The 127,900-nt window shown below is 44.9% G+C and overlaps 10 protein-coding genes across 23 annotated transcripts in view; 5 read left to right on the top strand and 5 right to left on the bottom strand.

Moving 5' to 3' along the window:
- The window catches only part of LOC109894140 (GTP-binding nuclear protein Ran-like), a 12,000-nt gene extending 11,189 nt beyond the window's left edge, over positions 1–811 (top strand). For both annotated transcript variants that reach the window (XM_020487378.2, XM_020487379.2), the window contains exon 7: positions 1–811. This exon is cut by the window's left edge and continues 351 nt beyond it. The gene's annotated coding sequence lies outside the window, so the exon portion shown is untranslated.
- Positions 812–6,725: 5,914 nt separating this feature from the next.
- On the top strand, positions 6,726–13,270 carry LOC109894768 (syntaxin-3-like). Of its 4 annotated transcripts, XM_031828440.1 has the most exons (11): positions 6,746–7,091; positions 7,779–7,853; positions 7,958–8,057; positions 8,252–8,326; positions 8,532–8,602; positions 8,773–8,881; positions 9,384–9,457; positions 10,359–10,493; positions 10,613–10,723; positions 11,312–11,403; positions 11,963–13,270. In XM_031828440.1, the coding sequence occupies exons 1-10, from the start codon at positions 7,062–7,064 to the stop codon at positions 11,387–11,389; spliced, it is 858 nt and encodes a 285-aa protein (XP_031684300.1). In that variant the 5' UTR covers positions 6,746–7,061; the 3' UTR covers positions 11,390–11,403; positions 11,963–13,270. The 4 variants fall into 4 exon arrangements, with proteins under 4 accessions (XP_020344047.1, XP_031684300.1, XP_031684299.1 ...); XM_020488458.2 differs by having other exon boundaries at positions 6,726–7,091; positions 11,312–13,270; XM_031828439.1 differs by lacking the exon at positions 11,312–11,403 and having other exon boundaries at positions 6,760–7,091.
- Positions 13,271–13,420: 150 nt separating this feature from the next.
- On the top strand, positions 13,421–33,087 carry LOC109894138 (lysine-specific demethylase 2A). Of its 3 annotated transcripts, none has more exons than XM_031828436.1 (21): positions 13,421–13,641; positions 19,573–19,711; positions 19,938–20,016; positions 20,162–20,208; positions 22,519–22,697; positions 22,894–23,000; positions 23,191–23,284; positions 23,428–23,581; positions 23,767–23,882; positions 24,030–24,156; positions 24,432–24,664; positions 24,832–24,909; positions 26,703–26,954; positions 27,184–27,318; positions 27,585–27,668; positions 28,630–28,662; positions 28,773–29,959; positions 30,639–30,802; positions 30,911–31,057; positions 31,318–31,533; positions 31,673–33,087. In XM_031828436.1, exons 1-21 carry the CDS (start codon positions 13,480–13,482, stop codon positions 31,852–31,854), a joined length of 3,915 nt encoding a protein of 1,304 aa, XP_031684296.1. In that variant the 5' UTR covers positions 13,421–13,479; the 3' UTR covers positions 31,855–33,087. The 3 variants fall into 3 exon arrangements, with proteins under 3 accessions (XP_031684296.1, XP_031684297.1, XP_031684298.1); XM_031828437.1 differs by lacking the exon at positions 13,421–13,641 and adding an exon at positions 14,029–15,014; XM_031828438.1 differs by lacking the exons at positions 13,421–13,641; positions 19,573–19,711; positions 19,938–20,016; ... (1 more) ...; positions 22,519–22,697; positions 22,894–23,000 and adding an exon at positions 23,088–23,120.
- A 1,432-nt stretch (positions 33,088–34,519) lies between these two features.
- On the bottom strand, positions 34,520–41,459 carry LOC109888094 (V-type proton ATPase 116 kDa subunit a-like). Its single transcript, XM_031828433.1, has 9 exons — positions 41,312–41,459; positions 41,131–41,221; positions 40,311–40,429; positions 39,899–40,112; positions 39,632–39,745; positions 39,281–39,367; positions 38,920–39,040; positions 35,493–35,664; positions 34,520–35,136 (listed from the first exon to the last, which is right to left on the bottom strand). Exons 1-9 carry the CDS (start codon positions 41,455–41,457, stop codon positions 35,052–35,054), a joined length of 1,149 nt encoding a protein of 382 aa, XP_031684293.1. The 5' UTR covers positions 41,458–41,459; the 3' UTR covers positions 34,520–35,051.
- Positions 41,460–41,550: 91 nt separating this feature from the next.
- LOC116374670 (lysine-specific demethylase 2A-like) lies at positions 41,551–43,750 on the top strand. The gene is made up of 3 exons (XM_031828435.1): positions 41,551–41,724; positions 41,987–42,202; positions 42,342–43,750. The coding sequence occupies exons 1-3, from the start codon at positions 41,592–41,594 to the stop codon at positions 42,521–42,523; spliced, it is 531 nt and encodes a 176-aa protein (XP_031684295.1). The 5' UTR covers positions 41,551–41,591; the 3' UTR covers positions 42,524–43,750.
- Positions 43,751–45,182: 1,432 nt separating this feature from the next.
- LOC109894139 (V-type proton ATPase 116 kDa subunit a-like) lies at positions 45,183–63,197 on the bottom strand. 2 transcript variants are annotated; one of them, XM_031828431.1, is made up of 21 exons: positions 62,896–63,197; positions 59,719–59,841; positions 58,977–59,055; positions 58,563–58,711; positions 58,230–58,325; positions 57,734–57,798; positions 56,750–56,876; positions 56,481–56,563; positions 56,164–56,257; positions 55,402–55,614; positions 52,993–53,146; positions 52,714–52,853; positions 51,974–52,131; positions 51,793–51,883; positions 50,973–51,091; positions 50,561–50,774; positions 50,294–50,407; positions 49,943–50,029; positions 49,582–49,702; positions 46,156–46,327; positions 45,183–45,799 (listed from the first exon to the last, which is right to left on the bottom strand). In XM_031828431.1, exons 2-21 carry the CDS (start codon positions 59,833–59,835, stop codon positions 45,715–45,717), a joined length of 2,478 nt encoding a protein of 825 aa, XP_031684291.1. In that variant the 5' UTR covers positions 59,836–59,841; positions 62,896–63,197; the 3' UTR covers positions 45,183–45,714. The 2 variants fall into 2 exon arrangements, with proteins under 2 accessions (XP_031684291.1, XP_031684292.1); XM_031828432.1 differs by lacking the exon at positions 62,896–63,197 and adding an exon at positions 62,620–62,839.
- A 41-nt stretch (positions 63,198–63,238) lies between these two features.
- Positions 63,239–76,464, bottom strand: LOC109894137 (pre-mRNA-processing factor 19). Its single transcript, XM_020487375.2, has 16 exons — positions 76,179–76,464; positions 74,358–74,507; positions 74,048–74,124; positions 73,793–73,934; positions 72,102–72,172; positions 71,776–71,844; positions 71,524–71,565; positions 71,242–71,316; positions 70,977–71,052; positions 70,622–70,731; positions 70,297–70,452; positions 70,052–70,121; positions 68,004–68,177; positions 65,082–65,164; positions 64,611–64,716; positions 63,239–64,319 (listed from the first exon to the last, which is right to left on the bottom strand). Exons 1-16 carry the CDS (start codon positions 76,195–76,197, stop codon positions 64,222–64,224), a joined length of 1,518 nt encoding a protein of 505 aa, XP_020342964.1. The 5' UTR covers positions 76,198–76,464; the 3' UTR covers positions 63,239–64,221.
- A 5,925-nt stretch (positions 76,465–82,389) lies between these two features.
- Positions 82,390–99,468, top strand: LOC109894135 (cleavage and polyadenylation specificity factor subunit 6). Of its 2 annotated transcripts, XM_020487370.2 has the most exons (11): positions 82,391–82,673; positions 88,205–88,250; positions 88,965–89,167; positions 89,491–89,572; positions 90,041–90,325; positions 93,163–93,374; positions 93,641–93,676; positions 95,631–95,711; positions 95,899–96,012; positions 96,542–96,643; positions 96,753–99,468. In XM_020487370.2, exons 1-11 carry the CDS (start codon positions 82,626–82,628, stop codon positions 96,846–96,848), a joined length of 1,305 nt encoding a protein of 434 aa, XP_020342959.1. In that variant the 5' UTR covers positions 82,391–82,625; the 3' UTR covers positions 96,849–99,468. The 2 variants fall into 2 exon arrangements, with proteins under 2 accessions (XP_020342960.1, XP_020342959.1); XM_020487371.2 differs by lacking the exon at positions 93,641–93,676 and having other exon boundaries at positions 82,390–82,673.
- On the bottom strand, positions 97,431–101,608 carry LOC109894136 (transmembrane protein 109-like). 3 transcript variants are annotated; one of them, XR_004210546.1, is made up of 4 exons: positions 101,136–101,608; positions 100,803–100,905; positions 100,272–100,349; positions 97,431–100,053 (listed from the first exon to the last, which is right to left on the bottom strand). XR_004210546.1 is itself a non-coding variant. In XM_020487374.2 (3 exons), the coding sequence occupies exons 1-3, from the start codon at positions 101,334–101,336 to the stop codon at positions 99,695–99,697; spliced, it is 651 nt and encodes a 216-aa protein (XP_020342963.1). In that variant the 5' UTR covers positions 101,337–101,594; the 3' UTR covers positions 97,431–99,694. The 3 variants fall into 3 exon arrangements, 2 of the variants coding, with proteins under 2 accessions (XP_020342963.1, XP_020342961.1); XM_020487374.2 differs by lacking the exon at positions 100,272–100,349 and having other exon boundaries at positions 100,803–100,893; positions 101,136–101,594; XM_020487372.2 differs by lacking the exon at positions 100,272–100,349 and having other exon boundaries at positions 101,136–101,591.
- Positions 101,609–107,131: 5,523 nt separating this feature from the next.
- On the bottom strand, positions 107,132–125,104 carry LOC109893845 (membrane-spanning 4-domains subfamily A member 12). 4 transcript variants are annotated; one of them, XM_020487044.2, is made up of 7 exons: positions 124,984–125,104; positions 123,936–124,053; positions 123,439–123,549; positions 123,135–123,191; positions 120,325–120,495; positions 108,386–108,502; positions 107,132–107,572 (listed from the first exon to the last, which is right to left on the bottom strand). In XM_020487044.2, exons 2-7 carry the CDS (start codon positions 124,026–124,028, stop codon positions 107,513–107,515), a joined length of 609 nt encoding a protein of 202 aa, XP_020342633.1. In that variant the 5' UTR covers positions 124,029–124,053; positions 124,984–125,104; the 3' UTR covers positions 107,132–107,512. The 4 variants fall into 4 exon arrangements, with proteins under 4 accessions (XP_020342633.1, XP_020342632.1, XP_020342631.1 ...); XM_020487043.2 differs by lacking the exon at positions 124,984–125,104 and adding an exon at positions 124,184–124,501; XM_020487042.2 differs by lacking the exon at positions 124,984–125,104 and adding an exon at positions 124,283–124,470.
- Positions 125,105–127,900: the final 2,796 nt, after the last annotated feature.

The following is a 127,900-nucleotide window of genomic DNA, read 5'->3' as shown; positions in this document are numbered from 1 at the left end:
CTGTATCAATTCATGTGAACAAAATGGGCGTGTGACTGGAATTTAGCAAAAAGCACATTTCACTTCCTTGTGGGACTACCTGACTGATTGTTTGACAGCATTTTATTCTTCAGAGGTGCCTGTGGTGTGGTTGACCAGGATTGAAAATGTACTGGTTCCACAACAAAGTTGTATAGTAAATACCTTAATACATATTTGTGTACAATAATCCATTTGTACTATTTGTAATATACAGTGCCTTCAAAGTATTCATACCTTTTGACTTATTCCACATTTTGTGTTGCAGCCTGAATTTAAAATGGATTTAAATAAAAAAACGCAATACCCTGTAATGACAAAGTGAAAACATGTTTTTACATAAGTATTCAAACCCCTGAGTCAATACATGTTAGAATCACCTTTGGCAGCGATTACATAAATACAATATTTGCACATTTAATTATTTTTTGAATTCTTCAAGCTCTGTCAAGTTGGCTGTTGATCATTGCTAGACAGCCATGTTCAAGTCTTCACATAGATTTTGTAGTGGATTTAAGTCAAAAATAAAGCTAGGCCACTCATGAACATTCAATGCTGTCTTGGTAAGAAACCTGTGTGTATGTTTGGGCTTGTGTTTTAGGTTATTGTCTGGCTGAAAGGTGAATTTGTCTCCCAATGTCTGGTGGAAAGCAGACTGAACCAGGTTTTCCTCTGGGATTTTGACTGCTTAGGTCTATTCTGTTTCTTTTTATCCTCCAAAACACTCCCTATTCCTTGCTGATAACAATGCTTGAAAATATGAAGAGTGGTACTAAGTGATGTTGTGTTGGATTTGACCCAAACGTAACGCTTTCTATTTAGGACATGAAGTTCATTTCTTTGCCACATTTTTTCAATTTTTACTTCAGGGCCTTTTGCATGTTTTGGAATATTTTATTCTGTGCAGGCTTCCTTCTTTCCACTCTGTCATTTTAGGTTAGTATTGTGGAATAACTACAATGTTATTGAAACATCCATTAAACTGTTTTAAAGTCACCATTGGTCTCATGGTGTAATCCCTGAACGGTTTCCTTCCTCTCCGGGAACTGAGTTAGGAAGGACGCCTGTATCTTTGTTATGACTGGGTGTATTAATGACATTTTGGCTGGTGTGTTAATAACTTCACCACAGGAGGTTGGTGGCACCTTAAATGAGGAGGACGTGCTCGTGGTAATGGTCGGAGCGGAATAGGGGGAATGGTATCAAATGCATCAGGCACATGGTTGCCATGTGTTTGATCCCATTCCATTGGCTCCATTCCAGACATTATTATGAGCCGTCCTCCCCTCAGCAGCCTCCAGTGAACTTCACCATGCTCAAAGAGATATATATTTCATGAATTTTTGGGGGTAAACATTTTTTGAGACCAATCTACAAATAGGTGCTATTTGTGAGTCATTGGAAAACCTCCCTGATCTTTGTGGTTGAATCTGTGTTTGAAATTCACTGCTCTACTGAGGGATCTTACAGATAATTGCATGTTGAGGTAGAGATGAGGTAGTCATTCAAAAACCATGTTAAACCCTATTATTGAACACAGAGAGAGTGCATGTAATGTAACTTGTTAAGCACATTTTTACACCTTAACAAATTTAGGCTTGTCATAAAGGGGTTGAACACTTACTCAAGACAAGACATTTCAGCTTTTCATATATATATTTTTTGTCAACCTTTCTAAAATATAATTACACTTTGACATTATGGGGTATTGTGTGTAGACCGGTGACACAAAACCTCAATTTAGTCCATTTTAAATGCAGGCTTTAACACGACAAACTGTGGAAAAAGTATAGGGATGTGAATACTTTCTGAAGGCACTAGGCACTTTTCTCATGTTTTGTTCTATCATGAAAAGTTGTCTTGACAAGTTGCGCTCATTTGAAACAACCAGCAGACAGGATGAACATTTTGTGGCCTAATATATTGGTACCCTTGCACTTTTCTGAATAATTCATAATTCTGTCTAAATAAGTTGAAATTGAAAATACATTTGTCTCCACACCTGGTTATTTTTTTTGGGGGGGGGGATCTACAATTTGCAATGGCTGTGTAGCACATTTTAGAAAATAAAAACAAATGGCACTGACAGAATTATTATCACCCATTACTAGTACTTGGTTGCACAGCCTTTGTTCAGCATAACTACCGGCAAATGCTTCTTGTAGCCCTCCCTGAAGCTCACCTTTCTGTACCTTTCTACTGGCAATTTTGCTCACTCTTCAGCTGTAAACTGCTCCCAAATCTTCAATGTTTGATGGTTGCCCTTGACCAACTGCTGTTTTCAGATCTCATCGTAAGTTTTCGATGGGACACAGATCTGGACTCATTGGTGGCCACTCCAGTCCAGTGTTTCTTCTCTAACCATTCCTGGGTGCTTTTTTATGTTCTTGGGTTCGTTCTCCTGCTGGATACCCACAACCTTCGACGGAGACCTAGTTTTTGGACACCGTGTTGAACACTCCACTCCAAAACCCCTTGATAATCTGCTGATTTCATGATGCCTTGCACATGTTCAAGGCCCCCAGTACCAGAGGCAGCAAACCAACCCCGCAGTATTATCGAAACTCTCCCATGTTTGATTGAAGGGAGGAATGCTTCACTTGGTGATACGTTACTGTAGTTATACTTGAGATATCGTTTTTCAATGGGAGAAGTAAAATTAGAATAGCCATGTGAAGTTCTGTGTCTGCCCACATAAGAAAATATATACTATAGTATTCACTGTAGCGTTTTTGCTGACTTTACTGTAGTATTTACTGTAGTATACTGTTTTATTTACTGTAGTATTTACAGTTAATTGTAGTATATATACTATAGTAAAATCTGTGCCTTTGAGCAAAGCACTTCACCCTAAATCCTCCTGTAAGTCGCTCTGGATAAGGGCGTCTGCTAAATGACTAAAATGTACATGTATATACTATAGCAATTGATGTAGTGTTTTTGTGGATTGTAGTATACTGTAGTATTTACTGTAGTTTTTGTTTTATCATCTTTGACATAGAAGTCGAGGCTTTCTCCTTCAGGAAACCTACTGGAGGAATAAGAGCTAAGAGCTCATTTTCTATAACCTGTAAGGAACACAATATTTGTTAAATACTTAACAACCCAAATAGCATGTAGGTTCTGGCATGTAGGTCTCCCTTATGGGTGGGAAAAAATACGAAATGGGTGAGGGAAATGGGCAGGTTATATGAAAATAAGATAGTGTAGTATTTACTATAGTTTAAAAAAGTGTTTTTGCAGACTGGACTGTTTTGTGGAAACTACTGTACTATTTACTACAATTTGTTTTTTTGTGTGGATAATGCTGTAGTATTTACTATAGTATTCTACAGTATACTACAACATTCTATAGTAAGTACTACACATGCTCGAGGGATGCAACAGTGTGTAGTATAGTATTCTACTGTTTACTATGGAATTCCATAGTAAGTGCTGTAATATTCTATCATAAACTGTAGTTTTTTTTTCATGTGGGTGGGAAACCAGCCCTGTGAGTATATGGCCTTTCTCATATCTGTCCTTTTAATCTCTCCCTTGTTCTTTTAGAACCTAAACGGGTCTATGCGAAGGTCAAGGCCTTTCTCCCATGTCCTGGCCATTCTACCTGGTATAAACTGGGTGTCACGACTTCCGCCGAAGTCGGTCCCTCTCCTTGCTCGGGCGGCGTTCGGCGATGCGGTCTTCTAGCCATCGCCGCTCCACTTTTCATTGTCCATTTGTTTTGTCTTGTTTTCCCGCACACCTGGTTCACATTCCCTCCTCAGACTAAATGTATATTACCCTCTGTTTCCCCCATGTCTTTGTATGGAATTGTTCTTTGTGTAGGGTGTTGCGCTACAGGCTGGCTTGCGCTAGGTTTGTTTCTAACCTAGTTTTGTTTGTTTTGTTTAATCCGGTTAAATGTTACCATGGTTGTGCTTTGTGCTGCCTCGCCTGTGCCTTTGGGCCAGGGTGTATATTAAAGTTCTTCTGTTATCACCCATCTCTGCTCTCCTGCGCCTGGCTTCCCGGCACCCAGTTTCTCATCCCATTACACTGGGGTCCAAATGTGTTAAGCACTTCAAGGAAGAATTGGACTTTACATCCGCTGAGGTAAATTCAGACTTCTCTAAGGTTTTAGTCTACAGACCCATGTTCTCTCAGTTACTTAACCTTTATTTAGGCAAGAGAGTCCCATTGATACCAATGTCTCACTACATACTGTAGTGTACCTCTGTATCTCTACATGATATGCAGAATTACCAAAATTACCACCATAACTAACTCTCAAAGCAGCATGCTGTACAATTATTGTTGATGGAGATTCTTTATTGAGTCTGCTTTTTAGTCCAGGACTAGGCTTAATCTGTATCCAGGAACCCAAACCCATAGTACTCACCATTCAATTTGACCATCTAGATAAAAACCAGGTGGACAACAGTGTTCATGCCCCCCAACTCCCTCTGTCCTTATGCTTGATCTCTGTCTCTTTCATTCATTCATTCTCTCTCTCTCTCTCTCTCTCTCTCTCTCTCTCTCTCTCCTGTCTCTGTTTCTCTCTCTCTCACAGCCTCACCGCTACCTCTGGACTGATGGGTCCAGCATGGACTACTTTTCCTGGCTTCAGAAGCCCAAGCAACCATCCGGTGATGGAGAGTGCATGGAAATAATCTGGCAGAGGAAGCAAGAGAAGGCAGGGATAATGGGAGGGGAGAGAAGGGGTGATGGATGAAAGGGAGGGAGCAAGGGGGCAAGGGGGCAAGGGGAAGAGGGGACATGAAATGCTTTGAAATGACATTTGACATTTTAGTCATTTAGAAGACGCTTTTATCCAGAGCGACTTACAGGAGCAATTAGGTTTAAGTGCCTTGATCAAGGGCACATCAACAGATTTTTCACTTAGTCAGCTCTGGGTTTTAAACCAACTCTCTTAACCTCTAAGCTACCATCTGCACCAAATCCAGTATGCTGATGTATTCAGAATTGTGTTAACTATTGTGGAAAAGGGAGTGGGAGGTTTTTGATTTGAAGTATGACAAATCTCACAAGTTTTGTATTATATAACTCAGCGACCATGTGGTTAGAGTGACTGTCCTGAACTTGGAAGGTTGGGGGTTCGATCCCAGCCCGAGTCATACCAAAAGGGGCCAGATTCCTCTCTGCTTGGCACTCAGCATTAAAGAGAAGGATTCGGGGTAAGGCCCTGCGATAGACTAGTGTCCAGGCGGTGTACTTGTATTAAACAAAACATCAAAAGCCTCATGGTACAGAAACAGTAGATAGGCTCATGCAGTTCTGGCTTGGACAAGGTTACTTGGCTAATTATATAGCTCAAAAAGGGACTAATAATGAATAAAAAATAACTTGTTTGTTTTGTCTACGTCTCAGTCCAAGGGGGATGGAATGATAAGTCGTGCAGCCAAACCAATTACTTTCTGTGTGCCTTGAAACCTGAGGAAAGAGAGGAACCGAATGGAGGGGATGGTGGAAAAAGGGAGTGGGAGGTTTATCATTTAATGTAGATGACAGATGAGCAGTATAGCAGTATATACTACCTGTCAGATATGCTTTGCATTACAGCTTTCTCAAACATCACGACCCCAGGACCCTGTAAAATGTTAGAGAAAACCCACTGCTCAAAGACTAAGCCTTTGCTAAAAGTTCTCACCGTCACAGTCAGTTTCAGTCCGCCTAAAGATTTAATGAAACAACTCATTGTGTTAGAAACTTCTAAACACATTGCATTTGAGCAGTGGTGGAAAAAGGACCCAATTCTCATACTTGAGTAAAAGTACAAATTTACTGTAAAAGAAAATGACTAGAGTAAAAGTGAAAGTCACCCAGTAAAATTCTACTTGAGTAAAAGTCTAAAAGTATTTGGTTTTAAATGTACTTAAGATTCAAAAGTATAAATCATTTATAATGTCTTATATTAAGCAACATGATTTTTTTTCTTTATTTTCTTTAAGGATAGCCATGGGCACAGTTCAACATTTCAACATGTGTGTTTAGTGAGTCTGCCAGATCAGAGGCAGTAGGGATGACCAGGGATGTTCTCTTGATAAGTGTGTGAATTAGACACTTTTCCTGTCCTACTAAGCATTCAAAATGTAAGGAGTATTTCTGGGTGTCGGGGGAAATGAAAGGAGAAAAAAGTACATTATTTTCTTTAGGAATGTAGTGGAGTAAAAGTATGTTGTTAAAAATATAAATAGTAAAGTAAAGTACAGATACCCCAGAAAACGACATAAGTAGTACTTTACACCACTGCATTTGAGAATCCTATCTAGGCCTATTGTCAGAAAACAGTGTAACCTAATCTATTTTCAGGGGGAATTGTGTTGATGAAATGCTGCTTCACTTGTTTGTACTATGAAACACTGCGCATTGCTTGACTAGCAAATAAAAAAGGAATACAAAAATATCTTCATGAATCAATAATCGTTGCATGACTTTCTTTTGTTGACCTGGCCTTATTTAGCAACCAGATGGGGACAAGGGGTCAATACATAACAATACAGCCTCATCTTATTTATAGATGGACAACCCACTGGGTGGACTTGACAGATTTAGAATTTAACCTACTACCTTTCCATTCGGTGCCCTGTTTGAGTAGTGTGCCCAAAACAGAGAGCATGCGTGATATTTACTTTGCATACGTTTTTACGCATGCTATTGATCAGAGAGAGAGAAAGAGAGAGAGAAAGAGAGATTAATCTCCCTCTACACAACTGTTACTCTAATCCTCCTTGAGAGGATAGGCTTAGTAAAACTACAGGTTGGAAACACTGCTGCAGCCATATTGAACAGACATTTTGTAAAAAATAAAAAATAAACGATTTATTTGATTTTATTTGATTACCATATTCTAATGACTATTTAGTCTACTGAGTATTTTTACAACTAACTTTGAAACTTATTTTCGGACAAATCAATGGATTAATCAGTAGGCTAATAAATTGTAATGGTCTCATTTGGTAAACGTTTAATTAGTGGTTGTAGATTAGAATATCTATTTTTGATAGTTTAGAGATTGTGACAGTGGCAACACAGTTTTGAAGATGAAGGACCGACTGGAACAGTTGAAGGCGGTAAGCTTAGTCTTTATACACTTGTTCATGTTTTCCTGGCCTTGCTTGCTATTAGCTTAACATATAACCGTTGATAATCATATAGAATGATATAATAGGGATGGGGGACGTATCTGATTAACTCGTTTGTTTTTGGGGAAGTATCTGATTTAAATCGTTTTCTTTTTGCGCACTAGATGCGGTTGGTTGAGGTTGAGCGGTTTGACCACAACGTTCGATCAACTGTTGATCCCATTTTCAGGCCTAGAAAAGCAGAAATAGTCTAGTTGAATATTGCGCTAATAAACATTAGAGTATTAAGTTATTATTGGAAGTAGGTAGGCCTAATTGTGGTGTGATATTTAGGCTGTGCACTTGTTTATTGGTGGTGCGTTACAAATGGAGGTGGGTGGGTAGAGAGAGGGGAACAGAAGGGTCGATTAAGGAAATATGAAAGGATTGTTTCCCCCTCATTTCCTCCACTTCTTCCAAGGTCTCAAGGTCATCGATGTAGGCTATTCATTGTAGCCTATGTGCACCGCAAGTCTTAATGGGTCTGGTTTAAAAAATGTTTTTTATAGTGTATTCAAATCACATTGTTTCACTGACGTAGGAACCGCTAAAAAGACTGTGAGTGTCATTATCTCATCACAAACGCACCACCACAACAACTCTGCTGGCTCTGTGTGTGTGTGTGTGTGTCAACAGAAAAGTGATGTGGCTGGGGACGATGTGGAGGTTCCCGTGGAGAACCAAGCCTTTATGGATGACTTCTTCGCCCAGGTATTTTCTGCCATACTCCTGATGTGTGTGTGTGTGTAGGTGTTCGCAAATACTGTGTGCGTGTGTGTTCACCGGTGTGCCATCATTGCCCGTCTCGGTCTCAGATTGAGGAGATTCGCAGCAGCATCGATAAAATAGATGAGAGTGTGGCGCAAGCAAAGAAGCTGTACTCGACCATCCTCTCCGCCCCTACATCAGAGCAGAGTAAACATCATCATTCAATCCCCCTCTCTCTCTCTCTCTCCTTCACTCTCTCGCTCTTCGTCTCTTTGTTATCTCACCCCCTTTCATTTCCATTCCATATTTTTCCGTCCTTTGTGGCTTGTTGATACTTCTATGTTACAACCTCTCTCTCTCTCTCTCTTTTTCTTCTTCTTCTCTTTCTCTGTCTTCACCAGAGACGCAAGATGACTTGGAGGCGGTCACCAACGACATCAAGAAAGCAGCCGGCACCGCTCGCAACAAACTAAAGAGTAAGTCCTTCCTGTCCCTTTAAATATTAAACGCACCATATCTTACCCCACAGTCTTTCTGACGACCAACATAAATGTATAAATGTAGCTTTCCTGTCAAGATCATGTGTGTTTCTTCATTGCCCATGGACAGGCAAACCCATGGTAGTTATTGTTGTCGATGGCCGTAGTCATGGTAACGGGTGCCTGTTCCCATCCCTGGCAGGTATCGAGAAGCAACTTGAGACAAACACAGAGGAACGGTCGTCAGCAGACATGAGGATCCGGAAGTCCCAGGTAACCCTTTAAAAAACAACCTAACCTCAACCAGATCCTTTAACCCTATCGGTTTCAACGTCAATCATGTCCCCATCATTTTTCCTGTTGGAGACCAGGGTTGGAGACTCGGGTTTCATTTCCACTGGTTACCATAACAACCTCTTTACCCATCTCCACCTTTTCCCCAGCATGCCATCCTGGCCAAGAAGTTTGTGGAGGTGATGACCAAGTACAACGAGGCTCAGACGGACTTTAGAGACAAGAGCAAAGGCCGCATCGCCCGGCAGCTGGAGATCAGTGAGTCTGATGCCAGTCGTAGAGACAAGATACCTGGTATAACTAGGGCCAGGGTTTTTGTTCCTGGACAAGTCAATTGTCAGGAAAAAAATCCAGGCCCAAGTTGCATTAAGTTGAAGACGGGAGTGCATGTTTCAACCTATCACAGACAGACTCAAGCCAATACAGTGCTCTTTACCAGTTAAAATACTTGGAAAATCCTTTCAAATACTTTGAGTGTTTGCTTGAATCTGCCTGGAGTTGGACAGGATTGCAGTTTTGTTAATTTTCTTTTCTGGTTTATTAAGCCAGGCAAGCGGAAACGGACACAGATAAAGTATTTGAAGTATTTGTTTTAAGTATTTGAAACCCAGATCTACTTTTGATGGTATGTATTAGTTTATTCTATGCCAGCATTAAGGGCCTATTATATGTTGTTAAACTTTCATTAAGCCTTTTAAACATGTTAATAATCCTTTCATACATGTTATTAACGCTTTTCTATGAAATCTCCATTCCACAGCGGGAAAAACAACAACCGACGAGGAGCTGGAGGAGATGTTGGAAGGAGGGAACGCAGCCGTCTTCACCGCAGGGGTAATTCTGTGTGTGTGTGTGTGTGTGTGTGTAACCGATGTGAAATGGCTAGCTAGTTAGCGTTGGTACGCGCTAATAGCGTTTCAATCGGTGACGTCACTTGCTCTGAGACCTTGAAGTAGTGGTTCCCCTTGCTCTGCAAGGGCCGCAGCTTTTGTGGAGCGATGGGTAACGATGCTTCGTGGGTGGCTGTTGTTGATGTGTGCAGAGGGTCCCTGGTTCACGCCCGGGTATGGGCGAGGGGACGGTCTAAAGTTATACTGTTACATGTACAAGAGGGAAAGCTTGTGTGTGTGTGTGTGTACAAGCGAGAAAGCTTGTGTGTGTGTACAAGCGAGAATGTCTGTGATTGTGTGTGTACAAGCGAGAAAGCTTGTGAGTGTGTGTGTACAAGCGAGAATGTGTGTGTGTGTGTGTGTGTGTGTGTGTGTGTGTGTGTGTGTGTGTGTGTGTGTGTGTGTGTGTGTGTGTGTGTGTGTGTGTGTACAAGCGAGAATGCTTGTGAGTGTGGGTGTGTACAAGCAAAAATGATTGTGAGTCTATGTATGTTCGTGCATGCTTGCGAGTGTGGGTGTTAAACCGTTGTGTGTATACTCTCCTATGTGTGTGTTAAACCGTTGTGTATATCTTCTCCTATGTGTGTGTTAAACCGTTGTGTGTATACTCTCCTATGTGTGTGTTAAACCGTTGTGTATATCTTCTCCTATGTGTGTGTTAAACCGTTGTGTATATCTTCTCCTATGTGTGTGTGTTAAACCGTTGTGTATATCCTCTCCTATGTGTGTGTGTTAAACCGTTGTGTGTATACTGTCCTATGTGTGTGTTAAACCGTTGTGTATATCTTCTCCTATGTGTGTGTGTGTTAAACCGTTGTGTATATCTTCTCGTATGTGTTTTGTAGATCATGGAGTCGGGTATATCAAAGCAGGCGTTGAATGAGATTGAGGCGCGGCACAAAGACATTGTGAGGCTGGAGAGCAGCATCAAAGAGCTTCATGACATGTTCGTGGACATTGCTATGCTGGTGGAGAACCAGGTAACCCTTCACACCTTTTAGTGTGCATCCCACACTATTCCCTACATAGTACACTGCTTTTGACCACTGTTTGTGTGTGCGCCTCTCCCAACACTCCGCTCTGCCCACCCCCTTCAAAGGGCGGTATGATTGACAAGATTGAGAGCAACATGGACCAATCGGTGGGCTTCGTAGAGCGGGCGGTTGCCGACACCAAAAAAGCTGCCAAATTTCAGCAGGAGGCCCGTAGGGTGAGTGGGGCTGAAACCATAGAATTAGAATGAGGGTCGGTTGATGATGCCATAATAGGTGATTCTATTTCTACGGCTGAAATGTCCTTTTTATAGGTCCACTTCAGTCCGGACCCTAGACCTATTACCTATCACCTTGGTTCATACAGGTGAAGGGATACATTGGCGTTTGTCCCAAATGGCACCCTATTACCTTCATAGTGCATTGCCTTTGAAAGTACTGCACTATACAGGAAAGTACTGCACTATATAGGGAAAAGGGTGCCATTTGGGACGCACCCTAAATCTACTGTCTTGCTAAAGGGGGTTCAGCATTCTCACTGATGAAAAGAATCATCTCTGAAAACTTCAGAACCTGCAATGCCACATTTAGTTTCGAAATACTTATCTTGGCTTATGTTTTCTCTCTATGCTCAGGTCAATTTTCCCTTTCGTTTTTCTGAGGTTTCTCTCGTTCTGTTTCTTCTCTCCCTTCCCTTCATTGTTTCTTTATATTTCTTCCTCCTCCACTTCCTCCTCTGTGTCCTCTTCCTCTCTCGCATCCTCTGTCTTTTTTTGACTGTTTCGTTCTGTCTTCCGCCCCTTTAGAAGCAGATGATGATCATGTGTTGCTGTGTCATTCTCTGTGTCATCGGAGGGTCCTTTCTCTACAGCTTTATCAAATAGGAAATACCGTCCGGGTAAAGCTGGTTGTAAAACTGAGATGTGTTCAAAACTCAAAACGTACACTTTTAAATCATGTATTGATGCAGAAGGATGTCAGCCTGGTCACAAATGTGTTTGTACTCTTGCAAACTCCATTCCTGTCCCTGTCAAGCCAAACATGTGTGGCATGACGATGAGTGACAAGGAGTTGGCATGATAGCACAAACAGGCTGGCACTCAGGCTAAAAGGATGCAGATGTGCATAAAAGATTTCCAGGTGTGATCAGGGCCTGTATTTATAAAGCCTTTCAAAGTGTGAGTGCAGATCTGGGATCAGTTTAACATTTTAGATCACAATGAATAAGATTACATGGACAGGCGGGGCAGGATCCTAGATCAGCACTCCTTACTCTGAGATGCTTTATGAATATGGAACCAGATTAGATAACGTTAGATCCAGGTTATTCTTAGTCTTTGTCCCACATGGCACCCTATTCCCTTTGTAGTACATAGGGAATAGGGTGCCATTTGGGATGTAGACTTAGGCTGTATTATTGGCCTCAATGTGATAATCACCTGTGACTCTGGCCTCAGGTGAAGTTGAAGAGGAGTGTCCCAGATTACCCCCAGTCTAACCTGGGTGGATGGATCAACAGTGGACACTGTCTGTCAAGAGATACATTCAGCGCTACTCAGAGGAGATACACCTCAGTCCGGCTAAAGGCCTTCCACCCTACATTGTCTTTCGTCTTCTCTCTCTCTCTTTCCTTCCATCATTTTCTCTCTCTCTCTCTCACACACACACACACACTCTCTCCCTCTTTTCCCTCTCTCTCTCGTTCTTTTTTTAAGGCATGCTTCCCCCCACAGATCCTTTTCCCACTTCAAGGATTTGTGTCAATTAGCTTTGGTAGTGTGCTTTTTTAATAACCTAGGCGGAGACAGGTGAACGTTAACACTGTGTAATCATGTCAGTAACCTAAAGATATTGGTAAACAAAGTAATATGAAGATAAAACGATGATTAAAAAAACTATACAATTTCTCACTGCCCTGACAGCGAGTAATCAAAAGGACCCCAAAAGGGCACGCTTTTATGTTGTTATTGTATTATTGTGTGTTGAAGTTATTGCATAATATTTCACCCACGCATTTCATTTTTATCCTACATGTGTATCGATGCATGTACCACCAGGGGGCATGCCTGTGTCAAACTGTCACATGCACTCTCTCTAGGAATGATGTGTATAAACCCTGGATGACTGTCAGGGGGCGCTGTATTGAAGCCACCGTGCAGCCATTTTGGTAATCCTCCTCAAGCGTTAAAAATATTTTGGAAGCAATAGAAATGGATTTGTTAATGTCTACAATCGTTTTTGACACATTTTCTTTTTTAAATTAAATACACTTTAATGCATACTTTTAAATGCTATTATGTGAGCTAAACATTTATTTTTTTTATATGGGGAGAGTACTTATGTTACTGTCACCACTACATAAAAACAACAACTTAAATACATGTAATTTTGTCCTTGAAATACCGTAGAATTCCATTCATTCCTATGGAGGACTGCGCCTTCAAGGGAATGCCAATATGGCCGACCGGTGGCTTCAAAGCATTTCATTGGCCAATACATAGCATCAACAGTCCAGGGTTTATTTATGTAAGTCATTTCTCTATCCTGTCTAATAATAGATAAGATAGTATTTTTGTTGTGATGTGAGCAAGCAAGCAGTATCAAGTGAATAGCCAATATATGTGTTTGTGTCTTCAGTCGCATACGTTTGTAGTGATTTTGTAGGCATTTATATGGAAAATGTTATCTGATCAAAATGTAAGGTCAGATTTCAGTTTTTGTAGCCTTTCCCGTCTGTTGACAAAGAATAAAATAAAAAAAGATTCGCCCTTTGCCAAGTGTTTTTATTTGTAAGTTTTCATTATTCAATTATTTTAAACTGCTTTGAAAAATAGAAAATAAAACGAAACGGATGGCCTTTGACATCTCTCGCCGTCTGTATATTGTTTAATTGGCAGGCCAAAGCCTCCAATTGCTGCCATCCACCCAACTGTGGGACCAATAGACAGCCGCTTCCGGATTACAACTGCCATGAATGGGCGGCTTTGCTGTAGCAACCCAAGACAGAAGTAGCTACCCAGAAAACGTGTCTCAGCAATGCAAAGCTCCGGGAGTCAAGACACAGCAGAAGCCAGGAAGCAGACTACGCAGACTGGCCCGGTCGACCGTCCTTGAACAGTTCTACTCAATCATGGTGGTGTGTAACAGAAATACATTTGATTTTTATGGGTTCATAAGTTGTATGGCTGGTCGGGCAATTTTTATAAGATTGAGTTGGGTAACACGATGTCTGAATTGCGTGATAGTTCATTGGCTGCCATATTGACCCCTTTTGTATGTTGACCAATTATTATTCTCCTCTGAAGACTGTAGCAAAATGGTCGCCAATTGGAGTTCGAGTCGTCCAATAACTTGCAATGTAATTGGTCATTCACGTGTCGTTTTCACTTTTTGTTGTATGTTTGTCCAATCCCAATCGACAATGTATTTCTGAGTGACATACTTACCGACCATTTAGCGCCTCGCCGGCTTTGCTGCCTTTGGACAATTTTATTGTTGTAGGCTGGTCTTGAGAAACTAGTGGCGTTTTGTGACGAGATGAAAATGGCGGCGGATGGCTGACCGCCGACTATCGGATATTATACATATATAACTGCGATTTAAACCGGTGTTCTCTGTCGATTTTAACAGAACTTAATGGGTCATTTAATATTACCCGATTTTTAACGATTTCCTAAACTCTTTGGCTGGAGTTTTCCAAAAGACAAAACGGAAAGTTCCCTTGGAAATAATAGGTTACTCGCTGTCTGCCGTTGCATTTTAAACTCGGACGTTCGTTTTAGTTTAGCTAACAGTTTGTTGTTCAGCATAAGAAAATGTGTGTGAACTAACGTTACTTGCCGCAAATAACCCAGGACTGGTAACCCCCTCACCCCCCTCACCACCCTAAAACTAGCCAGACAAGTGTCTAAATTGTATCAATTGTAAGCTACACTCTATAGCTAACTTTAGCTATAACCACGCTAAACGCTAGATAATGAACCACACTATAATCCCAAATGCAATATTGGCGCTATAAACACAAACTAAAAGTTGTTGGTTAATCCCATTCTCTCGGTAGGGTTTTGTTTTGGTGATCGACAACTGCTTCCCTTTAGTGGGGGATAGCTAGCCTCTTTACTATTTCACTAGCTATATCCTAGTAGTAATTATCTATCGTTAGCTCTTTATTCGTACGGTGTTGTTGAATCAAATCAAAATGTCTTAACTTGGCTACATTGTTGACTGTATTTTAGATTTAGTTTGTCCGATTTGAAAGGCTGTTTTTAACCCGCAAGTGACAGACACAGCTGATTTCTAGTAGTGCAATGTTTAAGTTAGCTTAGCTCTGTCAAATAAAGTCAAACTATATTTCCAATCACGAGTTAGTTGTAGTGTTAAGCAGCTTGACAGCGCAGTCAGGGACCCACGTGTATCGGCGAATCGCCTACCAAAGCAGTCCACTGTCTCAAGTAACTGTCCATATAAAATATGGAAGATAAGCGTCGACCACGGTTCAGTAAGCGACTGGTAAGTAACTAGTTGGCCCAGCGATATTTCAATGTCTCCTTGTTTTGTCTGTAGTAAGAGTTCTTAGCTAACGTTACTTTAGACTTTGGTGATGAACGATCTGAAATGGCATGGACTGCCGGTAGTCACTAACTATGTTGAAAGGTGCGTGTTATGGATATTTAATTATTTGTTGTGTGTTTTTAAACCATGCATATGGATTGAGATGTTGGGATTATAAAGACAGTCAGAGGAAGTGAGTTAACGTTACTAGTCTACGTTTACATTCCAATACCTCATAATTTAGGTTATGGGAATAACTGTAGTGTTTTTTTTCCCCCCTAAGTAACAATTGAATTTGTTTCCAATACCAAACAATTGAATTTGTTTCCAATACCAAAAAGCTGAGAAGTTTGTCTCTGACTTGTCTTGCTTGATGGTGTCATGTAGTCCATATTGGCACTCTTGACTGCAATTTGAGAGAGCACGGAAAACAGGCTCTTTGGTCAAAAGTAGTGCATTATAAAGGGAAGCGGGTGTCATTTTAAGACGAGCCAGGTTCATGTGTTTATTGTTTGGGAGGTTAAACCCTGCCAGGAGTGTGCATAATGTCACAGTCGCGCCAAAACATTGTAAAAGCAAACCGAGCAGAAGACATTTGGTTAAAGAGGACCAGATCAACTATGTCTGGAGCAGTGATCACAGGGTTGGGTTGGGCAATGGCTGGGATTAGTGTCAGATCTAGCTAAAGCCTTAAAGGAATATTGCACATTTTTGTTACATGGTGCGTTTTTGATTGGGGGTCCAACATGTCAGATAAGATTATTAATTGTGTTTGAGGTGAGTCATTTTTTAACATATTTTTTAGCATTCGATTGTAATTGCATTTCTGGTTTGTTATGGGTATCAGACAGGAGTATCCTTGGCTTCACGCCTGTTGAGCGAATTTGAATGTGTACTGCAGGGTTTAGTAAGGATCTCAGCCTACCTGACTGTGTAGAATCTGGATAGTTACAGGTGAGGGGACACACAAAGGCTTTTACTAGACCGTGGACATTATGTTTGTAATGTACAGTGTTGTGATTGTTAAAGTTGCGTTTCAGACAATAGTCACGTTTGTCAGAGCAGAAGCAGAACATGAATCGCTCAGAGCAGTAGCCAGGCAGCATCACTCCTCTGATGCAGAGACAAAGTTTTATTAATTATGAATAGGATGAGATTTAGGCAGTAGTGGTCAGGTCTACATCTCTTAGTCTCTGGTCTGTTAGGGAGAGGGGGGAGCTCTTTTTCTTTGCCTGTACTTTGAGCCATGCATCTCCAGAAGGCATATTGCATGCAGTACAACGGTGTAAGTGTATTGGGGGGAGTGTGTGAGTGAGTGGAGAGGACACTGGTGAGAGCACGCTGTCTGCTCTGTGTGAAGCGAGAGAAGTTGTTACTGGAGAGGCTGGCTGCCTGACTGGCCATGTGAGCAGAAATGCAGATGAAGGAGATGATGATGATGATGGGGGGGGGGGGGGGGGGGCACTGCAGAGGCGAAAGGATGACAGAGCTGGATAGACCGCAGGCCTTTTTTCCACTCTAAAAAGAGAGACGAGGGGGAGCGGAGGATGGCGAACAGAGATGCTGCTGCACTACGAAGGGATGTGGGAAAAGAGGAGGAAGAAAGATAAAGAGAGGAAGAGGGATGTAATGGTGACACTGAAGGTGCGAGGTGTGTCGAGTCTCTCTCCATCCCACAAGATTCCCCAAGGTGCACTGCAAGAGAGGGAAAGGGCAAGAGAAAAGGAGAGAAATATAATACAATTGAGAGGGAAAATGATACTGGATTGCTGCAGTGAGGGGGAGAGGGAGCATCTGTAGCCCTGCTTGTACTGGCTCCGAGACCCACCGTCTCTTGGCGATGATCTTTGATAATAAACATGGACAATGCGGTTAGATACTGCGTCGGCCCTTACCCACTCTGGTTGCTCAGGCGTCGTGGTGTGATTGTGTAGCTCAGGGTCGTCCATTGTTTCTTCAGTAGCTGAGTGAGTGGGCGGCCTGGAGACTCAGGATCTAGACAGGGGCCATGGCTGTCCGTCGTTCCGCAGCCAAGGCATCTCCCAGACGGATCCACCCCGCACCCCTCCAGACTGTTTCTCTCTCTAGAGTTTGTCGTCATGCAAACTGAGTTCCCGCCTTGGGAATACTAGGTGGAGCTGGACACTGCGGTGTGTGTGTGTGACCAGCAGCTGGTCTGTGTGATGTCTCCGTTAAAGGTGGTTGGTTTCGCCGGGTGCTGTGGCAGCGTAGTGCGTCGCTGAGAGACGGTATGCTGTGTCATTGTCTGTGTCTCCAATGGCACCCTATTCCCTACGTCGTGTACTATCTAGGGAGCCATTTGGGTACACGCAGCCACTGTCCACTGTACTGGGCACTGGCCCAGGGGAGCACAGACGGACAGGCGCACTGCATTACGCCGCTCGCTGCAATTCACTGCAATGCCGTTGTGTCCGTCTCCTCTACCAAACCGCCTGAATGGAACAAAGCTCTCTCGTCAAACCAGGCTTAAAGATGGATAATGGATTTTGAATTTACTGGGCCAGGGTTGTCTTTTTGAAGGGCTGGGCTGCCCGGAGCCAAGGAGGATTGCGGCGGCTGGCAGATGGGCAGTGAGATATTGGAGGTAGGGCAGGTGCCTCGTGCTGCATCTGGTGTCACTGATTTGGCTGCTACAGCGGTGGATACTCGTGCTGTTTAATGTCCTGCTGTGGAGTGGCATTGGCTTGTGGCTGACTGGTGGACAATACAGTGAGGTCGTTTCACATTGTGCGGTGTTTGCAAGGAGTTGTGTGTGTCATGTTCAGGCTGAAGATGTTTAGAGGTGTGTGTTCAGGGCCAGCTGAGGATGTTTGTATGTGTAAGACGGGCGGAGAGATTGCATTCTCCGACATCTCTTATTGTTGTCACTGAGCTCTGGGCTGCTGGACCCCCCCTCCCCCTCCCTCCCAGGGTCAGCTGGTGCATTGCTATGGCAACCCTGGCCCACTCCCTGGTCCACTTTGTGTAGCTGTTAGCGATACTGCTAATGATAACCATCTGCTGGTAGATGGAAAGGCTTTCTGAAAAACCCTCTCAGTTAAATGTTAATTAAAAAGTAGCCTCTGCCTTTCTGGCAGAATGATATTGTGATTATTTGCGTCAATCCAATGGCCATTTGTTTTTGCAGACTCTGCAATCACATGAGCGCTACAGAAACACTGCTAACCAAAGGGCATGCACACTTGCTTTAAAGGGTAACTACACCCATAATTAAAAATGTCTTTGATTTTTCCAAGACCTCAAAAGTAGTCTCCTGATGTGGTGTATCCATTGTTGTGCACTTAGAACATTAAATGTTGTTGTATTTCTTAATTTTTTTACATTTTTTAAAATAAACATTTTAACAGAAACATGGAAAAACAAAATGGAGAAAATGGAATTTGGGGGGGAAATTATGTGGATTCAGGCAAAAAATTATCAATTTTATGGGGGCCTACATGTCAGACAGATTGCTTTCATTTTATTACCTACCTAGGTTTTTTGAAAAGTCCCCTTTGAACTCACCATGCTTTTTTAATAATTGAAGCTGTCAACCCAATGCAAGGCGGTGAGAATGGATGGACACTAAAAGGGGGTTTACTATAACCTAGCATGTGTTCTTGAGGATGATGAGTCGGGGTGGACATTGGATAACTAATCATTTTTTCCCTCATATTTATCCACATTTTTATGTGTCCTCGTGAACTTGCGTTGCCAGCTGCGTTACAAACTTAAAATCTATGGACTTCTACCTAATATCTTATAAACCTAGGTTGACAATATTGAGCGGAGGAGCAGGGGAAAGGGGCATGGTCCTTAAGTCAGGTTTAGGGGATGGTGGGAGGTTGACAATATTGAGCGGAGGAGCAGGGGAAAGGGGCATGGTCCTTAAGTCAGGTTTAGGGGATGGTGGGATATTATCCTTCTATCATCTGTTGTGCCCTTGAAGCACTGGGTAAAGAAAGGTTCCAAGTACCCCCCCCCCCCCCCCTAACTTTCCCTCTCCCTTTATCCCCCCATCCCCGAGAGAAGGGAGAGTCAGTGTGAGGGGAAATTAATATAGGCTACATTAGAGAATTGATACCCTAGTCTGAACATCAATGTACTGTGTGTTGTCTGTGTTGATATTGGTTTGTGTGGGTATGTTCATTCTTCCTTGCCCCAGTGTGTGTTGTTGTATTGCAACTTCAATCTCTTGGCACGAGAGCAGGTTTCTTTTTGTAGGAGGGAGCAGCAGGCAACTGTGTGGGAGCATTGTTAACACAGCCTAACGCTGCTGTCTTTAAGTAGCGTTACATTTGACAGAAAGACCTTAAAGAACCTAGAAGTTTTAAGCCTAACTATTACAAAGTACTGTAAATACCCTAAAATAGTGCTCAATGGGATTTAAAGGGTTTACAGCTGCTGAACACATTGAGGTAAATCTCTGCTCTTTATTCCCTCTTCCTCACATTCCTCTTTCCTATTCTATTTTGCTCCCCCCTCATCTCTTTCCTCTTCCCCCTCGTCACTCCAGCGGTCGGGCACGAGGCGGCGCTACCATGACGATGGTATCTCGGACGACGAGATCGAGGGGAAGAGGACCTTTGACCTGGAGGAGAAGTTGAGGAGCGAAAGGTTCACCTCGGACAGGGTGAAACGCATGGAGGGGAAAGGTCAGTGTTGGGGGTCATCGTAATCCTATATCTGTGTCCTTCTACAGTGGAGGGTTTGGCTGTGGCTAAATATTGGAGACACTGGCTGCGTCTGAAATTGCACCCTATTCCCAATATAATGCACGTCTTTTGACAGTAGTAGTATGCTATCGGGTTACAAACTTGAGTAGCTTTGAGGATTCCTGTTCAGTTTATGGATTATCTTGTGTGTGTGTGGTTTTTCCAGACCTCACGTTTGAGTACATCCAAAGAGGTGGGTTGAGGGACCCGATCATCTTTGAGAAGCCAGATGGATTGGGTATCAAGTAAGTACCCCTTTCCCCCCCCTCCAAACTCTGTTGGAAACGCACTCGCTTTATTCTCTCTGGGGCAATTAGAATGGCTGAAATTGTGTTAGTCTGTAAGTCTCCTTGAGTAGTATGTAACCCCGGTTTGTTGTGTTCTCTAAAGGATGCCAGATCCAGACTTCAGTGTGAATGACGTCAAGATATTTGTTGGTAAGATTCCACCCTCCTCCAGTGTTTCTATCCAAACACGCCTCTTCCCCTTTTTTTCAACTTCTCTCCTTCACCCACACTCTATCTATATGCTAACTCTTCCTTCATTTCTTTTGGCTTTTTAACACTCCCTCATTTACTCATCTCCTTTATTTTCCTCCCTCCCATTTTTAACAACACAGTCAACCAAACAAGCCTGCAGGCTCTAGTTTGATCTAATAGTGATATGGTCAAGTGCTGCAAAGAAGGACTTAGAAAATCTGCAGCTGGCCCTAGAAAATCTGCAGCTGGCCCTAGAAAATCTGCAGCTGGCCCAGAGCAGCATGTCTTGCCCTTCAATGTGCACAGGGGGCTAATGTCAACTGTCTGCATGTCAGTCTCTCTGCTCAAAGAGAGATTGACTGCATCAATTCTTGTGAGAAATAGTGTTAATTTCCAAATTGGTTGTATAATCATTTTACATATAGCTCAGGTGTACTTACCCACCAGACATGCCACCAGGGGTCTCTTCAGTCCCCAAATCGAGAACAAATTCAAGGCAACGCACAGTATTCTATAGAGCCATTATTTCATGGAACACCCATCTCAAATGACTCAAGCAAACCGCAAAAAATGTTGCTTCAAAACAAGACCTCACAGAACAAGGCCTCTCCCGATCTGACCTAATTAACTGATAGCCAGTATTCAGACCCCTTCACTTTCCCCACATTTTATCACGTTAGTCGTATTCTAAAATTGATGAAGTACCCCATAATGAAAAAGCAAAAACAGCTTTTTATGCATTGTCAGGTTAGATGGGGAACATCGCTGCACAGCTATTTTCATGTCTCCAGTGATGTTTGATCTGGTTCCAACCCGGGCTCTGGCTGGGCCACTCAAGGATATTCAGAGACTTGTCCCAAAGCCACTCCTGCGTTGTCTTGGCTGTCTGCTTAGGGTCAATGTCCTGTTGGAAGGTGAACAGTCTGAGCACTCTGGAGCAGGTTTTCATCAAGGTACTCTGTACTTTTCTCCATTCATCTTTCCCTCGATCCTGACTAGTCTCCTAGTCCGTGCCGTTGAAAAACATCCCCACAGCATGATGCCACCACCATTTTTCACCATAGGGATGGTGTCCCGGGTTTCTTCCAGACATGACGCTTGGCATTCAGGCCAAAGAGTTCAATCTTGGTTTCATCAGACCAGAGAATCTTGTTTTTCATGGTCTGAGAGTCTTTTAGGTGCTTTTTGGCAAACTCCAAGTGGGCTGTCATGTGCCTTTTACTGATGCGTGGCTTCTGTCTGGCCACTCTACCATAAATGTCTGATTGGTGGAGTACTGCAGAGATGATTGTCCTTCTGGAAGATTTTCCCATCTCCACAGAGAAATTCAAGCTCTGTTGGTGACCATTTGGTTCTTGGTCACCTCTCTAACCAAGGCCCTTTCCCCCTGATTACTCAGTTTTGGCCGGGTGGCCAGCTCTAGGATGAGTCTTGGTGGTTCCTTAATTCTTCCATTTAAGGATGATGGAGGCCACTGTGTTATTGAGGACCTACAATGCTGCAGGAATGTTTTGGTACCCTTCTCCAGATCTGTGCCTCGACACAATCCTGTCTCGGAGCTCTACAGACAATATCTTCGACCTCATAGCTTGGTTTTTGCTCTGACATGACTGTCCACCTTTATATAGACAGGTGGGTGTCTTTCCAAATCATGTACATTCAATTGAATTTACCACAGGTGGACTCCAATCAAGTTATAGATACATCACAAAGATGATCAATGGAAACAGGATGCACCTGAGCTCAATTTCAAATCTCTTAGCAAAGGGTCTGAATTCTTATGTAAATAAGGTATTTCTGTTTTTTATTTTTAATAAATTACCCCCCAAAAAATGAATACCTGTTTTTGCTTTGCCATTATGGGGTATTGTGTGTAGATTTGATCGATTTGTGAATAAGGCTGTAACGTTACAAAAAGTGGAAACGGGCAACGTGTCTGAATACTTTTAGAATGTACTGTACATGTACTGATGTGTGGGTACCTGTCAGCAGGACCTTTTTGTTGTCCTGTTCTCATTTTAAATTGGTGTCGTTCAGTCCTTGAGCTGTTCTTGTCTGTTGATGTTCTGTATTATTTCACGTTCAGGAAGAGTTGCTGCTTCAGCAACAGTTCATGGGGATCCCAATAAAACACTAAATACACTCTGACCTTTCCCTCTCACCTTTTTGTCTGTCTCTTTCTCTCCTTTGTTCCTCCCCTCACCGTATCACCCATCTGTCTGTCCCCCCCCTCCTCTCTCTCTCTCCCCCCCTCCTTGGCTCTCCCAGGCAGCAGGCGTATGATCGATGTGATGGATGTGAGCACTCAGAAGGGTATAGAGATGTCTATGGCCCAGTGGCGACGTTACTACGAGACGCCCCCCTCCCAGAGGGACAAACTCTACAACGTCATCAGCCTGGAGTTTAGCCACACCAAACTGGAGAACCTGGTCCAGAGGCCTACATCGGTCAGTCTGATATATATATATATATATATATACATAGGAACGCACGGACACTCACACACCGAGCTGACGATCCTGATCCGGAGGCCCGCGTTTGCCAGTCTGAGACACACACACAGGCATATTAGCACGCAGACACGCATATCGGCGCGCACACACCCTCCTGTCTGTTCTTACCTCCTCCTGTGTATCTTATCAGGTGGACATCATAGACTGGGTGGACAACATGTGGCCTCGGCACCTGAAGGAGAGACAGAGAGACTCCACCAACTCCATCACAGACATGCAGTACCCCAAAGTGCAGAAGTAAGGCTCAAATGTGTCCCCAAATGGCACCCTATTCCCTATGTAGTGCACAACTATTGACCAGGGTCTTCAGGCTCTGCCAACTCCCATCACAGACATGCAGTACCCCAAAGTGCAGAAGTGAGACCCTCTCCCTCATCAACTGCATTCTCCTTCCCCCTTCTTTTCCCTCCTCCAACCTCTGTTCCAGGTACTGTCTAATGAGTGTGCAGGGCTGCTACACGGACTTCCACATTGACTTCGGAGGTTCCTCTGTCTGGTACCACATACTGCGGGGAGGCAAGGTAAGAGCGGACGGCTTAATCTCACACTGCAAGACTTGACTCGAGTCTCGACTTAAGACTCGGACCCCTACGACTTGGGATTCGAGTAAGAGCGACTCTTGTTTCCCCTCACTTCTTACCTCTGACCCCTTGCTTCCTGTCAGGTGTTCTGGCTGATCCCGCCCACGCCTCAGAACCTGGAGCTGTATGAGGACTGGGTGTTGTCAGGGAAACAGGGAGACATCTTCCTGGGAGACAAGGCCCAGGACTGTCAGAGGATAGAGCTGAAGCAGGGCTATACCTTCATGATCCCTTCAGGTACCCACTTAATATGTAGTGAAATCTGGTGTACATGAATTGTAATGCCTTGGCAGCAGCTAATGTTGATCCATAATAAATACACTTTGAATTGTACTTGTGCTTTGGCACATACAGATATTTAGCCGTTTGAACTTCAACCTAGTCTTGTCTGTTCCTGTTTCTGATGTTTCTGATGCTGTCAGGTTGGATCCATGCAGTCTACACTCCAGTGGACACCCTGGTGTTTGGGGGGAACTTTCTCCACAGCTTCAACATCCCCATGCAACTCAACATCTACAGCATTGAGGACAGGACACGGGTGGGTCACACACACACACACATATTCTCCCATTTAATCTCTCTCTCCTAAATGTACTGAATGTTTTTATTCCTGAGCACTCGTAGAAGAGAAGTTCCTATGTATGTAGTGGAGGTTACTAATAAGTTGAACTTGGTGTCTGTGCAGGTACCAGCTAAGTTCCGTTACCCGTTCTACTATGAGATGTGTTGGTACGTGTTGGAGAGATACCTCTTCAGTCTGACCAACACTTCCTACCTCACGCCTGACTTCCAGAAACATTCCCTGGGCATCGGTCAGTGCCAGCACTACCCTCTCTCTGTTTCTGTCTCTTTCTCTGTTCTCGCTCTCACTCCCCCATCCCTCCCTCTCTCACCCCCCCTCCCAACACTTCTCTAACCATCATTACTCTATATTAGGTAATTACGTGTGAATGACAACACGTGATCTATAGCTTGAGGCGTGCGTTCTCCGTATTACGTGTTGGACTACAAACCTTGAATTGCTCCGTGAAGTGTCTTCTCTTTCTGGCTCCGCCTCTTAATCTCTCCGTCTGCCCCCCCCCCCCAGGTCTTACAAGAGACCCCTCCGCCTGTGAGTCCGTCAACGGCCACACCCAGAGGGAGGATGAAGAGGAGGCTCCCCCGACGCGGGGCTCTAAGCCCGGGGTGAAGGTTCACCTGACGCCCTTTGAGCTGGAGGGGCTGTGGAACCTGCTGGGGAAGCTGGAGTCGCTGCCCTCACAGAAGAACTGTGTCCCGGCGGGCATACACAATGCTCCCGCGCTGCTGCACGACATCAGGGTGGGTACGGGGTGTGTCTGACAAGAGTTAAATATCCTAATATCAAAATGGATGCATGCAGGGCTGACTGTAAGTCACTTTAGATAAAAGCGTCTGGTGATTGGCATGTATTATATAGTGTGTGTGTCTTTTTTATTCACGTATTAACCTTCCTGTCCTCTCTTAAGGCCCTGCTGAAGGAGCATGCTAATGACATCCCCAAACTGTCCTACACTGGGAAGCCCATCGTCAAGTGGCCCACTAGGGTGAGAAGGACACGCCACATTCAGTCACATGCTCATAGTAACCGTTTACACTCGTAGCCGTAAACGGGTTCAGATTGGCAGGTTTGGCCACTGATAAGCGCCTTAATTGGGACGCCAGCGGCTGTACGGTAACATGCTGTACCTGACGTCAGAGCTCAGGTTCTCCACTTCACGGCTCCTGACAGCCATTATAAACTTGAGCACCGCACAACAAGAAGTTGACCTCCCACCCCTCCTTTTGGGGGGGGGGGGGTCTGAGTGATGGAAATGCATTTTAAATTATGAGGACTCAATATATTTTGAAAGATGAAGTGTTGAGGTCGATAATAAATATAGCTTTGACATCATACAAGCCAAACACCTGAGTCCAAATGTGAACTGCACATTTCCATATAAAACTCATGTCATATTCAGCGTGAATGATCACTGTTTGAAGTATAAGATGGCATGGTGTCATACCCTGTTCTGAACAGAATGAGCCTATGTTTGTCTATCGAAGAGAATTTCTAGGCGCGTCATGCACACGAATGCACTCCCGACTCCGTTCTACGCACACCGAAATTCCGATCTGTTTCTCTGAATTGCCGTGTGAAAGCCTGACACCGTAAGATCGTATTTGACAACTTAGCCAGTCATGTTGGCAGTAGAAACAAGTTTTCAAGTGATGCCCACTTGACCCAGATTGCAGTTTATAATGAGATGTTTTTGGACAGTGTGAACCACAGCAGTAATTGTGTGATGGCGGGGACACAGGGCTGTGTTCCAAACAAATCATCTACAAGTGTACTTGCTCTAGTTCCTCAGCGGCACAACTAGGAGAGCTCAAAAAGGACCTTTATATAGTTGAAGACTCTTCACATAAAAGTGCATTGAATTGAATAATAATTATTGAAAAATATATTTTTAAATAATGTTACTGAAGTATCCAGATTACAGTAAATGTAAAATGCACATAAAATCAAGTTTACGCGCCCAGGCTCTGTCGTAACCGGCCGCGACCGGTTGGTCTGTGGGGCGACGCACAATTGGCCTAGCGTCGCCCGGGTTAGGGAGGGCTTGGTCGGTAGGGGTGTCCTTGTCTCATCGCGCACCAGCGACTCCTGTGGTGGGCTGTGCGCAGTGTGCGCTAACCAAGGTGGCCAGGTGCACAGTGTTTCCTCCGACACATTGGTGCGGCTGGCTTCCAGGTTGGATGCACGCTGTGTTAAGAAGCAGTGCTGCTTGGTTGGGTTGTGTATCGGAGGACGCATGACTTTCAACCTTCGTCTCTCCCGAGCCCGTACGGGAGTTGTAGCGATGAGACAAGATAGTAGCTACTACAACAATTGGATACCACGAAATTGGGGAGAAAAAAGGGGTAAAATTCCAAGAAAAAAAATCAGGTTTAATGTTTGGATTCAATCTTGTCAGGTAAACTGTTGTCCTCAACTTTGGTTGAATAATTTTCCCATCATAACCCATAACTGTTGCTATCATTATTATGCATTTTGTTCTGAGAACCATTTCAATGTAGCCCTGTCCATATAGGACTACCCACAAGTCTGAAGGGTTAACACGTGTGTACTGTACATTGTCATAAGACGAGAGCGACTCATGCCACGTTCTTAGACTCCTCCACACCTCAAACGCTTAAAATCCATGTTACTTATCTGACTCTCAAATTCGAAGGGTCATTTAATCCACAGAGGGATGCTTTTCCAGGCAGAGATTAAGCCTTGTGCTGGACTGTTGCCTGCCTTGGCCTCCCAAAACTTTGAATGTATCTTTATCCCATTCATTCTCATCCCTTCCAGCCGCCGTGGTACCAGCCTCCTCCCCCTCCTCCCCCGGTGGCTCGTCCCAAGCTGTCTGCCACGGTGGTGACCCCGCGACCCCAGAAGCCCGCCTCCTCCATGTCCGTGCTGCGGCGGCGGCGTGTGCGGTGTAAGCGCTGCGAGGCGTGCGTCAGGACGGAGTGCGGGGACTGTAACTTCTGCAGGGACATGAAGAAGTTCGGCGGGCCGGGGAAACTCAAACAGACCTGCGTGCTCCGACAGTGTCTGGCGGTGAGAGAAAGAGGGGGGTGTGTTTGATCTGTGTGAGCTGTCAGATTTGTACAGTCGAAGCATTGTCACTCTCCCTCTGCTAGCTGTGTGTGTGTCACTTACTGCTTGGATTTGATGCCTGTGTCCTTACTCTTTATCTGTTTCCCAGCTAGTATACTATGTGTGTGTTTTTGATTCATTCGGACAGAATATACTAGTCTCTGTGTATTAACTCTTCTCTCTCCCCCAGCCGGGTCTGCCCCTGTCAGTGGTGTGTGAGCTCTGTGGAGAGGGGAACCAGGAGGGAGGAGAGGGGCCAGTCTTCGCCCTCACCCTCATGGAGTGTTCCAACTGTGCCCAGATAGCCCACCCCGCCTGCCTCAAGGTAACCCCCGACACACTCCTCAAACTATACTTTACCTTCAAGTTTCAGCTTCATCTTACTCACCAGAGCTCTCGCAATCTAATCCGCATTCAAACACGCATGACCACACACAATCACTTTTTTGTTGTTGTCTTGTGACATCGGTACAGATGGAGGTTAAACTCTCCCTCTTACCTCTTTCTTTTTGTTCTCAAACAAAATGCTCTATACCTCTAACCACCCTTTTCTCTCTCCCTCCACCTCTCGCTCTCTCTCTGTCTCTCTAGGTAACAGGGGAGGGTGTGGTGAACACAGATCTGCCCAGCTGCTGGGAGTGTCCCAAATGTGTTCTGGGAATCACCGATACTGAGGTAGACCCTCCTCCTTTATCTACACACACACTCTCTCACACACACACCACTGTGTCCCGGCTAGCTAACGGCCGTGACTCTCTCCCTGTGCTGTGTGTCAGTCTTCGGGTACCGATGATGATGACGACAGCGGGGCGTCCGTTGGCCTCGGCGCTGGCGCAAGCACCCTCTCCCCCGCCGCCCTCTCCTCCTCACAGGGGCCTCTAGGGGTCTCCATGGAGCCAGGCTCTGCTCCTGGGTTGGGGGACGAGGGCTGGGGCAGGGCGTTACTGCTACACCCAGGGCTGGTTCCCAACCACCCCCCCTCCTCCTCCTCCTGGTCCTCAGAGGCGCCCCTTCCCTCCCCTGGTCAGCTACTACCACAGCAGCACGGCCTCAAGCGGGCGGGGAGATGGGCAAGCGGGCGCAGGAAGAGGGTGAGAGGCCTACCGCCGCCGCCACCGTCCTTCCCCCCGCCCGTTACATCATCATCACGCGCCTATCGCTGCTCTGACTGACGAGGGGAGGGGCTGGGGGAGACGTGGTGCTTTGGGCTCCACAAATACTGGGCGAATGCAGAACCCTTTGCTTTAGGGTTGATATCAGACCTGAGTTTTAAGTAATTTCAAATATTTTATCTGTTCTTGTTTTGAGCTTCCCTAGCTTAATGTTCCAATAGAATAGTCCCAAATCTGCACATCTTGCACTCCAGGCAAACTCTAAAGTATTTTGAGGTTTTCAACCCTTTCAACCCAGGTCTAGTCCATATGAGGCAGTATTTGTGGAGCAGAAAGTGTTTGTAGCCTGAACGAAAGCCCAAAGCATGCGGAGGTTGAGTGAGAGAAACGGCAGCTTGTGATGTGAATGTTCTTGTCTGTCTTCACAGTGCAGCAGGCATTATGTCAACAGAGATGTTACAGTATTCAATGAACATTGAACTTCTGTTGCATTGATGTTTTTCTTATTTGTTTTTTGATTTCAGGTGAAAGGGGACAAGAATAAAATGTTACACACGGTAAGCATGCCAGCCAATAAAAATGTATTCAATTAAACCGAAGACGTTTTTCATCCTTACCCTAACTGATACTTCGTTCCCTCTCTCCATTCCTCCCTCTCTCCTTCCAGAAACGCAAGTCTTCTTCGTATCTCGACGGCCGCATAGCTAAGATCTACCGTCGCGGTGGTCACAGCGATGACTCGGGCAGCGATGATGATGACGACGACGATGATGAGGATGATGATGATGATGAAGGCTCCAGGGGCGGAGGAGGCGGCGCGGGAAGGAAGATGTCTGGACCACGCCCTCGCGGCAGTGGTTCCGCCTCTCGAAGAGGCTACGGGACTGGGAGGCGAGGCATTTGGAGAGGCTCCTCCCACAGAGGGGCAGGCCGTGGGAGCGGGCTGGCCCCTCACTCCTCCCTGAAGATGAGGCGTGGCAGAGGGGGGCTGGGGGTGGGGCGAGGGGACAGGGAGAGAGGCGGAAGAGTGCGTCTCCGGGGAGGCACCAGGATGCAGAGACGCAGGGACGAGTCAGAGGAGGACGACAACGATGATGATGATGACGACGATGAAGATGACGACAGCGAGGAAGATCCGCAGCATCACCACCGGCATAAAGACCACCGGCAACGCCGCAGGCGGAGGAGAACGGACGACGAGGAAGACGACGATGAAGACGATGATGAGGAAGACAGCTCGGCCCGGGACCTGGAGGGGGAGGATGAGGACGTGGACGATGAGGATGAGGAAGACGACGAGAACCAGTCAGACTCCGAACCAGAGCCTCCTGTTCTCCTGGTGTCTGACCTTAACGACGACTTCCTAAATGGCTCGTACCTGACCGTGACCCTACAGCGCCCCCCAAGGGCTAAACGCCACCCCGGCTCCATCGTACCCAAGCTGGAGGCCGCCATGTCTCCCAGAACCCACGGCGGCGGTCCAGGTTATGTCCAGCATAAAACCCTCGGGAAGACGCGGCACAAAAACGGCACGGTCGCCGCCGGCAATGGCCTGGCCCAGCCCGCCAAGAATCCAGTCGGCCGGCCGCCTCGTCACCGTATCAACAATCCCCACGGCGACACAGCAGACAGGGAGAGGGACACTGCCTCTCCTTCCTCCTCAGACTCCTCGGCCTCCCCCACCCCTCCTCCCCACTCCTCCCACTCTCCTTCCTCGCTCTTGTCGCTGCCCTCCTTCAAGGATGTAGGAAATGAGAAAGGAGGGGAGAAGGAGGTGTGGGTGGCGGTGTTCCTTTACCTGAGCAGAGCCGAGCTGGCTAGCTGTATGACTGTCTGTAAGGCCTGGTACAAATGGTGAGTCTCACACACCATTCGCATGGCTCTTTTTAGTGATTGGGGGGGGGGGGGGCTATACAGTTGCATATTGTGATATTATTTTTTGGCCATATATCGTATTAACAATATCGCAATATTATTTTTGTGCTTGTTTTTCCTTCATAGCTTGTTCTCCGCAAATGTTGTTTTCAGCACTTATTTCCATTACTGATTTTAAAACTCGTTTTCTCGTGGCTCTCTGAGCAAAACGTTTGGAACATCGAATCGCATTAAAATCGCAGTATCGAATGGCGTTACAAATAGAATCTCATCGGCACCGAAGTGTGGCGATAATATCACATGGTGAGCTCCCTGGCAATTACCAGCCCTACTTATTGTTTCTAGATAAAGGAGTTTATTTCCTGTTTCTGCTTCAATGCACTTTTAAGATTTTTCATCCGATAAAGTTGCATGACTGTCTCTGTAATCTGTGGACTAAAGGACACTTTCTATGGGGCTTCTCCATAAAGCAGGTTTTTTTTACACCGGAGGATGAGACGGTGATGTCATTTTTATGGCTGGGGAAATACTTGAGCTTTGTTGAACCAGAAACGGGAGACATCCAACAAGACTGTGTCCAGATCCTCATATCTTTACCCCCCCACCCTGCTGGATTCCCCCTCTCCTTTCCTGCCCTCCTTCTCTCTCCTCTCTGTAGGAGTTGTGACAAGCGTCTCTGGAGTGGTGTGGATGTATCGCGTTGTCCCTCGCTCTCCTCCCAGGCCCTGCAGGGCATCATCAAACGCCAGCCCACCTCCCTGGACCTCTCCTGGACCCCTGTTTCCAAGAAACAGATCACCCTGCTCATACACCGCCTTCCAGGTAGGACACACACACCTCAACCCTGCTGCCTGTCTGGTACACACACACACACACACACCTGAACATTGCAAGATGAATTAACCTTCCCCACCTCCTCTCCTCTCTCAGGTCTGAAGGAGTTGATGATAGCAGGTTGCTCCTGGTCATCCATGTCAGCCCTGTCCACCCCCAGCCTGCCGTGCCTCCGTACCCTTGACCTGCGCTGGGCAGAGGGGGTTAAAGACACCCAGATCAGGGACCTGGTCACACCACCAGGTCACTAGTCAATACTAACTGACTGAGGTGTTAGGAGTTACATCTCTCTCTCTCTCCTTTTCCGACAGGCTGTTATAACTGCAGCAGGCCACCGGTTTGTGGTCTCGCATGTGTTTTTGACTGAAGTGGTTTCTTTTGGGGAATTATCTAGCTGCCTCACCTCCCCTATGATAAATGAATCTAGTGTTTTAGGCGGTTGGGTTGGCAAGTAAGTATTTGTATTGAAGGATGTACTGTATCTAACCCCTCTCTCCCTGCAGGCTGTGACAGTCGGTCTCGGCTGCGTGGCTGTGTGGTGCTGCGTCTAGCCGGCCTGGACATCAGTGACTCCACCCTGAGGCTGATTCTCCGTCACATGCCCCTGCTAGAGCGGCTGGACCTGGCCCACTGCGGAGACCTCACGGACCAGTCCGTCTGCCTGCTCACCGCCGCCGGCACACACACGCGTAACACACTCACGGAGATCAACCTCTCTGGTAGGCGCATGCATACACACACACGCATCCCATGAAAAACATAGAGATTAACCTTGGAGGTACACACACGTACACACACTCATTTCCCTCGTACAGGTTGTATGCCTCTACCTGTGTCACAGCCCTCCTCCTCCCCCAGGCTGTAACAAGCTGACGGACGGCTGTCTGGCGTACCTGAAGAGGGCGTCTGGCCTGGCGCTGCTGGACCTGCGGGGCTGCAAAGGTGTGACGCGGCGGGGCTGTGAGGGCTTCATCTCGGACCTCTCTCACTGCGTCCTGTTCTGTATGACGGAGGAGAAACTCATCCAGAGGATATCATAAAACTACCCCCCCCCCCCCCCCCCCCTCTCTCGTTCGTACCCCTACGCAAGGGGCACAGAGACCCCACACCAGCCAGGCAGGGGGGAGAGAGTGGGAGCAGCAAACACCCCTCCCCCGATACGGAGAACAAGCGCTCCAGAAAAGGGGGGGCAAGAAAAGGGTGAAAAGACATTCACACTCCTCACTTAGGGTGATAGAAGGAAGACATGGGGGTTTGGTGGAGGGAGAGGGTAGACTGTGCTGTTGCAGCATCATGTGTTTATTAGGTGGGTTAGGAGTTATGAATAGCACAGACACTTGTTAGTGTTGTTCACTCTACATGGCTGAAAATGGGAACCCGATGGATTGAATGTGCGTGTTTGTACGACGTGGTCCCACAAAGCGGTAGAGTGAATCAGGGTATAGATTTCAGAGGGGGTTGAGAGGGAAGGGGACTGGAGAAGATTCCGGACATGACTGGTGTCCCACTAGGTCTAGACTCTATGCTGAACTTTCCATGGACTCCTTGGGAAACCGAGCCGTCGAACGGGTGCCAAACCTGTCCTAGAAACCCCCCCGCCCCGCTGTCCCTCCTTCTTTTCGCACCATCCTCACCCCTCTCCGTTTGATACGCTCACAGCCGTGAGTTTTGTTGAATGAAAACCGTACTGTATCGCTCATTAGGGTGCATCCCAAATGGAGCCCTAGTTCAAAAGTAGTACACTATATAGGGAACAGGGTGCTATTTGGGACGAATACATAGTCTCTCTTCAGTTTTACTTGACTCCCTTTTCTCACTACCAGCCACTACAGGTCTTAATGTTATAGTCTTCGAATTCCCTCATTTGACAGAATATTTTCCTCCTCCTGTCGTATTCATCTCTTTCCTTTCTGTCAGTCCTTTTCAGAGGTGTAACGTTTTGTTCATCCCTTCCCTCTATCACCCATAATGTTATTGTTGAACCGGAGGGCTCATGGGATGTGTCCCAAATGTCACCCTAGTCCCAGTATAGTGCACTACTTTGGAAAAAGTAGTGCACTATATAGAGAATAGGATACCATTTGGGACGCGGCCTTGATCTTGGTGAATTGTGTCGGTTGCCCTACTGCAGTTGCTCAATGGGCCTGGAACATGCCTGTAGCATTGCAATCAATGATATAAATATTTTCTGAAATGTTTTGCAGAAATACTTTTTTGTTTGTTGTTCATTTGTGGTTTTTACAAGAAAAGAAATAAAACAAATCTTCAATGAGTAGTGTGCGCGCACGTCTTGATTTTTAAATTAAATGGAGGTCAGTAGCCATATACAGTACCATTTAAAAAAAGTTTGGACACCTACTCATTCAAGGGTTTTTCACTATTATTCTACAATGTAAAAAATAGAGAAGACATCAACTATGAAATAACACATGGAATCATGTAGTAACCAAAAAAGTGTTCAACAGATTTTAGATTCAACGTAGCCACCCTTTCCCTTGATGACAGCTTTTCCAACAGTCTTGAAGGAGTTCCCACATATGCTGAGCACTTGTTGGCTGCTTTTCCTTCACTCTGCGGTCCAACTCATCCCAAATCATCTCAACCCAAATCATTACAATTGGGTTGAGGTCAGGTGATTGTGGAAGCCAAGTCATCTGATGCAACACTCCATCACTCTCAAATAGCCCTTACTCAGTCTGGAGGTGTGTTGGGTCATTGTCCTGTTGAAAAACAAATGATAGTCCCACTAAGCGCAAACCAGATGTGATGGCGTTATTGCTGCAGAATGCTGTGGTAGCCATGCTGGTTAAGTGTGCCTTTAAAAAAAAATCTAAATAAATCGGTGTCACCAGCAAAGCACCATCACACCACCTCCATGCTTCACAGTGGGAACCACACATGCGGAGATCATCCGTTCACCTACTCTGTGTCTCACAAAGACACATTGGAACCACAAATCTCAAATTTAGACTCAGACCTAAGGACAGATTTCCTCCGCTCTATTGTCCATCGTGTTTCTTGGCCCAAGCAAGTCTTCTTATTGGTGTCTTTTTAGTAGCGGTATCTTTGCAGCAATTTGACCATGAAGGCCTGATCCACAGTCTCCTCTGAACAGTTGATTTTGATGTGTCTGTTACTTGAACTCTGAAGCACTTAATGAACTTATCCTCTGCAGCAGAGGTAACTCTGGGTCTTCCTTTCCTGTGGCGTTCCTCATGAGAGCCAGTTTCATCATAGCGCTTTATGGTTTTTGCGACTGCACTTGAAGAAACATTCAAAGTTCTTAATGTTCCGTATTGACTGACCTTTCATGTCTTAAAGTAATGGACTGTCGTTTCTCTTTGCTTATTTGAGCTGTTGCCATAATATACCACCCCTACATTGTCACAACACAACTGATTGGCTCAAATGCATTAACAAGGCACACACGTTAATTGAAATACATTCCAGGGGTCTACCTCATGAAGCTGGTTGAGATTATGCCAAGAGTGCAAAAGGTGGCTACTTTGAAGAATCTCCAATATAAAATTGATTTAACACTTTTTGGTTACTACATGATTTCATAGTTTTGATGTCTTTACTATTTTCTACATTGTAGAATAATGAAGAAACCCTTGAATAAGTAAGTATCTAAACTATCATTTATGTTGGCTGCAGTGTTCATACTCAACATTGTAGTGGATTTTCAGTAAAGTAGAGACAAGCTTTTAGGGATTATAAAACAATCCTTTAATGGCATTCATTTATAAGTTGTAATAACATAGAAAGCTCCCATGCACAAAATGGTGCCCCAGTTGTCCCTGGGAAACGTAGTGCACTCCTACAGTAGCCATCTTTGTTGTAGGCTCATCATTAAAGAGAAGATGCAAGTCAAACCGCTAACTATATTCACAAGTTCCTCTCCTTTTTTAAGAAGGATACCATCTGCAAGATGAAAATTCAAGTCAAAAATTGTTAGTATCAAACATTCGCTTATTAGGCTATGGATGTCTCTGAAATGGAACCCTAAAACCTATATAGTGCACGACCTTTGACCAGGGTTCATAGGGCTCTTGTCAAAAGTTGTGCACTATATAAGGAATAGGTTGCCATCCCAAACACCCTACATCTGTCAGTATTTCATATGTAACATAACGTCCTGTGTTGAGAGCGGTATATAGAACAATGCAAGCTTATTATTGGGCTATATCTGTGTAGGTACTGCAATTCCTCTGTAACAATGTCCTGTGTTGAAAGCCTATACAGGGTTCAGGATGGAGGAGAAGGAGAAAGGGTTGAGCTTGTATCCCGTTCCACTGTAGAACTTATTCTGGAACTCCACCCTGGGAAGAGGAAAAATAGGAATATTAGGAATGGAGAATGGTGTGGCTTGAAGGACGTCACGCTGCTTATTCAGCGACGACCACTTCCTCCTGACATGGCTCGAGCTGAGGCTCGAACCAAGCATCTCTGCTTTGCTAGCACACGTGACTGCCCTCCCGAAGCGCCACCGAAACGCTCACAATTCTGCGACACTTCAGGCTGAGAAGTTTCACATGTCCCCATGTGTGCTGTGCTGTGCGTGGGATACAAATCAACTGGTTGTGTTTGTGGGTGTGAGAGATGGAAAACATTGAGGGGCAACAGTTTGGTATGTGAATGACAAAGTGAGGGGCAACAGAGTGTGTGTGTGACCCACCAGTGCAATCTGAGCGCGTGCAGGAACGCGGACAGCCCCTCCATGACGAGCAGGATGGAGACGGTGAGTGTGGCGAAGAAGGAAAAGATGACGGCTAGAACTACAGATCCCACGTAGCCCTGCCACGACAGGCTGATACGCATCACCATCACCCATAGCACCTCTGACAGCTCTGCAACACACACAACTGGTATTATGCTGTACTCAAAACTACTGGGAACTCTGACTTGAGTGAGTTCAAGACAACTGGTAACTCTGAAAAAAACTAGCTCCGACTGGGAAAAATCATTTTGAACGGTCATCCAACTCGGAAACTGTCATCTTTCTAGAGCGCCGACCTAAAGCTCACTGACGTCATCATTTTGACCTTGTTTTTTTTAAAGAGTTCCCAGTTGTCTTGAAAGCACCATAAGTAGGCTGTCACTTTTCCATTTAGCAAAGAGCATACAAATATGTGGCTCTTTTTTTTAAATATAATCACCAGGTCACACAAATGTATAAATAATAATGTATGTAGAAGAGCTGCTTAAAATGTACACTACTGTCAAAGGTTTGGGGTCACTTAGAAATGTCTTTGTTTTTGAAAGAAAAGCAGTCTAGACATTGACAACTGTGAAGAGGCAACTCCGGGATGCTGGACTTCTAGGCAGAGTTGCCAATAAAAAGAAAAGATTAAGATGGGCAAAAGAACACACTCTGGACAGAGGAATCGCCTCTTCACTGTTGACGTTGACACTGGTGTTTTGCGGGTATTATTTAATGAAGCTGCCAGTTGACTTGTGAGGCATCTGTTTCTCAAACTAGACACGAAAGTACTTGTCCTCTTGCTTAGTTGTGCACCGGGGCCTCCCACTCCTCTTTCTATTCTGGTTAGAGCCTGTTTGCGCTGTTCTGTGAAGGGAGTCGTACGAGATCTTCAGTTTCTTGGTAATTTATTGCATGGAATAGCCTTCAATTGTCAGAAGAAAGTTATTTGTTTCTGGCCATTTTGAGCCTGTAATCGAACCCACAAATGCTGATGCTCCAGATACTCAACTAGTCTAAAGAAGGCCAGTTGTATTGCTTCTTTAATCAGGACAACCGTTTTCAGCTGTACTAACATAATTGCAAAAGGGTTTTCTAATGATCAATTAGCCTTTTAAAATGATAAACTTGGATTAGCCAACACAACGTGCCATTGGAACACAGGAGTGATGGTTGCTGATAATGGGCCTCTGTACATATTCCATTTTTAAAAATCTGCCGTTTCCAGCTACAATATTCATTTACACCATTAACAATGTCTACACTGTATTTCTGATCGTTTTGATGTTATTTTATCGGACAATACATTTGCTCTTCTTTCAAAAACAAGGACATTTCTAAGTGGCCCCTAACTTTTGAACGGTAGTGTGTACAGTACCGGCCAAAACTTTGGAGCCCTTGACTTTTTCCACATTGTGTTATGTTACGTCCTTATTCTAAAATGGATTAAATAAATCAAAAATCCTCAAACAAAAATGTATGACTTTTTTTAACGTAAGAATTCCACCCCTTTGCTATGATATTTGAAATTGAGCTCAGGTCCAGCCTGTTTCCATTGATCATCCTTAAGCTGTTTCTACAACTTGGAGTCCCCCTGTGGTAACTTCAAATGATTGGACATGATTTGGAAAGACACACACCTGTCTATATAAGGTCCCATAGTTGACAGTGCATGTCAGAACAAAAACCAAGCCATGAGGAGGAAGGAATTTTCCATAGTGAGCCGAGACAGGATAGTGTCGAGGCACAGATCTGGGGAAGGGTACCAAAACATTTCTGAGGCATTGAAGGTCCCCAAGAATAAAGTGGCCTACATAATTCCGCCCTAGAGCTGGCCGCCCAGCCAAATTGAGCAATCGGGGGAGAAGGGCCTTGGTCAGGGAGGTGACCAAGAACATAATGGTCACTCTGACAGAGCTCGAGAGTTCATCTGTGGAGATGGGAGAACCTTCCAGAAGGACAACCATCTCTGCAGCACTCCACCAATCAGGCCTTTATGTTAGAGTGGCCAGACAGAAGCCACTCATCGGTTAAAGGCACATGACAGCCCGCTTGAAGTTTGCCAAAAAGCACCTATAGACTCTTAGACCATGAGAAATAGGATTTTTTGGTCTGATGAAGCCAATATTGAAATCTATGGCCTGAATGCCAAGCGGCACGTCTGGAGGAAACCTGGCACCATCCCTACTGTGAAGCATGGTGGTGGCAGCAGCATGCTGTGGGGATGTTTTTCAGCGGCAGGGACTGGGAGACTAGTCAGGATCAAGGTAAAGATGAACGGAGAAAAGTAGAGAGATCCTTGATGAAAACCTGTTAAGACGCTCAGGACCTATGACTGCAGCGAATGTTCACCTTCCGACAGGACAACGCAGGAGTGGCATCGGGGCAAGTGTGTCCTTGAGTGGCCCAGCCAGAGCCCGGACTTGAACCCGATCGAACATCTCTGGAGAGACCTGAAAATAGCTGTGCCGCAACCTGACAGAGATTGAGAGGATCTGCAGAGCAGAATGGGAGAAACTCCCCAAATACAGGTGTGCCAAGCTTGTAGCATCATACCCAAGAAGACTCGATGCTGTAATCCCTGCCAAAGGTGCTTCAACAAAGTACTGAGTAAAGGGTCTGAATACTTATGTAAATGTGATATTTCACTTTCTTTTTTCTTATCTAAAAACCTGTTTTTGCTTTGTCATTATGGGGTATTGTGTGTAGATGGATGAATAAGACTGTAACGTAACAATATGTGGAAAAAGTCAAGGGGTCTGAATACTTTCCAAAGGCACTATCAGTGGGTCAGGAGCTATAGCTATCAGTGGGTAAGTAGTTATGGGATACTTATGTTATATTGGATATTGCATTCAAAATGACATCCCGATAGCCTTTTTAGTTTTGGACTCAACCAGAACATACTGTATCTCCATGAACTGCAGTGCTATGTTGGCATCGTTCAACATTTGGAGTTAACTTGGGAATAGAATGTGGGCTCTCTTTCGATTGCTTAAAGGTGATAGGAAAAGGGTTTCCTGATAAAAAATAAAATAAGTAGTCTTCTCCTTGTCTCCCGCCCTTCATCTATTGATTAGGAAGTACTACTGATTAGGAAGTACTTGACAGGTGAAAGAAAGTAATGTGATGGAAGCTGGATTTAAGGCCAGACCACCACCCCTGCATTCAGTTGTCCAACTGACTAGGTATCCCCCCTTTCATCATTAGCCTAGCTTTCACCTGGTCAGTTCTTTCAGATCAGTGCCATGAAGGATGGATTTGAAAAACAATTGAGACGCGTGTAGATAAAGCAGGAGACTTAAGATTTAAGTTTATGTGTGTGTGTTATGACAATGTCACACACAGGCACAAACGTCACTGGCACAATGTGACTGTGTGTGTGAGAATGAGAGAGACTCACGTGCATGTGCGAGGCTGAGGGCCCACAGTCGTAGATAGGAAGCTGTGTTGGAGATGCAGCCCAGACAGTACTCTATAGTGTGGATGGCCTGGTGCATGAACACATCCGCTGTATCAAACTCCTGCAGGGGAGGAGCGAAAGGGTTAAAACCAGAATCCCAAATCAACACTTAGCCCTGGTCCATATTCACGAGACACCAAACAAAAAAAACTGACCGAAACCTGGAGGGACTACCTTGTCTAATAAGAAACACCCATTTTCGTTTTCAGTTGAAAAAACTTTTGGTACGGTTTACATTAATTAACAAGACCCAGTTTCCTCAAATGAACCCTCCTACTTTCTACCTCTCCCTCTCCCTCACCTCCTCCTCTCTGGTTCCTCCTTCCTCCAGGTCTCCTTGTAACGCGTTGATGGAGCTGGTGTCTGTCACAAGGGGGCGCTCTTCTCCCTGTCGCACACACACACACGACATGTGGCATCTATTACTTACAATCAGAGGGTTGAGGTCTAGAACCAATGACTCAGTGGGGTAAACAGAACCAATGACTCAGTGGGGTAAACAGACTTCATGTCTCAATCACACACACTTAACTGTTCGCATTTGTTACAAATGCTGTCGGACTCCTTTGCTTACAAGCAAAAATGTAGTTATCCACTTCCAATCCCGGTCTCTCTCTCTCGTTCTCCCTCCCTCCCTCCCTCCCCCCCTTACCCCTCTTGTGTTGGCTCGTCTCCTGTGGTTGTAGTAGAGATAGAGTGGTTTCCCTAGTAACAGGACAGGCACTGACGCCAGAGCGACCACCACCAGGACCCTCTGGACTATCATCTAGAGGGAGGGAGGGGACAGAAGAGAAACAGACATTCGTTCAAGTTGTCCATTGCTAGAGCTTAATGCAGCTAGGTGGACAGGGCAGGTACGATCACGTGTGTGCGTGCATGTCTGTCTGCAGTCCACACGTGACGTGTGTGCACGTCTCACCTGTCCGTGGTAGAGGGGCGGATTATCCTCATTCTCAGTGAACAGGAACATATCTATGAAGTGTATGAGGATGCTGGGGGCCCGGTTGGAGTCCTGGGGGCAGAACGCCACCCACTTCAACAACACCATGAAGACCAGGTAGCCAAACAGACACTGCATGAACAACAGCTCTGGGATCAGTACCAGGAACACACTGCTCAGCTGGTTCAAGTGACTGGAGGGTGTGAGAGAGACAAAGAACATGACTGTGATCAGATGTGTTACTAAGGTCTCCTTGGAAAAGACAGGGTTCATTATAATACAATGGTTAGAAGATATAGTGCCAAAAGATGTAGACGATATATAAATCACCGTTGATTTGTTGCGGTAATGGTTTTAGGGTTGAAGTGTTTGTGTGGAAGTGGAGACCTACATGTAGTTGAAAAAGGACAGGCAGACTCCGAAAGTCATGTGGACGACCCCGATGATGACGGACATCTTCATCTTGTACGAGTTCAGGAACGTCAGGTGGTTGTTGGCCAGCCGCCAGATCTACAGGTCAAAGGTCAGAAAACAGAGCCCAACAGACATTGTTTTGGAATGTGTCGAATTCAAGTATTCTGCACACAAAAATGCTTCTTTATGTTTAGTTTGTCTTTTCATTTCTTGTTGAAACATATTTGTATGGTTCAAATCAAATCAAATTATATTTGTCACATACACATGGTTAGCAGATGTTAATGCGAGTGTAGCGAAATGCTTGTGCTTCTAGTTCCGACAATGCAGTAATAACCAATGAGTAATCTAGCTAACAATTCCCAAAACTACTACCTTATACACATAAGTGTAAAGGGATAAAGAATATGTACATAAAGATATATGAATGAGTGATGGTACAGAGCGGCATAGGCAAGATGCAGTAGATGGTATCGAGTACAGTATATACATATGAGATGAGTATGTATGGTCATAGGCCTATGCCTGTTAGTAATCGCCATTGCAGGACTATAAAAGGAAATGGAATTGCGTAATGTTAACGCCATGTTTTCATTTGACTCAGTCCTGAAAAATGTTGATGTGGCATCGCCAGAGCCGACTCTCTCCAAAGCAGCAGTATGAAAGAGCTTGGATACATGTTTCCAGGGGGTTCCCAGAGCCGACTCATTCAGTATGGAATGAAGACGTCGAATGGGAAAATAGGCCAAACCGATATAGATAAAAGAGATGGATGGATGTAGTTTAGAGTTAGTTACCGGGTCGATGCCAAACGGATAGGGTCCCTGGAACACTCCGGTCACGTTCGGGTCCAGAGTAAGATACTGGTTCTCCCTCAGAGTCTCATCACTGACACAGAATGGAGAGGACAATGTTAGTGTGTGTGTGCGTCTGTGTGTGTGTACGCATACATGTGTGTGTGTGTGTGTATCCATTTACGTCCAGTTGTAGTGCTCGAACATAGGTTGTAGGTGCCATCCCGACGGGAAGGGGCTGAGGCCTTTACTGAAACACTCGTTGTAGACGGCTCCGGTGTAGATAGAGAATAGACCCATCAACAAGATCAGATACCGACCACCAAACATCATCTGCCTGCCAGGTAGGACACACACACCTCAACCCTGCTGCCTGTCTGGTACACACACACACACACACCTGAACATTGCAAGATGAATTAACCTTCCCCACCTCCTCTCCTCTCTCAGGTCTGAAGGAGTTGATGATAGCAGGTTGCTCCTGGTCATCCATGTCGGCCCTGTCCACCCCCAGCCTGCCGTGCCTCCGTACCCTGGACCTGCGCTGGGCAGAGGGGGTTAAAGACACCCAGATCAGGGACCTGGTCACACCACCAGGTCACTAGTCAATACTAACTGACTGAGGTGTTAGGAGTTACATCTCTCTCTCTCTCTCCTTTTCCGGCAGGCTGTTATAACTGCAGCAGGCCACCGGTTTGTGGGCGCGCATGTGTTTTTGACTGAAGTGGTTTCTTTTGGGGAATTATCTAGCTGCCTCACCTCCCCTATGATAAATGAATCTAGTGTTTTAGGCGGTTGGGTTGGCAAGTAAGTATTTGTATTGAAGGATGTACTGTATCTAACCCCTCTCTCCCTGCAGGCTGTGACAGTCGGTCTCGGCTGCGTGGCTGTGTGGTGCTGCGTCTAGCCGGCCTGGACATCAGTGACTCCACCCTGAGGCTGATTCTCCGTCACATGCCCCTGCTAGAGCGGCTGGACCTGGCCCACTGCGGAGACCTCACGGACCAGTCCGTCTGCCTGCTCACCGCCGCCGGCACACACACGCGTAACACACTCACGGAGATCAACCTCTCTGGTAGGCGCATGCATACACACACACGCATCCCATGAAAAACATAGAGATTAACCTTGGAGGTACACACACGTACACACACTCATTTCCCTCGTACAGGTTGTATGCCTCTACCTGTGTCACAGCCCTCCTCCTCCCCCAGGCTGTAACAAGCTGACGGACGGCTGTCTGGCGTACCTGAAGAGGGCGTCTGGCCTGGCGCTGCTGGACCTGCGGGGCTGCAAAGGTGTGACGCGGCGGGGCTGTGAGGGCTTCATCTCGGACCTCTCTCACTGCGTCCTGTTCTGTATGACGGAGGAGAAACTCATCCAGAGGATATCATAAAACTACCCCCCCCCCCCCCTCTCTCGTTCGTACCCCTACGCAAGGGGCACAGAGACCCCACACCAGCCAGGCAGGGGGGAGAGAGTGGGAGCAGCAAACACCCCTCCCCCGATACGGAGAACAAGCGCTCCAGAAAAGGGGGGGCAAGAAAAGGGTGAAAAGACATTCACACTCCTCACTTAGGGTGATAGAAGGAAGACATGGGGGTTTGGTGGAGGGAGAGGGTAGACTGTGCTGTTGCAGCATCATGTGTTTATTAGGTGGGTTAGGAGTTATGAATAGCACAGACACTTGTTAGTGTTGTTCACTCTACATGGCTGAAAATGGGAACCCGATGGATTGAATGTGCGTGTTTGTACGACGTGGTCCCACAAAGCGGTAGAGTGAATCAGGGTATAGATTTCAGAGGGGGTTGAGAGGGAAGGGGACTGGAGAAGATTCCGGACATGACTGGTGTCCCACTAGGTCTAGACTCTATGCTGAACTTTCCATGGACTCCTTGGGAAACCGAGCCGTCGAACGGGTGCCAAACCTGTCCTAGAAACCCCCCCGCCCCGCTGTCCCTCCTTCTTTTCGCACCATCCTCACCCCTCTCCGTTTGATACGCTCACAGCCGTGAGTTTTGTTGAATGAAAACCGTACTGTATCGCTCATTAGGGTGCATCCCAAATGGAGCCCTAGTTCAAAAGTAGTACACTATATAGGGAACAGGGTGCTATTTGGGACGAATACATAGTCTCTCTTCAGTTTTACTTGACTCCCTTTTCTCACTACCAGCCACTACAGGTCTTAATGTTATAGTCTTCGAATTCCCTCATTTGACAGAATATTTTCCTCCTCCTGTCGTATTCATCTCTTTCCTTTCTGTCAGTCCTTTTCAGAGGTGTAACGTTTTGTTCATCCCTTCCCTCTATCACCCATAATGTTATTGTTGAACCGGAGGGCTCATGGGATGTGTCCCAAATGTCACCCTAGTCCCAGTATAGTGCACTACTTTGGAAAAAGTAGTGCACTATATAGAGAATAGGATACCATTTGGGACGCGGCCTTGATCTTGGTGAATTGTGTCGGTTGCCCTACTGCAGTTGCTCAATGGGCCTGGAACATGCCTGTAGCATTGCAATCAATGATATAAATATTTTCTGAAATGTTTTGCAGAAATACTTTTTTGTTTGTTGTTCATTTGTGGTTTTTACAAGAAAAGAAATAAAACAAATCTTCAATGAGTAGTGTGCGCGCACGTCTTGATTTTTAAATTAAATGGAGGTCAGTAGCCATATACAGTACCATTTAAAAAAAGTTTGGACACCTACTCATTCAAGGGTTTTTCACTATTATTCTACAATGTAAAAAATAGAGAAGACATCAACTATGAAATAACACATGGAATCATGTAGTAACCAAAAAAGTGTTCAACAGATTTTAGATTCAACGTAGCCACCCTTTCCCTTGATGACAGCTTTTCCAACAGTCTTGAAGGAGTTCCCACATATGCTGAGCACTTGTTGGCTGCTTTTCCTTCACTCTGCGGTCCAACTCATCCCAAATCATCTCAACCCAAATCATTACAATTGGGTTGAGGTCAGGTGATTGTGGAAGCCAAGTCATCTGATGCAACACTCCATCACTCTCAAATAGCCCTTACTCAGTCTGGAGGTGTGTTGGGTCATTGTCCTGTTGAAAAACAAATGATAGTCCCACTAAGCGCAAACCAGATGTGATGGCGTTATTGCTGCAGAATGCTGTGGTAGCCATGCTGGTTAAGTGTGCCTTTAAAAAAAAATCTAAATAAATCGGTGTCACCAGCAAAGCACCATCACACCACCTCCATGCTTCACAGTGGGAACCACACATGCGGAGATCATCCGTTCACCTACTCTGTGTCTCACAAAGACACATTGGAACCACAAATCTCAAATTTAGACTCAGACCTAAGGACAGATTTCCTCCGCTCTATTGTCCATCGTGTTTCTTGGCCCAAGCAAGTCTTCTTATTGGTGTCTTTTTAGTAGCGGTATCTTTGCAGCAATTTGACCATGAAGGCCTGATCCACAGTCTCCTCTGAACAGTTGATTTTGATGTGTCTGTTACTTGAACTCTGAAGCACTTAATGAACTTATCCTCTGCAGCAGAGGTAACTCTGGGTCTTCCTTTCCTGTGGCGTTCCTCATGAGAGCCAGTTTCATCATAGCGCTTTATGGTTTTTGCGACTGCACTTGAAGAAACATTCAAAGTTCTTAATGTTCCGTATTGACTGACCTTTCATGTCTTAAAGTAATGGACTGTCGTTTCTCTTTGCTTATTTGAGCTGTTGCCATAATATACCACCCCTACATTGTCACAACACAACTGATTGGCTCAAATGCATTAACAAGGCACACACGTTAATTGAAATACATTCCAGGGGTCTACCTCATGAAGCTGGTTGAGATTATGCCAAGAGTGCAAAAGGTGGCTACTTTGAAGAATCTCCAATATAAAATTGATTTAACACTTTTTGGTTACTACATGATTTCATAGTTTTGATGTCTTTACTATTTTCTACATTGTAGAATAATGAAGAAACCCTTGAATAAGTAAGTATCTAAACTATCATTTATGTTGGCTGCAGTGTTCATACTCAACATTGTAGTGGATTTTCAGTAAAGTAGAGACAAGCTTTTAGGGATTATAAAACAATCCTTTAATGGCATTCATTTATAAGTTGTAATAACATAGAAAGCTCCCATGCACAAAATGGTGCCCCAGTTGTCCCTGGGAAACGTAGTGCACTCCTACAGTAGCCATCTTTGTTGTAGGCTCATCATTAAAGAGAAGATGCAAGTCAAACCGCTAACTATATTCACAAGTTCCTCTCCTTTTTTAAGAAGGATACCATCTGCAAGATGAAAATTCAAGTCAAAAATTGTTAGTATCAAACATTCGCTTATTAGGCTATGGATGTCTCTGAAATGGAACCCTAAAACCTATATAGTGCACGACCTTTGACCAGGGTTCATAGGGCTCTTGTCAAAAGTTGTGCACTATATAAGGAATAGGTTGCCATCCCAAACACCCTACATCTGTCAGTATTTCATATGTAACATAACGTCCTGTGTTGAGAGCGGTATATAGAACAATGCAAGCTTATTATTGGGCTATATCTGTGTAGGTACTGCAATTCCTCTGTAACAATGTCCTGTGTTGAAAGCCTATACAGGGTTCAGGATGGAGGAGAAGGAGAAAGGGTTGAGCTTGTATCCCGTTCCACTGTAGAACTTATTCTGGAACTCCACCCTGGGAAGAGGAAAAATAGGAATATTAGGAATGGAGAATGGTGTGGCTTGAAGGACGTCACGCTGCTTATTCAGCGACGACCACTTCCTCCTGACATGGCTCGAGCTGAGGCTCGAACCAAGCATCTCTGCTTTGCTAGCACACGTGACTGCCCTCCCGAAGCGCCACCGAAACGCTCACAATTCTGCGACACTTCAGGCTGAGAAGTTTCACATGTCCCCATGTGTGCTGTGCTGTGCGTGGGATACAAATCAACTGGTTGTGTTTGTGGGCGTGAGAGATGGAAAACATTGAGGGGCAACAGTTTGGTATGTGAATGACAAAGTGAGGGGCAACAGAGTGTGTGTGTGACCCACCAGTGCAATCTGAGCGCGTGCAGGAACGCGGACAGCCCCTCCATGACGAGCAGGATGGAGACGGTGAGTGTGGCGAAGAAGGAAAAGATGACGGCTAGAACTACAGATCCCACGTAGCCCTGCCACGACAGGCTGATACGCATCACCATCACCCATAGCACCTCTGACAGCTCTGCAACACACACAACTGGTATTATGCTGTACTCAAAACTACTGGGAACTCTGACTTGAGTGAGTTCAAGACAACTGGTAACTCTGAAAAAAACTAGCTCCGACTGGGAAAAATCATTTTGAACGGTCATCCAACTCGGAAACTGTCATCTTTCTAGAGCGCCGACCTAAAGCTCACTGACGTCATCATTTTGACCTTGTTTTTTTTAAAGAGTTCCCAGTTGTCTTGAAAGCACCATAAGTAGGCTGTCACTTTTCCATTTAGCAAAGAGCATACAAATATGTGGCTCTTTTTTTTTATATAATCACCAGGTCACACAAATGTATAAATAATAATGTATGTAGAAGAGCTGCTTAAAATGTACACTACTGTCAAAGGTTTGGGGTCACTTAGAAATGTCTTTGTTTTTGAAAGAAAAGCAGTCTAGACATTGACAACTGTGAAGAGGCAACTCCGGGATGCTGGACTTCTAGGCAGAGTTGCCAATAAAAAGAAAAGATTAAGATGGGCAAAAGAACACACTCTGGACAGAGGAATCGCCTCTTCACTGTTGACGTTGACACTGGTGTTTTGCGGGTATTATTTAATGAAGCTGCCAGTTGACTTGTGAGGCATCTGTTTCTCAAACTAGACACGAAAGTACTTGTCCTCTTGCTTAGTTGTGCACCGGGGCCTCCCACTCCTCTTTCTATTCTGGTTAGAGCCTGTTTGCGCTGTTCTGTGAAGGGAGTCGTACGAGATCTTCAGTTTCTTGGTAATTTATTGCATGGAATAGCCTTCAATTGTCAGAAGAAAGTTATTTGTTTCTGGCCATTTTGAGCCTGTAATCGAACCCACAAATGCTGATGCTCCAGATACTCAACTAGTCTAAAGAAGGCCAGTTGTATTGCTTCTTTAATCAGGACAACCGTTTTCAGCTGTACTAACATAATTGCAAAAGGGTTTTCTAATGATCAATTAGCCTTTTAAAATGATAAACTTGGATTAGCCAACACAACGTGCCATTGGAACACAGGAGTGATGGTTGCTGATAATGGGCCTCTGTACATATTCCATTTTAAAAAATCTGCCGTTTCCAGCTACAATATTCATTTACACCATTAACAATGTCTACACTGTATTTCTGATCGTTTTGATGTTATTTTATCGGACAATACATTTGCTCTTCTTTCAAAAACAAGGACATTTCTAAGTGGCCCCTAACTTTTGAACGGTAGTGTGTACAGTACCGGCCAAAACTTTGGAGCCCTTGACTTTTTCCACATTGTGTTACGTTACGTCCTTATTCTAAAATGGATTAAATAAATCAAAAATCCTCAAACAAAAATGTATGACTTTTTTTAACGTAAGAATTCCACCCCTTTGCTATGATATTTGAAATTGAGCTCAGGTCCAGCCTGTTTCCATTGATCATCCTTAAGCTGTTTCTACAACTTGGAGTCCCCCTGTGGTAACTTCAAATGATTGGACATGATTTGGAAAGACACACACCTGTCTATATAAGGTCCCATAGTTGACAGTGCATGTCAGAACAAAAACCAAGCCATGAGGAGGAAGGAATTTTCCATAGTGAGCCGAGACAGGATAGTGTCGAGGCACAGATCTGGGGAAGGGTACCAAAACATTTCTGAGGCATTGAAGGTCCCCAAGAATAAAGTGGCCTACATAATTCCGCCCTAGAGCTGGCCGCCCAGCCAAATTGAGCAATCGGGGGAGAAGGGCCTTGGTCAGGGAGGTGACCAAGAACATAATGGTCACTCTGACAGAGCTCGAGAGTTCATCTGTGGAGATGGGAGAACCTTCCAGAAGGACAACCATCTCTGCAGCACTCCACCAATCAGGCCTTTATGTTAGAGTGGCCAGACAGAAGCCACTCATCGGTTAAAGGCACATGACAGCCCGCTTGAAGTTTGCCAAAAAGCACCTATACACTCTTAGACCATGAGAAATAAGATTCTTTGGTCTGATGAAGCCAATATTGAACTCTATGGCCTGAATGCCAAGCGGCACGTCTGGAGGAAACCTGGCACCATCCCTACTGTGAAGCATGGTGGTGGCAGCAGCATGCTGTGGGGATGTTTTTCAGCGGCAGGGACTGGGAGACTAGTCAGGATCAAGGTAAAGATGAATGGAGAAAAGTAGAGAGATCCTTGATGAAAACCTGTTAAGACGCTCAGGACCTATGACTGCAGCGAATGTTCACCTTCCGACAGGACAACGCAGGAGTGGCTTCGGGGCAAGTGTGTCCTTGAGTGGCCCAGCCAGAGCCCGGACTTGAACCCGATCGAACATCTCTGGAGAGACCTGAAAATAGCTGTGCCGCAACCTGACAGAGATTGAGAGGATCTGCAGAGCAGAATGGGAGAAACTCCCCAAATACAGGTGTGCCAAGCTTGTAGCATCATACCCAAGAAGACTCGATGCTGTAATCCCTGCCAAAGGTGCTTCAACAAAGTACTGAGTAAAGGGTCTGAATACTTATGTAAATGTGATATTTCACTTTCTTTTTTCTTATCTAAAAACCTGTTTTTGCTTTGTCATTATGGGGTATTGTGTGTAGATGGATGAATAAGACTGTAACGTAACAATATGTGGAAAAAGTCAAGGGGTCTGAATACTTTCCAAAGGCACTATCAGTGGGTCAGGAGCTATAGCTATCAGTGGGTAAGTAGTTATGGGATACTTATGTTATATTGGATATTGCATTCAAAATGACATCCCGATAGCCTTTTTAGTTTTGGACTCAACCAGAACATACTGTATCTCCATGAACTGCAGTGCTATGTTGGCATCGTTCAACATTTGGAGTTAACTTGGGAATAGAATGTGGGCTCTCTTTCGATTGCTTAAAGGTGATAGGAAAAGGGTTTCCTGATAAAAAATAAAATAAGTAGTCTTCTCCTTGTCTCCCGCCCTTCATCTATTGATTAGGAAGTACTACTGATTAGGAAGTACTTGACAGGTGAAAGAAAGTAATGTGATGGAAGCTGGATTTAAGGCCAGACCACCACCCCTGCATTCAGTTGTCCAACTGACTAGGTATCCCCCCTTTCATCATTAGCCTAGCTTTCACCTGGTCAGTTCTTTCAGATCAGTGCCATGAAGGATGGATTTGAAAAACAATTGAGACGCGTGTAGATAAAGCAGGAGACTTAAGATTTAAGTTTATGTGTGTGTGTTATGACAATGTCACACACAGGCACAAACGTCACTGGCACAATGTGACTGTGTGTGTGAGAATGAGAGAGACTCACGTGCATGTGCGAGGCTGAGGGCCCACAGTCGTAGATAGGAAGCTGTGTTGGAGATGCAGCCCAGACAGTACTCTATAGTGTGGATGGCCTGGTGCATGAACACATCCGCTGTATCAAACTCCTGCAGGGGAGGAGCGAAAGGGTTAAAACCAGAATCCCAAATCAACACTTAGCCCTGGTCCATATTCACGAGACACCAAACAAAAAAAACTGACCGAAACCTGGAGGGACTACCTTGTCTAATAAGAAACACCCATTTTCGTTTTCAGTTGAAAAAACTTTTGGTACGGTTTACATTAATTAACAAGACCCAGTTTCCTCAAATGAACCCTCCTACTTTCTACCTCTCCCTCTCCCTCACCTCCTCCTCTCTGGTTCCTCCTTCCTCCAGGTCTCCTTGTAACGCGTTGATGGAGCTGGTGTCTGTCACAAGGGGGCGCTCTTCTCCCTGTCGCACACACACACACGACATGTGGCATCTATTACTTACAATCAGAGGGTTGAGGTCTAGAACCAATGACTCAGTGGGGTAAACAGAACCAATGACTCAGTGGGGTAAACAGACTTCATGTCTCAATCACACACACTTAACTGTTCGCATTTGTTACAAATGCTGTCGGACTCCTTTGCTTACAAGCAAAAATGTAGTTATCCACTTCCAATCCCGGTCTCTCTCTCTCGTTCTCCCTCCCTCCCTCCCTCCCCCCCTTACCCCTCTTGTGTTGGCTCGTCTCCTGTGGTTGTAGTAGAGATAGAGTGGTTTCCCTAGTAACAGGACAGGCACTGACGCCAGAGCGACCACCACCAGGACCCTCTGGACTATCATCTAGAGGGAGGGAGGGGACAGAAGAGAAACAGACATTCGTTCAAGTTGTCCATTGCTAGAGCTTAATGCAGCTAGGTGGACAGGGCAGGTACGATCACGTGTGTGCGTGCATGTCTGTCTGCAGTCCACACGTGACGTGTGTGCACGTCTCACCTGTCCGTGGTAGAGGGGCGGATTATCCTCATTCTCAGTGAACAGGAACATATCTATGAAGTGTATGAGGATGCTGGGGGCCCGGTTGGAGTCCTGGGGGCAGAACGCCACCCACTTCAACAACACCATGAAGACCAGGTAGCCAAACAGACACTGCATGAACAACAGCTCTGGGATCAGTACCAGGAACACACTGCTCAGCTGGTTCAAGTGACTGGAGGGTGTGAGAGAGACAAAGAACATGACTGTGATCAGATGTGTTACTAAGGTCTCCTTGGAAAAGACAGGGTTCATTATAATACAATGGTTAGAAGATATAGTGCCAAAAGATGTAGACGATATATAAATCACCGTTGATTTGTTGCAGTAATGGTTTTAGGGTTGAAGTGTTTGTGTGGAAGTGGAGACCTACATGTAGTTGAAAAAGGACAGGCAGACTCCGAAAGTCATGTGGACGACCCCGATGATGACGGACATCTTCATCTTGTACGAGTTCAGGAACGTCAGGTGGTTGTTGGCCAGCCGCCAGATCTACAGGTCAAAGGTCAGAAAACAGAGCCCAACAGACATTGTTTTGGAATGTGTCGAATTCAAGTATTCTGCACACAAAAATGCTTCTTTATGTTTAGTTTGTCTTTTCATTTCTTGTTGAAACATATTTGTATGGTTCAAATCAAATCAAATTATATTTGTCACATACACATGGTTAGCAGATGTTAATGCGAGTGTAGCGAAATGCTTGTGCTTCTAGTTCCGACAATGCAGTAATAACCAATGAGTAATCTAGCTAACAATTCCCAAAACTACTACCTTATACACATAAGTGTAAAGGGATAAAGAATATGTACATAAAGATATATGAATGAGTGATGGTACAGAGCGGCATAGGCAAGATGCAGTAGATGGTATCGAGTACAGTATATACATATGAGATGAGTATGTATGGTCATAGGCCTATGCCTGTTAGTAATCGCCATTGCAGGACTATAAAAGGAAATGGAATTGCGTAATGTTAACGCCATGTTTTCATTTGACTCAGTCCTGAAAAATGTTGATGTGGCATCGCCAGAGCCGACTCTCTCCAAAGCAGCAGTATGAAAGAGCTTGGATACATGTTTCCAGGGGGTTCCCAGAGCCGACTCATTCAGTATGGAATGAAGACGTCGAACGGGAAAATAGGCCAAACCGATATAGATAAAAGAGATGGGTGGATGTAGTTTAGAGTTAGTTACCGGGTCGATGCCAAACGGATAGGGTCCCTGGAACACTCCGGTCACGTTCGGGTCCAGAGTAAGATACTGGTTCTCCCTCAGAGTCTCATCACTGACACAGAATGGAGAGGACAATGTTAGTGTGTGTGTGCGTCTGTGTGTGTGTACGCATACATGTGTGTGTGTGTGTGTATCCATTTACGTCCAGTTGTAGTGCTCGAACATAGGTTGTAGGTGCCATCCCGACGGGAAGGGGCTGAGGCCTTTACTGAAACACTCGTTGTAGACGGCTCCGGTGTAGATAGAGAATAGACCCATCAACAAGATCAGATACCGACCACCAAACATCATCTGCCAGATCTGTGAGAGAGAGAGAGAGTAAGAGAGAGAGTGAGAGAGTTGCTCTTCAGTTGGATGAGGTCAAGACGGGTACAGTGTGTGGCTGGGCCAGTTGAAACACTTTCATTTCCAGTACTGATTTTACATGAAGACAAACTAGAGACAGGAAACTGGGATGATTGTGTGTTTGGGAAGAGGCTCTAGCTTCAGCTCCAGTCCTCTGGCGCCTGATGGGTGACACACCCTGGAGTCGCCCACCCCTGCATTAGAGGGCTCTCCCCTCCTCCTGTTTACCTTGTTGCTCCCGAGTGGAGCAGCAGTCTAAGGCACTGCATCTCAGTGCTAGAGGCGTCACTACAGACACCTTGGTTCGAATCCAGGCTGTATCACAACCTGGCCGTGATTGGGAGTCCCATAGGGCAGCGCACAATTGGCCCAGCGTCGTCCGGGTTTGGCCGTCATTGTAAATAAGAATTTGTTCTTAACTGACTTGCCTAGTTAAATAAAGGCTACATTTTTTATTTTTTTTAAATAAAATAGTCCTGAGTTTCGGGTCTTTCTCCTGTAGTACCATCTACAAGGAGAGTGGTAAGCTGTGTGTACCTCGTTGTCGTTGGTCCTGAGATTGAGGTCTCTCTCCTGCAGCACCATCCAGAGGGCGGCCATGGTCATTAGGAGGCCGTGACCCACGTCCCCAAACATCACCGCAAACAGGAAGGGGAAGGTGATGATGGTGTACACCGCTACAGACGGAGCCCCAGGAGGGACAAACACACAAAACATACACAGAGAGCGAGAATTAGGGTTGACAGAGTTGGTGGATGACTGTTGAGTTTTCGTGTGTGTGTGTGTGTGTGTGTATATATATATATATATATATACCTGGGTTGACCTCTCTGTATCTGGCAACACCGTATGCGTCTACAATGCTCTGGAAGCCGGCTGTGAAGGAGTTGGTGTGGAAGAGGGTGGGAGGAGGAGTGCTGGGGTCCGGGAGGCGGTTATAGAATGAGTCCACACCACTACCGTTCTTCCTCTGTGGGAGAGAGAGAGATATTCCTGTTAAAGTAATCATAACACCAAAATCTGATGTTTCTACCTGACCAAAAGTCTCATTTCTTTCACCTTGATCATCCCTGTCTATTCTTTCACCTTGATCATCCCTGTCCTCCCTATTCCTCCCATCTCAGAGCAACTTTGATGGGGGTTGGGGCCACACAAAATCTTAACTGGTCATGAGGGGCTGCAGTAAACTTGCGGGTCTGCGTACCCACATCCATACACACACATGTAGTCGACTGATTTGTGCAATCAATCCATCTGTGCAGTTAAACTACACTGAACAAAAAATATAAAAGCAACATGCAACATTTTCAAAGATATTTTTCAAATTATTATATTATTTATTTATTGGTATTTTACCCTCTTTTTTCCTCCCCAATTTCGATCTTCTCTCATCTCTGCAACTCCCCAGTGGGTTTGGGATGCGGAGGTCGAGTCATGCATCCTCTGAAACATGACCAGTCAACACCCGCCCGCCCGCTCTTAACACCCGCCCGCTCAACCCGGAAGCCAGCCGCAACAATGTGTTGGAGGAAACACTGTTCACCTGACGACCGAGGTCAGCCTGCAGGCGCCTGGCCCGTCACAAAGAGTAACTAGAGCGCAATTAGCCAAGTAAAGCCCCCCCCACCAAAACCCTTCTCTAACCCGGACGACGCTGGGTCAATTGTGCGCCGCCCTATGGGACTGCCGATCACGGCCGGTTGTGATACAGCCCTGGAACGAACCAGGGTCTGTAGTGACGCCTCTAGCACTGAGATGCAGTGCCTTAGACTGCTGTGTCACTCGGGAGCCCAATTTCTACGATTTTACTAAGTTACAGGTCACAGAAGGAAATCAGTCAATTAAAATAATTAAATTAGACCCTAATCTATGGATTAGCTATTGATTGTGACATGTGTAATGTTGTCCCACTCCTCTTCAATGGCTGTGCGAAGTTGCTGGATATCGGCAGGAACTGGAACATGCTGCTGTACACGTCAATCCAGAGCATCCCAAACATGCACAATGGGTGACATGTCTGGTGAGTATGCAGGCCATGGACAAAATGGACATTTGCAGCTTCCAGGAATTGTATATACAGTTGAAGTCGGACGTTTACATAAACTTAGGTTGGAGTCATTAAAACTCGTTTTTCAACCACTCCAAAAATTTAATGTTAGCAAACTATAGTTTTGGCAAGTCGATTAGGACATCTACTTTGTGTATGACACAAGTCATTTGTCCAACAATTGGTTACAGACAGATTATTTCACTTATAATTCACCGTATCACAATTCCAGTGGGTCAGAAGTTAACATACACTTGTATTGTCCCCAGCACAAGATGCACCTGTGTAGTGATTATGCTGTTTAATCAGTTTCTTGATATGTCACACCTATCAGGTGGATGGATTATCTTGGCAAGTAGAAATGCTCACTAACAGGGATGTAAACAAACATTTTTGAGAAATAAGCTTTTTGTGTGTATGGAATCTTTCTGGGATGTTTATTTCAGCTCATTAAACTGGGGACCGACACTTTGCATGTTGCGCTGATATTTTTGTTCAGTATACTTAATTCTCTTAACTAAATGCATTATAACAGTAGCCAAGCCAGGCCTGGCCCTAGCCTTTTGGGGGCCCTAAGCGATATTTGGTTTTGACGGTGGAGAGAAAATGTAGATGTCATTTTAAAGTTCTAAACATTTTGCAATTTTGTCATGGGGCGGAGAGAAAATGTTACAATTTTATAACTCATTTCATGCAATTCTACCCATTCTGCCATGAGGCAGAGGACAACATTTTTGTTTTACAGCAAATTTTTTATTTCAAAGCAATTTTCCTGCAATTCGGCACATTTTTACATTACTTAATATGATATCAATGAGGGCCCCCTGGAAGTCAAGGCCTCTGGGCATGTGCCCGGTCAGTACTCATCCATGATTAATTACTACACGTTTTGATCGCTGGCTAGACTAACTTACCAATCTAAAAATGATGAGCTGACATGGATAATTGAGTGACTGTCAGTGACTGACATAACAAGAGGAAAAACTGCTGATTCACAACCGAATGTAGAAATTGCACCTTGTATATTCTACTATTCTAACTCGTAAGTTGAGACCTCGACTGAGTTCTTAAAAGAAATACAAAAAGAAATGTTTTTGGAAATTGATCCGAGGGCTTACAAAAGCTAAAAAAAGAGAGAAAGAAAGAGAGAGAGAGAAAGCCGCCATTTCCTCTCTCACCGTTCCCTCTATCAGGGCGCTCTGCAGCAGTAGCAGTTTCCTGACGGGACACCAGGCCTCGGCGATCAGACACTTGTCAGTGACGGAGGGGCTGCAGAGGTTGAGCACGGCCTGGACGGCCTTACACTTCTGGACCCGCACCTTCCACTGGGGCAGCACGGCCATCGAGCGACACAGCAGCTGCTGCAGGTAGTGTTCCGTCTGGGAGAGGACCTGAGGGAAACCATGGAGGGAAGGAAGGGGTTTAATAAACACAGAATAGATAAGAATCCATACAAATAGAATGAGAACCATTCTAATGATATGGATAGAACACCTTCCACTGGGGCAGAACCTCCTGTCTGGGAGACCTGAAATAAATCATGGCGAAGAGGAAGGGGTTAACAAACCAGGGTGCTGCCATATGAGTATTTTTTAAATTGAACCTTTATTTAACTAGGCAAGTCAGTTAAGAAGAAATTCTTATTTACAATGGCAGCCTACCCCGGCCCCGCCCTATGGTACTCCCAAACACGGCCGGTTGTGATACAGCCTGGAATCGAACCAGGTTCTGTAGTGACACCTCGAGCACTGAGATGCAGTGCCTTAGACCGCTGCGCCACTCGCGAGCCCAGGGTAGAACAGGAGTAGCCTGATATCTACCCAACATCGATGACGGCTGACGAAGACACAGAAAACTGAGAGAAAACTGTTCCAGCTCAAAATGATCTGCTGGTCTCTGCCCATCTCTCTCTATCGCTCAATCTCGCTCTCTTTTCTTACCGTTTTGATGTCTACTATCCTTCCCTGCAGCCCGTGCAGAATCTTCTCTCTCTCCGTCGTGCCCTCTGGGTAGTCAAAGGTGTGGGTGTGGAAACTGAGAGAAGGACAGAAGAAGAAAGAGACGGAGGAAAGAAAGAAAGAGAGAGAGACAGGAAGAGAGAGAGAGAGACAGGAAGAGAGAGAGAGAGACAGGAAGAGAGAGAGAGAGAAGGGGTAAGAAAAAAAGGAGACCAAGAATCATTAGATTAGACAATAAATTAGACAAATTCAACATGTAACTGAAAATTGTTAGAAACTTTGGATCTGCTCTCACTAACCAATCACAGATCTTCTTGACTTTCTGTCCAATTTGCTCGCCCCAGAAAGAGATGAGGAAAACTGTCCACTGGACCATCTCACCCTGTGATTGGTCGTAAAAAAATGAAGTAAGGAAGTGGGATTTAGAAGGGGGGGAAACATAATTTTGTGGAAAGGGAAATACGTCCATTCTTCATAAGGATCCTCCGACATTCTTTCCTTTGCTCGTCCATCTTTATTCCTTATTTCCTGTATTCATCCCTCTCCTGTCCACCCTCTCATTTATTACCGTTTCAGGAAGCTCCAGCCTCTCCTCCATCTCCCTGAAGTCGACGATGATGTAACCGCGGCACGCTCGCCATAGCAGCCGCTCAAACGACGGAACCTTCCACGGGTGGACCACGCCAGCCACAAAACTGGGAAGGAGACGGAAGAAGACACGTGAGGGAAAAATACCCGGTAACACTTTATTTGGATAGTCCGCCTGTCTACTGACTATCAGTAACATTTCGACCAACTATCTACTAACCCTAACCCTGACCCTTATCTTAACCTCGACCCTTATCCTAACCCTTACTCTAACCCTAACTTTAACCCTTTCCCTTATGCTTAACCTAACCCTAACCTTATAAAGCAGTTGCTTATCAACAGATAGTTTATTGATCGTATGACCATCTGTAGAGCATCTACAGATGGGAAATCCGGAATATACAAATAACATTTGACCAAATATCTTTCATCTTTTCTCCTCTTGACACTGGTTGCGTCAAATGGCAACCTATTCACTATATAGTGTACTTATTTTGACCGGGGCCCTTAGGGAATAGAATGCCACTTGGGGACGCAACCACTTTTGCTTATCACATATTCTCTTTTATATATTGCAATGCGAACTCTATTTAGGCTGCTTGTCAAGCCAGTCGGGAAAGTCCATTGGATAGTGTTCTTCCCAAATGGCACCCAGCCCAATTGCCTTTATAGTGCATTACTTTCGACCAGAGCCAGACCACTGCATAGGAAATAGGGTTTTATTTGAGATGCAGCCATTGACAATGAAGTGATTGATATCAGAGGAGGCTGGTGGGAGGAGCTATAGGACAGGCTCCTTTGTAACGGCTGGAATGGAATGGAAGGAACGGAGTCCAACGTGGTTTCCATATGTGTGTTTCCATCGATTCCGTCCCAGTCTTTACAACGAGCCCGTCCTCCTATAGCTCCTCCCATCAGCCTCCACTGATTAAGATATATATATATATATTTTTCCGTCTGTCACCTCAGCCGGATGTCTTGTCTATTGTCCAGTAAGGCAGCAGTCTCCAGAGTAGAGGGAGGATGAGCCTGACAAGAGAGGGACAAGAGTACAAGGCGCTCAACCAATGAGAGAATAAGTACAACCAAAAATCAAGAGAACATTTGGAAGGAATAGGTGCAACTCTCGCTTAAAATTCTAATCTTGATCCTTTATTTATCAAATTCGAGGTAAAATCATGATGTTTTGGCCATCAATGTCCTTTATCAGAATGAAAGCTTCAGCTAAAGAAATCAACGCTTTTCCATACACATCTGCTGTGTTCATGAGTTCCTCGGAAACTTGGCCCATCCCGTTTGAAAATAACTTCAGAGGTTTACTTGAATCGTTTTTTTGACATTGGGACCTCTTAATTCCAAGAGCAACAATGGCTGACCACAGAGCAGCAGAGAGAACACTGGGATCTGTAGTTCATACCTGTGAGGTGATAAGAGGCCATGTTGGGACCTGTTGTTCCTACCTGTGAGACAGTGAGAGTGTGTGTCTGGATCAGAACCCCTCTGTATTGGCTGAGCTGGATCAGCTGGTTCATCAGGCAGTCTCTGTTCCTGGACACCTGGACCAATCAGACAGCAGAACAGTATGAATAGCCCAAACAATGAAAGGAATCAAAAATAACCTGGCGTACAGCTGGATATGGTCCTGTAGAGTCAATTGCAACGTTTCGACTGGAATGTCTAAGGAGGGATATATTTTTTTAGGAAAACAATTCCCCCTCCTTTCTCAGTACCTCTCCCCCTCACTCCTCTCCCATTTTCTCCCCCCTCCTAGCTTCTCTTTCTCCCCTCCTCACCTCTCGTAGCTCCCGGGCCAGCCTCTCGCTCTCCTCCTCGATGGCCATGAGTTCTCTGGGCTGGGGGGCGGCGGGCAAGGGGCTGGGGGTGGGGAGAGGACCCGCCTGCGGGGGGAACAGGGACCGAACGATCTCCTGCTCCAGGTACGCTGGGGAGAGAGGGACGAAGAGAAGGAAAGGTGGGGTGGAGAGATGAATGAACGGAGGGGCGATGAACAGAAGGACAGATGGAGGGATGGAGAAGGGAAAGAAGATGTGCAGAAAAGGAGAGTGGAAGAGGGGCGAGGGAGCAAGTGGACATCAGGTGCAGATTATCAAAGAGGAAGTGAGGATATGTAGAGAAGGCTTGATGAATATCCCATATGGGAATGCTCTCTGATCGTATGGTGTGAAGGTCAGAGGTCAGAGACTCACTGAAGGTCTTCTCCATCTCCTCACAGCGCCGCACCTCGTTCACAAACTTCCTCTGGAACGAGTTGACATTGGGGTTCAACTGGAGTGGAGGGGAGGGGAAGAGAAGAAGGAGAAGGAAGAAGAGGAGGAGGAGTTAGAATACTAGAATGGACGTGAGCCTTCTTATGACGGATTAAAAAGTCAGCCATTTTAGTAAGGGAGTTGGTCAACCATAGTTTGCCAGTGCTGTAATAAGATAATTGTGTAAAACAATGAATGTGAATATTATCTGCACTGTATGTTCGCTAGCTAGCCAGCCATACAGTCTTAGAGGAATAATCCCATTATTTTTTCCAGATTAACTGCCAATATCCCAACACTCCATTCAAACAATGCAGTCAATTCACAGCCACGCACTGGCTGAAATCAGTTGATGATAGGACTTAGACAATTTATGTTACACTACATACCTTACTTTCACTTTACTGCTTAAGTAGAAGCAGGAAATGCATCACCTATGCATTTAATACCATTCATTCCAATTAGACTGGTTTGGATTTCTCACTGACCCCAATGGCTGCTATTTTCACCCCAGTCTGGAACTGAGGATTTGTGGCATAGCCCCTCCGGTAATTTAATAGGATATCTATGGTATTGACGTTAATTATACATTTATAAGCCAAGTAAGCTTATTGTCTAATTAGTCTACTATCAGCGTTTACAATAGATGTTCAATACTAAAATGTCAAAGTTAAGAACTCACGTCTCGGAATTCGACCAGTCCCAGCTCTCCAAGCTCGCTGACGCAGTTGTAGGCTGACCCCGATTGGAGAAAGAGCTGCACGAGACACACCTCCTCGCTCCGAAAGAAAGCGCCCATGGCGGCCTGCAGAAATGAGTGTCAAATAAACAATCAACTATAAATGACCTGTTCAAAACTTCCGATAGACTCATTATTGGAAAAAGACAATAGCCTGAGTTTCAATGTTTGGCCTGACGCTGACCAGCGATGGAGTTCGCAAAGAGCACAAACAGATCTGGGACCAGGCTAAAAAAAAGAAAAGGTGTTTCTTCTCAACTTTACCTGTCAGGTTGGTCAATAAATAAAAGCTAATATAGACCGTCCGGAGAGGAGTGTAAGCATCAAGAGAAAGATGGAGAGTAAGAAGGGATAAGACCAGGCAGGAGGAGTTGTCGTGAGCTACTGAACACAGAAAAGTTCATTTCTCGATATGTGACTCTGGGACAGATGGCCGGACAGTAATTGAGTTAAGATGAGGGGAAGAGAACAGGATACCACCCCATGTGACTGAGAGATGGTAATGAGAGAGAGACTGATGAAATACTACAGTCACTCAAACCTATAATCAAAGTCAGCTGAGGCGTAGCGGGGGCCCTAAAACACACACACACAGATGTAGGTACTGCAAATAAGAGAAGGAAATCAGAGAGCTGTAGTACACTTTAGTATACATGGAAGTACTATCACTACTAATATAAATAGAATGAAGTATTCAGACCTACTTAGAGGAAGACATAGCAAGGAAACATGTACAGGCTGTATTCAACAGTGATGGACTCTCACGAGGACTGTGTGCTCTCGTTCGCCGTGGCCGACGTGAGCGAGTCGTTTTAGCGCGTAAACCCTCGCAAGGCTGCCGGCCCAGGCGGCATCCCAAGCTTCAGAGCATCTCTCCATATCCCACTCTGTTGTTCCTACTTGCTTCAAGATGTCCGCCATTGTTCCTGTAAACCAAGAAAGCGAATGGCAACTGAACTAAATGACTATCGCCCCGTAGTACTCACTTCTGCCATCATTGAGTGCTTTGAGAGGCTAGTCAAGGATCATATCACCTCCACCTTCCCCGACACACCGCTAGACCCACTGCAATTCGCATATCAAATACACGAATGATGCAATCGCCATTGCTCTGCACACTGACCTATCCCACCTGGGCAGGAGAAATACTTATGTAAGAATGCTGTTCATTGACTAAAGCTCAGCCTTCAACGCCATAGTGCCCCTCCAAGCTCATCACCAAGCTGGAGGCCCTGGGTCTGAACCCCTCCCTGTGCAACTGGGTCCTGGACTTCCTGACGGTAGGAAACTACACCACCGTCACGCTGATCCCCAACACGGGGGCCCCACAGGGGAGTACAGCTCTCTCCTGTGCTCCCTGTTCACCCAATGACTGCGTGGCCAACTCAATCTTCAAGTTCGCTGACGACACAACAGTGGTAGGCCTGATTACCAACAACGACGAGACAGGAGGCGAGACAGGAGGCGCGACAGGAGGTGAGACAGGAGGCGAGACAGGAGGTGAGGGCCCTGGCGGAGAGTGGTGCCAGGAAAATTACCTCCCCCTCAACGTCAACAAAACGAAGGAGCTGATCGTGGACTACAGGAGACGGCAGAAAGAGCGCACCCTCATCCACGTTGACGGGCCGCAGTGGAGAGGGTCAAAAGTTTCAAGTTCCTCGGTGTGCACATCACTGACAACCTGAAATGGCCCCTCAGATCCTGAAAAGGTTCTACAGCGTTGAGAGCATCTTGACTGGCTGCATCACCGCTTGGTATGGGAAACTGCTTGGCATCCGACGCCACAGAGGGTGGTGCGGATGGCCCAGGACATCACTGGGGCCAAGCTCCCTACCATCCAGAGGAAGGCCTGTAAAACACCTCGAGCCACCCAAGTTATAGACTGTTCTCTCTGCTACTGCACAGCAAGCGGTACCAGAGCACCAAGTCTGGTACCAAAAGGCTCCTGAAAAGAGTTCAGACTGCTGAACAGTCATCAAATGGCTACCTGGAATTTAATTCACCCTTTCTTTCCCATTAACTATCATTGACTCTACGCACACTCATATACTTATATTGACACTCCAACACAGACATACACACACACACTTTCACATACGGTGCTACTACTCTTTATTAACTATCCTGACTGCCTAGTCACTTTTACCCCCTACCTACATGTAGATATTACCTTAACTACATTGTTCCCCTGCACATTGACTCATACTGTTACTCCTTGTATATAGCCGGGTTTATTGTTTATTTGTGTTACTATTTTTTTGTGCTGATTTTCTTACGTTTTAACTCTGCATTGTTGAGAAAAAGGGTTTGTAAAGTAAGCATTTCACGGTAAAGTCTAAACCTGTTTATTTCGGCTTATGCGACAAAATACAATTTGATTTGAAATGGTCTATTCAGACAGACAGCTTGGTGAAGGCGACCTCAGGAGGCGGAAGAAATTCGGCTTGGCCCCTAAGACCCTCACTAACTTCTACAGATGCACCATTGAGAGCATCCTGTCGGGCTGTATCACCGCCTGGTACGGCAATTGCACCGCTCACAACCCGCAGGGCTCTTCAGAGGGCGGGGCATCCAGCCCAACGCATCACCGGGGACGCACTGCCTGCCCTCCTTCCAGGACAACTACAGCACCCGGTGTCACATGAAGGCCAATTTAGATAATCAAGGACCTCAGCCACCCGAGCCACGGCCTGTTCACCCCGCTACAGTTAAGAAGGCAGAGACAGTACATCAACGCTGAAACTAGAGCTCTGGAATCCTAGAGGCAGTGATGGGCTAGTTTTAGTTTCATCGGATTCAGCATAGCTAGCTAGGATACGATGCGAGGAGGACACAATTACTCACCACGAGGCAATGTCGCTAACTACTCTCTTTTGGAGTCATGCAACACTGTCCCGAATCGTTGCAGTAGGAGACGCTAAACTGGCTAGCGGCCATCAATCAGCAGCATCAAAACGGCTAGCAGTAACCTAGCTGGTAAAGGCAAGCTAGCCGACGCTGGCTCGCATAGCTGTACACATGCCCGTCAAAAATAGAGATGGTTGACCTATTTCATCGAAACGTCTTCACGTCGTAGGGCGGTAACGTTACCTGGACCGAAAAGGAACTTCTGTAACTTACCGTTATCTCGCTAGCTCGCCGGTTAGCAGTCTATTAACTGGGGCATGCCCAGCGTTTCTCCCTCTAGCAGGTGGCGTGGTGCAACGTGCACGATGCAGAGATGTATGTAAACAAAGGGACTACAGTACAGATGACCGTTACGTTAGATAACGACGTTAGATGGCTGAAACTATTTGACCCCCCCCCCCCCGTTATTCTGTGTCACACTGTTACACACAAACTCACGTCACGTCTCCAACCTGTTTAAAATTCTGGCACAGTGTTGTCACACACACCGGGATAATTGCGTTGTATAACAATGTGTGTAATAAACCTTTAATAGACAACACACAATGAGAGCGGATTAGACTGTTTTGACGTTTATTGATTGATGATCCAAAAACAGTCTTCACCTGGCAAAAGCATAATGCATAAAACAGGCATTTCATGAAGAAAGGAGGGACAATACGATAATAAAATAAAGATGAAGGTTTTAAAAAATATATACAAATATTAGAATTTCCTCAAATCATTGGCATCACTTACCAACTAACCGAAATCATTCACATTGTACAATAAACAATGGATAGTCAAAAAAAAAAGGATGAGGAGAATAAAAGGCATGAAATCAAGATGACATTCACAAGCTGTAAAGACCAATACCACATACTGATACTGTAATGATATGAATACAAAATAAAGGTGGCACTGAGCTTCAAATATATATATTATATATTCCTACAACAATAATGTTCACTCTGAAGTCACCTCTGTGTGTGGGGGGGGGGGGGGGGGGGGGTACGATATACACATTGACGAATGGACATGGTCTACAATATGCTTGTATGGCTCTTGGTGTGATTCAGTCAATGCTTGCGACCCAAATGACACCCTATTTCCCTTTGTCGTGTACAACCTTTGACCGGGGCCCATAGAGCTCCTGTCAAAAGTAGTGCAGCCCTATATAGGGAATAGTGTGCCATTTGGGACACGCCCCATGGCTCTTAGTATAGTATGGGTCATATACAGTAGGATTGTTGCATGACGTATTTTGGGTGAATTCCAGTCGCCCGGAATCCAAACTGATGTGCTCTGTTTCACCATTGTTCATGGAGCATATCAGTTAAAAATCCATTCTAACATTCCAGCCTCAGATTATTATCCAATCATGCTGCATTTCACTGCTGCAGGGTCTGTGTGTCCCCCAGATGGCATCCTATTCCCTAGGGTGCCATTTGGGACGCATCCAAAGTCTCTTCCCATGCATACATCATCAGTGTGACCTCAGAGAGGCCAGCCAATCAGAGCCATCCATCACTCTGCCCATATGATCTTTGATCCCTGTTGTTACAGGCTGTAGAACTTGAGGCTCCTGTCCATTCCGGTGGAGGTGAGGAACTGGGCGTGCTCCCCGAACGCCACGCCAGTCACCACCCCAGTGTGTTCTGGGTAAAGAAAAACAAAACAATAACAAGGCAAAAATGTTAGACTTGAACTCAACTCAAAAGCAATAAAGTTGGGGAGGTGCTGATAAACAGAATAGTACATTTCACTGATACACTTTTTAAATATTTCATAAAGTACTGTATATACGCACTTGCTATCATCATCCATCCAGGCACTTTGAAGACCCACCTCTAGACCACTGTTTCTGTCCCAAGCTAACTCAGCACCACTTGCCACTGCATCTCTAGCAGTATAACACACACACACACACACACTGTGCATTCTCTTACCTGTGAAGTTGAGGACCTCGGACCACTGCTTACAGATGTAGACCCTGATGTCAGTGCCACCCACAGCCAGGTACGTCCCACTCTGGTCAAACACCAGGGACTTCACCTGAGGGAGAGGAAAGAGACTCGCATATAATTTACCTACATTGACAGGGTAGTTCAGTACAAGGAGATTACAGTAGTCATACAGGGCAGACCGTTGCTAGCCTGGGTGCCAGTTGGTTTCTGCTCTCTTGCAAACTCCTTATGGAATTGTCATGCCAGTGACAGAAATGAAGAATGCAAGAGCACAGATGTGGGACCAGGCTAGATTGTAGCACGACTAGCTTCTGAATGTCCAGAAAAACAGTCTACAACGACTGTCTCAAATAGCAGCAGATTTCTTAGATAGTACACTAGGCTCTGGTCAAAAGTAGTGTAGGGGATAGGGGTCATTTCAGATGGGCACAAATTCTTTTCTGCTCTTTTTACCTCGTAGTTGTTGTCCAGGGTGATGGTTTTGAAGTTTTTCAGCTTCCTCAGATCCCAGAGCTTCACTGAGCTGTCCTGGGCACCTGGAGACAGGAGAGGTGGTGAGGTGAGCAGGGCCAAAAATGTACCCCGATTTTTTTTACCAGACAAAATATTTTGGTTTGCAATAATTACACCAACAAAACAGAAGAAAAAAAACAGATGAGCGTACTTTAATGTTTCTAAAACAATACAATTTATAACTAGTAAGAAGTAGTGGTATATTGTTTAATATATTTTTTTTGTGACCCTAGTCTCTTAACCAAAATATCAGATGACACATAAATGTTCACCTGCCCCTTTAAGGGGGAGGTTACCGTGGTAACGTGAATCAAATCAAGTTTGTGCCAGTGAGATTGAGTCTGAATAGTAGACTCATTGTTTTCTCTTTCCTAGCAGATGAAACTCAAACATTAAAAAAACAACCCTAGCTTGTGAATAAAACAATGTAAATAGCCAAGAAACACAAGGACAAAGTCTCACTTCGGTAGACTTTCGTTTCAAGTCAATTATACCAACTTTTATGCCAGTGTGCAGCGCTTCTAAAAAATGAATATTTCAACTCAGCTCTTCACTTACACTGTTGCAGCACGAGGTGGGATAGGCTATAGGATTTGTAGTGATTTGACTTGCGATTCATTTTCCAGCTATGAAACAAAATTGGCAAAAATACCTTAAACAGCTGCTGCATAATTTATTTTGCTATAATGTGATCACACTTGACTATTTTTATTCACAAATGTGAGTGAAAAGGAGGTGAGCAGTGGCGACCCGTCATTCAGAGCCCCACCTGTTTAGCTAAAAATATATTGGGCATTAATAGGTGTCACATATCAGTTTGCAAACAATGTAAACATTTTTTATAATAATTGAGTTAATAAAGCCACATACAAACATGGTCTCTTTATTGAGTAAGGCAGCTCCAAAATGCAGGTGTTTCAGTCTAGCTCAGTGCTTTCTCTGGTGGTGGGGCAGCCAGCGGAAAATACGAAGTGTAGGGGTTGGTAATGTTCTCTAGTTGCGCCGTAATTGGCTCAGTGTTCTGTCACTCATGGGGACACTACCTCACTGCAAAATCTACAGGGAGCACTCAAAAATTCAAGCCTCTTGGGTGCTGCCATAGATTTACATTAGAAGTGCCCATCCAAGATGGCTCAAGGTCATTGGCCATAAAATGTTGTCAAATCAAGTGATATCTACCGTAGCTTTGATTGATGTCGACATGATCAGTCCATACTTTCAAAATTTTAGCTAGCAAGCTAGACAAGCTGTCGTCGTCATGAATCAAGTCGACAATCTACTGGCAAATCCTTGTCATATGAAGATAAAGTATAAATAAAACATATCGGTGGCCATTGGACATAAAGATTATACAACAACTTGGAAATCGCAAATTCAACAATGAGTGATTTGGAATGAATCAGTGGTTAACTGCAAGCGTTGCAAAGAAATCACTAGCCTGCTACTCAGTGGAGTGGGTGTGTGGTCCAAGTCTGGGTTTAAGGGTCTCTTGAAAGTATAAACAATCACGTGCCATGAGCCAGAAAAGGTTGAATACATTGGCTATGCTGTCAATACAGCATGACATCTGCCGTGTTCAAAACTGGAAAATCTTAGACTTCAGTGAGTTCAAGACAATTGGGAACTCTGGGAAAAAAAAATTGTTCCGACTGGGAAAATATGTTTTGAAAGGTCCTCCATCTTGGAATTCCAAGTCGGGAACTCAGGACTCTTTCTAGAGCTCCGAACTGAAGATCACTGACGTCATGATTCAACCTTGTTCCCCCCCCCCCCCCCCCCCCCCCGAGTTTCCAGTTGTCTTGAAAGCACCATAAATCCAGAGAATGCTAAACTTTGCCCACAAAAAGGACCACAGCGCCACCTTTCCTGTTCAAGTGAGCTCAGCACAACAAAGACCAAAAATGTATTGTATGCTGCTGCATAAATTATGTAATATGCCAGGGAGATATGTATACTGTAGCCAAGAAAGTTATACTAAGTGTATGTTGTGTAGTAAGCTGTTAGTAGCCCATGTGCCTCACCCTAATAATTTGGTCCCTTTCCCCCGCATAACTTAGCCAACTTTTCTGACTTGTTGGTGCACATGTAGCCTATAGCCTGTTTTAGAGAAATGTAATTGAATATTGTAAGAGCATTCATTGTCTGCTTATATGCCCCCTTTATTTATCCTACGGTTTTGACTTGGTGTACAGGGAGAACACTGTAAGAACGGCCCATCTTCTGAATTCTGTCGCTGTACATTTCAAAAGTGCTGAACAAATAGTTATATTGACTACGTCCGTCCTAGCTCACTCATTAATGTCTTAATAGAAATTACGGATTGCCTCTTATCTGCTCGTCGTTCCCTTATGCCATTTTGTACATCTCAATTGTCAGTAGAAACCACATTTGTTTAAGTCAGTCAGCCATATCAGCTATGTTTTTTTAAAGGCAGTAAATGAGGCTGAATGAACTTATTCACTGCCAGATAAGACTCTGCTGATAGCCAGGTGTAGCAGTGGTAAAGATTCACTCCATGGTGCTTAACAGAAAGCTCCGTTGTTGGGACAGCTTTTTGTAGACCCTAACAGTTTATGGGCACTGTTTGTCACCGTTATAGTGCAATTCATGTATTGTTTAGTGTTGCGTTGTGTAGTGGTGGCTTTGCTGCCTTGCATTCCAAATAATGTGGGGGAGTTTGCCCCACCAAAATGTATATGCTAAAATCGCCCGTGTGTAACACACAGGAACAAAGACAACTTTCCACACAGTCACTCAGACAGAGAGTAACAGAGACTGACACACACACGCTAGTCTTCTCTCTCACGTGTGCACTCACACACATAGAGAGTCCTCTCACACACACACACACAGCAATCTCACCTGTAGCCAGGTAGTATCCGTTCTCAGAGAAGGCGATGGAGGTGACAGGGCCGATGTGGCCGGGGAAGTTGGCCACATTGGTGCGCTCCTTCAGGTCCCAGATCTTGATCTGAGAGTCGGCCGTCCCCGTCCCGAAGATCAGACCGTCAGGGTGGAACTGGGCACAGGTCAGAGCTGGAGGGGCACAAGACAGGATGTGTAAAGAACATGCATTTGCAATGTATCAGTGTGCTTTCAGAGAGTACAGGGTTGGTTAGAAATATTACCACAGTTAGGTACTAGGTCAATCAATTCACAGTGGGAGGGTTGGTTAGAAATATTACCACAGTTAGGTACTAGGTCAGTCAATTCACAGAGGGGAGGGTTGGTTAGAAATATTACCACAGTTAGGTACTAGGTCAGTCAATTCACAGAGGGGAGGGTTGGTTAAATGTTATTGTTTATTTGTCTATTTACATAAGAAAGACAACCTGGCATTTAAGGGGCCTGATATGTTATTTAACTCGACAAGTCAGTTAAGAACAAATTCTGACCCCACATTTAGCAAATGCTACTTTTTGGATACTGACAGACAATGAGAGGAAGCTGGTCCCTAGCAACATGTGGCCACTAAAACATCTTGCCCCTAGCAACATGTGGCCACTAAAACATCTTGCCCCTAGCAACATGTGGCCACTAAAACATCTTGCCCCTAGCAACATGTGGCCACTAAAACATCTTGCCCCTAGCAACATGTGGCCACTAAAACATCTTGCCCCTAGCAACATGTGGCCACTAAAACATCTTGCCCCTAGCAACATGTGGCCAATAAAACATCTTGCCCCTAGCAACATGTGGCCACTAAAACATCTTGCCCCTAGCAACATGTGGCCACTAAAACATCTTGCCCCTAGCAACATGTGGCCACTAAAACATCTTGCCCCTAGCAACATGTGGCCACGAAAACATCTTGCCCCTAGCAACATGTGGCCACTAAAACATCTTGCCCCTAGCAACATGTGGCCACTAAAACATCTTGCCCCTAGCAACATGTGGCCACTAAAACATCTTGCCCCTAGCAACATGTGGCCACTAAAACATCTTGCCCCTAGCAACATGTGGCCACTAAAACATCTTGCCCCTAGCAACATGTGGCCACTAAAACATCTTGCCCCTAGCAACATGTGGCCACTAAAACATCTTGCCCCTAGCAACATGTGGCCACTAAAACATCTTGCCCCTAGCAACATGTGGCCACTAAAACATCTTGCCCCTAGCAACATGTGGCCAATAAAACATCTTGCCCCTAGCAACATGTGGCCACTAAAACATCTTGCCCCTAGCAACATGTGGCCACTAAAACATCTTGCCCCTAGCAACATGTGGCCACTAAAACATCTTGCCCCTAGCAACATGTGGCCAATAAAACATCTTGCCCCTAGCAACATGTGACCAATAAAACATCTTGCCCCTAGCAACATGTGGCCAATAAAACATCTTGCCCCTAGCAACATGTGGCCAATAAAACATCTTGCCCCTAGCAACATGTGGCCAATAAAACATCTTGTTGGTCCCAAGCATATCCCAAATTACCCACCGTTTTTTTTGGTCATTTCTCTTGTCTAAAATTGTTCAGTTGGCAGGGGATGGATTGTTAACTTGATTTAGCACCTCTAGTGTCTGCATCTTCTTAGGGAATGCAAAAGGTGGCTGATGTTTTTCTATTTTCTAAGTTCATGTGGTCAATAAAATGTCTGGGAAGAGAGAGAGGGTTCAACGGTGTGGTCCAGCGATTAGAGCTGCCACATTCGCCATGGGTTCGAATCCGGCCCACTGCCCTTTCACTCCCCCTACCGTCCTGTGGTAGACTAGTGTCCTGTCTGGGGGAGTGTACTTATACATCAAGCTGCCTCACACTACAGAAACAGGACAGATGCTCCTGCCCTTATGGGCCGTTCTGGCTTGGACAAGGCTACTTTACTTACTCCCATCTTTCATGTCTTTTCACCACAGTCTTATCTCCTCAATTAAACATAATAATTGGGTGGGAGAGAGATAGAAACACTCACCACATCCTGCAGCCTCATCAGTGACTTTGGTGAGAACACGACCTGTTTGGATGTCAGAGAAGGCCCAGTACTGATGGAGAGAGAGAGAAGGGAAGAGATAGCAATTGGAGAAAGAGGGGGAGACGGCGGATTGTGAGAAAAATCATAATAATAGGTCTCTACATAACAGTAGCATTCTCGACATCCAAATCCACGTGTGTGTTTTTGTGTGTGTACATATGTTACGTGTGTGTCTGTTTTTTTACCTGATCCTCGGAGGAGCTGAGCAGGTAGTCTCCGGTGGCGTGGAGAGAGAGCCCGGTGACGCTCGCCTCGTGAGCCCGCACCACCTGGACACAGTTGCCCCCGGTAACGGACCACACGCGGATAGTGCTGTCTGGAGAGGCCGAGAACACTACCGACTGGAGGGAGAGAGTGAGAGGAGGAGAGTGCGCAGAGAGAGAAAGGGGGGAGAGAGAGAGAGAAATTGTTGAGGTAAGGCATATTAGAGTTAGATAGTAATTCCAGTGCAAGACATTGCTGCTGACTACGTCAACGGAGAGTAAAGGAAAGGAAGTGTGTGTGTCTCACCTGAGAGGGGTGGTAGATGACAGAGGTGACCTTCTTGGTATGTCCTTTCAGGGTTGCGATGATCTGCTCCTCCTTCTTATCAAACACCACCACGTTCTTATCAGCCCCGCCTGTAGAGGGGGACAGAGAGAGAAGTTAGGGGATTGTATCTGGGTCTGGCCAGGGTCTCCATCCCAAACGTCACCCTTCTGGTCAAGAGTAGTGCACTATATAGGACATGTAGAGTAACTGTTGGGACACAGCCATAGTATTTTCTTGAGGAAGGAAGCATTTTGATGGAATTCACACAGAAACAATATGTGTGTGTATATCTACAATGGGCAGTGGACGGTGTGTGTGTGTGTGTGTGTCTCACCAGTGAGCACTTTGTTGGTGTCGGAGGGACACAGGTCCAGAGACAGGATCCCAGGCACACTGGCACTGTGGAGACCCTGACAGACAGACAGACACACAGAGAGAGAGACATAGAAACATCATTTAGGGCTGCGTTCAGTAGGCATGAAACGGAAGAAAAATGATCTGAAACAGGGAGGAACTTTTCTGAACTTGCCCAAGGTTTGAAGAATAAGTGTTCCAACACCAGCCATAGCTAGAGGTCATACAGACACACACACACTCACAGCATGGGTAGCCACTTGTCTGTACTTGCTGAGGTCCTCCGTCCGGACCAGCTCTTCTGGAACTGTCTTTCCTCTCTGTGGGAAGAGGAGAGACGGTAGAGGTGAGGTCCGGACAAAAATGTCTCCCAGCGTGGCTATGTCCCAAATGTCACCCTATGGCCCCTGTTCAAGAGTAGGGTGCCATTTGAGACACAGCCCATAGCTTATACTCAGCTGACAACTGGTTGGACATTAGGTCGGTTCTTCTATGAATAACAACAGGGAAGTTGTTTGAATTGGTACCTTCTTTCTCTCTGTGGTCAGGACAGTGGCCTTGTCTTGCAGCTGTGGAGAGAGGCGGACATCTTAGTATAGGTCACTCTGTGCTGTGTTGACTGATTGGATGGTTGATTGGTTATTTCAAGGTTTTATACACCACGGCCTTATATGGTACTATTTGCAATGAACGCTCATGATGGTCGAGTATGACGGTGTGGTATCATTTCTCTTGTACTGTGGATGTGAATGTGCGTGAGGTCATGTATCATCTCTTACCTTCTGTATGATCTCTGGTATCATTCCCACCTGCTCACTGACCTCCATGGGCTCTCCTGCACCTCCAGCCTGTGAAATGAAATACAGAATGAATAACAAAACTAGAATTGGACATGTCTTATTCGAAACTGTGTGTTTGCGTCAGCTGTCCAAAAAATGATTCTTATTTTAACAAATAGATACTACAACTTTACAGGTCTTAGTTAGACAGAAGACTTCAAGTCAAGAAACTTTTTGAGCTCATGCGTTTATGAGAAGTTAACCATCAAACCAGTTAACTATCAAATGAAACCCATTAACTGGAGGGCTGTGAGCTAATCACTGACCGTGACATGGGGCTGGGAAGCGACTGCCTGAGCAACCACCAATCCTGCCTGTGGCTTCAGAGTGGCCAGAGCTACGGGGAGAGAGAAGGGTAAAACATAGAAAAGGAGAAATGAGAAGTGACGCCCCACGGCCACTAACATCCAAAGCTGTTTCCAGATGAACTTAAAAGAGTGTGTGCAAGTATGCTTGTGTGTGTGTGTGTAAGTGAAAGAGACTGTGTAGGTATGTTAGAATGGACAGTGGCAACAAAAAAAAAAGCATGTGAACCTTATGGAATTACCTGGATTTCTGCATAAATTTGTCATAAAATGTGATCTGATCTTCAACTTAGTGACGACAATAGACAAACACAGTGTGCTTAAACTAATAAACACACAAATTATTGTATTCTTCATGTTTATATTGAATACATCATTTAAACATTCACAGTGTATGTTGGGGAAAGTATGTGAACCCCTAGGCTAATGACTTCTCCCAAAAGCTAATAGGAGTCAGCTAACCTGGAGTCCAATCAATGAGACAAGATTGGAGATGTTGGTTAGAGCTGCTCTACCCTATGAAAAACAAAACATTTAGTTTGCTATTCACAAGAAGCATTGCCAGATGTGAATCATGCCTCGAACAAAAGAGATCTCAGAAGACCTAAGATTAAGAATTGTTGACTTGCATGAAGCTGGAAAGGGATACAAAAGTATCTCTAAAAGCCTTGATGTTCATCAGTCCACAGTAAGACAAATTGTCTATAAATGGAGAAAGTTCAGCACTGTTGCTACTCTCCCTAGGCCTGGCCGTCCTGCAGAAATGACTGCAAGAGCACAGCGCAGAATGCTCAATGAGGTTAAGAAGAATCCTAGTGTCAGCTAAAGACTTACAGAAATCTCTGGAACATGCTAACATCTCTGTTGACGAGTCTACGATAAGTAAAACACCAAACAAGAATGGTTTTCATGGGAGGACAACACGGAAGAAGTCCCTGCTGTCCAAAAAAAACATTGCTGCACGTCTGAAGTTCGCAAAAGAGCATCAAGATGTTCCACAGCGCTACTGGCAAAATATTCTGTGGACAGATGAAACTAAAGTCGAGATGTTTGGAAGGAACACACAACACTATGTGTGGAGAAAAAAAAGGCACAGCACAGCAACATCAAAACCTCATCCCAACTGTAAAGTATGGTGGAGGGAGCATCATGGTTTGGGGCTGCTTTGCTGCCTCAGGGCCTGGACAGCTTGCTATCATCGACAGAAAAATCAATTCCCAAATTTATCAAGACATTTTGCAAGAGAATGTTAGGCTATCTGTCCGCCAATTGAAGCTCAACAGAAGTTGGGTGATGCAACAGGACAACGACCCAAAACACAGAAGTAAATCAACAACCGAATGGCTTCAGAAGAAAATACGCCTTCTGGAGTGGCCCAGTCAGAGTCTTGACCTCAACCCAATTTAAAATGCTGTGGAATGACCTTGAGAGTGGTTCACACCAGACATCCTAAGACTATTGCTAAACTGAAACAGTTCTGTAAAGAGGAATGGTCCAAAATTCCTCCAGACCGGTTGTGCAGGTCTGATCCGCAACAACGGAAAAGGTTTGGTTGAGGCTATTGATTCCAAAGGTGGGTCAACCAGTTATTAAATGCAAGGGTTCACATACTTGTCCCACCCTACGCTTGTGCGTATGTATACGTCTCTCACCCTCTCTGGCGGCAGTGACCTCCTTGGTGAGACGGGCGATGACCCTGCAGGCGGCGTCGTGCTGGTAGAGGGCGTGGCTTAACTCCTGACGTGTCGTCTGTAACTGCTGCCTCAAGGTGAAACTGTGGAGCATCACCGCATCCTGAGAGAGAGAGAGAGATTTAGAAGACTGTGTGGTACGAAGGGGAGTGTCTATGTGTGTGTCACGGTTCAGACACAGCAAAGGGGAGTGTAGGAGAGTATACATGGACTCACCCACTCGTCCTGCAGAGCTTTGAGGATGGCTGGGATACTAGTGGATGAGGGAGCTTTGGGTCTGATGGGGTGAGAGACTGACGCAGGGGGGGGGGGGAAGAGACAAAAATAACTTCATGTGTTGAGATATCTTTTGACGCCTGACTAGTGGGGTTATCATTGTTGTTGGAGCGGCAGAATGCACTCCAGCCTAGAGATTGCTGGGCACCATGCAGGAATAGTTGGAAGTAAAATGATATGGCTAACCCTTACTGTGTCAACTTCAGCTCAGCATCAGATCTGAACACACTCTGCTCCATGTCTCCCTCACCTTTAATGTCTATCAGCTGTTCCTCTGACAGAGGCTGCCCATTCATAGGGTCCGTTCCATTCTCGGCGATGTACTTCTCAATCAGCCGCCGCTCGAACACCTGGTTGGACACCGGCGACACGCAGGGGTGTTCCGGCACCTCATTCGAGACTGGATGGACGGTAGAGCGAGAGGGGTAAATTAGCATGCCCGAAATTACAACATAAATACGGCAAACATTACTAGAGTCAGAAGATGGAAGAACACATTACCGTTTAAGTGTACTCAGCAAATAAATAAACTCAGCAAATAAATAAATAACCCCCTTTTCAGGACCCTGTCTTTCAAAGATAATTAAGGTCACAGTTATGAAAACTTAGGACACTAAAAGATGCCTTTCTACTGACTCTGAAAAACACCAAAAGAAAGATGCCCAGGGTCCCTGCTCATCTGCGTGAACGTGGCTTAGGCATGCTGCAAGGAGGCATGAGGGCTGCAAGGAGGCATGAGGACTGCAGAGGTGACCAGGGCAATAAATTGCAATGTCCGTACTGTGAGACGCCTAAGACAACGCTACAGGGAGACAGGACCGACAGCTGATCATCCTCGCAGTGGCAGACCTCGTGTAACAACACCTGCACAGGATCGGTACATCCAAACATCACACCTGCGGGACAGGTACAGGATGGCAACAACAACTGCCCGAGTTACACCAGGAACGCACAATCCCTCCATCAGTGCTCAGACTGTCCGCAATAGGCTGAGAGAGGCTGGACTAAGGGCTTATAAGCCTGTTGTAAGGCAGGTCCTCACCAGACATCACCGTCAGCAACGTCGCCTATGGGCACAAACCCACTGTCGCTGGACCAGACAGGACTGGCAAAAAGTGCTCTTCACTGACAAGTCGAGGTTTTGTCTCACCAGGGGTGATGGTCGGATTCACGTTTATCATCGAAGGAATGAGCGTTACACCGAGGCCTGTACTCTGGAGCGGGATCGAGGGGGAGGCTCCATCATGGTCTGAGGCGGTGTGTCACAGCATCATCGGACTGAGCTTGTCGTCATTGCAGGCAATGTCAACGCTGTGCGTTACAGGGAAGACATCCTCCTCCCTCATGTGGTACACCTCCTGCAGGCTCATCCTGACATGACCCTCCAGCATGACAATGCCACCAGCCGTACTGCTCGTTCTGTGCATGATTTCCTGCAAGACAGGAATGCCAGTGTTCTGCCATGGCCAGCGAAGAGCCCGGATCTCAATCCCATTGAGCATGTCTGGGACCTGTTGGATCGGAGGGTGAGGGCTAGGGCCATTCCCCCCAGAAATGTCTGGGAACTTGCAGGTGCCTTGGTGGAAGAGTGGGGTAACATCTCACAGCAAGTCAATGGAATTGCAGTCCATGAGGAGGAGATGCACTGCAGCACTCAGTGCAGCTGGTGGCCACACCAGATACTGACTTACTTTTGACCCCCCCCTTTGGGACACATTATTCAATTTCTGTTAGTCACATGTCTGTGGAACTTGTTCAGTTTGTCTCAGTTGTTGAATCTTATGTTCATACAAATATTTACACATGTTAAGTTTGCTGAAAATAAACGCAGTTGACAGTGAGAGGACGTTTCTTTTTCTGCTGAGTTTAGTAACACCGATGTCAAGCTGATCCAGTGTACAATGTTTGAAAAAGGATGCTTGCGAATTGAAATGTATAACATGCATAGGGTGACAATAATAAGGGAAGGTTCAAGAGACATTTTTATACACAAACATACGTGATATTTGCGGTCTATGTAGTTACCGCTTACGTTACGGAAGGGCAGCTCAACTCATTCATTTGAACTTACTTGCACAAACCAGGGACATTTTCAGTAGCTAGCTAAACCCTCGGTCGTTCGTTTCCTCCAATATCACCGTATCAGTACAGATAAATGAATGTTCTTCGGATCCAAATATACCTTGTTTTTGTGTTGATTCTCATATAATAATAATCCGGCTAAATAAAATTTTGATGGATGAATTTTCCTTTCCGTATTCATGCACGCTGTTCCGCGGCTGCGCGTGTTGGGTATAGCTCCGACTATTGCATGCTGGGATAGCACGGGTCCTCCGAACCCGCCCCTAGTCTGTTGTCCCCAACCAACTATAGTGTTATTCAAAATCCTTGGGACGCCCGTACCCTAATGTAAACTTCAATGGGGGCAAGGACACCCCGAAGATCCCGGATAGCAAGTACCAACAAACTATAGATTAATAACAGAGATAGCCTAAATACTATATAGTCACCAAAATGTGGCAAAGGCAGTGCTGAAATGTGGGTGAATCTGCTTTCACCATTCACCACTGGGCTTCCGAGGGGCGCTGCGGTCTAAGGCACTCCATCTCCGTGCTAGAGGCGTCACTCAAGACACCCTGGTTTGATTTTAGGCTGTATCACAACCGGCTGTGATTTGGAGTCGCATACGGCGGCGCACAATTGGCCCAGCGTTGTCCGGTGTACGCCGTCAAATTAAATAAGAATTTGTTCTTGCTTAGTTAAATAAAGGTTACATAAATAAACCCAGAAGAAGTAGACTTATAGTCTAGACAAGTGAGCTAGGGCTATAAATAAAACCAGGCTGGGCACGCCCCCAAAACCTTTTCCCTCAGGAGACTGAAAAGATTTGGCATGGGTCCCCAGATCCTCAAAAAGTTCTACAGCTGCACCATCGAGAGCATCCTGACCAGGTATGGCAACTGCTCGGCATCTGACCATAAGGCGGTACAGAGGTTAGTGCGTACAGGCCAGTACATCACTAGGGCCAAGCTTCCTGCAATCCAGGACCTATATAATAGGCGGTGTCAGAGGAAAGCCCATAAAATTATCATAGACTCACCCAAGTCATAGACTGTTTTCTCTGCTACCGCACGGCAAGCGGTACCGGAGCGCCATGTCTAGGACCAAAAGGCTCCTTAGCAGCTTCTACCCCCAAGCCTTAACAATTAATCAAATGGCCACCGGACTATTACACTATTACCCCCCCCCCCCCCCCCCCCCCCCCCCCCCCCCATTTGTTTTGTACACTGCTGCTACTCGCTGTTAATTATCTATGTATAGTCACTTCACCCCTACCTACATGTACAAATTACCTCAACTAACCTGTACCCCCGCACACTGACTCGGTACCGGTACCCCCGTTATATAGCGTCGTTATTGTTATGCTATTGTGTTACTTTTTATTATTTGGTCAATATTTTCTAAACTCTTCTTGAACTGCACTGTTGGTTAATGGCATTTTCACGGTAAGGTCTATACTTGTTGTATTCGGCGCATGTGACAAATAAAGTTCAATTTGATTTGAAATGTGGCCTGTCCTCGAGGGCCCTCACAGTGTTCTACAGGAACACCATCGAGCTGCATCAAATCAAATGTATTTGTATAGCCCTTTGTACATCAGCTGATATCTCAAAGTGCTGTACAGAAACCCAGCCTAAAACCCCAAACAGCAAGCAATACAAGTGTAGAAGCACAGTGGCGAGGAAAAACTCCCTAGAAAGGCCAAAACCTAGGAAGAAACCTAGAGGAACCAGGCTATGAGGGGTGGCCAGTCCTCTTCTGGCTGTGCCGGGTGGAGATTATAACAGAACATGGCCAAGATGTTCAAATGTTCGTAAATGACCAGCATGGTCAAATAATAATAATCACAGTGGTTGTCGAGGGTGCAACATGTCAGCACCTCAGGAGTAAATGTCAGTTGGCTTTTCATAGCTGATCATTAAGAGTATCTCTACTGCTCCTGCTGTCTCTAGAGAGTTGAAAACAGCAGGTCTGGGACAGGTAGCACGTTCGGTGAACAGGTCAGGGTTCCATAGCCGCAGGCAGAACAGTTGAAACTGGAGCAGCAGCATGGCCAGGTTGACTGGGGACAGCAAGGAGTCATCATGCCAGGTAGTTCTGAGGCATGGTCCTAGGGCTCAGGTCCTCCGAGAGAGAGAAAGAAAGAATTAGAAAGAGCATACTTAAATTCACACAGGACACCGGATAAGACAGGAGAAATACTCCAGATATAACAGACTGACCCTAGCCCCCCGACACATAAACTACTGCAGCATAAATACTGGAGGCTGAGACAGGAGGAGTCAGGAGACACTGTGGCCCCATCCAATGATACCCCCGGACAGGGCCAAACAGACAGGATATAACCCCACCCGCTTTGCAAAAGCACAGCCCCCACACCACTAGAGGGATATCTTCAACCGCCAACTTACCATCCTGAGACAAGTCCGGGTATAGCCCACAAAGATCCCAACCCAAAGGGGGGGCGCCAACCCACAACCTGGTACAGCCACTCCACTGCCTCTGGCTCCACCGACCCTCCCCCAATGGACATTTACCCTGCCTCCACCCCAATGGACATTTACCCTGCCTCCACCCCAATGGACATTTACCCTGCCTCCACCCCAATGGACATTTACCCTGCCTCTGCCCCAATGGACATTTACCCTGCCTCCGCCCCAATGGACATTTACCCTGCCTCCGTCCCAATGGACATTTACCCTGCCTCCGCCCCAACTGAGAATTTACCCTGCCTCCACCCCAACTGAGAATTTACCCTGCCTCCACCCCAATGGACATTTACCCTGCCTCTGCCCCAATGGACATGTACCCTGCCTCCGCGCCAATGGACATTTACCCTGCCTCCACCCCAATGAACATTTACCCTACCTCCGCCCCAATGGATATTTACCCTGCCTCCACCCCAATGGATATTTACCCTGCCTCCGCCCCAATGGATATTTACCCTGCCTCCACCCCAATGGATATTTACCCTGCCTCCACCCCAATGGATATTTACCCTGCCTCCACCCCAATTTTTTTTTTTTTTTTTTTCACCTTTATTTAACCAGGTAGGCTAGTTGAGAACAAGTTCTCATTTGCAACTGCGACCTGGCCAAGATAAAGCATAGCAGTGTGAGCAGACAACAAAGAGTTACACATGGAGTAAACAATTAACAAGTCAATAACACAGTAGAAAACAAAGGGGAGTCTATATACAATGTGTGCAAAAGGCATGAGGAGGTAGGCAAATAATTACAATTTTGCAGATTAACACAGGAGTGATGAATGATCAGATGGTCATGTACAGGTAGAGATATTGGTGTGCAAAAGAGCAGAAAAGTAAATAAATAAAAACAGTATGGGGATGAGGTAGGTGAAAAAGGGTGGGCTATTTACCAATAGACTATGTACAGCTGCAGCGATCGGTTAGCTGCTCAGATAGCTGATGTTTGAAGTTGGTGAGGGAGATAAAAGTCTCCAACTTCAGCGATTTTTGCAATTCGTTCCAGTCACAGGCCGCAGAGTACTGGAACGAAAGGCGGCCAAATGAGGTGTTGCTTTAGGGATGATCAGTGAGATACACCTGCTGGAGCGCGTGCTACGGATGGGTGTTGCCATCGTGACCAGTGAGCTGAGATAAGGCGGAGCTTTACCTAGCATGGACTTGTAGATGACCTGGAGCCAGGTCGACGAATATGTAGCGAGGGCCAGCCGACTAGAGCATACAAGTCGCAGTGGTGGGTGGTATAAGGTGCTTTAGTGACAAAACGGATGGCACTGTGATAGACTGCATCCAGTTTGCTGAGTAGAGTGTTGGAAGCCATTTTGTAGATGACATCGCCGAAGTCGAGGATCGGTAGGATAGTCAGTTTTACTAGGGTAAGCTTGGCGGCGTGAGTGAAGGAGGCTTTGTTGCGGAATAGAAAGCCGACTCTTGATTTGATTTTCGATTGGAGATGTTTGATATGAGTCTGGAAGGAGAGTTTGCAGTCTAGCCAGACACCTAGGTACTTATAGACGTCCACATATTCTAGGTCGGAACCATCCAGGGTGGTGATGCTAGTCGGGCATGCGGGGGCAGGCAGCGACCGGTTGAAAAGCATGCATTTGGTTTTACTAGCGTTTAAGAGCAGTTGGAGGCCACGGAAGGAGTGTTGTATGGCATTGAAGCTTGTTTGGAGGTTAGATAGCACAGTGTCCAAAGACGGGCCGAAAGTATATAGAATGGTGTCGTCTGCGTAGAGGTGGATCAGGGAGTCGCCCGCAGCAAGTGCAACATCATTGATATACACAGAGAAAAGAGTCGGCCCGAGAATTGAACCCTGTGGCACCCCCATAGAGACTGCCAGAGGACCGGACAGCATGCCCTCCGATTTGACACACTGAACTCTGTCTGCAAAGTAATTGGTGAACCAGGCAAGGCAGTCATCCGAAAAACCGAGGCTACTGAGTCTGCCGATAAGAATATGGTGATTGACAGAGTCGAAAGCCTTGGCAAGGTCGATGAAGACGGCTGCACAGTACTGTCTTTTATCGATGGCGGTTATGATATCGTTTAGTACCTTGAGTGTGGCTGAGGTGCACCCGTGACCGGCTCGGAAACCAGATTGCACAGAGGAGAAGGTACGGTGGGATTCGAGATGGTCAGTGACCTGTTTGTTGACTTGGCTTTTGAAGACCTTAGATAGGCAGGGCAGGATGGATATAGGTTTGTAACAGTTTGGGTCCAGGGTGTCTCCCCCTTTGAAGAGGGGGATGACTGCGGCAGCTTTCCAATCCTTGGGGATCTCAGACGATATGAAAGAGAGGTTGAACAGGCTGGTAATAGTGGTTGCGACAATGGTGGCAGATAGTTTCAGAAATAGAGGGTCCAGATTGTCAAGCCCAGCTGATTTGTACGGGTCCAGGTTTTGCAGCTCTTTCAGAACATCTGCTATCTGGATTTGGGTAAAGGAGAACCTGGAGAGGCTTGGGCGAGGAGCTGCGGGGGGGGCGGAGCTGTTGGCCGAGGTTGAAGTAGCCAGGCGGAAGGCATGGCCAGCCGTTGAGAAATGCTTATTGAAGTTTTCGATAATCATGGATTTATCAGTGGTGACCGTGTTACCTAGCCTCAGTGCAGTGGGCAGCTGGGAGGAGGTGCTCTTGTTCTCCATGGACTTCACAGTGTCCCAGAACTTTTTGGAGTTGGAGCTACAGGATGCAAACTTCTGCCTGAAGAAGCTGGCCTTAGCTTTCCTGACTGACTGCGTGTATTGGTTCCGGACTTCCCTGAACAGTTGCATATCACGGGGACTATTCGATGCTATTGCAGTCCGCCACAGGATGTTTTTGTGCTGGTCGAGGGCAGTCAGGTCTGGGGTGAACCAAGGGCTGTATCTGTTCTTAGTTCTGGATATTGGATATTTACCCTGCCTCCACCCCAATGGATATTTACCCTGCCTCCGCCCCAATGGACATTCATAATTGTTAAAGTTGTAAATATGTATAAATTATTACCTGCTGCCCCTGTCCTGCAGACTTCCTACCCCTGCTATAATTTATTGCTATCAATGTGAATTAATACAATTTCTTTCACTTTAGGTTAGAGGCAATACCATTTTAGAGTAAGCTAAACTAGAATGAACGCCTAAATTAGAGCACATCACTTAGGCCTAGGCTCTGAGAAAACAAAGTTTTCTAGGCTTCTAAAGACTATTAATAGTAAGCTATAACAAGTTATCATTTTCAAACAGTAATTACCATTATTTTGAGAGAATCATCTAGATACATTGTCTCCTCCTGTATCTTCTAGACTTCTACATCCCAAATGGCACTCTATTCCCTGTAATGCAGTACTTTTGGCCAGAGCAGTGCACTAAGAGGAACAGGGTGCCATTTGGAACTCTATCACTAATGATTCAAAGTGGGAAGTCACGTGTGCCCTGGACGGGCTTCGCAGTGTTAATGCCGCGTTTAAGACAACTGGGACCTCGATACATCAGTGATCTTCAGGTCGGAACCTCACTTGCTTTGGCAATGTTAACACATGTTTCCCATGCCAATAAAGCCCTTGAATTGAATTGAAGTCGATGCTCTAGAAAGAGATTCCGAGCAGGTTGACCGTTCAAATCGATTTTTCACAGTCGGAGCCCGTTTCTTTTCCGATTTCAGTTGTTTCGAACCCACTAAAGTCGGAAGTCGTAGATTTCGTAGTTCCCAGTAGATTTGAACGTGGCATAAATACGCGAGGAATTTCTGCTGCCTTGCTTGACCACACCCTCCTTCCTTGCCTCTTCCACCGATCCAATTGTTTCTTATGGACAGAAAAGAGCAGAGGATCTGAGCTGTCCGATCAGGTCCATTGTCTATTCGTCCGTCATTAGCAGTCTCAACACGCCCGTGCGTTTTTCCCCACTAAACTCAGACTACCCTTTTAGTTCTATCATCTCCGGTCACTGCGTGAAGCTCCTCCCGGAAAATAGAGAGAGACACTGTTATGAGGAGAAAAACAGCAAAAGAATCACCTGGATTCTTTCATATCAAGGTATGTCGCCTATCTATTTATTCTGCATGCACAATAAGAAGTGTGTGTGAGAACTATGTTTACTGCTCAAAGTGAAATGTTACATTGTGGCTTTTAGTTTATTCAGCCTGTTTCTTTGCAACAGGCAATTGACACTCTTTGTAGGATTTATTTCAATTGCCTTGTTCAGTGATGTTTGTTTGGAATTTGCTTTGGAGATTCTTGTTATTTTTATTGCATCGTAATCCATGATGTCTGGGCGCTTGCGTGCGAGTCTCCCTGTCTCGTGCAAGGTGGGTTGTGCGTGTCTGCATATTGTTTTGAGTCAGACTCGCTGTCTCCCCGGTCACAGTGAACCGCACTATAGGCGTTAATGGCACAGTGCAGTCCAAAACGTGACAATCCTGTGTTTTTATGTATATTTGAAGAGTTTCATTCCAAAACGCTGCATATCCATGTTCAGAAATGTTGATTTAAATAAATTGTTTTTTCACTATCTAATCATGGCATGGGGTTGTTCAATTAGACATGTATTCGTTTAAAATCTCACTTGATAAAAAAAAAAAAAGGTTGTACTTTATAGTATTTGGTAGATATTTTCTTAACTCTTCGTGAACTGCACTGTTAAAGGCTTTACACGGTAAGGTCAACACTTGTTGTATTCTGCGCATGTGACAAATTGTTTGATTTGAAATGTGACCTGTCCTCGATGTCCCTCGCAGTGTTCTATAGGAACACCATCGAGAGAATATTGTCGAGCTGCATCATAACCTGGGACAGCCACTCCACTCCAATGCCGCTGACACCCGACCCTCCCCCAACGGACATTTTATCATTGTTAGTTGTAAATAGTATAACTTATTACCTGCTGCCCATGTCCTGCGGACTTCCTACCCCTGCTATAATTTAGACTTTACCGTGTAATGCCCTTAAACCAACTGCAGTTCACGAAGAGTTAAGAAAATATTTACCAAATAATAAAAAGTAAAAAACAAATCAAGTGATAGATTTTAAACGAATTGGCCAGAGCAGTGCACTAAGAGGAACAGGGTGCCATTTGGAACTCTATCACTAATGATTCAAAGTGGGAAGTCACGTGTGCCCTGGACGGGCTTCAGTGTTAATGCCGCGTTTAAGACAACTGGGAACTCGATACATCAGTGATCTTCAGGTCGGAACCTCACTTGCTTTGGCAATGTTAACACATGTTTCCCATGCCAATAAAGCCCTTGAATTGAATTGAAGTCGATGCTCTAGAAAGAGATTACTAGCGGGTTGACCGTTCAAATCGATTTTTCACAGTCGGAGCCCGTTTCTTTTCCGATTTCAGTTGTTTCGAACCCACTAAAGTCGGAAGTCGTAGATTTCCTAGTTCCCAGTAGATTTGAACGCGGAATAAATACGCGAAGAATTTCTGCTGCCGGTCTGAACACGCCCGCGGCGTTCTTTTCCCTACGCTCAGACTACCCTTTCAGCTCTGCCATCTCCGGTCACTGCGTGAAGCTCCTCCCGGAAAATGGAGAGAGACACTTGAGGACAGACATGTATTTGTTTAAAATCTATCGCTTGATGGTTTCATTTCAGAGACTAATCGTATGTTTTTTTTTTTCTTCAGCAAAATGCTATAGGCTACATACATCCGCCTCACTCTCAAATAAATAAGTAGTACTGCTAGGTTTTACACAGTCAAATGTAACAAATAACTACTTTTTTAAATAAAGAAATATACAAATGATACATTTGTGACATTAATGTCTAAACATATTATACCAAAATAATTCGATGCAGTAATATGAGATCTGTATGCAAAACATTTACATTTGGTATTTTATTCATTTAGCAGATGCTCTTATCCATAATGACATGGAGTAAGTGGATTAATCTTAAAATAGAGACTTGAGATGCCCACATATCACAGTCAAATATACAGGATATGAACATTCCATTTCAGTTAAACAATTCATAAATAGCGTTTTTCATACACATCTATGAATTATTAATCTGAGAACAATAATATAATAACCACACGAAGGTACCCATAATCAAGAATTTCTGATGAAAAAACAAATGTGAAAAATTGGTGGATGTAGCATTTTGGGAATAAACTCTTCATGTCCACACTATGGGGTTGGAATAATACTGTGAAAATTATAATCCCCTTTTTAGTGTAATGGCTATATGAAATGTCAGCCTGATTTGGTGGGATGGAGTTTTGGCCTGCTTTGTGACATCACCAGGCAGCAAATTAGTTTATAGACCAATAAGAAAGGTCTATTAACTAGTATTTCCCTCCCTCCCCGTTGTCTCCAAACCTCTCTGCCAATAACAGCTAGTTTTCAGTTTTACCCTCCCCACTCCAAGACAGTCCTAGCAAAAATCTTGCTTGAGAAATTTCTCAAATTCTTTAAGCTTCTTGACATGTTTTTTTTTTTACCATTTACAATGAAAACAATAAAGGTAAGATACTTAATTGTTACCCAGAAATGATATGACATTGAGATAAAAACGTCTGCATTGGACCTTTTTAAAGAGGGGCAAAAAAAGTATTTAGTCAGCCACCATTGTGCAAGTTCTCCCACTTAAAAGATGAGGCCTGTAATTTTCATCATAGGTACACTTCAACTAGGTTGTGGACAGGTGTCTTTTATACTGATAACAAGTTCAAACAGGTGCCATTAATACAGGTAACGAGTGGAGGACAGAGGAGCCTCTTAAAGAAGAAGTTACAGGTCTGTGAGAGCCAGAAATCTTGCTTGTTTGTAGGTGACCAAATACTTATTTTCCACCATAATTTTCTAATTAATTAATTAAAAATCCTACAATGTGATTTTCTGGATTTTTTTTTGTTCCTCATTTTGTCTGTCATAGTTGAAGTGTACCTATGATGAAAATTACAGGCCTCATCTTTTAAGTGGGAGAACTTGCACAATTGGTGGCTGACTAAATACTTTTTTGCCCCACTGTATAAAATAGTAGACTTCCTTCATTCCTAGAAATCTGCTTGAATGTGGTTCTGGTTCATCATTGTTAGATTTTTGTTGTTGCTTAAATTCTATTGTCCCACTCCCAAAGTAAAAGCATAATTCTCTGTAGATTATACAGCCCCATGTGAACTGCCACTTATCTGCAGAGACGGCCACTACTAACTGTAGTGTTCTATGGATTCTCATCAGGTTGAGGCCGTTTAACCTCTTATGTGATCAGGATGGTTGAGCTAACGTGTGCTAATGGGATTAGCATGATGATTTTAAGTAACAAGAACATTTCCCAGGACATAGACATATCTGAAATGGGCAGAAAGATTAACAAGAATTTAAGCTAACTGCCATTTCCAGTTTACAGTAGCTATTACAGTGAAAGAATACCATGCTATTGTTTGAGGAGAGTGCACAATTATGAACTTAAATGTATTGATATATCAATTAGGCACATTTGGGCTGTCTTGATACAGTTTTAACAGAAATACAATGGTTCATTGGATCAGTCTAAAACGTTGCACATTCACTGCTCCCATCTAGTGGTCAAAATCTAAAGATTCCTAAGTCACATATTGGCTTTTCTCTTGCATTTCAAAGATGATGAAAAAAAACATGTTTTTTTTCTTTGTATTATCTTTTACCAGATCTAATGTGTTATATTCTCCTACATTAATTTCACATTTCCACAAACTTAAATGTTTCCTTTCAAATGGTATCAAGAATATGCATATCCTTGCTTCAGGTCCTGAGCTACAGGCAGTTAGATTTGTGGGGGTGGAGGAGGGGGGAGAGAATGGTCCGATCCTTATCAAACGGTTATGCTAGTTTCCTAGTTTTTATAGATCATGCCGGAGAGATGCCTGAGAATAGGTTATACGTCATAATAAATCATTTATTTAAAAAATACATATTATAAATTGCATGCTATGGTCTACAGGCCTGTGGACTGGTCGATGTAGCCTAATCATAGATCTGATCAGTTTCTTTATAACATTTCTGTAATCATTTCAAGTGACTGATTAAATTGCCCACCTTCGGTTTAGTGTGGCAATGATTAAAATAAAGTTTCAGAGATTGTTTGATGGTTAGGCTACACAAAGGTATAAAACTATTATAGCCTAACACAGAGCCATATTGCCATAGAATCACGAAATGTGAAGCATCGAATTCCACACTGACTCACACACTTCTGTAGTGTGCAAATTCCAGAGGATGTGGGTAAACTGTGTATTTTCTTCCACGGTGGCTGTGCTGTGTGTGGGAGAGGACTGTAAGCATTACAACAACAGGAAGGGTTGTACAATAAAGTTTGTTCTGAGACATGACGGGGGGTAGCGGTGTGACCGGCCATGTTGTGTAACCTTTATTTAACTAGGCAAATCAGAACAAGTTCTTATTTACAATGATGGTCTACACCGGGCAAACCCGGACGACGCTGGGCCAATTGTGCGCCGCCCTATAGGTCTCCCAATCACGGCCGGTTGTGATTCGGGAGCCCACGTTACCTTGGTAACTCCATGGACCCCCGAAGTGTCTCGGAGTAGGAATGCCGTGGATCTAGGATCAGTTAAGCTTTTTATAGTATAATAAATAAGAGGGGGGTGTGATCATTTCAGTTTTACGATTTTTACTTTAACATTCCTAAAGGTAAAGCTGCAAATAGCCTACATTATTTATCACTATTTGAGCTCAGTTGATTTGCATTATTTGCACTCATCTCTAAATCCAACAAAAAATCTGAACTCCTCATGAGGGTCTGCAGTTGCCCACAACTTTTTTGGGAAATGTATCTGAGGGCCTCCAGTTTCCCATCACTGCACTAGAAGAACTGCTTCTGACTCATATCGATGCCACACAGGCTGTTTTCAAATGGATTCGTTGCTTTTTAAAGGCAGTCACACTTCTATGAAGTTTAGGGCCTGTCACTTTTTTGGGGGGTTGATCCAAGGGCCTGCGGACCGCTAGTTGCCTGTCCCTGTTGCTCTTCACATCGTCTCCTGACCCACTAGACCTAATTTCCAGTCTGGACAGGCTGCGGCCAAAATGGCACCCTGTTCTCTATCAAATGCACTACTTTTGACCAGAGCCATGGTCAAAAGTAGTGCGCTATTTAGGGAATCTGTGCCATTTGGGCATCCAAGGGCCTGCGGACTGCTAGTTGCCTGTCCCTGTTGCTCTTCACATCGTCTCCTGACCCACTAGACCTAATTTCCAGTCTGGACAGGCTGCGGCCAAAATGGCACCCTGTTCTCTATCAAATGCACTACTTTTGACCAGAGCCATGGTCAAAAGTAGTGCGCTATTTAGGGAATCTGTGCCATTTGGGACGCAACCTCAGTTTCTAGTCTCCTCTATCCAGTACCAAAAGGGTTGAGCCAAGACCAAACGGTGGGGAACACTGTCCTAACATGCCCCCCCCCCCCTGCTCGGTTTGACTGTAACAATCACTCCCCCGGTTTTGTTGTGACTATTTAGATTGCACAGAAGACAATCACTCCCCCCCCCCCCCCCCCCCCCCCCCCACAACCTGTTCATAATATAATTTATCATATTTCTTGTGATATGCCAATACAGATGATGTGGAGTCTTTGGATCCTGCTGGGCACTGTTCTCAGTGTGGGTGAGTTGGAGCTTCCTAAATATATTATATATTAATATATATAAATAAATATATTTTTTTTAAAGGAGAGAAAATAAATGACACGGGTGGAGAAGGGAGAAAGCTGGGAAGAATGACATAATGATTTTTAACCCGATCCCCAGCCGGGAGTTGCGAGCGGGGAGTGTCACCAGCACCCCACGGCACTCCCGCTTTATTGGCTCTTTTACATTCCACTGAAAGGTCACGAACAAACCAACAAAAAAAACATGTGAAAACACAGTTAATGATGTGACAAATGAAATCCCGGAGGAAGATTCGGTTGACATTTCAAAATGAATAGACAGGAATGTTCAAAAGTACACTGCCGTGTAGGTAGGGCCCGTTTACGGCTCCTGCACCACACCTTCCTACACCACCAAATGCATTAGGCAACAGCGGAAACCTAGGGCCCGTCACTAATGGCACCCTATTCCCTATATAGGGCACTACTTTTGACCACGGCCCATAGTGCACTTTATAGTGAAGATGCCATTTGAGACAATGTCAGAAGATGCCAAGAATTTGTAGATGAAAGTTGTTTTTAAAAGGGTTTCAAACTACATTATCTGTGTTTACCTCGGCTTCAGATAATGTGGAATAAAATGTGTTAATCCTCACACCCTTTTTCTCTCTCTCCACTTTTGCTCTCATCCATATTCTCTCTCTCACTCTCACTCACTCTCTCGCACTCAGATGGCTACGTGGTGCCCGACCTGCACAAGCGTCTGTCCCACGGGCATCAGCTAAAGATCTACCTCCCGAAGAGTGCTGAGAAGCTGGAGTTCACCCCCGCTGCAGAGCCCCTGAAGACGTACCTGTACTGGGGCCGTGGATCCCGGACCACCAGAGGAAAGGTGTCTGGGACAGGAACCGACAGGAGCTGGTATCTGGACAAAGTGAGTGACTGTCTCTTTAATTGTCGAAGGCAAATTTCCCCCCCGGGGACAATAAAGTATATCAACTCAGATCATACCACCAGAGGTCATTGAGTGGGGATTTGAGGAGATGGTATCCTACTTAACAAAACTCACCACTTGGTTTTGACCGGTACTGTTAATATTACTTTAACACCCATCCCGTCCCAGCAATGCACCTACCATCCTCTACCTCTTCATTTCATATATTATTTAAACATTTTTGTGAAGAGATTTTAAATGCACTTATAAAGAAAGTTTGATTTTATCATCCCTGTTAAGTGTTTGACCTTTGCCCCCTGAAGGTGACTTACAAGGACCAGGGGACCTATGTCCAGAGAGACTACTGGAACAAGGAGATCTCCTCGCTCAAAGTGGCTGTGACCAGTGAGTGCTTTGCATGTTATTTAAAGGGACATTTCGGGATTTTGGCACGAAGCCCTTCATCCTACTTCCACAGAGTCCGATGAACTCGTGGATACCATTTTTATGTCTCTGCTTAAGTTTGAAGGAAGTTGCTAACTAGCTGTTAGCGCAATGACTGGAAGTCTATAGGAACAGCTCGCATGCTCTAGAGCTAGTTAGCATTGGCTCGCAAAACTACCTCTAATGTCCTTCATAAATGGTATCCACGAGTTCATCTAACCCTGGGACTATGGCTATCCCTTTAATTAGATAGCCATAACAATTACTTTTATCGTCTTGGCCTTTTGTCTCTTTCTCTCTCTCTCTCTCTCTCTCTCTCTCTCTCTCTCTCTCTCACCCACCTCTCCTCTCTCACCCTTTCATGTACACCCTCCTCCCCTCTTTTTCTCACCCTTTCCCCCTAATGCATCATGTTCTTCCTTTTCTCAGCCAGGCGTGAGTACACGAAGTGCGTGGTGGGCGAGGAACTCCACATCTCATTGGAGGGCATCGACCAGGCCGACGCCACGCTCTCCTTCTCGGGCGCCAACGCCAATGTCACCCTGGTGCATGATGGGGCAGTGGTGGCCCAGGACCTCCCGGACTACTGGAACCGGGTCAAGACCCTTTCCACCAAGATCAGCATCCAGAACGTCAACACCTCGGACGTGGGCTACTACACGCTGAAGGACACGCGAGACCGGGTGGTCGCCATCGTCAGGATGGAACTCACAGGTTGTGGTTTCGCTGTGTTGCCATAGATTGTTAGTTAGCTCTGCAGCGTTACTCACTTCTGAGTTATCGTGAGTGTGTTTGGGAGGGATACCACTTCACTCCAAACCTTGGTCTGCGCAATCATGAAAAAAATAAAATCTACAGTTATTTGGCAAATGCTTCTTAAAACAACAGGTGTAGGACTGGTGAAATGCTTAGTTATGGGCCCTTCCCAACAATGCAAAATAATAAATAATAACGAGGAATAAATACACAATGAGTAATGATAACATAGCTATATACACAGAGTACCAATACCCAGTTGATGAGCAGGGGTATGAGGTAATAAGGCTGTAACGTAACACGCCTTATTCTTAAAATGGTCTAAATAAATAATCCTCATTACTTTACAGACAACCCCATAATGTCAAAGTGAAGACAGGTTTTTAAAAGCGTTTGTAAAATACAGAAATATTGAGCTCAGGTGCATCCTGATCCTCCTTGAGATGTTTCTACAACTTGATTGGAGTCCACCTGTGTTAAATTCAATTGATTGGACATGATTTTGAAAAGGCACGAACGTGTCTCTATGGTCCCACAGTTGAAAGTACATGTCAGAGAAAAAAACCAAGCCACGAAGGTCCATATCGGTATTGTCTCTAGAGCCCCGAGACAGGATTATCGAGGCCCAGATCTGGGGAAGGGTACCAAAAAAATGTATTCAGCATTGAAGGTCCCCAAGAACGCAGTGGCCTCCATTCTTAAATGGAAGAAGTTTGGACCCACCAAGTCTTCCGTTACAGGAAGTCTGTAACGTAACAAAATGGGGAAAAAGTAGAGGTCTGACTATTTTGCGACTGTACATATACAATGGGGAGCACAAGTATTTGATAACCTGCAAAATCGGCAGTGTTTCCTACTTACAAAGCATTTTGAGGTCTGTCATTTTTTTATTATAGGTACACTTCAACTGTGAGAGATGACATCTAAAACAAAAATCCAGAAAATCACGTATGATTTTAAGTAATTAATTTGCATTTTATTGCATGACATAAGTATTTGATACATCAGAAAAGCAGAACTTAATATTTTGTACAGAAACCTGTGTTTGCAATTACAGAGATCATATGTTTCCTGTAGTTCTTGACCAGGTTTGCACACACTGCAGCAGGGATTTTGGCCCACTCCTCCATACAGACCTTCTCCAGAGCCTTCAGGTTTCGGGGCTGTCGCTGGGCAATACGGACTTTCAGCTCCCTCCAAAGATTTTCTATTGGGTTCAGGTCTGGAGACTGGCTAGGCCACTCCGGGACCTTGAGATGCTTCTTACAGAGCCACTCCTTAGTTGCCCTGGCTGTGTGTTTTGGGTCGTTGTCATGCTGGAAGACCCAGCCACGGCCTATCTTCAATGCTCTTACTGATTCCTCCTCTGGATCATCCAGATGGTCATTAGCAAATTTCAGATGGGCCTGGACATCCGCTGGCTTGAGCAGGGGGACCTTGCGTTCTCTGCAGGATTTTAATCCATGACGGCATAGTGTGTTACTAATGGTTTTCTTTGAGACTGTGGTCCCAGCTCTCTTCAGGTCAGTGACCAGGTACTGCCGTGTAGTTCTGGGCTGATCCCTCACCTTCCTCATGATCATTGATGCCCCACGAGATGAGATCTTACATGGAGCCCCAGACCGAGGGTGATTGACCGTCATCTTGAACTTCTTCCATTTCCTAATAATTGCGCCAACAGTTTTGCCTTCTCACCAAGCTGCTTGCCTATTGTAATATAGCCCATCCCAGCCTTGTGCAGGTCTACAATTTTATCCCTGATGTCCTTACACAGCTCTCTGGTCATGGCCATTGTGGAGAGTTTGGAGTCTGTTTGATTGAGTGTGTGGACAGGTGTCTTTTATACAGGTAACGAGTGGAGAACAGGAGGGCTTCTTAAAGAAAAACTAACAGGTCTGTCAGAGCTGGAATTCTTACTGGTTGGTAGGTGATCAAATACTTATGTCATGAAATAAAATACAAATTACTTAAATCATACAATGTGATTGTCTGGATTTTTGTTTTAGATTCCGTCTCTCATAGTTGAAGTGTACCTATGATAAAAAATTACAGACCTCTACATGTTTTGTAAGTAGGAAAACCTGCAGTGTATCAAATTACTTGTTCTCCCCACTGTAGGTAGGGGTAAAGTGACTGGGCCACAGGATGGATAATTAACAGTAGCCGCAGCGTATGTAATAAGCACCCCATGGCACCCTATTTAGTACACTGGGCTCTGGTCAAAACTAGTCCACAAATATCCAAGTATGCTTAGTGCATAGTGTAAGTAGTAACAAGTCCGAGATACAAACTGGTGCTGTATAGAGAGACAAGTGGTGTTGGCTGCATAGAATTCTTAGAATTAACTTACCTCTGTTAGGTCATGTTGAAGTTCGAGTAGGTCATGGAAATAGACACAGCATCAGGATCCCTTCCCAATGGTCTGGTATGCTGGCCCTTTGTTCCAAATGGCACACTATTCCTGATATAGTGTACTACTTTTGACCAGGGCCCATAGTGGAATAGGGTGCCATTCGGGATACACATTGTTTGGCTCGCAGCTCATGTCCCTGTTTGTCACTAATTAGTTGGTTATTTGTAGGACTACAGGGCTGCTCAGTAAGCTGTGGGGTGAGGGGGGGGGATAGAATACAACATGCATAGAGAAACACATGTCGTCTGTCAATCACTCCCTCCTGTTCCCCTTACGGCTTTGCAATGTCTCCCAAATTAACTTCCCCGTCTCGCTCCTTCTGCATCTCTCTCTCTCTCTCTCTCTCTCTCCCTGTCCCCCTCACCCCCCCTCCCCCCTCCAGACAAACATGAGAATGAAGCAGGCAACCCCCTCATGGCCCTCCTCCTCCTGCTTGGTATCCCCGCCAGTATCTGCTTCTGTTGCCGGAAGAGGATCTTCAAGAACAAATCCCCCAACACCACCGCCATCCAACTGGACAACCCCGAGACTCTGCACCCCCCTCCCGGCTACAACATGCCCGGAGGAGGGGTGTCCCCTGGACCTGGTGTGCCGGTGAGGGATAGTTAGATGGTGGCTTGGCTATGAAATGGCACCCGATTCTCGCCATAGGTCTCCGGTCAAAACTAGTTCACTCAGGAATATGGTGCCGTTTGGGACAAATCCCATGTAGAAGTTGCCCTTAGGTTCCTCCCTCTAATCGGTCTCACCTCGTCTCCCATGCTGCACTACTATAATAATGACATTGTTGCAGTAACGCATGGTGTTTTGTAGTTGAGCGGTAATAACGTGACGTGTTTTATTTTCTGTGGTTATTGCAGACGTTCTATCATGGCCCAGGTCCAGATCCTAACATGGTACATTATTAATTTATTCTTTATACACTTAACTACATACTGTGGTGTGTTGGTTTGTGCATGCCTTGTGTTTTATATGTCATTGAAATAGATAGTGATTCTATATATACAGTCGTGGCCAAAAGTTTTGAATGACAAATATACATTTTCACAGTCTGTTGCCTCGGTGTCTTTAGATATTTTGGTCAGATGTTACTATGGAATACTGAAGTATAATTACAAGTGTTTCATAAGTGTCAAAGGCTTTTATTGACAATTACATGAAGTTGATGCAAAGAGTCAATATTTGCAGTGTTGACCCTTCTTTTTCAAGACCTCTGCAATCTGCCCTGGCATGCTGTCAATTAACTTCTTGGCCACATCCTGACTGATGGCAGCCCATTCTTGCATAATCAATGCTTGGAGTTTGTCAGAATTTGTGGGTTTTTGTTTGTCCACCTGCCTCTTGAGGATTGACCACAAGTTCTCCATGGGATTAAGGTCTGAGTAGTTTCCTGACCATGGACCCAGAATATCTATGTTTTGTTCCCCGAGCCACTTAGTTATCACTTTTGCCTTATGGCAAGGTGCTCCATCATGCTGGAAAAGGCATTGTTCGTCACCAAACTGTTCCTGGATGGGTGGGAGAAGTTGATCTCGGAGGATGTGTTGGTATCGTTCTTTATTCATGGCTGTGTTCTTAGGCAAAATTGTGAGTGAGCCCACTCCCTTGGCTGAGAAGCAACCACACACATGGTCTCAGGATGCTTTACTGTTGGCATGACACAGGACTGATGGTAGCGCTCACCTTGTCTTCTCCGGACAAGCTTTTTTCCGGATGCCCCAAACAATCGGAAAGGGGATTCATCAGAGAAAATGACTTTACCCCAGTCCTCAGCAGACCAATCAATGTACCTTTTGCAGAATATCAGTCTGTCCCTGATGTTTTTCCTGGAGAGAAGTGGCTTCTTTGCTGCCCTTCTTGACAGCAGGCCATCCTCAAAGTCTTCGCCTCACTGTGCGTGCAGATGCACTCTCACCTGCCTGCTGCAATTCCTGAGCAAGCTCTGTACTGGTGGTGCCCTGATCCCGCAGCTGAATCAACTTTAGGAGACGGTCCTGATGCTTGCTGGACTTTCTTGGGTGCCCTGGAGCCTTCACAACAATTAACCGTTCTTGAGGATCCGATAAATGGTTGATTTAGGTGCAATCTTACTGGCAGCAATATCCTTGCCTGTGAAGCCCTTTTTGCGCAAAGCAATGATGACTGCACGTGTTTCTGCACATGGTTCCTCCAGGTAACCATGGTTGACCAAGGAAGAACAATGATTCCAAGCACCACCCTCCCTTTTGAAGCTTCCAGTCTGTTATTGAAACTCAATCAGCATGACAGCGTGATCTCCAGCCTTTTCCTCGTCAACACTCACACCGTTGTTAATTAGAGAATCACTGACATGATGTCAGCTGGTCCTTTTGTGGCAGGGCTGAAATGCAGTGGAAATGTTTCTGGGGGATTCAGTTCATTTGCATGGCAGAGGGACTTGGCAATTAATTGCAATTCATCTGATCACTCTTCATAACATTCTGGAGTATATGCAAATTGCCATCATACAAACTGAGGCAGCAGATTTGTGAAAATTAATATTTGTGTCATTCTCAACTTTTGGCCACGACTGTGTGTCGTTTTCTTATCTTCGTCTTGTCATGAACCATAATGTGTTGAGTATATAAGTCCTTCTGTCTAACTTTGGGAACTGTGGTTGTCCATGTTAGTATCTGTTTATGTACAGTACTTGTATGAGTATATCGCATATAGTATTCAATTCAAAATACTTTAACCCACAAGGGTTAATTGTGTAGGCAGGAGTGCAGATACGTAAAAATAGCATCCAAGAACATACAACATAATCACAACTACACAACACCAATAGTGTTTGAGTTCCTCTGTTTTACTGTGGTGCTCCTCCATGTACAGGGAGGTTACCCTCAGGTTTACCCTCCCCCCAACCCTGGGATGCCTGGACAGCCTCAATGGACCGGACCCCCACCTCAACCAGTGAGTCCATCCATCTCTCCTCCATTATGTTTCTCTCTGTGAGTCCACCCATCTCTCCATTATATCAGCGGTTGGTATGGTTGTTAGTGAACCCTCATAATCCCCCCCCCCCCCCCGTCAGGGGTGAAACTCCTCGGGAAAAGAAATGAAAAGAGTGTGACAGTGTTTTTGTTGTGGTTTGTTTCAGTGCTTCAACCCAGGCTACCCCTCCCAGGACCCTTTGTACCCCCCTGCCCAGCCCCCACAGTGGAATGGCCCACCACCCAACCAGCCACAGTACAACCCTGGTGCTCCTCCGATGGTAGGGAGTTATACTCTACAATCTTAGAAAAAAGGGTTCTTTGGCTGTCCCCATACAAGAGCCCTTTTTGGTTTCAGGTAGAACCCTTTTGCATTCCATGTATAACCCTCTGTAGAAAGGGTTCTACCTGGAACCAAAAATGATTATCCTATGGGGACAGTCAAAGAACCCTTCAAGGTTCTACATAGAAAAAAAATGTACTAAGAGTGTACTCTGTTCTATTCCACTCTATGCTAGTAAACCCTATTCGATTCTATACAACTCTACAAATCAGCCCCTACTCCTCTTCCCTCAGATTGTAGAACAAACTGTGCCTCTCCTCTGACCACTAACAGTAGTGGGCCACCTAACCAGTACCCTGTGGCGCCGATGGTATATCTCTACTTAACCATTGCATAGTGTCTTTTCTCACTCCACTTCCCTCCTTTTCCTTTGTGGCTGTCATATTCCACTCTGGTTTTGATCCATCTCATCTCAGAGTGTAGTTAGTATGTGTGTGTGGAAGCTTGCGTAACTGTGTGTGTTTCAGGGGTATGCGCCGGTGACGTACAGCGCCCCCTCAGGGAAGGAGGAGATAAAGATAGAGAACATGTCTCCTACTGATCCCCTCCTTGCCCATCCACCACCCCAGGTCAGTCCTCACTCACTCACTCTCTCTCTCTCACACACACACACACACACACACACACACACACACACACACACACCTTCTGACATTGTTCCTCCCTCCTCCCCCCCAGGTCCCCCCACCCACCTCTGAAGCTCTGCACTCCACAGACGGAGCCTTCCAGTTCAACATCGACACAGGAAAAAACGCCCCCACCAACTTCCTGTAGAACGCCTGTCATCGGTCCAATCAGGAGCGGCCTTAGTAATGTTGCCACGGCTCCGTCCCGAATACGGTTCAATGGCTTCCTTTGCTCATCTCCTTGACTGTGACCACTTATATAAATGGGGAGGGATAGGAGAGGAAGCAGTATGTTGTAGATGTAACTATGACCTAGACATTGCCCCTCAAATCACCTATCCATCCTTTTCTGGTGAGTGTTATACTGTTTTCTGACATAAGACATTATTATTATTATTATTACCTTTTTTAAAAAAGGCATATTTAGATGACCCCCGTTAAACCATGGGTCCTGTTTGCGATTCAAACTAGGGAGGTGTTAAACAATGGAAGTGCTAATTAATTTCCCTGCAAAAAGACAGAGATCATTCTCATTTTTTGGGGGGGTTACAGGGTCTGTGAAAAAACAGGTTTCATTACTAGGTCTCGGTGTTTTAAAAAAAAATGTACCCATTTTATTTAGATTTTTTTTTTAACTCCCTACCCCTTTCACGTATACAAAAACAAAAGTAACCAATTTTTTTATTATTTTTTTGTCTCTGTGTAAATGGGATATTAGTGAAGGAAATGAGATAATTTAAAAGGACTATTTCCTGTATAGCTGTGATGAAGTCAGTCAAAATGTCTGGGCGGGGGGGAAAACATGTCAAACTGAATCAGAGGCCACGATCCCTACCCTTCTCCAGAAGTGTGCACTGATCCACTCCCTCTCATGCATTGGATTGGTGCAAAAAATATCTTGAGGAAGTTTCCACCATATTCCCAGTCGATTTATTTTTAGAAGGGGAGTGTACAAGATAATTGGAATGTAGCCCATAGAATGATAGAGACCTCTAGTGGCCAAAAGGCAGTATTGGCATGGGCAGTGCCATTGAGGGCTTCCACCAATTTAATGTATGGCATCTATCAAACACTCTGGTCATGTTCCCCTGCGGCGGCGCTGCATGCATCAACCAATGGTTGCGTGCCACGTCATCGGCTGTGCTGTCGTGCACAGTCTAACATGTGGTTAGCTGATACGTAAAATAGCTATCCAAGAGTTGTAAGATCTGGCATTCGTCAGCAATGTCTGAGGAGAGGAACACAACCGATAACTGCCTTTCAGGGTTCTACTGGAACCAAAAATAGGGACAGCCGAAGAACCTTTTTGGAAATGGTTTTTTCTAAGTGTATCATAATCCAATCAGAACCCACATCACTCCTAATCATACAATCAGAAGATGCTAGGACAACGCATCATCCACTCGGTAGACCAAGTAAAGCTCTCTGCCAGTCAGGTAGCCACTTCCTGTTGTGTATATTTAAAGTGTATGTGTGTGTGTATACATATACACACATATACACACTTATACACATATATATACATATATATATATATATATACATATATACAAATACAATCAAATGCCTTTACTTCCCAAAGTATAGCCGTTTTTCATTATGCATGGTATCATTTTAGTTCTACATATGAAACTGCTGTCATTTCAACAGGGTGGGTATGTAGAGTTAAATAACTTATTAATACACTGGGAGGGCGCTATTTTATTAAGATGTTATACATAATCTGCATCCCCCTCAAAAGTAGTGTACTATAGGGTGCCATTTGCAACATATCTTGGTTTAAAAGGCTCATTTTGGTATTTAAATATCCTATTTGTCTCTTAAATAATGAAGCACTCCTGAAGGTTTTACAGACAGTTCGAGCGGATCACTTTTGTCAAGTCAGTGGCCACCACCTTTCAAAGTGTGATGCATTATGGGGATAAAAATGATCCCACTTGTGCCTACATGTCAACTGCATGATTATTTTAACGTTACAAAGAAATACTTTCATAACAATGGCAACACTGCTATGTTCGTCTGAGATTTGGTGCAAAACCACGTGCCCAAACTTTTGGCTGTCGCAGTTGCTCCTCACCCGATTTCACTCCTCGAATTTCATCTAGTCGTTTGCTTAAGCCTTATCACACAAACGCATCCAGTGCCTTCTTGTCCTGGGATGTATTCATAAGTGCACAATGAAGCAAACAGTAACAACTTTTTGGGACAAATTCAGTTAGTCCCCTACCTGGTTGCTTCCGTTAGGTTCCTAATGAATGTACCCCTGGTCAGGTCAGGGGGTGAGAAATGTATTTTACATGATTATATTCAGGGAGAGGTCATTTCCAGACCATGTAACCAGAACAGTAAACTCCTGGCCCTAGTTGGTCAAGGAAAAATCTCAATTGGAGAAGGGCAAATGAGAAGGCCTCTTGATTACGCTTAAACCTTTGTAGTTACTTTTAAAACGTTCTTCCCAAAACTGCTTTTCTCACCAACTGTCTCATCCCCCTACACCCAACACGCTTTAAGGAATGGACAGATCTCAAATGTAGGTAATGGGAAGTATGCATCTGTTTTGTTTTATTTGAGAACTTGTTTGTGTTGTATGCTGCCATAACTGGAAAGGCGTGAGAATGAAAGGTGATCCGTGTAGACATGAAGAAAATATGATTTCCAATGACGTATCATGAGACCTTATGGAATGTTTAGTGTTTCTATTCTGCGAATATCAAAAGCATTTATTGTAGGACATGCATATGTCCACCTCCAATAAACAGAAAACACAATACTCTGTCCGTCTGTTTCCTTTAAAACAAGCTAATCATATTTGCTGTCAATTCTGTTTCTCACACACATTAACTAAGATCTTTATGAAAAAGGCAAAGTGCTTCATTATGTAAAACAATACTTTATTTTTTTTTTAACAAAACTTTATGTACAACGTCCTTGTTACGATCCTAGACCTAGGTTAATGTACAAAACAAGGCCTTTCAGTTCCCATCCATCCACCCCTCACTTCTCTTTCCTCCTCTCCATTTCTCTCACTCGTCTCTCTAGCACCCTCACTTGATCCTCCAGGTAGGTGTTGTCGCCCCCGGTGCCAGAATGCCCGATACCCAATAGGACGCAGACGCTCACCAGGCCGGCCAATCGCAGCGCCGTAGTCTCCGTTCCAGCACTGCTGTCACTTAGGATCAGGCAAAACAGTCCTAAAACCACACCCAGCTTCAGTAGCCACAGGACCCGCCTCAGAGTGGACGCCACCAATCGGAAGGCCAGGGACAGCAGCCAGTAGCCAATGAGAGCCAGCAGAAGCCACTGACCGATATAGACTACAGCATCTGGGGTGATACTGTTAACAGGCATTTCAACTGGAGGAGAGAAAGAAATAGATACACATGATATTAGTGCATTTTCTGGCCTAGCAATCTTAAAATGCTCCCTTTACTTGTCTCCATTCCAAGACTTGGCAAAAATGTGGTTTTAGTATGTTGCTATGTAATTATTGTACCGGTAGTTATAGTCACAAAGCCTAGTAGGTTACTGTTGGCAATGTGGAGAAAAATGTTTCCCCGTCTGGCGCACACACCTAATCCAGGGCATGTCTGTCAGTGGGTAACGGGCTCCCTTGGCAGGTCAGACTTTCATCCGGTTTTGTGTTGTGTGTCTACAGAGAACAGTTACAGTAAATGACAATGTGAGTGTACCATCGCACTGTATATGGGTTGTGTGTTGAGATGTTGCATCAATCAATAGAATGACTTATCTGAAATTATTATTTTTGTGTTGACTATTGTCTTTTCCATTTTTGAATAGTGCACCGGTTATCAGCCCTGGTCCCGTGGAGCCACTGGTTGTGCAGGTTTTTTGCTCCAGCCCCGCTCTAACACACCCGATCCAACTAGTCAACTGCTCATCGAGACATTGATTCGGTGTGTTAGTGCTGGGCTGAAACAAAAGGCCTGCACGTAACATGCTTTAGCTCTCTGGGAACAGTGTTTGTGACTGACTAGAGTATTGCAATAGCTTTCTGGGCCTGTATTCCTAAAGTGGGAATAGGAGTGTTGATCTAACATCTGTTTTGCCTTTAATATTATAACGAATGATCCCAGCTGTTTACCATCAATTCCTGCTGCCATCAGGAACTGGGCGAGGTACTTCATAACCACATTCGCTCCACTGGCCGCTGCCTCAGCCAGATTCTTGACCACCTGAAAGAAACACTGATAGGAGGGTCGAGAGGGAGTTGATAGAGGGTTCTGTTTGAGGCAAACATCTGGGTCACTAAATCCGGAACTAAAACAAGCGTGCATAAGGGTTCCCGTATATGGCCGACTTGTTACTACTTACACCTACCTAATTCGACAAAAGAACTGACATCATTAGACTAAGAATTTATGATTCGAACTACTGTTAAATCTAAACTTAGAGCCGGCTATTCTTTGTTCCTCACCTTCTGTGCATTTTCAACGGACCTTGCCCCGAGAAGGTGGACCAGGTAACCGTGCGCCTCCTCGGACAAATCCGTGAGCGTCTCCCGGAGGACTTGCATCATTCCCGGGGAATAGTTGAATGACTTCTCGAAGCGACTATTTTCTCCCGAACAAGAAACTACCACCGTGCTCAGCACACACACGACGAAATACACTTTCATTTTTTTCAGACGCCTTATGTAAAGTCAAACAATAAAATAAACATCCAACGTCTTTAAATTTAGTTGAATATGGTTTCACTGCAAAAATATATGCTACAACAATCTAAACCGGCCACTTTACGGACAGGAACATATTGGCTACAGTGTAGCCTATGTCTTACATATAGCAAGAAAAAAAAGTCGTTTCCAGGATATAGTAAGTAGGCAGGCCAACTCAAAACGTACCGCAGTAGTTGCGTTGCCTTTCTTCTTCATCTTACATTTTATTGGCGAATCGCAATTAACTGACAAGCTCATACACCGCCACCTACTGTACTGGAGTGTGAAGACCTATCTATGCCACGATATTCTCTTAACTAGCCCTGGATTTCTAATAAAATAAGTACAAACCTCACTACTCCCATCACCCCCACCCAAAATACCACCCACCCCCGGCCAACCTCTGACCCTGTCAAAAAACCTACACACATTCCACAAAATGGTAATACATGTTCAACCGTTTCCTCTACCTATAGCCATTACACATTCCAGTACCATGTTCCCCTATCAATTTCAAAAGATAAATTCAATTCTATATGCCCGAATCTCATCCTACACCACATAACCTCCTCCCTTCTGTTCTCATTGTATGACACCATCTCCTGTACAGATTTCCTTGTACTATAAAAACGTCTTCCTTTACTACTTTCATCCCATTGTCTCTGCCAGCGATCTAACCCATTTTTTTCCCGAAGCAATGTTTTAATTTCTCCTCTACCCAACTGCACCTTTGTACTTTTCCACTGCTGTTTTTTCAATTATATCTACTATATAATTTCAATAAACTCCTGTATGAGCCGGAATTCAACTGAACTCAATTTCAGTACCATGTATTTGTAACCCCAACGAACTGCGTCATTATTTCTAACCACACATCCTCTCGTTTTGACTTTTCAGATCTTAAACTACACAGATCTGATGCAGTCCCGACGTATTACTTGTCTTCTTGGTTGCGCCTCCTCTATCGGGTGGGTATCATTTGTGGAACGTTCCAAAAGGAATCTGTTCCAAAAAACTTCGTAAATGACAAGGTTGTCAACAAACAACACATACAACGTTGTATAGAGGCAGAATAAGATACCAAACAAAGTTTGGCAGTCGAAAGCCACAAATATATTTTATTTTATACCAACCTTTATTTTCATACCCTCATCTCCCGTTGTCTATTTGTTCGACATTTTTTTTTAAATGTAGTAGCAATAGGCCTATATATCACAGGCAAAATAACTAAAATAACTGTATGAACATACGTGAAATAAAAGTGTATTCCTTCAAGTGTTATCCCCGGGCCCCAGTGAAAAGTAGTGTTTATTTCATTCCCTATGGACCTGGTCAAAAGTAGTGCACTAGGGTATAGGGTGCCATTTAGGACATATCAAAGTCTTCTTCCTTTACTTGTTCCTCTAGGCTTGAGCCTTGCAGGTCAGGTAGGCCAGCTTGGTGGTGAGCTGCTCGGTGAAGACGGGGTGGAACGCCCGCGTGATCCTCAACATGTTGCCTTCACGGGCCTCGTCCACCAGAGTCTGGCCCCAGATATCTATGGGAGGGGAGGAGAGGAAAGAGAGAAGAGCAGGAGAGAGGACACGAGACGAGAGCTGAGGTAAGTGGGAGGAGTAGATAGAACTTGAAGGTGAATTGGGAAAAATGACATTCATTGCCATTGTCAGATTTAGTGGTGGTATGTTGAGGATGATGCTGAAACCCTAACTGTAGAGTAAAAACACTTAGGAGGCATAACGGTCCAGTTGCTACAGTGCTTGGGTGAAGTCTCAATTAAGTTCTATTTTACCTCTCCTACTTCTTATACCTCACATCTCTCCTTCTGTCTACCCCCATTTGAGTACATCAGGGCTGTATTCACTAGGCACGAAATGTAAGCAAATGGGCCGAAATTTGAGGAACGGGAGGGACTACCTGAACTTGTCCAATAAGAAATGCTTGTTTTCATTTTTCATTTGATCAGAGATCCCTCGCTGGGTTCTCTCCATAGCTGTGACAAAGAACAGGTGGTGTGTATTACAATAGATAATGGGTAAAATATCAAAGCTATCTAACTACTCTGCTAATGTTACTAGAAACTAGCACATCAAGTTCAGGTAGCTAGCTAATTGCAGCACTTAGCTATCTTCCCTCTACATATAGGGGTGAACTAACTAAAGTAGCTTGCTACCTTTCTATAGTATCACCAAATATGTATTGTATGGACTTAATTCCTTGTAATTACGTTACTTTTTAAACACCTAACTGTTCCTGTAGCAATCTAGCTTGCTCATCAAGGTGCCAGTGCCAACCAACCAACACAACCGTTGGACGGCGCCTGAGATGAATGGCCAGATTTGTTTTTTGCTTTTGTCTTACAATTTATATTGTCCACTAGGTGGTAGGCAAAGCCCTATATTGAGCTGAATACATGCCTATTTTGGTGGCACAAAATGACAAATGTGCATACAGTGGGGCAAAAAAGTATTTAGTCAGCCACCAATTGTGCAAGTTCTCCCACTTGAAAATATGAGAGAGGCCTGTAATTTTCATCATAGGTACACTTCAACTATGACAGACAAAATGAGGAACAAAAAATCCAGAAAATCATATTGTAGGATTTTTTATGAATTTATTTGCAAATTATGGTGGAAAATAAGTATTTGGTCAATAACAAAAGTTTATCTCAATACTTTGTTATATACCCTTTGTTGGCAATGTCAGAGGTCAAATGTTTTCTGTAAGTCTTCACAAGGTTTTCACACACTGTTGCTGGTATTTTGGCCCATTCCTGCATGCAGATCTCCTCTAGAGCAGTGATGTTTTGGGGCTGTTGCTGGGCAACACGGACTTTCAACTCCCTCCAAAGATTTTCTATGGGGTTGAGATCTGGAGACTGGCTAGGACACTCCAGAACCTTGAAATGCTTCTTACGAAGCCACTCCTTCGTTGCCCGGACGGTGTGTTTGGGATCATTGTCATGCTGAAAGACCCAGCCACGTTTCATCTTCAATGCCCTTGCTGATGGAAGGAGGTTTTCACTCAAAATCTCACGATACATGGCCCCATTCATTCTTTAAAAACAGCCTCAAAGCATGATGTTTCCACCCCCATGCTTCACAGTAGGTATGGTGTTCTTTGGATGCAACTCAGCATTCTTTGTCCTCCAAACACGACGAGTTGAGTTTTTACCAAAAAGTTATCATTTGGTTTCATCTGACCATATGACATTCTCCCAATCTTCTTCTGGATCATCCAAATGCTCTCTAGCAAACATCAGACGGGCCTGGACATGTACTGGCTTAAGCAGGGGGACACGTCTGGCACTGCAGGATTTGAGTCCCTGGCGGCGTAGTGTGTTACTGATGGTAGGCTTTGTTACTTTGGTCCCAGCTCTCTGCTGGTCATTCACTAGTTCCCCCCGTGTGGTTCTGGGATTTTTGCTCACCGTTCTTGTGATCATTTTGACCCCACGGGGTGAGATCTTGCGTGGAGCCCCCGATCGAGAGAGATTATCAGTGGTCTTGTATGTCTTCCATTTCCTAATAATTGCTCCCACAGTTGATTTCTTCAAACCAAGCTGCTTACCTATTGCAGATTCAGTCTTCCCAGCCTGGTGCAGGTCTACAATTTTGTTTCTCATGTCCTTTGACAGCTCTTTGGTCTTGGCCATAGTGGAGTTTGGAGTGTGACTGTTTGAGGTTGTGGACAGGTGTCTTTTATACTGATAACAAGTTCAAACAGGTGCCATTAATACAGGTAACGAGTGGAGGACAGAGGAGCCTCTTAAAGAAGAAGTTATAGGTCTGTGAGAGCCAGAAATCTTGCTTGTTTGTAGGTGACCAAATACTTATTTTCCACCATAATTTGCAAATTAATTAATTACAAATCCTACAATGGGATTTTCTGGATTTTCTTTTCTCATTTTGTCTGTCATAGTTGAAGTGTACCTATGATGAACATTACAGGCCTCTCTCATCTTTTTAAGTGGGAGAACTTACACAATTGGCGGCTGACTAAATACTTTTTTGCCCCACTGTACACTTGATCTTCAACCAGGCACAGTAGATTCAATTCACTATTTGTAAAGACCTTGGGTTGTTTAGGCAGGAAAACAAAATGATCAGTAACCATCACTCCTGTTTTCCAATGGCACATTGTGATAGCTAATTCAAGTTTATTGTTTTAAAAGGCTAATTGATCATTCGAAAACCCTTTTGCAATTATGCTGATTAAAGAAGCAATAAAACTGGCCTTCTTTAGACTAGTTGAGTATCTGGAGCATCAGCATTTGTGGGTTCGATTACAGGCTCAAAATGGCCAGAAACAAATAACTTACTTCAGAAACTCATCAGTCTATTCTTGTTCAGAGAAATGGAGGCTATTCCATGTGAGAAATTGCCAAGAAACTGAAGATCTCATGCAACGCTGTGTACTACTCCCTTCACAGAACAGCGCAAACTGGCTCTAACCAGAAAAAAAAGAGGAGTGGAAGGCCCCAGTCCACAACTGAGCAACTGAGCATGAGGACAAGTACGTTAGTGTCAAGTTTGAGAAACAGATGTCCTCAACTGGCAGCTTCATTAAATAATACCAGCAAAACCCCAGTCTCAACGTCAACAGTGAAGAGGCAACTCCGGGATGCTGGCAGTGCCGTTTCCAGCTACAATAGTCCTTTACAACATTAACAATGTTTTCATTGTATTTGTGATCAATTTAGATGTTATTTTAATGGACAAAAATGTGCTTCTCTTTCAAAAACAAGAACATTTCTAAGTGACCCCAAACTTTTGAACGGTAGTGTATATTTATTTATAAAGAGCTTTTGATATTTGTCCCTCATAAATAAAATCAAATGCAGTAATGTAGTGAATAAGTATATAAGTAAATGTAAAGAGCGAGAAAGGAAAAATGGAGGATAGGAAGGGTGGATGGAAAAAGAGAGGGGTGGATTGTGTGTGGCTGTCCATGTGGGAGGGAGAGTATGCGATGGTATGGGAGAGGAACAAAACAAGGAGTTAATTTCTAGAATAATCTGCAGTCAGACTCCATCAAAGCAGTGAACGCTGCCGTTCCGGCTCAGCCACTCCACTACCCTTTAACCCTGTCTCCCTCCCTACACCTTATATAGTGCAGTACTTTTGACCAGTAGTGCACTATATAGGGAATAGGGTGCCATTTGGGCCACATCCCATGTCTCTGAGAGGAGAGACTGTGAGGGAACAGAACAGGAAGAGATGAGGGTGGTCAGGAGTTCGGCAGCTGCATGTCCCAGTCACAATGTGTGTTTGTTTCAAATGGATGGAGACGAGAGAGTGGATTCTCGCTGGCCTAGTGCCTAGAAATGGGGGGGGGGGGGAGCTTCGATCTAAAAGATACCAGGAAGTGTACTGTACATGGGAGCCAACCGAAATGAAGTCAACTGTTCCATATGGTTTCATTCAGTTCCATCCATTCCACAGGAGGTTCCATCTGGTTCCCAGAGCAGATACATAACCGGGTTACAGAAACACTTCCTGGAGAGTCTTAAGATGACATTTGATGACATTGCTGTCTAAACCTTCATGTTGTTCTATCATTCCTGCCCATGGGGTGTACTTGCACATTAAGCCGTCTCACGCTTCAGAAACAGGAGATAGGCTCCTGCCCTTATGGGCCGTTCTGGCTCGGACAGGTCTCACTTGTGTTCTAGAGAGAGACAACACTTTGTCCTGACTATCCAGAGAGAAGATGAGCGAGATGGAGGTAATTTCATAGATGCATTTTGAAGAACAGTATTTTTTATATGAATTATTTTATTTCGGTAAAAATATACAAAACAAATGACTAATTTGGGAAAAATTTTAACCATTATTTAGCACTGCATTGTAGTAAAACACTACATACTAAGGTCGGCCGTCATTGTAAATAAGAATTTTATATTGTAAAATTAATAAAGGTTACATTTATTTATGTTTTCAAATACTATGGAATCACATCCATATCAATTCCACAGCTTCATGCTACACATTCAAAAACAATAACATAAAGCCACAATGGTAGAAACTTAAACAAACCATCTGTGGTGGACAAATCATTAATATCATAACAGGGGAATTGGTGGACATCTGTCTGCAGATGGGATTGGTCAGTTAAAGTCCTTCTGCAGTTGTTATTGGTCAGTTGAAGTCGGGAGCAGTGACCAGTATGGGAGTCGAGGGAACACCTTGATTGAGAGACTGGAAGAGAGAGAAAGAGAGAATAAGGGAGAGAAAGAGGAGGAGGAAAGAAGAAAAATAGATGAACTACTGTGAAGGAACATTTTATTTTGACTTCAGGTATCCCTGGGGGTAATTTCCACGGCACTACTGTATTGCCTGCCCTGTGGCATCCTCTGTGTATTTACACAATCTTGTAAATATTTTATTTGTATGGAAACAATCTCTCCAAAAATATGGGTGTTGCTTTTATCCCCTTCCATTTTGTTTGGATTCTGTCTTGAAATATTATTTCTCATTGCCAGAACTCTTGTTTTAAATAAATAAATCCAAGTAAACAAATGAAAATATCCATTCCCACCACACCCTATGAATAATATGATCACGGTAATTAAGCAATAATACCCCAGATAATAACGAATATTACAGTGCTGAACAAAATATTAAAGGGGAAGCGTTTTACAACTTGATGTTAGATGGTTAACCTGGAAAGTAGTCTATGGGCCAGGAGACACTGTAATCTGTAATCTACATGTGCTCTACACACATACATACACATTGTCATGTTGCTGTATTGCGGATTTTATATTGTACATTTGTAATAATAGAGTAATAATGTATTTTATGATTTCTTGTTTTATTTATGATGTAGGTTGTTGTATTTTACTGTGATCTGATTCTTTAAACCCTGTTTGGACCCCAGGAAGAGTATCTGCTGAATGGGGATCCTAATAAATAATACATATCATGTACATGGTGATCTTGTAATCTACAACTGTAAATTGAATGAAATACTGAAATTCCCCTTTAAATGTATTTTCCCGTCTGTCTTACTGAGTATGTTCCGTAACGCCTCCTCTCCATGTACAGGATGTAAGAGAGCGTTGAGGAGATGGAGATCTGGATGATGGTGAAGAGAAGGAGGGACGTCTTTACTCCATAACTGAACATCTGAGGTAATGAAAGGAGGAGGGTGGGGGGGGGGGTTGAACACACCTACTCATTCATGGGTTTTTCTTTATTTTTACTATTTTCTCCATTGTAGAATAATAGTGAAGACATCAAAACTATGAAATAACACATGCAGTGGTGTAAAGTACTTAAGTAAAAATACATTTAAGTACTACTTATGTCGTTTTTTGGGGTTATTTGTACTTTACTTGACTATTTATATTTTTGACAACTATTACTTTAACTCCACTACATTCCTAAAGAAAATAATGTACTTTTTACTCCTTACATTTTCCCTGACACCCAAAAGTACTTGTTACATTTTGAATGTTTAGCAGGACAGGAAAATTGGCTAATTCACGCACTTATCAAGAAAACATCCCTAGTCATTCCTACTGCCTCTGATCTGGCAGACTCACTAAACACAAATGCTTTGTTTGTAAATTATGTCTGAGTGTTGAACTGTTGACCCTGGCTATCTGTACATTTAAAAAACAGGACAATCGTGTTGTCTGGTTTGCTTAATATAAGACATTTTAAATTATTTTACTTTTGATACTTAAGTACATTTAAAACCACATTTTACTCAAGTAGTATTTTACAGGGTGACTTTTACTTTTACTTTTTTATGTATGACAATTGGGTACTTTTTCCACCCCTGCACATATGGAATCATGTAGTAACCAAAAAAGTGTTAACTTCTCTAGGGTAGGGGGCAGCATTCGGAATTTTGGATGAAAAGCATGTCCAAATTAAACGGCCTGCTACTCGGGCCCTGGTAGATTTGGATAGATTTGGATAGAAATCACTCTAAAGTTTCCAAAACTATTAAAATAGTGTCTGAGTATAACAGAACTGATTTGGCAGGCGAAAACCTGAGAAAAATCCATTCAGGAAGTAGTTTTATTTATGGTTTTGTAGTTTTCTATTCAATGCCATTACAGTATCCATTGATTTATGACTCAAATTGCAGTTCCTATGCCTTCCACTAGATGTCAACAGTCTTTAGAAATTGTTTCAGGCTTGTATTCTGATAAATGAGGGAGTAAGACCAGTCTGAATGAGTGGACCCTGCCGTGTCACAGAGCTTTTTCATGCGCAATCCCGAGAGAGTGCCTTTCTTGTTTACTTTTTATATTGACGACGTTATTGTGCGGTTGAAATATTATAGATCATCTAGGCTAAAAACAACCTGAGGTATGAATATAAACATCATTTGACATGTTTCTATGAACTTTACGGATACAATTATGATTTTTTTTGTCTGCCTGTTTTGACTGCGTTTGAGCCTGTGGATTACTGAAGAAAACATTTTTTAAATCTGACACTGTGGTTGGATTCACAAGAAGTTAATATTTAAACCTTTGTAAAATATGTTTTGTTTTCTGCATTTTTATAATGAGTATTTCTGTATTTGAATTTGGCGCTCTGCAATCTCACTGGATGTTGGCCAGGTGGGACGCTAGCGTCCCACATACCCTAGAGAGGTTAAACAAATCTGTCATGGATGACCCCCAGTACTGCTACTCATTCTGTTCACCACTTCCGGAGGTCTACGTCACCGGCTTTCTAGGCTTCACTGAACGGGATTCATTATCATCAACCTCGGACTGTCTTGTCTGATAAGACACCCCTGGTTCCCATTTCCCCTGATAAGTATGTTATATATGTGCCCTCTGTTCCCTCTGTCTTTGTCGGTTATTGTTCCCATATCCGTTGATCATGTGAGTACCTATGAGTTGGTGCAGCTGTTATGCTGCGTGCTTTATATTTTGTGTTTTACGGCTATCATCCCATGTCGTTCAACAAGGTTTACCCTCGCTCTTTTGTTTGGGTACAGCCCAGTGCTTTGTATACGTGTTTTGTTTTGGGTGTATTAAAAACCCTTATTGTGTATTCCTGCGCCTGTTTCCAAATCTTTTATACCCGCGTGACAGAATAACCAACCCCGAAATGGAGACAGCAGGAAAGGCCGAGCTGGCGACCATTGTAGGGACAGTACAGCACCACGAGGACTGTCTCTCCAGACTCAGACTCGGTATCGCCATGAACAGTGTTCTGGCAACCATCCTGTGCTTGGAGGGGAGTGTGCAGTCCCTCCAGTCTCCAGCACCGATCCTGGTACCAGCTCTCACACCATGACCTACCTCTGTTCCATTGGAGTCGGTCCGTGGAATACCCCTGTTCCTCCCGCAGTGCTTCAACGGCGCACCAGCAAGATGCAAGAGGTTCCTTCTACAATGTGACCTATACCTCGCTCGCTACGCCGGGGCTGTTTCCAGAAGAGACAGGGTTGCCATCTCGGCACTGACCGGACGGGCTCTGGACTGGGGTGCCGTGGTCTGGGAGATAGGTGGACCCGAGGTCGCGTCCTATGAGCGCTTCACCCTCCTCTTCCACTCAGTGTTTGATCATCCTGTGGAGGGCCGAGAGGAGGGTGAGCGTCTACTCCGACTACTCCAGGGATCTAGGACCGCCTCGGAGTTCGCCCTGGAGTTCCGGACCATCGCAGCCTCCACCGGATGGAACGAGTTGGCTCTGGTCACCGTTTTCCGCAGCGGACTGCGGGAGGAGGTACAGCTGGAGTTAGCCTGCCGTGATGACAACCTGTCATTCAACCAGCTCATCAGCATGGTGATCCGGTTGGACAATCTCCTGCGGTCCAGAAGAAGACCTGCGTGGAATTCAGAGCCCATGGCTACCCCTGCTCCATGGCCAGAGCCGATGGAGGTGGGCTCGGAACGTTTGCCCGAGGCAGAGCATAGGAGGAGGAGGAATCTGGGCCTCTGCTTCTATTGTGGAGAACAGGCTCATTTCTCCCCGACCTGCTCTCTATCCACTAGGAGGCGAGGAGGTGACAAGCCAGAAAATTCCTCTGCGCCAACCCAGATAGGAGGCAAGGTCGCTTCTCCTTGTCTGTCAAATCAACCAGTGTGTTTTCCCGTTACATTTCCTGAGTACCCTAGCCTTTCACTCCCGTTAGCTCTGATTGATTCCGGAGCTGCTGGGAATCTCTTAGTTAGCGCACTGGCCACTGCATTACGCATTCCTTTAGTTCCCCTATAGTCACCCATTCCAGTTTGAGACAGGTCTCGTACCACACATTACTGTTTCTGTTTCTTTGCTGACCCATGCCACTCATTCAGAACAGATCACTTTCTTGATTATAGACATCCCCACGCACCCCATTGTTTTAGGTCTCCCTTGGTTGAGCTTTCATAACCCGGATATTTCCTGGTCCGAGAGGAGACTGTTGGGTTGGTCGCGGGAGGTGTTTCGCGGTGTCTGTCAACACCACTACGGTGGAAAGTCCGGACTGTGCTCCTCGAGTGGATTTACCGGAGGAGTACCAGGATCTGCACCGGGTTTTCTCAAAGACCCAGGCTACACACCTGCCTCCCCATCGCCCCTGGGACTGTGCCATTGACCTGTTGTCTGACGCAGCCCTCTAGAGAGGACATGTCTATCCCCTCTCCTATGAGGAGACCGAGGCCATGGAGACCTATGTACAGGAGAGTCTCCAGCAACGTTTTATCCACCCCTCTAATTCACCAGCATCCTCAAGCTTATTTTTTGTCAAGAAGAAAGATGGGGGACTCATTCCAACCATCATCGAACAAATGCACGGGGCGCAGTACTTCACAAAGCTGGACTTGAGGAGCGCCTACAATCTAGTGCGCATTCGTGCAGGCGATGAATGGACGACTGCTTTTTCCACGACCACGGGTCATTATCTCGTATCTCGTAATGCTCTTTGGCCTGTCTAATGCTACTTCAGTCTTCCAGGCCTTCATCAACGAAGTGTTTCGGGACATGCTGGGATGGGGCGTATTGGTCTATATAGATGACATTTTGGTCTATTCTGCTGACTGCGTTCAGCAAGTCTCGTTAATCAGGTCTGTGCTGAGAAGACTGTTGGAGCATGATCTATATGTTAAACAGGAGAAATGTTTGTTTTTCCAGCAGTCCATGTCCTTTTTGGGCTATCTCCTCTCCACTGTGGGAGTGGAGATGGAGGAGCAACATGTCAGCGCAGTCAGGTCATTGCCCATCCCCAGTTCCGTGAAAGCAGTCCAGCGATTCCTGCGGTTCGCCAACTGTTTCCGGAGGTTCATCCGGGGCTCCAGCATGGTGGTCGCACCTCTCACCTCCCTGCTGAGAGGAGGTCCCCAGCGGCTTCGTTGGACGGTGGAGGCGGAGAGGGCGTTCGAGATGCTGAAGGCACGTTTCACCACTGCTCCCGTGGCACATCCCGACCACTACAGATAGTAGTGCGAACGACCCAGTACATCACTGGGGCCAAGCTTCCTGCCATCCAGGACCTCTATATCAGGCCATAAAAATTGTCAAAGACTCCAGCCACCCTAGTCATAGACTGTTCTCTCTGCTACCACACAGCAAGCTGTACCGGAGCGCCAAGTCTAGGTCCAAGAGGCTTCTAAACAGCTTCTACCCCCAAGCCATAAGACTGCTGAACATCTAGTCAAATGGCTACCCAAACTATTTGCATTGCCCCCCCCCCCCCCCCCCCCCACTGCCACTCTCTGTTGTCATCTATGCATAGTTACTTTAATTAACCTACATGTACATACTACCTCAACTAACCGGTGCCCCCGCACATTGATGCTGTATTGGCACCCACTGTATATATTGTTTATTTACTGCTGCTCTTTCATTACTTAGATTCGTTACTTTTCTCTTCTTATCCGTATTTTTTGAAACTGCACTATTGGATAGGGGCTCGTAAGCATTTCACTATTGCATTCGGTACATGTGACTAATAAAATTTGATTTGATTTGAACGCTGCGCACACTCGTCTCCAGTGCACCGTGCGTCGGCACAAGGAATTGTTCGACCGCCACCCCAGTTTTCTCCCAGGTGACCGGGTCTGGCTCTCTACCCGGAACCTGCCCCTCAGCCTTCCCTGCCAGAAGCTGAGCCTGTGGTTTGTGGGGCTGTTTAAAGTCCTGAGGAGGGGTAATAAGGTTACGTACCATTTACAACTCCCTGTTGATTACTGAATTAACCCAACCTTTCACGTGTCTCTCCTCAGGCCAGTGGTGCCTGGTCCCCTTGCTGAGGCTGGACTCAGTGACGCCCCGCCTCCTCCTCTGGACATCGAGGGAGGTCCGGCGTACTCGGTTCTGGAGCTCTTGAAGGTGTTCCCACATATGCTGAGCACTTGTTGGCTGCTTTTCCTTCACTCTGCGGTCAAACTCATCCCAAACCATCTCAATTGGGTTGAGGTTGTGTGATTTTGTGGGGGCCAAGTCATCTGATGCAGCACTCCATCACTCTCCTTCTTGGTCAAATATCCCTTACACAGCCTGGAGGTGTGTGTTGGGTCATTGTCCTGTTGAAAAACAAATGATAGTCCCACTAAGCGCAAACCAGATGGGATGGCGTATCGCTGCAGAATGCTGCTTTAGCCATAATGGTGAAGTGTGCCTTGAATTCTAAATAAATCACTGACAATGTCTCCCGCAAAGCACCCCCACACCATCACTCCTCCTCCTCCTCCATGCCTCGTGGTGGGAACCACACATGTGGAGATCATCTGTTCACCTACTCTGCGTCTCACAAAGATACGACGCTTAGAACCCAAAATCTCAAATTTGGACTAATCAGACCAAAGGACAGATTTCAACCAGTATAAAGTCAATTGCTCGTGTTTCTTGGCCCAAGCAAGTCTCTTATTATTATTGGTGTCCTTTAATAGTGGTTTCTTTGCAGCAATTAGAATCAAATCAAATTGTATTGGTCACATACACGTGTTTAGCAGATGTTATTGTGAGTGTAGCGAAATTGTGTTTCTTGCTCTGACAGTGCAGTAATATCTAACAATGTCACAACATATACCCAATACACACAAATCTAAGTAAAGGACTGGAATTATGAATAAATAAATATATGGACGAGCAATGTCGGAGCGGCATTGACTAAGATACAGTATATACATATGAGATGAGTAATGCAAAACATGTAAACATTAAAGTGACTAGTGTTCTATTTATTAAAGTGGCCAGTGATTCCAAGTCTATTTAGATAGGCAGCAGCCTCTAATGTGCTAGTGAAGGCTATTTAACAGTCTGATGGCCTTGAGATAGAAGCTGTTTTTCAGTCTCTTGGTCCCAGCTTTGATGCACGTGTACTGACCTAGCCTTCTGTATGATAGTGGGGTGAACAGGTAGTGGCTCGGGTGGTTTCTATCCTTGATTATCTTTTTGGCCTTTGCCGTACCAGGCGGTGATACAGTCCAACGGGATGCTTGTAATTGTGCATCTGTAAAAGTTTGTGAGGGTTTTATGTGCCAAGCCAAATTTCTTCAGCCTCCTGAGTTTGAAGAGGCGCTGTTGCACCTTCTTCACCACACTGTCTATGTGGGTGGACCATTTCAGTTTGTCAGTGATGTTGTACTTTCCACCTTCTCCACTGCGGTCCCGTCAATGTGGATGGGGGGGGGGGGGGGGGGGGGGGGGGGGGGTAGTATACTCCCTCTGCTGTTTCCTGAAGTCCATGATCATCTCCTTTGTTTTGTTGACATTGATTGAGAGTTTTTTTTCCTGGTACCACACTCCCAGAGCCCTCACTTCCTCCCTTTAGGCTGTCATTGTTGGTAATCAAGACTACTATTGTTGTGTCGTCTGCAAACTTGATGATTGAGTTGGAGGTGTGCATAGCCATGCAGTCATGGGTGAACAGGGAGTATAGGAGGGGGCTGAGCACGCACCCTTGTGGGGCCCCAGTGTTGAGGATCTGCGAAGTGGAGGTGTTGTTTCCTACCCTCACCACCTGGGGGCAGCCCGTCAGGAAGTCCAGGACCCAGTTGCACAGGGCGGGGTTCAGACCCAGGGTCTCGAACTTAATGATGATGAGCTTGGAGGTTACTAGGGTGTTGAATGCTGAGCTATAGTCAATGAACAGCATTCTTACGTAGGTATTCCTCTTGTCCAGGTGGGATAGGGCAGTATGCAATGCAATGGTGATTGCATCGTCTGTGGATCTATTGGGGTGGTAAACAAATTGAAGTGGGTCTAGGGTGACAGATAAGGTAGAGGTGATATGATAATTGACTAGTCTCTCAAAGCACTTCTTGATGAAAGGAGTCAGCGCTAAAGGGCGATAGTCATTTAGTTCAGTTACCTTTGCTTTCTTGGGTACAGGAACAATGGGGGCCATTCTTGAAGCATGTGGGTACAGCAGACTGGGATAGGGAGAGATTGAAAATGTCCGTAAACATGCTCTGAGGACGCGGCTAGGGATGTTGTCTGGGCCGGCAGCCTTGCGAGGGTTAACACGCTTACATTTTTTACTCACATTGGCCACGGGGGAAGGAGAGACCACAGTCCTTGGTAGCGGGCCGCGTTGGTGGCACTGTGTTATCCTCAAAGCGGGTGAAGAAGGTGTTTAGATTGTCCGAAAGCAAGACGTTGGTGTCCGCAACGTGGCTGGTTTTCCTTTTGTAGTCCGTGATTGTCTGTTGACCCTGCCACATCTTGTGTCTGAGCCGTTGAATTGCAACTCCACTTTGTCTCTATACTGATGTTTTGCCTGTTTGATTGCTTTGCTGAGGGAATAACTACACTGTTTTTATTCTGCCATATTCCCAGTTACCTTGCGGTGGTTCGTACATTCAGTTTTGCGCGAATGCTACCATCTATCCAGGTTTCTGGTTAGAGTAGATTTTAATAGTCACAGTGGGTACAACATCTCCTATACACCTCCTGATAAACTCAGTCACCGTATCAGTATAATCGTCCATGTTATTATTGGAGGCTACCCGGGAACATATCTCAGTCCGCGTGATCAAAACAATCTTGAAGCGTGGATTCCGATTGTTCAGACCAGTGTTGAATAGTCCTTAACACGGGTAATAGTGGTTGAGTGTTTTAGCAGCGTGAGTACTACAGTCAATGTGTTGATAGAACTTCGGCAGCCTTTCCTCAAATTTACTTTGTTAAAATCTCCAGCTACAATAAATGCGGCCTCGGGATATGTGGTTTCCAGTTTGCATAAAGTCCAGTGAAGTTATTTCATGGCCATCGTGGTATCGGCTTGAGGGGGGATATACACGGCTGTGACTATAACCGAAGAGAAGTCTCTTGGGGGATAATACGGTCGGCATTTGATTGTGAAGTATTCTAGGTCGGGTGAACAAAAGGACTTCCTGTATGTTATCAACATCCCACCATGAGTCATTAATCATGAAACATACACCCCTGCACTTTTCCCCAGAGAGATATTTATTCCTGTCTGCGCAATGAACTGAGAACCCAACTGGCTGGACGGGCTCAGACAGTTTATCCCGAGAGAGCCATGTTTTGTGAAACAAAATATGTTACCATCCCTAATGTCTCTCTGCAAAGGAATTCTTGATCTCTGTGACGTATTTATTTGGGCTGCAATCTGAGGTGCATTTAACTTTAATGAGCTTATCCTTTGCAGCAGAGGTAACTCTGGGTCTTCCTTTCCTGTGGCGGTCCTCATTAGAGCCAGTTTCATCATAGCGCTTGATGGTTTTTGCGACTGCACTTGAAGTAACTGACCTTCATGTCTTAAAGATGGACTATAGTTTCTCTTTGCTTATTTGAGCTGTTCTTGTCATGTACTTGGTATTTTACCAAATAGGGCTATCTTCTGTATACCAACCCTACCTTGACAACTGATTGGCTCAAATGCATTAAGAAGTTAAATGAACTTTTAACAAAGAACACCTGTCACGTTCTGACCTTTATTTCCTTTGTTTTGTATTTATTTAGTATGGTAAGGGCGTGAGTTGGGTGGGCAGTCTATGTTTGTTTTTCTAGGTTTTGGGTATTTCTATGTTTCGGCCTAGTATGGTTCTCAATCAGAGGCAGGTGTCATTAGTTGTCTCTGATTGAGAATCATACTTATGTAGCCTGGGTTTCACTGTGTGTTTGTGGGTGATTGTTCCTGTCTCTGTGTTTGCACCAGATAGGACTGTTTAGGTTTTCGCACATGTATTGTTTTGTTAGTTATTTCATGTCTAGTTCCTTTACTAAAGAACATGAATAACCACCATGCTGCATTTTGGTCCGCTTCTCCTTCACCACAGGAAAACCCTTACAGAATCACCCACACATCAGGACCAAGCGGCGTGGTAACGGGCAACGGCAAAAGCAGCAGCAGGTGCAGCAGCAGCAGCAGTGGGAGAGGCTGCACTATTTGGAGAGATGGCCTTGGGAGGAGATTCTAGATGGGAAAGGACCCTGGGCAGAGCCAGGGGAATATTGCCACCCCAAAGCCGAGCTGGAGGCAGCAAAAGCAGAGAGGCGGCATTATGAGGAGCTAGCACGGCAGAGCGGATGGAAGCCCGAGAGTCAGCCCAAAAAATTTATTGGGGGGGGCACACAGGGAGTGTGGTGAAGCCAGGTAGGAGACCTGCGCCAACTTCCTGTGCTTACCGGGGGGCGAGAGAGACCGGGCAGGCACCGTGTTATGCTGTGGAGCGCACGGTGTCCCCAGTGCGGGTGCATAGCCCGGTGCGGTACATACCAGCTCCGCGTATCGGCCGGGCTAGAGTGAGCATTGAGCCAAGTGCCATGAAGCCGGCTCTACGCATCTGGTCCCCAGTGCGTCTCCTTGGGCCGGCTTTCATGGCACCAGCCTTGCGCACGGTGTCCCCGGTTCGCCTGCATAGCCCAGTGCGGGCTATTCCACCTCGCCACACTGGCAGGGCGACCGGGAGCATTCAACCGGGTAAGGTTGGGCAGGCTCGGTGCTCAAGAGCTCCAGTGCGCCTGCACGGTCCGGTCTATCCGGTACCACCTCCACGCACCAGCCCTCCGGTGGCAGCTCCCCGCACCAGGCTGTCTCTCCGTCTCACCCCTACAGGTGCTCCCGCCTGTCCAGCGCTGCCGGAGCCTTCCTCCTCTCCAGCGTTGCTGGAGCTACCCGTCTCTACAGCGTTGCCGGAGCTTCCCGTCTGCCCAGCGCCATCTGAGCCACCCGTCTGCCCAGCGCCGCCTGAGCCACCCGTCTGCCCAGCGCCGCCTGAGCCACCCGTCTGCCCAGCGCCGCCTGAGCCACCCGTCTGCCCAGCGCCGCCTGAGCCACCCGTCTGCCCAGCGCCGCCTGAGCCACCCGTCTGCCCAGCGCCGCCTGAGCCACCCGTCTGCCCAGCGCCGCCTGAGCCACCCGTCTGCCCAGCGCCGCCTGAGCCACCCGTCTGCCCAGCGCCGCCTGAGCCACCCGTCTGCCCAGCGCCGCCTGAGCCACCCGTCTGCCCAGCGCCGCCTGAGCCACCCGTCTGCCCAGCGCCGCCTGAGCCACCCGTCTGCCCAGCGCCGCCTGAGCCACCCGTCTGCCCAGCGCCGCCTGAGCCACCCGTCTGCCCAGCGCCGCCAGTCACCCAGGGGTCGCCAGTGCCGCCAGTCTGCCCAGCGCCGCCAGTGCCGCCAGTCTACCCAGGGGTCGCCAGTGCCGCCAGTCAGCCCAGAGGCGCCAGAGCCCCTCTGTCCCGAGCTGCCGCACCTCTGTCCCGAGCAGCCGCACCTCTGTCCCGAGCTGCCCCTCTGTCCAGTGGGGTCATTGAGAGGGGTTGCCATGGTTAGAGAGCCACGGAGGCGGACAATGAGGCGGACTAAGACAATGGTGAAGTGGGGTCCGCGTCCCGCGCCAGAGCCGCCACCGCGGACAGACGCCCACCCAGACCCTCCCCTATAGGTCAAGGTTTTGCGGGCCGGAGTCCGCACCTTTAGGGGGGGGGCGGGGTACTGTCACGTTCTGACCTTTTATTTCCTTTGTTTTGTATTTATTTAGTATGGTCAGGGTGTGAGTTGGGTGAGCAGTCTGTTTGTTTTTCTAGGTTTTTGGGTATTTCTATGTTTCGGCCTAGTATGGTTCTCAATCAGAGGCAGGTGTCATTAGTTGTCTCTGATTGAGAAACATACTTAGGTAGCCTGGGTTTCACTGTGTGTTTGTGGGTGATTGTTCCTGTCTCTGTGTTTGCACCAGATAGGACTGTTTAGGTTTTCGCACATGTATTGTTTTGTTAGTTATTTCATGTCTAGTTCCTTTATTAAAGAACATGAATAACCACCTCGCTGCATTTTGGTCCGCTTCTCCTTCACCACAGGAAAACCCTTACAACACCTGTTAATTGAAATGCATTCCAGGTGACTACCTCATTAAGTTGGAGACTTTTATCTCCCTCACCAACTTCAAACATCAGCTATCTGAGCAGCTAACCGATCGCTGCAGCTGTACATAGTCTATTGGTAAATAGCCCACCCTTTTTCACCTACCTCATCCCCATACTGTTTTTATTTATTTACTTTTCTGCTCTTTTGCACACCAACATCTCTACCTGTACATGACCATCTGATCATTCATCACTCCTGTGTTAATCTGCAAAATTGTAATTATTTGCCTACCTCCTCATGCCTTTTGCACACATTGTATATAGACTCCCCTTTGTTTTCTACTGTGTTAATGACTTGTTAATTGTTTACTCCATGTGTAACTCTTTGTTGTCTGCTCACACTGCTATGCTTTATCTTGGCCAGGTCGCAGTTGCAAATGAGAACTTGTTCTCAACTAGCCTACCTGGTTAAATAAAGGTGAAATAAAAATAAAAAAAAGTTGAGAGAATGCTAAGAGTGTGCAAAGCTGTCATCAAGGCAAAGGGTGGCTACTTTGAAGAATCTCAAATATATTTAGATTTGTTTAACACTTTTTTGGTTACTAGATGATTCCAGATGTGTCATTTCATAGTTTTGATGTCTTCACTATTATTCTACAATGTGGCAACACACACACACACACACACAGACAGACCAATGACGAAAGAGGTACTCACAGTGGCATAGTGCTGGTGGTCACATTCATACACCTGTATGTAGTGTGTTGCGGGGGCCAGGGGGTGGTTACACGGTGTCTCTGGATTGTTGTGGAGGTCGATGAAGTAGAAGATGAGGGCCAGGAGAGAAACCAAAATGGCCACCAGTGTCACCACCATACACACACCCAGCTGGAGGGAGAGCGAGAGGGAGGAAGAGATAGGGGTGGGAATCAGGGGCCAGACCTCATTGATCATCATGTACATTTTTATAACGTAGGGTGTGTGTGTGTGTGACTACCTGTGATAAAGTGAAAATCTGAGGCCAGCACCCGACCCACAAATAAATAAATACATGTGCTGTAGGCTAGAGTCAGAGATGGTGGAAAAAAAATTTGACAGGGGGTGCAGGATTCTTTTTGTAACTAATTTAGATATGTTTCTGTTTATAATTTTGGTAGGATATTTGGGAGTCAACATGTCTATAATTGGATACATGCAGCTTCTCTTTTGTCATTATATGTAAACTAAATAAACCCTTGCTCACCAGAATCAGTTTGACCGGTTGTAAGGAAATTGAAAGCTGTGAATATGACCCAACACGTTTCTGATAAGATTTCATATTTATGGTTTATATCAGCTTTTGTAGTTGAAATACTATCAGCTTTAATGACACTGATAGATCGCTGCTCTACAGACGGTCCCTAACCGTGCATTCCCATTCTCTCAAGATTCTGAAATGAATCAATCATATTTCTCTACTTTCTGTTCCCGAGTCAAAATGTACATTTGGTGTATCATTTTACTGAAGAACTGCTTAATTCAGCAGGAGTTAATATTAAGACTATGTGAGAAGTTATAAACCTACAGTTAGTGTCCAGATTTCACTTTCTATTAAACCGTTCTGAACAAATCTTTCCCAAACATGACTTTTCTGGCCCTCCCTTCTCTGTATTTTCAACTCTCTATTATGCAGCTTTTCTTTAAAAAAATGTTTAACTCTGGGTATTTGTCCTTTTTGGTTCGATGTGTGTTCCCAAAAAACGTTTGGCGTGTAGGATTTTTGGCGCGCGTAAAGTTAGGCCTTAAAGTTTAGGCTTTTGTAACTAATGCCAAAAACATGAAAGAAAAACCTCAATGTAGTCTATAGACCTAGATATAAATTGCGCAACTATGATACATTTATAGATTTGTTTATGTATTCTTTTCTCTTTATTCAACCCGACTGCCACCTACCTGCCCCTTTATTTGCATAATATTTCATAACTCTAAACTAATGATTTATATATAAACACTAGATGACAGGGGGCGCTGTTTTGAAGACACAGTGCCTCCATCTTGGCACTCCAACATCGTGGTAAAACATTTTTTGGGGAAGCTATAGAAATGCATTTATAAATGTCTACTTTAGTTTTGGCCATGTCTATTCTATTACAGACACCTTAATGCAGACGTTTAAATTATACTTATTGTTATTTTTAATCTAACTGCAGTTTCCATTTTACAGTAGCTATTACAGCAAAAAAATACCATGCTATTGTTTGAGGATAGTGCACAACAACAAAATGCTTTTGTCATGGCAACTGGTTTGGTACATTCACCTCTGAAGGTAAATAATGTACTTACATTCAGTAATCTGGCTCTGATTTGGATTACTGAGGGTCCCAGAGATAACATGTAGCGTAGTTTTGTTTGATAAAATCAATTTTCATATTCAAATGTAGGAACTGAGTTCTACAGTTTGACCCCCCCTGCTGTCTCGGGCTCCACACCCACCCCGTCCAGCCATCTAGATGTGTGAAGGTTAGTGTCTTTTCTGTAGGGAAGCTAATGATCCATCATGTATGACATTCCTGGGAGTGTGTAAACTTACATTTGTTATTACCATAGCATTTTTTGTATGCTCTCTATAGTTGTGTAAGGTGATGTTAGGCTCCCATGTTGTGCAGCGGTCTAAGGCATTGCATCTCAGTGTTTCCTTTCAAATTACAGTCCCTGGTTCGATTCTGGGCTGTATCACACCCGCAAGTGATCGGGAGTCCCATAGGGCAGCGCTCAATTGGCCCAGCGTCGTTAGGGGAGGGTTTGGCCGGGGTACGTGGTCATGGTAAAATAAGAATTTGTTCTTAAATGACTTGCCCAGTTAAATAAAGGTTGAATGTACTTGAACATTTATAAATTAACCAATTCTGCACATTTGGTCAAACTTCTGGCAGACTTGATACAAAATATTGTGTAGTGATATAATTCTTCACTGGATCAGTCTGAAACTTTGCACACACACTGATCACTGTCTGGCCTTTTAATTGCATTTCTAAAATGATGGTATATTTGGGGTGTTTTTTTATTTCTATTATATTTTACCAGATCTAATGTAATTCTCCTACATTAATTTCCCATTTCCACAAACTTCAGTGTTTCCTTTCAAATGATATCAAGAATATGCATATCCTTGCTTCAGGTCCTGAGCTACAGGCAGTTGAAAAAAGGTTCCGATCCTTAAGAGGTTTTAAACAAAAACCCTACAAAAACGCCATTCATTTCCCCCATAGGCTTTGTCCAATGAACCATGGCAGAGTTAGTGCCAACAAAAAGACGCCATTACTATTTCTCTCTATGGAGGACTGCTTTTCTGAGAAGGCCAACATGGCCGACCGGTGGCTTCAAAGCCAATAAATAGCATCGGCGATCCAGAGTTTATATACGTCATTGCCCTAAACCTGGACACCCAGCGGATTTAACCGTGGGGATTGCGTGTTATGAGTCACCCAGCGCATCACTAGTGTGAGTGTGTGTACACGAGCATGCCATGTGGTGGTATTCATACTCACCAATTTCATACTGCTGTGTTTCTCCATCACTATGGCAACGACTCCTGCTGCTATGTACTAGACACACCAGACATAAAAAAACTCCCAATTGTCAATCAAATATCATAACCAATGGTTAAAAGAATGAGTGGATTATCTGATAAAACAATAACGAAATTGGATGTCAAACACTTTCAAAAAATCCTGGTAATCACAATAACACTTTTGATAGAATAACTTATGGAACCACCCCAAAACGTAATTCACTATCATCCAAAAATATGAGTGAGTATGAGTATGAGTGAAGGTTAGGTTACTAGGTTACCGATAGGCCGCTCCACCAGGGCACTCCAAAGTTCACGACCTCTGTGAATTCAGTGGAGAGGAGGGGGAGGGAGTAGGACATCACCATCACACCAATCATTACTTGGGACACCTGACACACACAGATAGATATATGTAGATAGACGAACATACACAATCACACACACACACAGACTGATGCAAGCATGCACACACACGAGCCAGTTACCACTTTGTGGGAACTGCTGATGTAAAAAGGGTTTTATGATTGACTTATTGACACAAACACATTAGGTTCCAGGCGTTCACCACAAACCAATGTCTGAGGGTCTGACATCTTTATAGAGACAGTAAATATAATGAGTCATGTACAAATACATATTTGACTCAAACAATGTGAGAGAAAAAAAACAGGACACTAAATGCACAGGGCTGAACACAACATGCAATGATAACCTCCCCTACTGTAGCATCTCCATCTATAAAAAAGCTACATAGTCGTTAACATCTGACGCTCACCCCCAATGCCTTCTGCTCGCCTTTCTGGAGCAGAGCCTGCTGTCTGTCGGTCAGTTTATCTGCGTTGATGTCCGTCGTCACGCTCACTGACATCCTAGCGCTCTGGAGCCCTTTAGCACTTGGAGTCAAGGCAAATGACAATACTCCATTTCTGTTCAATTGTTAGGCTATTAAAGAGATTGTTACTTGACCAATATTTGTCATTAATGAAAATAATCACTCCTAAAAAAACAACCTAAACAACCTACCTTTATTTAAATGATGGTTGACTAGACAACAAAAGTCAAACCTCCAGGGCGGACCGTTATACAATCTAAAAGCCTATTAGGATAATCGACGCATCTTACCTTTTCCTTTCAGATACAAAAACACTTTAGTGTGAATAATTCCACAAACACAATTTCTTGTTGCCTACTTCACGAATTATTAAAATAGATTTAGCAACATAGCCAATCTGAGACAGTTCCTTTAACTTTTTGTGTCTCCGCCCGTTCTTGGCACGAACGCAACCGGAGTAGGATTAGTTTACTTTCACTGGTGCAAAGCCTCCACCCCTAGCCCACTGTCACCCCCTCGTCTTGCGAGACAGTGATACAATAGTCAATATAAACATTCGTAGCAAACGTTTTTTTTTGTGACAGCCTGGACCTACACGGTAATTTTGCAACAAAAAAAAGGACCGTGTGTATCCAACAAGTCATTTTTTTAAATAGCTGATGAATTTACATAAATGGTGGATGAAGTTGCGCTGTTCTTCAGGGGGAATCGACAGAATATGTCAGTTTAGCCATATTGATGTGTAGGCAACATAGCAAGGTAATTGAGAAATAAGCAAGGTAAATTGGCGTTATACATTTGTTCTTAACTGACTTGTATCTTTAAATAAAGGTTTAATAAAATGTAGGCAAATTAAATAAATAAAAGAAGCCAATCTTTCTATTATGGCGGATATGTGTGCCCCCCCCCCCCCCCCCCACATTAATTTGGCCTTGAACCTCATGTTATATCAATACACTTCAGACCAGTCGGCTGGACCGTGTTAACATACCGTAGTTCATTGCTATTTCCACTGTTTTGCTTTCTTTCCTCTCCCCTCCTCTTATTTCGTTTGCTTGGCCTAAACAGGCCAACCTTTCCCCACTTCGAATCCAGTAGAGCGCAGAGAGCGTTCTACGCTTTAGAATAATGTTTGGTGTTGCTGGTCTGGAAATGAAATGTTACCATGCCCCCCATATCTCGATTTCATAGTAATACATCTCCCTCCCCGCCCCTTCCCTACCCAAGCGCACATCTGTTTTTCATTCAGCGGCATCATTCCACTATATCCAATGGGGACTAGATCTACTCTGATATGTGGTTTTCACCCTCTCTCGGACTCTCTCTCCCCACTCCCTCCCTCCCGGCCTCTTTCCCTCTCTCCTTCCCGCCCTCCCTCTCCTTTCCTAGCTTTTCTTTTCTCTCTCCTTCTCTCTCTCCCCGTCTCAATCTCTCTGGCTCTGGCTCTCTCTTCCAGTCATTCACACCACTCATTAATTACCACAATACAAAATCATTGCTAGGTCAAATGCACCTCGCTCCTCTTTCAGTTTCTGCTCAACATAAACATGCACATTCTTAAAGGGATACTTCGAGATTTTGGCAAACACTCTGGTGAAGTATATAAATGTATGGTCCAAACAGTTAAAAGACACACCCAATCCCCTCAGCCCTCAAAATAAGTGGACACTTCCCGATGACGTATCATGACGTCTGACGAGTATACACTTGCTGGGTAAGGGGGCGAGGGAGGAAGGAAATACAAATTGTTGTATTATTAATGAATATGATTGGTTTGTTTAAGATTCCTGGCAATGTAAATAGTTTGCATGTGACTATTCCTCTTTTGTTTGTTGATATTTGTTAATAATAAAAATACATTTAATAAATTCGTCACTTGTTTATCCAGTGTTCCCAACTTAGCGACTTTGTCACTATATTTAGCGAGTATTAAGTCCCCTCTAGTGACACATTTTCAAAAAATTGACTTGTGACTTTTTCTGGTGTTATTGGAGACTTTTGGAGACTCTGACATGAAAGCACGTATCGTTCTTACTCTTCTCAACAAGCAGTGGGTGCTGCCGTGGGCCCCACCCCCGTCCCAAAGCACTCACAGGCGGCCCAGTCCTCACACAGCAGTCCCTCCCAGCTGCAGTCAGAGCAGGAGATGTTCACCCCTCCGCGTCCGGACTGCAAATGAATCGCGCATGCGGGAAGCCGCCGCTGGCTTACATTCAGGGCGGGAAGTAAATGTAAAATGGTCTTTGTCTAAAATAAATCACGGCATTTGACTCACACAGCCTCAGTCACTTACTCACCTTGTCCACTGTGTGTGTGCCTCTCTGTGACATAAGCTAAACATCTAGCTGGCTAGATATTCATGTCTCAGTCTAAACTGTACACTCTAAAATACAGAAAGGAGTGGGAATCAAACCCTGAATTCCATGTCTGGTTGAAGCTGTTTATTGGAGATGATACACGGACATACTGCCTGTATTGAAGGCTGATTTCTACGACAAACTTAGTGAAGTAAAAAAACACATGGCAACTCAAAAATATACTCAAAAGGCAGAGCCTTTTATAACAGTTCCACCCAAAACAAGCTGCCATTTATGGTTAATTTTTTTTTACTCTGCAATAAAGGCTGAGGCCAACATGGCATTAGCTATCTCTGAACACCATGCTGGCGTGTGATCACATTGGAGAAGCATGTAGAGCTGCTTTCTCAGACTCCACTGCTGCTACCCACTTGAAAATGCACAGGAAAAGTGCACAGAAATGATTAATGGTGTTCTAGCACCATACTTTCTGAAAAAGTTGGTCGCAGATGTGGGTGACCAGCGTTTCAGCCTCCTCCTCGATGAGTCTACAGATGTGGGTGACCAGCGTTTCAGCCTCCTCCTCGATGAGTCCACAGATGTGGGTGACCAGCGTTTCAGCCTCCTCCTCGATGAGGCCACGGATGTAAGGGTTTCTATGTACCTGGGGGTTGTGATATGGTACTGACAACTGTATCAACATTTCTGGGGCTTGTTGAGTTGGAGGGAGGAGATGCCAAATCTATAGCCCGTGCTGTTGTGGCTTTCCTCGAGAAGTGTTGAAACTCCTGGGTATAGGGACTGACAATGCCTCTGTTATGACAATGGGGTCCAACAATGGGATCCATGGCACGTGGTTTATGAATTGATACGCAAAACAACGGCGGATGCAAAACTTCAAATTTAAATTTAAATGACTATACAAAATTCTTGCAACTAATAGAATGTTATATATATATGGGGGATACAATCTTCCCAGTTCTGCAGATTCTGCTGTGAGGAGGCAGAGTCATTAGATCATTTATTTTGGTATGGTCCATATGTAGCTCGTTTTTGGTCACAGGTCCAGGAATGGCTGAAGAATTGCAACATTTGCCTAGAACTAACGCTGCAGACTAACGCTGATTTGAAAAGCCATAGTCAATCAATCAATAATATAATAATTATTTTAGCAAAAATGTTTATTTTTCATTTACAATCTGTAGAAGCTATGAGAATAGAAAGGTTAAAGTCGTTTGTGAAGCATCACAGCACAGTTGAAAAATATATGGCAAATAGAAATCCAAAATGGATGATTTTGAGAGATAGATGGGAGAGGTTGAATGGAGCTGAAGGGACTAATAGCAAGATAAAACATGTAGAACATACGTGGTCTGTAAGATGTATATATGTTCAGAACCTTTGTGAAATAGCACAGTTACAAATAGTAAAATGTGTATTAAGATGTATAAATTGAAGGTAAAAGCGTTTATTAGTTTACTCCAATTGGGGGATCGGTGGTAGGGTTTGCGGGGAATATTAATAAAGGTATATTCTTTAAAAAAGTATATGTCTATATAGGTATGTGTATGTATATATGTGTATATGTATGCATGTGTGTATGGATATATA

The sequence above is a fragment of the Oncorhynchus kisutch genome, linkage group LG7, assembly GCF_002021735.2.
Source record: "Oncorhynchus kisutch isolate 150728-3 linkage group LG7, Okis_V2, whole genome shotgun sequence".
NCBI lineage: Eukaryota > Metazoa > Chordata > Actinopteri > Salmoniformes > Salmonidae > Oncorhynchus > Oncorhynchus kisutch.
The sequence above is the reverse complement of the archived record's forward strand: the minus strand, read 5'-3'. Positions and strand labels throughout refer to the sequence as shown.

Excerpts from the sequence above, each read along its gene's own strand:
- LOC109894768 (XM_031828439.1), top strand. The coding sequence starts at position 7,062 with ATGAAGGACCGACTGGAACAGTTGAAGGCG. Across the intron at positions 8,327-8,531 it reads CGCTCGCAACAAACTAAAGA|GTATCGAGAAGCAACTTGAG; the intron begins GTAAGTCCTTCC and ends CATCCCTGGCAG. Across the intron at positions 8,882-9,383 it reads CGCCCGGCAGCTGGAGATCA|CGGGAAAAACAACAACCGAC; the intron begins GTGAGTCTGATG and ends TCCATTCCACAG.
- LOC109894138 (XM_031828436.1), top strand. The coding sequence starts at position 13,480 with ATGGGCGGCTTTGCTGTAGCAACCCAAGACAGAAGTAGCTACCCAGAA. Across the intron at positions 23,001-23,190 it reads CAGTACCCCAAAGTGCAGAA|GTACTGTCTAATGAGTGTGC; the intron begins GTAAGGCTCAAA and ends CCTCTGTTCCAG. Across the intron at positions 29,960-30,638 it reads TGTAAGGCCTGGTACAAATG|GAGTTGTGACAAGCGTCTCT; the intron begins GTGAGTCTCACA and ends TCCTCTCTGTAG.
- LOC109888094 (XM_031828433.1), bottom strand. The coding sequence starts at position 41,457 with ATGTTTGGTGGTCGGTATCTGATCTTGTTGATGGGTCTATTCTCTATC. Across the intron at positions 40,113-40,310 it reads CTGTCCTTTTTCAACTACAT|TCACTTGAACCAGCTGAGCA; the intron begins GTAGGTCTCCAC and ends CACACCCTCCAG. Across the intron at positions 35,665-38,919 it reads CCTCAGCCTCGCACATGCAC|AGCTGTCAGAGGTGCTATGG; the intron begins GTGAGTCTCTCT and ends TGTGTGTTGCAG.
- LOC116374670 (XM_031828435.1), top strand. The coding sequence starts at position 41,592 with ATGATAGCAGGTTGCTCCTGGTCATCCATGTCGGCCCTGTCCACCCCC. Across the intron at positions 41,725-41,986 it reads GGACCTGGTCACACCACCAG|GCTGTGACAGTCGGTCTCGG; the intron begins GTCACTAGTCAA and ends CTCTCCCTGCAG. Across the intron at positions 42,203-42,341 it reads CACGGAGATCAACCTCTCTG|GCTGTAACAAGCTGACGGAC; the intron begins GTAGGCGCATGC and ends CTCCTCCCCCAG.
- LOC109894139 (XM_031828431.1), bottom strand. The coding sequence starts at position 59,835 with ATGGGCGCTTTCTTTCGGAGCGAGGAGGTGTGTCTCGTGCAGCTCTTT. Across the intron at positions 58,712-58,976 it reads GGAGATGGAGAAGACCTTCA|CGTACCTGGAGCAGGAGATC; the intron begins GTGAGTCTCTGA and ends CTCTCTCCCCAG. Across the intron at positions 56,564-56,749 it reads GGCTGGAGCTTCCTGAAACG|GGTGAGATGGTCCAGTGGAC; the intron begins GTAATAAATGAG and ends GACCAATCACAG.
- LOC109894137 (XM_020487375.2), bottom strand. Across the intron at positions 71,053-71,241 it reads GACAAGTGGCTACCCATGCT|GGTCTCCACAGTGCCAGTGT; the intron begins GTGAGTGTGTGT and ends TCTGTCTGTCAG. Across the intron at positions 64,320-64,610 it reads CGAGGTCCTCAACTTCACAG|AACACACTGGGGTGGTGACT; the intron begins GTAAGAGAATGC and ends TTCTTTACCCAG.
- LOC109894135 (XM_020487370.2), top strand. The coding sequence starts at position 82,626 with ATGAGGAGAAAAACAGCAAAAGAATCACCTGGATTCTTTCATATCAAG. Across the intron at positions 82,674-88,204 it reads CTGGATTCTTTCATATCAAG|ATGATGTGGAGTCTTTGGAT; the intron begins GTATGTCGCCTA and ends ATGCCAATACAG. Across the intron at positions 96,013-96,541 it reads ACCCTGGTGCTCCTCCGATG|GGGTATGCGCCGGTGACGTA; the intron begins GTAGGGAGTTAT and ends TGTGTGTTTCAG.
- LOC109894136 (XM_020487372.2), bottom strand. The coding sequence starts at position 101,336 with ATGAAAGTGTATTTCGTCGTGTGTGTGCTGAGCACGGTGGTAGTTTCT. Across the intron at positions 100,906-101,135 it reads CCGTTGAAAATGCACAGAAG|TGTTTCTTTCAGGTGGTCAA; the intron begins GTGAGGAACAAA and ends CCCTCCTATCAG. Across the intron at positions 100,054-100,802 it reads GATGGCAGCAGGAATTGATG|TTGAAATGCCTGTTAACAGT; the intron begins GTAAACAGCTGG and ends TCTCTCCTCCAG.
- LOC109893845 (XM_020487044.2), bottom strand. The coding sequence starts at position 124,028 with ATGTCAGTGAGCGTGACGACGGACATCAACGCAGATAAACTGACCGAC. Across the intron at positions 123,550-123,935 it reads GCGAGCAGAAGGCATTGGGG|GTGTCCCAAGTAATGATTGG; the intron begins GTGAGCGTCAGA and ends TGTGTGTGTCAG. Across the intron at positions 108,503-120,324 it reads ACCACCAGCACTATGCCACT|ATGTTCAGTTATGGAGTAAA; the intron begins GTGAGTACCTCT and ends TCATTACCTCAG.